Raw genomic sequence first — 144179 nt, forward strand, 5'->3', positions numbered from 1 at the left:
TTAGACACCAGGGATAGTGTGTGTGTGTGTGTGTGTGTGTGTGTTAGTGGATGGGTGGGGCCTTGGGCAAGGGTCGCCCCCCACTTTGGGGGCACATGTACCCAGGCCATTTCTGCACCCCTTGGAGACAGATCAGCCTATTATTTTTAGGCTGGTCTGCCCCCAAGGGGGGCAGAAACTACTAGAACGCCAGGGATTTTTTTTTATTTGTTTATTTTTGTGGGGGGGGGGCATCCCCTTGGTCACGGGGTGCCCCCCCAAGGGGGGCATTGACCTGTTGCCCACTTCTACACCCCCTGGGGGCAGATGGGCCTATTTTCTTAGGCCCACCTGCCCCCAAGGGGGGCAGAAGCCACTTAGACACCAGGGATAGTGTGTGTGTGTGTGTGTGTGTGTGTTAGTGGATGGGTGGGGCCTTGGGCAAGGGTCGCCCCCCACTTTGGGGGCACATGTACCCAGGCCATTTCTGCACCCCTTGGAGACAGATCAGCCTATAATTTTTAGGCTGGTCTGCCCCCAAGGGGGGCAGAAACTACTAGAATGCCAGGGTTTTTTTTAAATTTGTTTTTTTTTGTGGGGGGGCGTCCCCTTGGTCACGGGGCGCCCCCCCAAGGGGGGCATTGACCTGTTGCCCATTTCTACACCCCCTGGGGGCAGATGGGCCTATTTACTTAGGCCCACCTGCCCCCAAGGGGGGCAGAAGCCACTTAGGCACCAGGGATAGTGTTGTGTGTGTTTTTTTTTTTTTTTGCTTTTTTTTTTAGGGCTGTCCCCTTTGGCAAGGGTCGCTCTCCATGGGGACACACTACTAAAGGTATTTTCTGGCTTCCTTGGGGTAGACAGGTCTATTTTATTAGTAGGCCCATCTGCCCCATGGCAGAATCCACTTAGGCACCAATTTCTAAATGTTTGATGGTGGGGTGTTTGTCAACTGAAGAAGTCTTTGCATTTGTGATAAAAAATGTTTTCCTCCTTTTTGTTCTAGTTCAAAACTTTTGCTTTATTTGCTCTGGCTCCTTGCGGTTTTGGCGGTGGTTGACCTGCAGTTTGCACAGTTGCATGTTTTAGGTAAGTAAAAACAATTTACTCCAAAGGAGTATTGTTGCCATGCATGAATGACATGTTTGTAGGGGGTGTACTAAATGCAGGATTGTGTGTGAAATTGTCCTTAGGTTTGTGCACAATGATATTTGTTTTGTCTTATTTCTAATTTGCCTTTCTTTATTTATTTTTACTGGGATATCATTGGTGATTGCTGTGTAGTTGCTGGTAAATCAAGCTTTTTCAGGCAAGTGAGCGGTATAGTTTTTGAGTTTACAACTCTTACTAACAAAGCTACACTTTGTCACTTGTCTTACACAGTGCTGGTTGTTGGTGGTGAATTTGTCCAGTTAATTTTAGCAGGAGATATCATTGCTAGCCGCAGGATGACCGCTCAGCAGGTGGTTGGTATGCTTTTTGAGTCACAGTCTGATCATGACTATGAGACAGACTCTGCATCTGAGGCAGAGGAGGAAGTCAGAGATTCTGGCAGTGATGTTTCTCTTGGAGGGGAATCTTCTGATGATGAAGCCACACTCAGTGCAGATGAAGGGCCTGTTGTAGAGGAGGACATTGATGTGCCAATAGTGCAGCAACCTGGGGCTGAAAGGTTTCCCGTTATAAGACCTGATGTCTGGGTTGCCCCAAACATGCAGCAGCCAGAGTTGCCTGCCTTTACTGGTCTCCCGGGGTGTAACGCCAATACAGAGAACTTTATGCCTATCAATTTCTTTGAGTTATTCATGGATGATGTGTTTTTGGAAGAGATTGTTGAGCAGACTAATTTGTATGCGGAGCAGCATTTGAGGGACAACGCTGCTAGACTTAGGCCACACTCTAGAGCTGCCCAGTGGATTCCCACTAATTTGGAGGAGTGAAAAAAGTTTTTGGGTTTGACTTTTTTGATGGGGTTGATAAGGAAGCCGTCACTGGCTTCTTATTGGTCTACTAGTCCCTTGATGGCAACAGCTATATTTCCAGCGACCATGAGTCGTAATCGGTATTTGCTTCTTCTTAGGATGCTGCATTTTGTTGACAATGCATTAGCCTTGCCACGAGATCACCCAGATTCTGACCGTCTTTTTAAGATTAGGCCTGTCCTTGATCATTTTGTAGATCGGTTTTCGGAGGTCTATGTTCCAGGCAAAGAGTTAAGTGTGGACGAGTCTTTGGTCCTCTTCAAGGGTCGTTTGGTTTTTAGGCAGTACATTCCTAGCAAAAGGGCACGATATGGAATTAAATTGTATATGCTGTCTGAAAGTAGGACGGGATATGTGTATAGTTTCCGTGTGTACACTGGTAGGGATTCCAATATTGACCCCCCTGGTTGTCCTCCCACTTTTGAAGTTACTGAGAAAATTGTGTGGGATCTTGGTAGACGACTGTTCAACAAAGGTCACCATTTGTATGTAGATAACATCTACACTGGTGTGCAATTGTTCAAGGAATTGTTTAGAGTGGACACAGTTGCTTGTGGCACAATCCGTTCTAACCGGAAAGGCTATCCAAGGGAGCTTGTCTGTAAAAAACTTGAGAGAGGACAGTGCTGTGCCTTGCGGAACGAGGAGCTGCTAGCTTTGAAATTTTCAGATAAGAGGGATGTCTACATGCTAAGTACCATCCATGATGAGAGTACTTCCCCTGTGACTGTTTGGGGCCAGGTTGCTGAAGTGCGCAAACCTGTGTGCATTTTAGATTATAATAAGCACATGGGAGGTGTAGATAGAGTTGACCAGAGGTTGGAACCTTATACTGCTATTCGTAAGTCTTACGTTTGGTATAAGAAGTTAGCACTTCACCTCTTCCACTTAGCAACCTTCAATGCTTTTATTGTGTTTAGGGATAGGTCTCCAGAGTCAAAGATGACTTTTGTGAAATTTCAGGAGTCAGTGATAGAGAGCCTTATTGTGGTGGAACAGGCCAGAGTTCCTAGAGAAGCAGTGGTGGAGGATGTGGCTAGATTGAAAGATCGCCACTTTGCTGAGCACATTCCTCCCACACCCAAAAAAGACTTTCCAGCTAAGAAATGTAGAGTGTGTTTTCGAAGAGGTATCCGGAGGGAGTCTCGAATGTACTGCCCGGATTGTCCATCCAAGCCTGGGCTGTGTGCCGGTGCTTGTTTTAAGAATTACCACACCCAGAAGAATTTCTGGGAACAACCATGAGTGTAAACTCATGTCTGTTTTGTATTTTCATGTGTTTAGTTTCATGGTTAGCATTTCTGTCATGTTCTTAGTTAGAGCTTTTGTGTTTGTAGTTTTGTAATTCTTTCTACTTAGTTAGGGGTTCCTCTGTTAAAAAAAAAAAAAAAAAAAATGATGCCATTGTGGGTGGAGTGGGGCTTGGCTGAGAGTGTACATATTGACTTGCTGTTGGCTACTGCAACACACTGCCAGCCAAACACCAGTCCACACACTCCCATCAGCTGGTGTGATTGTTGTATCAGGCACGTGGGCGTATGTAAGTGATGGGCCCTTGAGTGGCGCTGTCTGTCGATGTGAGTGTTGTAATGTGCTGGGCCCGTGGCTGGCGGTGTGAATGGCCTTGTGTGTGTCATGTATGAAAGTTGTGTGAATGGACTGTAAAGCGGTTGGTGCCTTGTTGCGGCTTTACAGCTCACGAGCTGTGAGTCATTGGTTCAGTTTTTTGCCTTTCAGTTACTAACAGTGCATTTCATTTTTGTGAAAGCTCTTGTTAGTAAAATTTTATCCACTGAACCATCACTCACCCTCGTGCCAAATCCAACCAGTATGTGTGGTAAAAATGACAAAACCTGCTCCGCTGTAATCAGGCGTTGCAGCACACCTGTGACACGCTAGGTGCCTCAGGTGGGACCCCGATGATGAAGCATGCCACCAACTTTGTTGGTGGGTGAGGGGTCTTTTTCACGTAACCTAACTGTGTTTCTTTTCAAAATTTTAGTGCTTGGCACATCACGGACGTATGTGGGCACATCAAAACGATATATTACAAAACTACCTGTGTTTGGGGGGGAGAGGGCACCTATGTTTTTGGTCCTGTGTGCGGCCTTCATCTAGGGAAACCTACCAAACCCAGACATTTTATAAAACTAGACACCCCAAGGAGTCCAGGGAGGTGTGGCTTGCGTGGTTCCCCCAACATTTTCTTACCCAGACTCCTCTGTAAACATCAATGTGCTTAAAAAAAGCATATTTTCCTGACTTTTCTTCGTAGGATCACCACTCCAGCACAAAATTCCTACTCCCCAGTGTTCCCCTCAGCCTCCCAAGTAAAATGACACATCACTTATGTGGGTCCCCAAAGCAGAGTCAGTCTAAAGATGTATAAAAGAATATGTCCTTATAAACTTGCTGTGCTATCCCCTCTATCTCTACAAGTTTTGGGGCTTATTCTGTTGCAGGCACCTGGCCCACCCACACAAGTGAGGTATCATTTTTATCGGGAGACTTGGGGGAACGCTGGGTGGAAGGAAATTTGTGGCTCCACTCAGATTCCAGAACTTTCTGTCACCGAAATGTGTGGAGAATGTGTTTTTTTAGACAGAATTTGAGGTTTGCAAAGGATTCTGGGTAACATAACCTGGTCCGAGCCACACAAGTCACCCCATCTTGGATTCCCCTAGGTCTCTAGTTTTCAGAAATGCACAGGTTTGGTAGGTTACCCTAGGTGCCGGCTGAGCTAGAGGCCAAAATCTACAGGTAGGCACTGTTTTCAATGAAAAAATGTGATGTGTCCACGTTGCGCTTTGGGGCGTTTCCTGTCGCGGGCGCTAGGCCTACCCACACAAGTGAGGTATCATTTTTATCGGGAGACGTGGGGGAACGCTGGGTGGAAGGAAATTCGTGGCTCCTCTCAGATTCCAGAACTTTCTGCCACAGAAATGTGAGGAACATGTGTTTTTTTAGCCAAATTTTGAGGTTTGCAAAGGATTCTGGGTAACAGAACCTGGTCCGAGCCACACAAGTCACCCCATCTTGGATTCCCCTAGGTCTCTAGTTTTCAGAAATGCACAGGTTTGGTAGGTTTCCCTAGGTGGCGGCTGAGGTACAGGCCAAAATCTACAGGTAGGCACTTTGCAAAAAACACCTCTGTTTTCCTTCACCAATTTGGCTGTGTCCACGTTGCGCTTTGGGGCGTTTCCTGTCGCGGGCGCTAGGCCTACCCACACAAGTGAGGTATCATTTTTATCGGGAGACGTGGGGGAACGCTGGGTGGAAGGAAATTCGTGGCTCCTCTCAGATTCCAGAACTGTCTGCCACAGAAATGTGAGGAACATGTGTTTTTTTAGCCACATTTTGAGGTTTGCAAAGGATTCTGGGTAACAGAACCTGGTCCGAGCCACACAAGTCACCCCATCTTGGATTCCCCTAGGTCTCTAGTTTTCAGAAATGCACAGGTTTGGTAGGTTTCCCTAGGTGCCGGCTGAGCTACAGGCCAAAATCTACAGGTAGGCACTTTTCAAAAAACACCTCTGTTTTCCTTCACCAATTTGGCTGTGTCCACGTTGCGCTTTGGGGCGTTTCCTGTCGCGGGCGCTAGGCCTACCCACACAAGTGAGGTATCATTTTTATCGGGAGACGTGGGGGAACGCTGGGTGGAAGGAAATTCATGGCTCCTCTCAGATTCCAGAACTTTCTGCCACAGAAATGTGAGGAACATTTGTTTTTTTAGCCAAATTTTGAGGTTTGCAAAGGATTCTGGGTAACAGAACCTGGTCCGAGCCACACAAGTCACCCCATCTTGGATTCCCCTAGGTCTCTAGTTTTCAGAAATGCACAGGTTTGGTAGGTTTCCCCAGGTGGCGGCTGAGCTACAGGCCAAAATCTACAGGTAGGCACTTTGCAAAAAACACCTCTGTTTTCACTTCACATATTTGGCTGTGTCCACGTTGCGCTTTGGGGCGTTTCCTGTCGCGGGCGCTAGGCCTACCCACACAAGTGAGGTATCATTTTTATCGGGAGACGTGGGGGAACGCTGGGTGGAAGGAAATTCGTGGCTACTCTCAGATTCCAGAACTTTCTGCAACAGAAATGTGAGGAACATGTTTTTTTTTAGCCACATTTTGAGGTTTGCAAAGGATTCTGGGTAGCAGAACCTGGTCCGAGCCACACAAGTCACCCCATCTTGGATTCCCCTAGGTCTCTAGTTTTCAGAAATGCACAGGTTTGGTAGGTTTCCCTAGGTGGCGGTGGAGCTACAGGCCAAAATCTACAGGTAGGCACTTTGCAAAAAACACCTCTGTTTTCCTTCACCAATTTGGCTGTGTCCACGTTGCGCTTTGGGGCGTTTCCTGTCACGGGCGCTAGGCCTACCCACACAAGTGAGGTATCATTTTTATCGGGAGACGTGGGGGAACGCTGGGTGGAAGGAAATTCGTGGCTCCTCTCAGATTCCAGAACTTTCTGCCACAGAAATGTGAGGAACATGTGTTTTTTTAGCCAAATTTTGAGGTTTGCAAAGGATTCTGGGTAACAGAACCTGGTCCGAGCCACACAAGTCACCCCATCTTGGATTCCCCTAGGTCTGTAGTTTTCAGAAATGCACAGGTTTGGTAGGTTTTCCTAGGTGGCGGCTGAGCTACAGGCCAAAATCTACAGGTAGGCACTTTGCAAAAAACACCTCTGTTTTCCTTCACCAATTTGGCTGTGTCCACGTTGCGCTTTGGGGCGTTTCCTGTCGCGGGCGCTAGGCCTACCCACACAAGTGAGGTATCATTTTTATCGGGAGACGTGGGGGAACGCTGGGTGGAAGGAAATTCGTGGCTCCTCTCAGATTCCAGAACTTTCTGCAACAGAAATGTGAGGAACATGTTTTTTTTTAGCCACATTTTGAGGTTTGCAAAGGATTCTGGGTAACAGAACCTGGTCCGAGCCACACAAGTCACCCCATCTTGGATTCCCCTAGGTCTCTAGTTTTCAGAAATGCACAGGTTTGGTAGGTTTCCCTAGGTGGCGGCTGAGCTACAGGCCAAAATCTACAGGTAGGCACTTTGCAAAAAACACCTCTGTTTTCCTTCACCAATTTGGCTGTGTCCACGTTGCGCTTTGGGGCGTTTTCTGTCGCGGGCGCTAGGCCTACCCACACAAGTGAGGTGTCATTTTTATCGGGAGACGTGGGGGAACGCTGGGTGGAAGGAAATTCGTGGCTCCTCTCAGATTCCAGAACTTTCTGCCACAGAAATGTGAGGAACATGTGTTTTTTTAGCCAAATTTTGAGGTTTGCAAAGGATTCTGGGTAACAGAACCTGGTCCGAGCCACACAAGTCACCCCATCTTGGATTCCCCTAGGTCACTAGTTTTCAGAAATGCACAGGTTTGGTAGGTTTCCCTAGGTGGCGGCTGAGCTACAGGCCAAAATCTACAGGTAGGCACTTTGTAAAAAACACCTCTGTTTTCCTTCACCAATTTGGCTGTGTCCACGTTGCGCTTTGGGGCGTTTCCTGTCGCGGGCGCTAGGCCTATCCACACAAGTGAGGTATCATTTTTATCGGGAGACGTGGGGGAACGCTGGGTGGAAGGAAATTCGTGGCTCCTCTCAGATTCCAGAACTTTCTGCAACAGAAATGTGAGGAACATGTTTTTTTTTAGCCAAATTTTGAGGTTTGCAAAGGATTCTGGGTAACAGAACCTGGTCCGAGCCACACAAGTCACCCCATCTTGGATTCCCCTAGGTCTCTAGTTTTCAGAAATGCACAGGTTTGGTAGGATTCCCTAGGTGGCGGCTGAGCTACAGGCCAAAATCTACAGGTAGGCACTTTGCAAAAAACACCTCTGTTTTCACTTCACATATTTGGCTGTGTCCACGTTGCGCTTTGGGGCGTTTCCTGTCGCGGGCGCTAGGCCTACCCACACAAGTGAGGTTTCATTTGTATCGGGAGACGTGGGGGAACGCTGGGTGGAAGGAAATTCGTGGCTCCTCTCAGATTCCAGAACTTTCTGCAACAGAAATGTGAGGAACATGTTTTTTTTTAGCCACATTTTGAGGTTTGCAAAGGATTCTGGGTAACAGAACCTGGTCCGAGCCACACAAGTCACCCCATCTTGGATTCCCCTAGGTCTCTAGTTTTCAGAAATGCACAGGTTTGGTAGGTTTCCCTAGGTGGCGGCTGAGCTACAGGCCAAAATCTACAGGTAGGCACTTTGCAAAAAACACCTCTGTTTTCCTTCACCAATTTGGCTGTGTCCACGTTGCGCTTTGGGGCGTTTCCTGTCGCGGGCGCTAGGCCTACCCACACAAGTGAGGTATCATTTTTATCGGGAGACGTGGGGGAACGCTGGGTGGAAGGAAATTCGTGGCTCCTCTCAGATTCCAGAACTTTCTGCCACAGAAATGTGAGGAACATGTGTTTTTTTAGCCAAATTTTGAGGTTTGCAAAGAATTCTGGGTAACAGAACCTGGTCCGAGCCACACAAGTCACCCCATCTTGGATTCCCCTAGGTCTCTAGTTTTCAGAAATGCACAGGTTTGGTAGGTTTCCCTAGGTGGCGGCTGAGCTACAGGCCAAAATCTACAGGTAGGCACTTTGCAAAAAACACCTCTGTTTTCCTTCACCAATTTGGCTGTGTCCACGTTGCGCTTTGGGGCGTTTCCTGTCGCGGGCGCTAGGCCTACCCACACAAGTGAGGTATCATTTTTATCGGGAGACGTAGGGGAACGTTGGTGGGGGGAAGGAAATTCGTGGCTCCTCTCAGATTCCAGAACTTTCTGCCACAGAAATGTGAGGAACATGTGTTTTTTTAGCCACATTTGGAGGTTTGCAAAGGATTCTGGGTAACAGAACCTGGTCCGAGCCACACAAGTCACCCCATCTTGGATTCCCCTAGGTCTCTAGTTTTCAGAAATGCAAAGGTTTGGTAGGTTTCCCTAGGTGGCGGCTGAGCTACAGGCCAAAATCTACAGGTAGGCACTTTGCAAAAAACACCTCTGTTTTCTGTGATGTGTCCACGTTGTGTTTTGGGGCATATCCTGTCGCGGGCGCTAGGCCTACCCACACAAGTGAGGTATAATTTTTATCGGGAGACTTGGGGGAACATAGAATAGCAAAACAAGTGTTATTGCCCCTTGTCTTTCTCTACATTTTTTCCTTCCAAATGTAAGACAGTGTGTAAAAAACACGTCTATTTGAGAAATGCCCTGTAATTCACATGCTAGTATGGGCACCCCGGAATTCAGAGATGTGCAAATAACCACTGCTTCTCAACACCTTATCTTGTGCCCATTTTGGAAATACAAAGGTTTTCTTGATAGCTATTTTTTACTCTTTATATTTCAGCAAATGAATTGCTGTATACCCGGCATAGATTGAAAACCCACTGCAGGGTGCAGGTCATTTATTGGCTCTGGGTAGCTAGAGTTCTTGATGAAACTATAAGCCCTATATATCCCCGCAACCAGAAGAGTCCAGCAGACGTAACGGTATATTGCTTTCGAAAATCTGACATTGCTGGAAAAAGTTACAGAGTAAAACGTAGAGAAAAATTGATGTTTTTTTCACCTCAATTTCAATATTTTTCTTTTTCAGTTGTTATTTTCTGTAGGAAACCCTTGTAGGATCTACACAAATGACCCCTTGCTGAATTCAGATTTTTGTCTACTTTTCAAAAATGTTGCGGTTTCTGGGATCCAGCGTTGGTTTCACGCCCATTTCTGTCACTGACTGGAAGGAGGCTGAAAGCACAAAAAATCGTAAAAATGGGGTATGTCCCAGTAAAATGCCAAAATTGTGTTGAAAAATTGGGTTTTCTGATTCAAGGCTGCCTGTTCCTGAAAGCTGGGAAGCTGGTGATTTTATCACCGCAAACCCTTTGTTGATGCCCTTTTCAGGGAAAAAACCACAAGCCTTCTTCTGCAGCCCATTTTCCCAATTTTTTTGAAAAAAACGAAATTTTCACTCTTTTTTGGCTAATTTCTTGGCCTCCTTCTGGGGAACCCACAAAGTCTGGGTACCTCTAGAATCCCTAGGATGTTGGAAAAAAAGGACGCAAATTTGGCGTGGGTAGCTTATGTGAACAAAAAGTTATGAGGGCCTAAGCGTGAACTGCTCCAAATAGCCAAAAAAAGGCTCGGCACAGGAGGGGGAAAAGGCCTGGCAGCGAAGGGGTTAAGCTGCAACTAATGTCAGCCTTAAGGAATTCCCCACCTTGAGACCTGAACTCTGACATAGGAACATTTGTTATGGCATTCTTCATTCCCACTTATGCAAGGTAACTTATGAAGGCACTACTAAGTCCTTGATTATCCTTCTGAATTGGAAATCTTCGTTTGAGACCATTACATTGCACCAAATTGATACTGTTACCCAGAAGTCCTGAGATGTTTTTTGTGGCTTTTTCCTTTCTTATCCCTATTTTTTTTTTGCTATGCTCTGCTGTTAGTCTTGTCATGGTGTGACACATCTCTTTTCCTTTTTGCAGTGGCAATCTACTCACATTTGGATGTTTACCCTTGATCTTCTCTTACTTCTACTTTCTTATGCCTTTCCTCGCTTTACTTCTATTCTTCTTTTCATCTCTGTGAGTGCTTGTCTGATATTACATTTTTCTTTGTTTCCTTATTTCTGTTCCTTATCTTGCATAATCGTTGTTGGTATTTTGTTTCTCCCCTTTTCATGTAGCTTGTCACTCTTTTCCCTGTATTCCTATACTCATTTATTCAACATGATTAGTGTTTTCTTATGGAATTATCATGGACGTGGCCATCTGGTCAAATGTCAAAAGGTACTTTCTCGCTTATCTAAACTTGATTCTCAAATCACCTTTTCAGAATCTATTAACTTGAAGACACAATGGATTGATCAGTTTTTTTTCTTTCCTGCAATTCATCACAAAGGTGGTGTTTCCATTCTCTGTCATAATACCTTAAGGCTACGCATTGTTTCGACTGAATGCAATACTGATGGAAAATGGGTGTCGGTCTATGCCATTATCCCCCACAAGCATATTTTTTTGTTCAACGTTTATGGGCCAGTTAAATCTGACCTTGACTTTTGGCATTACAATAAAGTAAAACTTGCTAACATTTCTAATTCCCATATATTTATGGTTGTGATTTTAAACAATGTTTAGACCCTTTCTGGATAGAAAATTTAATTATTAATTCAAGCCAGATAAATCACATAAAGCATTTCAATCAGCTAATACTTCTTGACTATATTATGATGCTTGGAAAACTTGCAGTCCAAATAAATTGGAATTATTTTTTTCTATTGTCTCAAATAATATATCCAGAATTGATTTTATTTTGGCTACTAAATTATTGCTCCCTACTATACAATCTTCTGAAATTGAATCCATCCTTATATCTGAGCATACCTAAATATTGACCTACTTATAGATTTCCACTATTGCTTTCAAAATCGGTAGATGGAGATTTACTCATTCTGTATTAACTGAAAATGAAGGTACTGCCTCTATTCAAGACTTTTTTATTTTACCAAGTCTTGCAACACTTCTTTTGCCAACAGTTGGAACGCTTTCAAAGCTTTATTTCATGCCTTCAGTATTGCTTCTTCTGTCAGAAAAAAGGATTTGAATGCTCAATATGATCTCGTATTGAAAGAATTATGACATTTGAACATGCTTACTTTACTTCCAAATCTTAATCTATGCTCTAGGTTTGATTAAAGCTTAACCGGAACTTAACAAACGTGCTGCTGTTTATGCCTGTCATATTCTACTTAAAATCAAATCTAAGTTTCATGGTGATGAAAATGTAGTGAATCCTAGTTTCTTTTAATGGGATAACAGGAGTTAGCTTAGCCTTTGGCTTGCAGACTCGTGCCCCCGTTACCTAGTAACTTTTAACCTACTTAGCTTGCTCTGTCTTAGCCCATTTAATTATTTAATTCTTCTAAGATGGCTGCCTTGTTTATAGTTAGGCCACTTGTTATGCTTTGCATTATCAATGCCACCGCGCTAAGGCGTCGAGATCAAGTGACAAAGACAAACAAACAGTAGGTGTTCACACTTAGGGACTTTCCCTCTCTATACTTTCGAGGGAATTGTTTATAATAATTGCCGCCTCAAGCATGTCTGTTATCTATTGTTTGGGAACATACCTACGTCAGGGGTCCTAGTAGATCTGTATAAACACATCACACTTGAGACAGATAATCAGAGGGATTCTGACCAGAGGGCATCGGCACAATCGCTGATATCGATGCTGCACATCGTCTTGGCACTGACCCAGTCTTCGTGTCCCTGTGGAGTCTAAGATATAGACCTCATTCCAAGGTACGGACGGTTGGGGGCTCCTCTCATGGACATGACATTGGCAGATTAGGTTTAACAAACCCAGCTCTCCTTTAGGTAGGAGGTTAGGCCTATCATATTAGGGTATCAGGACATATCACACACCTTATGTCATTTCATATTGCAAGATATTGGGGGTCTTTATTTAATAATTACTCTTGTCTTTACAATTCTGTTTCTTGCATTGTTCATTATCCTAATCATTGCAGCCCATGCAACGTATCGCAGATTGCAGATGTGTTAAGTAAAAACTATTGGAACTTTACTGCATCTTCGTTATTGCCTGTGTTTGGATGAGACATGATGTATCTGTGAGAAAGGGGTAATCTCCATTTAACCACGACACTCATGAGATGTCTTATTCTTGAGTCCATGCGTAAAGGCTGCCACAAATCACCTTTTACTATTTGGGTTTTCGGTAAGGTGCTGCTAGTGACCCGGAAGGGTTGGGACGACAGCTGCGACTTGTTATAGGATAGGCATAGTCACCTACAAACATAAGTACTGTCATCCTTAAACCAGCAGTCTTGCCTAGAGCAAAAGTCCAAACTACGACATGGCACCCAACATGGTGTTTAGGCACTAATCTATGGATACCCCGACTATCAGTCTCACAGACAACAGGTACCCTAAGTACCATTAAACGGAGACGTCCGTGGTCTTTGGGAAATTCCTCTACAGCTGAAAAGGTAACAACTGATTAAGCTGTAGATTGTTCGAGCTCGAACTCATAAAAGGACTTTACTCCCCATTTGGTGTTCCGTTTTTCTAAACAAATATGGCTAATGCCTTTAACATTCCTGAAAATGCTAGACAAGCTCCAACACGGCATTTATTCGCGTGTGGCCTTATAGAGGATGGTGGGATGTTACTCTTATAATAGAAGCTAATGAAGCATACCAAACAGAAACATTTTATTGTTGAGTCACCTTTCCTGAGGTAGACCAAAGAACACAAACATTCCACACATATGAAATTGCAAACGTACCTCAATGGTACCAAGCATACCAGTATCATGAAATATCGCTCGCATCAGAACTGGTTTGCAGGCGCCCTACCACATATATTACAAAGAGTGACGCTAGGTCCTCTAAGTAATGATGGACCGACGTGGCCTATGTTTGCCACATACACACCTCACCCAGACATTCCAAATATGCTGGTAGCAGATCTGCAAAATTTATATAATGAATTATTGACATTATATAGACAACTAGTTTAGTTCGTAATGTGAACTTTGAACACTACACCAGCACGTCCAGCACCGCCAGCACCTGGTGGATACCAATTGGCTACTGGGATTAATCCACAAACAATACATACTATTATGGGTAAGGTACCCACAGAACGAGAAAAAATACCGCTCTGGATTGCCCAGAAAACTAATCAGCTGGAAGCTGTGTTTCCACATACGGGACCAAAAGAAAAGCATAGACTCCTCACTATGTGCTTGCCCTTTGGGATGATTCCCTCGGTGGATGACTGCGCCACATGGGGTACAGTCTTCGCTGCCATATACACTACCACACATGGTACCCCAACACTTGCCAATTTACCGGAAGTGTTAAAACAAATACAGAATGAGCATGGGGCTGCACCAGCCTTAGATTTGGGGATTAAATTAATGCGTAACTTTGACGCAGTTTCCTCAATAATACTCAGTAATATTAAAGGTGAAGCAGTAGCACTGGCAATACGCCAGCGTCTCCGGGAAACTCCACACTTGGAACAGGAGAGACAGCTACCAAAATTTTTTTCCGACACCTATACTAGTATAGGGCGGGATAGTTTGGGAGCAAAACCAAAGAAATTGGAGTTACAAGGTACCACCCTTAAAGAAGGAATGAAGCAGGCACAAGAGCGCTCTAAAAAGTGCTGTGAAAAACGGAAAGAAATTAAGGATAGAAGAAATAAGAGAGCTGATTTTCCACACCGGAGAAGTCCGAAAGGAGATACAATCTCAGAAATAGGGAGAATATTAAAACTCCAGACAGATATACTGATTCACATCCCTCTAGTTCCTTTCAGGAATCACCGGATAGACGTAGCAAGAGAGGGGGCCGTCCTGATCAACATCCTGAATACGTGAAAAAAATAAAGACTTGCTGCAGTCTACAATTAAAATAGAAGAAAAGACTCCTCAGCAGAAGCCACAGTTTAAAAAGAAAATGGTGGCAGCACTGACAACTAAAAATGCCAGTACACTTGAGAACACTGTTGAGGAACAAGTCGTGGGCAGTGACTCTGTTAGACAGTGCAGCAGAAGTCACGATATGTCGCCAGAGTCTGAAAGATCATCTGGATGCGACAGCAACTAGCGATTTTACTGCAGTTGAAACGGCAGACGGACGCATTCTCCCACCCAACAGGGTTTATGATTTAAGTAGAGGGAGACGTGGAGCGCACCATTGGTGTGATATTTTGGGATGGACTCACAAGTGACGTCCTATTGGCCGAAAGAGACTGGCCACCTGAGCACGTCCGTAGGCTCCCACATGGGGAAGATGTCATTTTGCCTTCTTTCTCTAATCTTGTTCTGGAAGCAGAAAAAGAAGCCTATGCTGCTGAATGGGCTTTAGCGCAGGCACCTACGTTATACCACAATCATGTAGGTTGGGACAAGGAGTCTCCTTGTCATGTTATTCCCGTTAGGTCTGCACCCCAACCGCAGCCGCAATATCCTGTTAAACACGAAGCAAAAGCTCAGGTGAGGGAGATCCTCACCCAGCTCGAGTACCAGGGAGTAATTGAGCCCTGTACAACTGCAATGAATAACCCGTTATTCCCTGTTGCAAAGCCAGACCATTCGTACAGAATAGTCATTGATTATAGACATTTAAATAGTCATACACGTAGATATGCTATACAAAACTCACATAGCACAGCACTTATAAACAACATAGTGCATAAAAATATAAAACAACATTAGATGTTTTTAATGGCTTTTTCTGCCAGAACATAGCAAACGAAAGTCGGGACCTGAGTGCATTCTCATTTGGCTCACAGAAACGCTTTTGTCGTTTACCCCAAGGCTATAAAAACAGCCCAGGGCTATTCTCAGACCGTGTAATGTGGATGACAACAACCTCGACATTCATCTTGTAATGGTCGATCAGATAATTTTGGTATTTGCGGACCTCAGTTACAAATTCAACTTTAAGAAAAGTAAGATTGCCTTTCTCAGTGTACTGTTCCTGGGATGTGAGCTATCGAACGAGGGGAAGAGCCTGGCCCCGCACTTTCTAGAATAATGTGCTCAACTGCACCCTGCTAGCACCCTTAGGAAACTACAGCCCTTACTAGGTTTCTTTAACTTTGGAAGAATATACATTCCAGACTATGCACAACGTATCAAGCCACTTTATGACTTGGTTCAGCCCAATTTTTATAGCAGACACTGGACAGTTGAACACACAGGCATCCTTAGGGAAATGCAACAGGACATGCTAGAAGCTAAACACTTGCACACACGTGACAATAAAACAAATTTGATCACCAGAATAATTGCTGGTGCCATTGGATTTACTTAGGTCACCTTCAACGAAGGGGACACAACACCCATAGCATATAAATCACATTTATGCTCTAATGCAGAACAACGTTTTGCACCTACAGAAAAGATTCTGACGGCAGTTCAGATGGCTGTCATAAAGGAGAGGCCACTTGCCCAGGGGAAACGCAATATTGTCATTACCCTGGTGCTGGCCTTAAAGGCTGTCATCAAAGCAAGCATTCCTAACGCAAAAGCATTACACCCACGATGGATACAGTGGGCAACGTCTCTGACCACCACTGATGTCGATTATATTTTTGATCCAAAACTTCAGACACAAGAGTTTCTCCAGTATGAACAGGAGTACCCCGCTCCTCTAAATATCTTGCCATTATACAGATATCATACTGTCATATACACTGATGGTTCAGCACAACCGGCTGTAGGCACTAAACATCAATACTCAGCCGCTTGCGCAGCCGTGAGCGGAGTGATGGAAGATGGAGTCTTCCACCCTCACAATACCTACACGCAGACCCTAGGGGGCTGCACAGCTCAGTTGGCTGAACTTAAAGCTCTTATGCTAGCACTAGAACACACAGAGCCAGAATGCCTGACTTTAATAGGCTGTGATTCATACTACTTCGTTCAGTCATACAATGATTATCTTAATCATTGGAAACTGAACGGGTTTAGAGGTTCTAAAGGGAACACCATTAAACACAAGACATTGTGGGGAAGCGTGGCTGATCTTAAGGATAAGCTACCATGTGTCCATGTAGTACATACATTGGGCCATCAACGTGTAGGAGTACACGTTACCGGCAACACCTTGGCTGATGAAGCAGACAAATCTGCAGCAGCTACGGCTTCTGTGGCTGCAGTGACTCGTTCACAAATGAGATTGGATAATGAAATACTGACTGCCGTGAAAGCTTCGGCTACAGGCAAGCCCCTTCTGAAAGGATACCCTACAAACTATTCTTACCATATCAGTGCACAGAATGTTGCCTATGCAACGATTCCTGGGGTTGGAGATCGAGTGATCCCCAACGAAGACCAGAGATTAGATCTAGTAAAAGCAGCGCATGTGAGTGTTGCTTCTGCACATGCTGGTATTTTGGCCACGATAACACGCTTACAGAAACGCTTCTGGTGGCCTGGTCTATGCAGACGGACAAAGAAATATGTCCTTTGCTGTGACATTTGCCAGCAGATAAAGGGCTCTAATATCAAATGCCTACCGCAGATATCTCTCTTAGTGTCCAGTAGGCCACTACAGTGTGTGTACTTGGACCAGTGCGGTCCACTACAGTCTGATGGTGCATACAAATATATTTTAGTTGCTGTAGATTCTTGTTCTAGATTCCTTTGGGTATGGCCGCAGCAGTCGGCTGACGCTCGAACAGTTAAAAAAGACATGCTGATCTTTATCTGTACATATGCGGTTGCAGCATTCCATTCGGACCAGGGACCTGCTTTTGCCATCTAAGGCATTCAGGGACACCATGGGGACGATGGGTGTTAAACTCCATTACTCCTCACCATAACATGCCGAGGGAAATTTGGTCGTGGAGAGGTGGAACCGTGATCTAAAGCAGTCCTTAACGGCTCGGGTATTAGGTTCAGGCCGCAGTGGGCTTCATCATCTATAAGGGCCCAGAGAGCACTGAATAATCTGCCATGAAGGTCCTTGGTGGGACGCACTCCTTATGAGGCTCTCTCTGGGATACCTATGTATGTTCCAGATCTTGATGCCTCTGGTTTGGTGGCAGCAGAAACAACATTTGACATAAATGAACGTCTCACTGTCTTACAGGAGCTTCAGCAATTTCGTAATGATAAATCATCTACCAGTGCTGCCACTTTAGGAATAAGGGATTTAGCAAAAACTTCGACTGGCTAGATTCCTAAAGTTGGAGATCTGGTTTGTGAGAAGATCGCTGTGAAGAAGGAATTCAGTCCATCATACAGAGCACCTGTACCGGTCTTGGGAATTCATGGTACCAGGACTGTCATCTTACCACCACTGTCTGGTTCTCGAACGAACAGATTAATTTCCATTGATGACATCAAATTACACCATGTGGCCGATCCTTCACAGTAGACCAAGAGGTCCCTTGGGTGGTTCCCGATCCCCTCTCACTACCCAACAGGACATACATTTACATAGTAGGATGAACAACACTACTACGGACTATGCAACAATGTCCAACGTTGTTCCAGATACCTCCTCGACCATGGGGAGGGCAGAAAATAAACTTTTGCTAGTTCCAGTTACCACTTCAATGACAACACCTGTCCAAGATTTGGATGTTTTTTACACAAACACTTCACAGACTGATGACATTGTCTACCAAGAGCCTCCACGTGAAGTGGACCAATGTACAAGTGATGTACTGCCTCCAGTTTTTGCAGAGACTGCCTCTGGCTATTTCATAGACATTGATGACTTTTCCTCAGACTCATTCACTACTGTGATTGACAATGTTTCAACAATAAGTAAGCTGTATCAATGGCTTAAAAAGAACTATTTAATCTACCCATGTAACAATTTATGGTTCTGTTTGACATTTTCAGCATTATTTTTTTGGGTTGGTTTTGTGACTGTTTATTTGTTTGCTAATAAATGGTCACTATATTCCTGAACGCTCCTCTGTTGAGCCTGTGGAGGAAGTCTTAACTCCATATCATTCCTCACATAAGGTCCGAAGAGACTTGTCCCTTGTAAATATTACAGCAATACCGATTTCGGATGGGATTGTGTGGGACAATGTTCCGTTTGATATATACGGGCCTACTGAGGTTATTCAAATTCCATATGTGTTCAAAATATCTACGACAGATGTGATTACACCTGATATTGTATCTGATGATTGGGAAGTCCAAACAGTTGATTCCATGCTAACTGAAATGAAGGACTATTCCGTATTTGTAAGTGATGATGTATATGAACATACAATTAATTATGGGGAAATGTTCTGTTACAACAATTGGGGACATTACTACCTATACGTGCCACTAGACACAGACCAGCATTGAACTATGCACAGTGGGAACACTGTTCAACACCACCAGTGGGGAGCCCAAAACAATATACTGATAAATTTACATATTCCTCTGGGCATGACACAAAAAATGCGGAGTCATATTATTTTAAATTACCTCCAAAACAAATTAGGAACATTTTTCTAACAAACACAAAACTGATCTATTCAGATCCCTTTGTTTCCTGGCTTGCAGTTGAAGGTTACGAATACTCGAAGAGCAATATTGACTTAAAAAGTGTATGGGGAACACAAGATTGGCAGATACAGGGTAGGGAGGCTTTATTTCAAGCATGCCTGATTCCTGTGCAAATTATTTTTTTAAATGACACTATTCAACAGACATCCTGTCTGGGGTTAGCAAAAATTAAAGATATGAACATGCACAGTATCCCCATACCGGCAAGGTTCAAAGATTGGCAATATTTCCTTAATATTACTGGGGAAATGCTAGATGCAATGGTTAAGGCTGGTACCTATAATTCTTCACTTTCCAGTTCTGGCGGGTGGTTAAAATGGCCAACTGACACTAATGGGTGCCAAGCGCGTTTTTTTGAACTCTTCAGGGTTTTTTTCAATTAACAGGCCAGACTCTCGATTTGTATCGGGTCATCATACAAGTATAATTACAACATACAGTGTGGGTAAACTGTGCCAACAATGGGTACAGACTAACATGTTAGCCGCAGTTAAGAAACATCTGAACACTCTTTCTGAGGATGTAGACTTGCAGAATTTTCTGCTAGGTCCTAGAAAACAGCGCTCAAAAAGGTTCCTATATGCTATGTATAATGAGATCTGGAAACATTCACAGAAGCTGCTGCACGTTTGAAGCAAGTTGTCGACAACGCATGAACACTCTGTCCAACAGGATTTATTCACTATCAAATATAGTGTTGTCTGTTATTGATATCACTCAGACAGACTTGTCCCAGTTATAACATGGACAAAAACAGCTACGTTCCATCATGCAGCTGGGTTGGACATTACAGATGCTGAAAAATGGCCGCATTCCATGGACGTATATTAACGGGAGTGAATTATTCACTGCTTTTAACCTTTCCGTGGAACAACAGACAATGGCTTAAAGGGAAGCTAGTTTCACCATGCTTCATATAGAGAAGTTGGACAAGTTGCCCTTCACGGTAGCAGAGAGTCCTTCAACTATTTTGCTCTTACATGGCATAATTAATTTACCCATTTCGACCTTTCGTTTCTCAAGCTGCCTGAAACATCTTGCAGTGGGCAGGTACGAGCAACTAGGTGATAGCTATATTAAGGAAGAGTGGGAGCTACCCTTTGATTATAAATGTCTGAACGGCGAAACAGAGGTCTTTCTTAGTGGAAGCGAATGTGAGACTACTGTTAGTCATTCAATGATATGTAAGCAGGTGTCCCTTCACGACCTTTGCAATGCGGGGGGTCGCGAACTTGGCCTGTTTTCTGAAGGGTACTCCTGTCCCTTTGATTCGACCGGTATTTCATGTACTTTCCAATGGAAGTTATGTGGTACTGAGCGATCAAAGTTGTTGCGGCATGCGACCAGGAATTGCCTACGCAATCTCGGTCTCGAAGGTCATTACGTGTTGCGGACATGTTTTTTTTTCCCCCCATAAAAGAAATAAAAGTATCTGACATGTTGCCCCACATAGATACTATTAATGTGAACTATGACAAGCTAAGCGGACTAAAGGCGCTATTGTTTCAAAAACAGGTCGCCTTGACATCTGCTAGAGAGACGTATGCTCTCCAGATAGCGAGATCGTCAGCTGAGATACAATCCCTATTAAATACCAACTTCCCGAAGCACTTTGGAGAACTGGTATCTAGAATATTCAGTGCTTCAAGCACTACTGGGATTGTCCATTTCTTTAAGGCTGTCGGGTCTAATTTCGTGTCCATCTTCCAGACTGTCTTTGGAGTCATCCTATCAGCCATCCATTCGCTCTTTTCAAGTGTGTTTGGTGTTTTTCCGATTATTTTGGCATTGATTGGCGGACTACTACTGCTATTTCTTCTGATTCACAGTGGTTGTTTCTTTCCAGCTACGCAGAGCAATGGAGCCACTCCCACCAACTCCACTGTGCCGTGAACGCATGGTTCAGATCTCTGGTGCACCCTTACTGGTGGAATTGCATCATGATTAGTTGTTGTCATTTCGCCCACTTCTCTGGTGCGTACAACCAGTTTTCCGCTGTGTGTGGTGCCTCTTCGAACACCTGCATATGGTCTGTCTTGCTGTTGCACTGACATCTCCTGTGGACCACGAACTGCTGATGTCCCCGATGAGGTTTCATACACGGTCATGCCCCTTGAGACTAAGGTTGCTCCATGAGGCCACCTATGAGCCTTCCATTCTAATGTCTACCATGGACGATGGCACTGCTGCAGATGGCTTTACACTAGATATTGAAGCGCACTACTGCTCTGTGGATCCGTTTGCCCACCCGGCGCTCGATTTAACATCAGATGATGTGGACTTATTTTTTAGGTTCTTGGTTGGTGACTTCAATGACACTCTTCAAGATCACGATTACAGCAAATTATTTGATGAATTGGCTCGACATTCCCGCATTCAAATTGACTTTGCTTTGGCCCGCTGTGCTTGTCATGGTTAACATTAGCATCTCTGTATGTATTTTAGCTAACTATTTTTACTCCTTTTTTAACACATTAAAAAAAAAGTTTTTTAGCAAATTCTTATGCTTTTAGCTTTTTAGTTCAGAGCAATTTTAGCGTTTAGGTTCCTGTACCTTCATCATACCTGTTATAGCAATGGGGAGGGTGTAGTGAATCCTAGTTTGTTTTAATGGGTTAACAGGAGTTAGCTTAGCCTTTGGCTTGCAGACTCGTGCCCCCGTCACCTAGTGACTTTTAACCCACTTAGCTTGCTCTGTCTTAGCCCATTTAATTATTTAATTCTTCTAAGATGGCTGCCTTGTTTATAGTTATACCACTTGTTATGCTTTGCGTTATCAGTGCTACCGCGCTAAGGCGTCAAGATCAAGTGACAAAGACAAACAAACAGTAGGTGTGCACACTTAGGGACTTTCCCTTTCTATACTTTTGAGGGAATTGTTTATAATAATTGCCGCCTCAAGCATGTCTGTTATCTATTGTTTGGGAACACACCTACGTCAGGGGTCCTAGTGGATCTGTATAAATACATCACACTTGAGACAGATAATCAGAGGGATTCTGACCAGAGGGCATCGCCACCATCGCTGATATCGATGCTGCACGTCGTCTTGACGCTGACCCATTCTTCGTGTCCATGCAGAGTCTGAGATAGAGACCTCATTCCAAGGTACCGACGGTTGGGGGCTCCTCTCATGGACATGGCATTGGCAGACTAGGTTTAACAAACCCAGCTCTCCTTTAGGTAGGAGGGTAGGACTATCATATTAGGGTATCAGGACATATCACACACCTTATGTCATTTCATGCTATTGCAAGATGGAGGGGGTCTTTGTAATAATGACTCTTGCCTTTACAATTCTGTTTCTTGCACTATTCATTATCCTAATCATTGCAGCCCATGCAACTTATCGCAGATTGCAGTTGTGTTAAATAAATACTATTGAAACTTTACTGCATGATCGTTATTGCCTGTGTTTGGATGAGACATGATGTATCTGTGAGAAAGGGGTAATCTCCGTTTAACCACAACATTCCCTGAGATGTCTTATTCTCAAGTCCATGCGTAAAGGCTGCCACAAATCACCTTTTACTATCTGGGTTTTCATGAGGTGCTGCTTGTGAGCCGGAAGGGTTGGGGCGACAGCTGCGACTTGTTGTAGGATAGGCATAGTCGCCTACAAACATAACTACTATCATCCTTAAACCAGCAGTCTTGCCTAGAGCAAGAGTCCAAACTACAACAAAACAAAGCCAGTAAAATACTTGCAGTAAAAATAAAAATAGAACATTAGGGTATTGGACCTGTTCACGTATTTAATAATACTATTTCTCTCTCCAATACTGATAATTCTAATTCTTTTCAATCCTTTTACAAAACATTAAATAGTGGGAATACTGTCCCCTCTGCTCCTAATATCCAGAAATTATTTTAAGATCTCCATCAACCACCCTCTCTTACAGCTAAATTTGTTGAATTGGAGTCCAATGTAATCCTGCAGAAGATTGTGGATGTAAATAATCCCTGAAGAGAGGAAAGGCACTTAGCCCAGGTGGGTTTTCTATTATTGAATGTATTTAATCCATGTCACAGTTTTTTTTCCTTCAAGATTATGAGAACTTTTTAATTCCTTAATTTCTGACTCCAAAGCTAGTGGTTCCTTCATGGAAGCCTTGATAACTATAACCCCCACACCAGATAAGGGTCACAAATTCTGTAAAAACTATAGGCTCATTTACCTTATCAGTTCTGAGTTTAACATTTTGGCATGATTTCAGCTTCCTACTTAGATTCCTCTGTCCCTCTTCAAGTTAAACCCAACCAATCAAGTTTTACTAAGGAAAGACTTGCTGCTGACAATTCAAGAATGTTTTTGAATATTATTAGTCTAGGTGGAAAATGCAATTCCCCACCTGAAGCCCTCTCATTGGATGCTGAAATTTGTTTTGACTGAAATAACTGGTAGTTTATGTTTACAACCATTAGTTGGTTTGGTTTTAGCCCCAAACTAATTTACTTTATAAAATTACTATACTCTGAACCTAATGCTAGTGTTTTGTCAATGGCTGAATTACATTGAATTACATACAGGTACCAGACAAGGTTGACCTCTTTCCCCTTTGTTATTTGTCCTATATTTGGAACTTTTTGTGGAATGGATATCTTCTAACACACAAATATCCGACTTCAAACATACTTCTCTAGAAGTTAAGTTGTCTTCATATGTGACTAACAGCCTAATATATATTTCCAGCTCTCTCACTTTTCTGGACTTGTTATTATACAAAGTTTCCTTATACTCTAGTATCTTGAGCTACAAATTTAATTTTATTAAAACAGAGATTTCACCATTGAACTCCTTTTGTTATTAACACATGTTTGCTGACACTAATTTTACATGGTGTCCCACAAAGGTTACATATTTTGGTGTTTAGTTCTCTCCCACTATGCGAGAAAGACTCTCTCATAATTTTGTTATGCTTTAATCCAGAACTCAAGCAACAATTTTGACTTGGTCTCCGTATAGTTACAGACTGGGGAAGATTAAACACTATTAAAATTATGATTGTACCACACATTCTATATGCAATTTTCATGTTACCTTTTAAACGTCTTAATTATTATTTTAAACAACTTGACTCTATTTCTGTAAAATGTATATGGAATAATAAAACTTCATGAATTGCTCTCTCTAATGTCAAAAGTCCAAGGACAAATGGGGATGTTTGATTCCCAGATTTCAAGTTATATCATTCCTCTTTCTTAATCAGACAGATGTTTGCCATGATTTGAGATTTTCAAGATCAACCCCTACCAATATAAATTAACTGAGAATGCTCTTAAATGAATGATTTTGCTTTCAGAGGTGATATACATATGTCAAATTGCTCCTTTATATCCAAAAATCCCATTTTAAAATACTCAAACTATTTCATACACAGAATATGTGTTGATAAATGTAATGTTCAGCAGTGTTCTTTGTATTCCTCCATTTGGTATAATAAGTTTCTCAGATTTCGTAATAGATCTTTCAATTTTAAACACTGGAAAGAAAAATATATTACTTATTAAGGAATGATAATTCTAATGCAACATTTTTTTCTTTACAAACACAATATCAATTACCGGATTCATTTTTAGAAGAATGTAATTATATTTACTCCTGTATTCACTGTTTCTTTTCCAAATATGATATAAATTTGTATTCACTGTAACCAGTACTGCCTGTATCTCTTGATAATGTTTTGCACAGCACTATTACCAAATCTGCCTACATTTCTAAGACCTATCTTCAAATTCCATTTGGACTAAAACTGATTTAGAACTACAATGGGGAGATGATTTATATTTATCATTTTCTCCTCATTTTTGGGAAACAATTTGTCTTAAAGTATTGAGATCCTCTAAAGCTGTTCATATTACCAAATCATTATTTTTTTATTTATCACAGAGCTGACATTACTAGAGAATGTGTTTCCAAATTTGGCCTGTCTGTCCCCCCCATGTTGGTCCTGTTGTAAATATAATGGCCCTCATTCGGACCTTGGCGGGCGGCGGAGGCCGCCCGCCAAAGTCCCGCCGTCAGGTTACCGTTCCGCGGTCGAAAGACCGCGGCGGTAATTCTGACTTTCCCGCTGGGCTGGCGGGCGGCCGCCTTCAGGCCGCCCGCCAGCCCAGCGGGAAAGAGGCTTCCACGATGAAGCCGGCTCGGAATCGAGCCGGCGGAGTGGAAGCTGTGCGACGGGTGCAGTTGCACCCGTCGCGTATTTCACTGTCTGCGCAGCAGACAGTGAAATACATTTAGGGGCCCTCTTACGGGGGCCCCGCGACCCCCCTACCGCCATCCGGTTCCCGGCGGGCGGACCGCCGGGAACTGGATGGCGGTAGGGGGGGTCGGAATCCCCTCGGCGGCGCAGCTAGCTGCGCCGCCTTGGAGGATTCCAATGGGCGGCGGTACACTGGCGGGAGCCCGCCAGTGTTGCCGGTCCGACCACGGCTTTACCGCCGCGGTCGGAATGCCCATTGGAGCACCGCCGGCCTGTCGGCGGTGCTCCCGCAGTCCTCCAACCCGGCGGTCATGGACCGCCAGGGTTGGAATGACCACCAATGTGTCTTTTAGAACATATTGGACACAACCATTACCATGTTAAAGATTTTTACTCTCAAATTTGGCCCAAAAGTTTAAACATCTTCCAATGTAATATACCCTTTACATTTGAGAAGATTGTTGTTGGTTCTTTATCAACTAATATTAATAATTTGTCACCTAGGCCTCTATTGTTAGCTATTCTCATTACATTTGCTTTTCAGGTAACACTTTCTTGTTGGAAAGACCTCTAAATTATCCATGCTTACATGGTAGACTTTTGTCTGTGATGAATACAGAACATACATTGTAACTTCTTCCACTCTACATCAACAAGTTATGTCTGATTTATATTGGTTACCTCTTATTTATTTTTCAATCTTTTTTATTTCTCTTTTCATATAAAACAAAAAGTCTTCTCCTGTCTTATAGCTATTACAGATATTTGCAATTCCTTTAATGTTTGTCTCTTTCTATGGTTGTCATTTTGTATTACGATTGCCTTATGAACATATAATAAAACTTATTTAAGAAAAAGAAGTCGAAGGAGTTAAAAACTAAATATACATTTTTTTGTTACCTAGAACTGTAAATTGACACCCACCCCACTCCACTCCAGCTCATAAATTGTGTGTGTGCATATGTGTGATGGGAGGGCCATCATTATGCCCCTGATGCCAGGTCAGCTCATAAACTATATGTTCCAGAGTGTAATTTGCACACAGGTTAACTTGCTTTGTGATGCTTTTTAAAATTTGATTTAAACCTGTTCAGTAGTATGAGAAATGTGAAACAGCAGTACTGAAACACACAGATATTGAGATGTTCATTTTTAAACATATTTAAGTAGAAGATCTGCCGAAGACTGCAAACAGATAGGCAAACTTCAGAAAAAGCAATTTTATGAGGCTGACCAGAAACGTCTATGAATGTTTTACAAAGAAAAGAAATCTGATTGTTGATTTTGCCTGAAGTGTCATCTTAAGTACAGATTTGGATGGCCCCTACAATGAACAAAATGTAATTTTATTACGCATTTCCTGCTAATTCAAGCCCTCATGATGCCAACCAGTACTAAATAATTTGTTAAACTTTAGCAGGGTAACAAAAGAACAGAAATATGTCTTAGCTTACCCCAAAAATCCTTATATTGACATGGGGTAGAGAGATAATCAGAGGTAGGCGGATGTGTGGACCATTTGCATGGAAGAGGTGGAGGTATAGCCATCATTCTGCTGGACAACTATCGATGCTCAACATTCTTGGTAAGAGCCTCTGGATTTTCCATTGCTTTGAATGCCTGCTATTCGTTCGGAACCTTCTTATTTACCAACCCCCAGGCTCCGCCGACCCTTTCCTGGCCATCCTTAATGTGGTGCCGTTGCAGGGTCTACTTTACCCTGCTCAGTGCTTCATACTTGGGGACTTCAGCATACACTAGGACTCCCCTCAATAAAGACATGCTTATCCTCACCAATGCCCTGGCTCTGCTTGGTTTCTACAATTTATTTCAAACCCCACTCACATAGAGGGTCACACTATTGACTTGATCTTTTCTAGCACTATCTTAAGTAAATCGGATCTCCTCCCTCTTCCATGGATGGATCACCATATAATTCACGTAGGCTAAGAGGTAATGCAACAGGGTTGCTGGAAAATTCCTACCCCACCAAACCTTGTTTTTTTTCCTAAGATCCCTCAGGACAGTTTGCTAATTGCCATGGAGAATTCACTACCCTCTTTCCCTGGCCCACTTGAGTCAGACATTCATGTTTTTGACAATTTGGGTTCGCTCCATAGTAGATCAACTGGCTTCTTTCCCAGTCATATAACTGGAAGGACTAAGCCCTTCTGCCCCTGGTTCAATGAACATCTTAGGCAGGCCAAGACAATGTGTATGAAGGCTGCAAGAGCCTGACAAAGTCCCTTCAGTCTAGAAGATGAAATTAAATACAGGTTAGCACTCAAAAGCTACACTAATTTCTTGCTAAAAAAACTTCTATACGGATGAATTTGAAAAAGCAGATAACAAGCCAACCAACGTTTTTAAGATTGTTGAAAAGTTTCTTGAACCCAGCTGCATGCCACCATAGTGTATCTATTTCAGTCACACGGTTTGAACAACTGGCTTCTTTTTTTAAACACAAAATTGCAGCAATTCAAATTAGTCTTGCAGCAACAAATTATCTTGATTCCTTCCCTCCCCTTTCCGTTTGACATTAATTGTGCTCTTTCCTCTTTTGACCCAATTTTGTTAGACGAGTCGAGACTTGCCATACAAAGTGCCTGATTGAGATCTTGCTGGTATCTGCCTCGCCGCCGGTTTTATGAAAAAAACTTCCGCCGACTTGGAGGTCATCCCACAACATTTAGATGTTGGCAGTCCCATAGATGATAACTCACCCAAGTTCCTCCGACTCCACCAAGGATTCCCATCTTCCACCATCGCACCAGAAGAAAGAGTGGCTGGTGGCGGGACTCCAGTCACACTTACCTGTGTGCAGAGTGGATGTGCCTTACTGCTAAGCAAAAAGTAGTGGTCTAACCTACAAGTCTAACTTGCCAGCATGGGGAGGAAAAAGGTTGAAAACTCACCTTTATTCACAATTCCACTGTTTCCGGGTGGACATGACTGTACAACACCCTCCCTTGCTTCTGCCACTGGACTCCAGAGAGAAAAACAGTCCCACCATTGTTGGATTCGAAAGTAGGGAACCCGCATTGGTGGTACATGGTGGGGGGAGTCATTGCACATGAGCTTGGGACCACTGCAGAAATATACATCACAGTAATTTTTTAGGATTGCTGGGATATGCACTGTGAGAAAGTAGCCTCTTTCTAGCATGGTCACCCCCATTTGTGGCCTGTTTGTCAGTGTGTTTTTACTGTCTCACTGGGATCCTGCTAGTCAGGATCCCAGTGCTTATATTTTATGGCCTATATGTCAGTGTGTTTTACTGTGTTGTCAGTATGCTTGGCTGTGTCACTGGAGTCCTGCTAACCAGAACTCCAGTGCTTATGCTCTCTCTGTTTCCAAATTTGTCACTATAGTCCAGTGACTCCATATTCCAATCGAGATTGGGACACTGGACCCCCCTTATAAGTCCTTAGTATATGGTATCTAGGTAACCAGGGCATTGGGGTTCCAGGAGATTCTTATGGGCAGCAGCATTTCTTTTGCCACCAACAAGGAGCTCATACAAACACTCCTTCAGGACTGCCACTGCAGCCTGAGTGAAATAGTACAAACACTATTTCACAGCCGTTTTCACTGCACCAGGTAACATAAGTCACCTATATATCTAACCTTAGGTTACTGAAGGCTCCATGCAATGTTACTGTGTGTGAGGGCACCCTTACACTAGCAAAGGTGTCCCCACATTGTCCAGGACCAATTTCCCAGACTTTGTGAGTGTGGGGACACCCTTAGAAGCGTACACTCCATATATGTTAATACGTATATGTAGCTTCGCAATGGTAACTACGAATATGGCCATGTGAGGTGTCTAAGATTGAGATATTGTACCCCCAATCCGATTCTGGTATTGGGGGGCCAACTCCGTGCACACTGGAGCTCCACCATGGACCCCCCAGTATTGCCAAACTATCTGAGGTCTCCACTGCAGCCCCAGCTGCTGCCACCTCACAGATAGGTTTCTGCCCTCCTGGGGATTGAGCACCTCAATCCCAGAAAGGCAGAACAATGCATTTCCTTTAAGAGAGGGGTGTTACACCCTCTCCCATTGGAAATAGGTGTTACAGGCATGGGAGGGGTATCCTCCCAGAGCCTCTGGAAATGCTTTGACGGGCACAAACGGTGCCCTCCTTTCATAATCCAGTCTATACCAGTTCAGGGACCCCCAGTCCCTGCTCTGGCTTGAAATTGGACAAAGGAAAGGGGAGTGACCTCCACCACCCCAGGGGTAGTGCCCAGAGCTCCTCCAGAGTGTCCCTGGCATTAGCAATCTTGGATTCCAAGGTGCGAGACCCTCTGGGAGCATCTGAGTGGCCAGTGCCAGCAGGTGATGTCAGAGACCCCTTCTGATAGGTGAATGTCTGGTTAGGTAGCCAATCCCCTTCTCAGGGCTATTTAGGGTCTCTCCTCTGGGTGTTACCTCAGATTTGGTTTGCAAGACTCCACAAGGACACCTCTGCATCCTCTGCTTCAGCTTCTGACCATCGGATCAACTGCAGACTGCTCCAGTGTAAGAGGTTGGCCTGGTTTGTAGTAGAGACCTTGGGTACTTACACCTTATACTAGGTCCAGTTATCCATGATTAGTGAAAGGTAGTAGTGTTCTAGCAGCTTAGGCTGATAGAGGTAGCTACAGCAGAGCAGCTTAGGCTGAACTAGGAGACATGCAAAGCTCATGCAATAACAGTTATAGTTACACAGTACTTATACACAAGTAAAGACAATACTCATTGTTACCAAAAATAAAGATAGTTTATTTGGGTGACACAGTACCAAAACTATCTTAGAGACAGTACTCCTTCTGGAGGTAAGTATTATACACAATATATACACTAGAAACCAAAATTAGACAGGTAAATAGTCATAGAACAATGCAAACAGTAGGAAATCCTATAGAATGCAATGGGAGAAAATAGGTCTAGGGGCAACACAAACCATATACTAAGTTACTGTGTGTGAGGGCAACCTTACACTAGCAAAGGTGTCCCCACATTGTCCAGGACCAATTTCCCAGACTTTGTGAGTGTGGGGACACCCTTAGAAGCGTACACTCCATATATGTTAATACGTATATGTAGCTTCGCAATGGTAACTACGAATATGGCCATGTGAGGTGTCTAAGATTGAGATATTGTACCCCGAATCCGATTCTGGTATTGGGGGGCCAACTCCGTGCACACTGGAGCTCCACCATGGACCCCCCCAGTATTGCCAAACTATCTAAGGTCTCCACTGCAGCCCCAGCTGCTGCCACCTCACAGATAGGTTTCTGCCCTCCTGGGGATTGAGCACCTCAATCCCAGAAAGGCAGAACAATGCATTTCCTTTAAGAGAGGGGTGTTACACCCTCTCCCATTGGAAATAGGTGTTACAGGCATGGGAGGGGTATCCTCCCAGAGCCTCTGGAAATGCTTTGACGGGCACAAACGGTGCCCTCCTTTCATAATCCAGTCTATACCAGTTCAGGGACCCCCAGTCCCTGCTCTGGCTTGAAATTGGACAAAGGAAAGGGGAGTGACCTCCACCACCCCAGGGGTAGTGCCCAGAGCTCCTCCAGAGTGTCCCTGGCATTAGCAATCTTGGATTCCAAGGTGCGAGACCCTCTGGGAGCATCTGAGTGGCCAGTGCCAGCAGGTGATGTCAGAGACCCCTTCTGATAGGTGAATGTCTGGTTAGGTAGCCAATCCCCTTCTCAGGGCTATTTAGGGTCTCTCCTCTGGGTGTTACCTCAGATTTGGTTTGCAAGACTCCACAAGGACACCTCTGCATCCTCTGCTTCAGCTTCTGACCATCGGATCAACTGCAGACTGCTCCAGTGTAAGAGGTTGGCCTGGTTTGTAGTAGAGACCTTGGGTACTTACACCTTATACTAGGTCCAGTTATCCATGATTAGTGAAATGTAGTAGTGTTCTAGCAGCTTAGGCTGATAGAGGTAGCTACAGCAGAGCAGCTTAGGCTGAACTAGGAGACATGCAAAGCTCATGCAATAACAGTTATAGTTACACAGTACTTATACACAAGTAAAGACAATACTCATTGTTACCAAAAATTAAGATAGTTTATTTGGGTGACACAGTACCAAAACTATCTTAGAGACAGTACTCCTTCTGGAGGTAAGTATTATACACAATATATACACTAGAAACCAAAATTAGACAGGTAAATAGTCATAGAACAATGCAAACAGTATGAAATCCTATAGAATGCAATGGGAGAAAATAGGTCTAGGGGCAACACAAACCATATACTAAGATAGTGGAATGCGAATCACAAATTCCCCCCTAGACAAGTGTAGTGTGTGCAGAATCACTGGGAGACTAAGAATACAGTAAAGGTAAGTAAATTAGCCCACCCTAGAGCCTAGAAAAGCAGTAGTAAAGTACTGCAAGTTTCCTTAGGACATACTACACCTCGTGACTGGGAATATTGCAATAACCAACCAAGTCTGCAAAGAACAACTGCTGGATTCCTAGACCTGCAGACCTGAAAAAGAAGGGGTCCAAGTCCAGAAGTCGAAAGAAGTTCCAGGAAAGGCAGGAGCCCCTGCCAACCCAGAAGAGGGTGCAAAACAAGAGTCCCTGGTTGGACGAAGACTGCAGAAATGCACCCTAGGAAGATGCCAGTGGGTTCCTGCATGATGCAATGGATTTCCCATGACGTGAGGATGGATGCAGATGTGATTTCATGTTGGAAGTCTCCAACAAGCCTTGGTTACAACAAAGTTGCATTTTGTGTCAAAATGGCGTTGACTGGACCCAGGAAGGACCTGGGGGCCTCAACTCTGTGTGAGGAGGAAGAGGGGGCTCTCAGCACTTTAGAGAGCCCTCAGGACATCATACAGCACCCACGGGAGTCCCAAGCCATTGGGGCAAAGGAGGTGCAAAACACGGTTGGTGCAGCACTGCAAAGAAGGGACCCACGCCGTCGGAGGTCAACTCAGCAATTTGAGCATCACAGGATAGAGTGCTGGGGACCAGGGCCAGGCTGTGCACAAAGGAATTTTGCAAATAGTGCACAGAGGCCTCAGGAGGTGAAGAAGACGTGGTACAAAGGGTTACTGTCTCTCTCAGAGAAGGCACAGTCTTACCTCCTCCAAATTGCATCAGCAGGACCTCAGGACAGTCTGTGTCAATGGGGTCCACCCTCTGTGCTCCAAGGAGCACGCTCGCCGCTGTGAGAGGAATCCAAGAGTACTGGTCGTCGACTTAGAAGGTGCCTGCGTGAGCAGGGGAGTGACTCCGTCACCCCACAGGAGATTTCTTTGGTCCTTCTGGTGCAGGATGAAGACAGGGAAACCGTTGCAGTTGCTGGCTGGAGCTGAGGTTGCAGAAAGAAAGTATCCCTTGAGGATACTTTGTTGCTGTTACAGTGGTTCCTTGAGCAGGCTGCGGTTGATCCGAGGTCAGAGGATGAACTAGTAGTTGCAGAGGATTCCTGCTGAAAACTTGCAAGTAGAATCTGAAGTGAACCCACAGGAGAGATCCTAAATAGCCCTGAGAGGGGGATTGGCTACCTTAATAGGTAAGGACCTATCAGGAGGGGTCTCTGACATCACTTGCTGGCACTGGCCACTCAGAGCCCTCCAGAGTGCACCCACACCTTGCAAAGCAAGATGGCTGAAGTCTGGGACACACTGGAGAAGCTCTGGGCACCACCCCTAGGGTGGTGATGGACAGGGGAGTGATCACTCCCCTTTCCTTTCTCCAGTTTCGCACCAGAGCAGGGGAAAAGGGGTCCCTAAACCGGTATAGACTGGCTTATGCAAGAAGGGCACCATCTTTGCCCTTCAAAACATTTCCAGAGGCTGGGGGAGGCTACCCTTCCCCAGCCTGTAACAACTATTTCCAAATGGAGAGGGTGTAACACCCTGCTCTCAGAGGAAATGCTTTGTTCTGCCTTCCTGGGATTGAGCTGCTCAGACCCCAGGGGGGGCAGAACCCTGTCTGTGAGGTGGCAGCAGCTGTAGCTGTAGTGCAAGCCTCAGGGAGCTGGTTTGGCAGTACTGGGGGTCTATGGTGGAGCCCCCAGGATGCAAGGAATTGGTTCACCAATACCAGATTTGGAATGGGGGGACAATTCCATGATCTAAGATGCCTTGCGTGGTCATATTCGGAGTTACCATTGTGAAGCTGCATATAGGTATTGACCTATATGTAGTGCAAGCATGTAATGGCATCCCCGCACTCACAAAATCCCGGGAAATGGCCCTGAACTATTTGGGGGCACCTTTGGTAGTACAAGGGTGCCCTCACACTTAGCAACTTTGCACCTAACCATCAGCAAGTGAAGTTAGACATATAGGTGACTTATAAGTTATTTAAGTGCAGTGAAAATGGCTGTGACACACTACACTTGCCTAGGGGGAACCAACATTTGCATTCCACTATTTTAGTATATGATTTGTGTTTCCCCTAGGCCCATTGCAACCTATTATGTTTTTCACTGGTTGCACTATTTTCTGACTGTTTACTTACCTGATTTTGGTTACTAGGGTATATATTGTGCATGATACTTATCTCCAGAGGGAGTTTAGCTTCTAAGATATTTTTGGCCCTGTGTCACTAAAATAAAGTACCATTATTTTTGGTAACATTGAGTATTGTCTTTCTTGTGTATCAGTACTATGTGACTATAGTGGTATTGCAAGAGTTTTGCATGTCTCCTAGTTCAGCCTTGGCTGATCTGCTACAGCTACCTCTAGACATCCTATACTGCTAGATACTGCCTACATTTCATTAAGGTGGATCACTGGACCTTGTATAAGGTGTAAGTACCCCTGGTACCCACTGCAAACCAGGCCAGCTTCTCACATGTACATTTTGGTGACATGGGTTGGTCAGACACAGGTGGGGACACACTGGTGCACAACACATAATGCACACATACACAACTGTTATCATGGCTTTATTATTCATTGGCAAGTGAATGTCGGTACCACTAAGACAGTATATTCATACTGGTCAACCGTGTCCATGTGTGCACATTGCAACAGGACCTGTACATGTCATGTTGTGCTTCGAGTTGTGTATGTGAGCCAGTATCTGAATGTAGATGTGAGATGCGATTGGCTGATTGAGGTGGAGGGAGATGTAGTTGGTGGTGTGGTTGTGTCAGTACGCGTGCCACTTAGATATGCCATTGCTGTTGTGTATGTTGTGTAATGTGTTGTGTTGCTGCATGCAACATACAGGTGGGTGTTGATTTATGGCAGACGTTGTCCTGATGTATGTAGTTATGATGTTGTGTGTGTTTGTGTAGATTAGTGTAGTTGTGTAGTTGTGTTTGTTGTTGTGATTGTGTCGTGTGTGAGTGCAGCATCAATATGTTGTGTATGTTGTGGTATGGATGTATGGTATGTGCTTGCAGCATGTATATGTTGTGTTGTGGTGCAATGGCAATGGATAATGGTGTGTATGTGGTACATTGTGTTGTGTGTGATTCAGGGGACACATGGCAAAGGTACAGTGTGAATGTGTGACTTACCTCTACTTCAGAGCCACTGCCATTGTACACTGCCCATTAGGTCCTGGGGTGTCCTCTCTCTGTTAGAAATGGGGTCTCTGGCAGGCAGTCAGTTTGTACTCTCTCCAAGGAGAGACCCTGACTCTAGAAAAGACAAGGGAGTTATTCATTTAAGATATCCCCTGCTCCCCCTCTTGGTAGCTTGGCACAAGCAGTCATGCTTATCTCGAAGGCAATGTGTAAAGTATTTGTAACACACATAGTAATACAGTGAAAACACCAAAAAAGTGACACCACACCAGTTTAGAAAAATAGGAAATATTTATCTAAATCAAATAAGACCAAAACGACAAAAATCCACTATATATAAGTCAAGTTATGAAGTTATGAGAGCCATTCGTCGATTTGTGGACAGGGCACCTTGGACCCGCGCATGTTCATGATGATTTTGATGCCCAGTGAGGATGTGTGTGAAGTCCGGCTGCATGGTGGACAACTGCATGGCGTGGGGTTTGTGTCATTTTCAGCACCCTCAATCGGGTGTTGCATCATTTCTCCATCATTTCTCCAGCTGCGATGCAGGTGATGTGTCGATTTCCCAACTGCAATGCAGCTGGTGTGTTGATTTCAGCCACGAGGTAGGTGGTGTTTTGTTCTTATATCTGCATTGCAAGTGCTGTGTCAAAGGTTTCCCTGCAAGCTTCTTGTACATGGATTTCAGTCCTTGTTCTACCAGCTTAACCTTTCAAAGGCCCAGGAACTGGATAGGGCACCACGTGGCAGGGCAGGAGTCCCTCAGGGAGTCCAGGTGCTGGCAAAGGAAGTCTTTGATGGTCCTGAGACCTCAAAAGGAGGCAAGCTCAATCCAAGCCCTTGAAGATTCATCACAATCAGGAATATACCACAAAGTCCAGTCTTTGTTCTCTCCCAGGCAAAAGCAGCAACTGCAGGCCAACCCAGGAAATCACAGGCAAATGGGCAGTACTCCAGCTCTTAAGCTCTTCTCCTTGGCAGAGGTTCCTCTTGCTTCCAGAAGTAATCTAAAAATCTGGAGTTTTGGTTCCACTGCTTATACCCCTTTCTGCCTTTGAAGTAGGCAAACTTCAAAGGAAAGTCTCTGTTGTTCACAAGATCCTGGCTTGCCCAGGTCTGGCCCCAGACACACACCAGGGGGTTGGAGACTGCATTGTGTGAGCGCAGGCACAGGCCATTCAGGTATAAGTGACCACTCCTCCCTCCACTCTAGCCCAGGTGGCTCATCAGGATTTGTAGGCTACACCCCAGCTCCCTTTGTGTCACTGTCTAGAGGGGATTCACAAACAGCCCAACTGGCAGTCTGACCAAGATAGGGAATACTCAAGAAGGCAGAATCACAGAATGGTTTAAGCAAGAACATGTCCACTTTCTAAAACTGGCCATTTTAAACAGACAATTTAAAAAACAACTCTACCACATGTATTTTTAAATTGTGAGTTCAGAGACCCCAGACTCTACATCTCTATCGGCTCCCAAAGGGAAACTACACTTAAAAGTTATTTAAAGGCAGCCTTCATGTTAACCTTCTGAGAGAGATATGCCTTGCAACAGTGAAAACTGAAATTGGTACTATTTCATGGTTAGAACATGTAAAACACATCCCACCTTTGACATACACTGCACCCTGCCCATGGGGCTATCTAGGGCCTACCATAGAGGTGCTTACATGTATGAACAGGGAAGGTTTGGGCTTGGCAAGTGCCACTTGCCAGGGTGAATTGTCAGTTTAAAACTGCATACACAGACTCTGCAGTGGCAGGTCTCAGCCATGTTTACAGGGCTTCTCATACGGGTGGCACAACCAGTGCTGCAGGCCCATTAGTAGCATTTGATCTACAGGCCCTGGGCACCTGTAGTGCACTTTACTAGGGACTTACTAGTAAATAAAATATGCAAATCATAGATAAGCCAATTACACATACAATTTACACAGGGCTCACTTGCGCTTTAGCCCTGGTCAGGAGTAGTAAAATGTCAAGCGTAACAACACCAGCAAAAACCGAGTCCAGCTGTAGGAGGCTGGCCTGGCTTATAGTTGGTACCTTGTGGTACTTACACCTTGTGCCAGGTTCAGTTCTCCATTATTAGTAGATTAGAGGTGTTCTAGCACCTTAGGCTGATATAGGTAGCTATAGCAGAGCAGCTTAGGCTGAACTAGGAGACACGCAAAGCTCCTACTATACCACTTATATCACTTAGCACTATATCATAAGAAAACACAATACTCAGTTACCAAAAATAAAAGTACTTTATTTTAGTGACAATATGCCAATAGTATCTCAGACGATATACTCCCTTAGGAGGTAAGTAAAATACACAAAATATACACACAGACCAAAATCAGGAAAGCAAACAGTTAGAAAAGTAGTGCAAACACTGTAGAACACAATAGAATGCAATAGGAGACAATAGGTCTAGGGGCAACACAGACCATATACTCCAAAAGTGGAATGTGAACCACGAATGGACCCCAAGCCTAGTGTAATGTGTAGAGGGTCGCTGGGAGTATAAGGAAACACTAAGGGTGTCCAAGATACCCCACCCCAAAACCCTGAAAAGTAGGAGTAAAGTTACCTTACTACCCCAGAAAGACAGTAAAGTCGATATACGGGAATCTGCAAAGACAACAACTGATTGCAAAGCACTGAAGATGGACTCCTGGACCTGAGGACCTGCAAAGGAAGGGGACCAAGTCCAAGAGTCACGCAAGTGTCCGGGGGGGCAGGAGCCCACTAAACCCCGGATGAAGGTGCAAAAGGGCTGCCTCTGGGTGGAAGAAGCCAAAGATTCTGCAACGACAGAAGATGCCAGGAACATCTCCTTTGGTCAGAAGATGTCCCACGGCGTGTTGGAGGACGAAGAGTTGTTTCCACGCAGAAATATCACAAACAAGCCTTGCTAGCTGCAAGGGTTGCGGTTGAAGGTTTTGGGAGCTGCCAGGGCCCAGGAAGGAACAGGAGGTCGTCCCTTGGAGGAGGAGACAGAGGCGGCGCTCAGCAACACAGAGAGCCCATGCAGAACCAGGCAGCACCCGCAGAAGTACCCCAACAGGTGTTCAGAAGATCTGAGCATGACGGTTGGCTCAGCACAAGAAAAGGGAGTCCCACAAAGTCGGAGTCACACTCAGCGAGTTTGGGCAATGCAGGACAAAGTGCTGGGGACCTGAGCTAGGCTGTGCACAAAGGAAATCTGGCAAAAGTGCACAGAAGTCCTAGCAGCTGCTGTTCACGCAGTACACAGGATTATTGTCTGGTGTGGGGAAACAAGGACTTACCTGCACCAAATTTGGACAGAAGGGCCACTGGACTGTCGGGGACACTTGGATCCAGCTCCTGTGTTCCAGGGACCACGCTCGTCAAGATGAGAGGGGACCCAGAGGACCGGTGATGCAGAAGTCTGGTGCCTGCGTTGGCAGGCGGAAGATTCCGTCGACCCATGGGAGATTTCTTCTTGACTTCCTGTGCAGGGTAAAGGCAGGCAGCCCTCAGAGCATGCACCACCAGGAAACAGTTGAGAAAGCCGGCAGGAGGAGGCACTACAATGTTACATGGTAGTCTTCTTGCTACTTTGTTGCAGTTTTCCAGGCGTCCTGGAGCAGTCAGCAGTCGATTCTTGGCAGAAGTCGAAGAGGGAAGTGCAGAGGAACTCTGGTGAGCTCTTGCATTTGTTATCTGATGAGATACCCACAGGAGAGATCCTAAATAGCCCTCAGAGGAGGATTGGCTACGGAGAAAGGTAAGCACCTATTAGGAGGGGTCTCAGACGTCACCTGCTGGCACTGGCCACTCAGAGCTGTCCATTGTGCCCTCACACCTCTGCATCCAAAATGGCAGGGGTCTGGGACACACTGGAGGAGCACTGGGCACCTCCCCTGGGAGGTGCTGGTCAGGGGAGTGGTCACTCCCCTTTCCTTTGTCCAGTTTCAAGCCAGAGCAGGGCTGGGGGGATCCCTGAACCGGTGTAGACTGGTTTATGCAAGGAGGGCACCATCTGTACCCTTCAAAGCATTTCCAGAGGCCAGGAGAGGCTACTCCTCTCAGGCCCTTTACACCTATTTCCAAAGGGAGAGGATGTAACACCCTCTCTCAGAGGAAATCCTTTGTTCTGCCTTCCTGGGACTGGGCTGCCCAGGCCCCAAGGGGCAGAAACCTGTATGAGGGTTGGCAGCAGCGGTAGCTGCAGAGAAAACCCCAGAGAGTTAGTTTGGCAGTACCCAGGCTCTATGCTGGGGCCCCGGGGATGCATGGAATTGTCCCCCCAATACCAGAATGATATTGGGGTGACAATTCCATGATCCTAGACATGTTACATGGCCATGTTCGGAGTTACCATTGTGATGCTACATAGAAGTATTGACCTATATGTAGTGCCCGTGTGTAATGGTGTCCCCGCACTCACAAATTCCGGGGAATTTGCCCTGAACAATGTGGGGGCACCTTTGCTAGTGCCAGGGTGCCCACACACTAAGTAACTTTGCACCTAACCTTCACTAAGTGAGGGTTAGACATATAGGTGACTTATAAGTTACTTAAGTGCAGTGTAAAATGTCTGTGAAATAACGTGGACGTTATTCCACTCAGGCTGCAGTGGCAGTCCTGTGTAAGAATTGCCTGAGCTCCCTATGGGTGGCAAAAGAAATGCGGCAGCCCATAGGGATCTCGTGGAACCCCAATATATTGGGTACCTAGGTACCGTATACTAGGGAATTATAAGGGTGTCCCAATGTGCCAATCAGAATTTGTAAAATTAGTCAATAGCCTGCAGTGCCAATTTTAAACGCAGAGAGAGCATAAACACTGAGGTTCTGGTTAGCAGAGCCTCAGTGATACAGTTAGGCAACACACAGGGAACATATATAGGCCACAAACTTATGAGCAATGGGGTCCTGGCTAGCAGGATCCCAATGACACATATCAAACACATTGACAGCATAGGGTCTTCACTATGAACACTGGGCCCCGGCTAGCAGGATCCCAGTGAGACAGTAAAAACACCCTGACATATACTCACAAACAGGCCAAAAGTGGGGATAACAAGGCTAGAAAGAGGCTACCTTCCTACACCAGCACACAGTTAAAACATGGGAAGCAGAGGCAAAAAAGACAGGGGAGACCACACCAAGGATTTCGGGCCATATGTATGAACACATTTTCCCATAGACACAATATGGGTAAAACCCTGGGATACATCTGGCCCTTCAGGTCTAACACTCTCTATAAGCGAACCGCAGCCAGTTCACCCCCTGAAGGTCTGTAACATCTAAATATTGCGGGCGGAACATTGTCGTCTTCACGATCTTCTCATGTGTGCTGCGGTTTGGAGGTAGCACTGCCAATATCTAAATTCGGCTCTATGGCCCTCATTACAACCCTGGCGGGCGGTGGTAAAGCGGCAGTAAAACTGCCAAAAGGCCGGCTGTAAAAAAAAATGGAATTATGACCTTGTTTGGAAAACGCCAACATAGACATCCACTTTAACACTCCGACAACCACAGCGGTACAAACAAACAGCATGGCAGTCACCGCCAACAGACAGGCGGAAGGCAATGTACCGCCCACACTATTATGACAGGCCAATCCGCCACCTTTTACGGGGGCGGATTCACCACGAACAAAAACACGGCGGAAACAGGACTTAGAAGGGTAAACACTCACCTCTACACATTCCACGAGGAGCCTGAACTCCAAATACTCCCTGCGATTGTCTTCCTGCTCCGCTACCAGGAGCACGACCGACGGCGGCGACGACCACGGTGAGTACTGCACCTATGACACAGGGGAGGGGGGAGGGACACGCAACACGCAACACCGCCACCCTCACCCACAACACACACACCAATATATGCTGAAACATTACATGTACACCCTCCCCAACTCCCCCTGGAAGAATGCAAGGACAAAAAGAAATGAGTTGAACTATTGTAATCATGTAAAATCCCTTAATCCAAAATTTATATACACTATAAATAAATATGTACACCAAGAATTCAAGTCCAGGCACTGCACCAATATAGTCTGTGGACCATTGGGCCCAAAATGCATGGTGAGGCCCACACAAGATACCCGATTGAAACGGAGAGAACACTGCAGGGGCATCAGATCAAAAAAACACAGGCACCTCAGGGGGAAGGAAAGGGGAGTCACCTCAGCCGGATGAGTACACGAAGCTAGCTCCACGAGGGTGCTCCATGCCCATTGATGTATCCTGGGGAGTGCAAAGCCACAGTCTCTCAAGTCTATCCGGTGGGTGGTTTGTCCACTGCTTAATCCTGGGGAGTGCAAAGCCACAGTCTCTCAAGTCTTTCCAGTGGGTAGGTTGCCCAGTGCTTAATCCTGGGGAGTGCAAAGCCACAGTCTCCCAAGTCTTTCCAGTGGGTGGTTTGCCCACTGCTTTATCCTGAAAAGTGCAAAGACACCGTCTATCAAGTCTTTACAGTGGGTGGTTTTCCCACTGCTTTATCCTGGGGAGTGCAAAGCCAGAGTTTCTCAATTCTCTCCAGTGGGTGGTTTGCCCACTGCTTTATCCTGGGGAGTGCAAAGCCACAGACTCTCAAGTATTTCCTATGGGTGGTTTGCCCACTGCTTTATCCTGGGGAGTGCAAAGCCACAGTCTCTCAAGTGGATAACAGTCTCCACTGGTTCTGGAGGGGGTTTTGTGCCCAGAGTGCTTCATCCTGCCAAGGACTGAGGAAGTGGATGTGATACTCCACTGGTTCTGGAGGGGGCTTTGTGCCCAGAGTGCTTCATCCTGCCAAGGACAGAGGTAGTGGATGCCTTTCTCCACTGGTTCTGGAGGGGGCTTTGTGCCCAGAGTGTTTCATCCTGCCAAGGACAGAAGTAGTGGATGTGATACTCCACTGGTTCTGGAGGGGGCTTTGTGCCCAGAGTGCTTCATCCTGCCAAAGACTGAGGTAGTGGATGCGACACTCCACTGACGGTGGTGCAACATGCAAGCTGGCCAGGCTCCTGGAACTGACCACCAGCCTCGTACGAATGATCACTGGGGATGGCAGCCATGTCTGCGGTTTTGCCACTGGCTCAGGATGTGGCGCGGCCGCTGGCGGTGCTGGCGGCGGGCTCAGTAGTGGCGATGCTTACGGTGCTCATTGGGCAGCGGTGCTGGTGGGGGGCTCACTGACCTCAGTGCTGGCGACTGTATCATGAGCGCTGTGCTGGTGCGGGGCTCACTGACCTTGGTGCTGGCAGCGGTGTCCTGAGCGGTGGTGCTGGTGGGGGGCTCACTTACCTTGGTGCGGGCGTCGGTGTCCTGAACGGCAGTGCTGGTGGGGTGCTCACTGACCTTGGTGCTGGCGGCGGTGTCATGAGCGGCGGTGCTGGTGGCGGGCTCAATGACCTTGGTGCTAGCGGTGGTGTCCTGAGCGGAGGTGCTGGTGTGGGGCTCACTGACCTTGGTGCTTGCGGTGGTGTCATGAGCGGCAGTGCTGGTGGCGGGCTCACTGACCTTGGTGCTGCTGAAGGGCACAGTGTCTGCTGTACAGATGAAGGGCTCAGTATCTTGGGTGCTGGCGGCGGTGCCCTTGGCGGCGGTGCATGTGGCGGTGCCGCTCTTGTCCGCCGTGCAGGTTGGCAGTGACATTCACTTGCCTTTCTTTTTCAGGCCCTTCCCCACCTTGGATGGTGGCGCAGCTGTCTTGCCACTCCCAACTGTTGTCCTGGCTGAGCCCTTGGTGGCAGGTGTTTTGGCCTTCTCCCTCCAGGATGAGGGCAACTTCTTCTGTTTTAAGGGTGGGGGAATTGTCCTTCGCCTCGCTCCTTGGGACACTAGCAGCCCTGCTGCTTAGCACACTCCAGAATCCGGTTACTGCTGGCACCACTGTGCCCTGTGATGTGGTGGCTGGGGTGCTGGGTTGGGACCTGGAAAGGTGGGCCCTAGGGGACGGAAGGGGTGGGGGAGGTGAAGGGAAGAGGTCAAGGTTTGACAGGAAAAGTTTTTTAGACACACTGGGACGGTTAGATGGAGGGGGTTTGGGAGTGGAGGAAGAGGTAGTGGTTGTAGGAGGTGTTCGTTTGCTGACTTTGGGTGAAGGTGCATGGGCTGGACGCTGTTGTGAGGTGGATGGCTGTTGGGTAGGTGTGTGACTGTGTTTGTTTAGTTTGGGAGGTGGGCTCACAGACACACTGGGAGTGGACACAGGGGATGTGTGAATGGTAGTGGGTGTGGTGATGGACGTGCTGGTGATGGACATAGTGGCTGAGGATGTAGTGCATGCAGGTGTGAGTGGAGACATGACAGGGAGGGAGGAGGGAGACGTCGAGGAGGGGGACACAGTGGAGGCAGTGGATGTTGGTATGTGTGCATGGGTATGATGCTTGTGTGAGTGCCTGTGGGATGTGTGGTGCTTATGTTTGCAGAGCTACCCTTGTGTGTTGAGGTGTGTGCATGCTGGTCTGATGGTGTGCTTGAGATAGGCTGAGGTACTGGGGATTGGGTCTGGGTGGAGAAAGTTGGAGGGGGGAGGTTGGACACAGGGACAATAGCTGCCACCAGTGCTGAGGCCAGAGTCTGAAATGCTTGCTGTTGGGCTGCCTGGCCAGAATGAATGCCCTTCAGGTATGCATTTGTCTGTTGCAACTGCCTCTTTACACCCTGGATGGCATTCAGAATGGTAGACTGCCCAACAGTGAGGGATCTCAGGAGGTCAATAGCCTCCTCACTGAGGGCAGCAGGGCTGACTGGGGCAGAGGCTGAGGTGCCTGGGGCGAAGGAGATGCCCACCCTCCTGGGTGAGCGGCCACGGGGCACACGCTGAGGGGCTGCTGGGAGGGCGGTGCTTGTGGGGGGGTGGTGACTGTATCTGTAGATGAGGGGGCACAGAGGGGCCCGCCACTGCAAGGGAGCTCCCATCAGAGGAGGAGTCAGTGTCGCTCGTATCTGCTCCAATCCCTGCAGTGAAGCTCCCCTCGCCCTCCGCCCCACTGGTGAATTCTGACTCCATAGTGTCACCCTCCAGGGCCATGTGGGATGCAGCTCCCTCCTGCTCCAGTGGCACAGCTCCTCCGCCTGATGATGCTGACAAACACAAGAACAGGGACACCACAAAAAGGGGGAAGAAAGTAGAAAGACATGTTCAGTACATGCAATACCGCAACCATTGGCGGACACTACAGACACAGCAGCCCTCTGGACAACACCATGCACTTAGAGTTCCCTAATTCCTCACAGGGACATGGGGTGCATGGCCTATGCCCTATTGCTGCACACATGGAAGTCACAGGAGCCTGACTAGGTGCAGATGGCTCTTACTACTGGTGGTGTTGGGGTGCCACTTAGCCTGCCTCACAAAGGGCCCTTGCCTACAAGGCTCGCCCTAGCCTAGGAGAACCCACAGCCCACCTACCACACCCAGACACCTCCAATGCATGCAGAGTCAGAAGGATGTGACTGTACTCACCCCCTTGTTGCTGCTGTGATGCCCTCAAGCACCCATCCAACTCCGGATACGCAACCGCTAGGATCCGGAACATCAGGGGGGTCATGGTGTAACGGGCACCCCTCCCACGTTGGGAGGCCATCCCCAGCTGGGCCTCCGCCATCTTCTTGCTCCAGCGGCGAATATCCTCCCATCTTTTACGGCAGTGGGTGATCCGTCTGTGGAGGACCCCCAGGGCCCAGACATCCTTGGCGATGGCACGCCAAATATCCTTCTTCCGGTGGGCGCTGATCTACAGGAATAGTACAGGGGAAAAGGTACAACATTAATCGTCGGGACCGTCACAGCCATTGGCCCACGTTCCCACCCTTGCCCTGACGCACATACACTCACCGTCAGGTCATGCACGCCTCATCACCCCCATCTCCCATCCACACCACTCCAAACAGGCATTGCCCATACAGCATACTCACAGTGTACTCACCTGTTTGTCTGGAGGACCGTAGAGTAGCGTGTACTGGGGGAGGACCCCATCCAGTAGTTTATCCAACTCCTCTGATGTGATGGCAGGGGCCCCAGACACATGAGCCATCGTCGCTTCCAGACTGAGGTCACAGCAGCACTTGCAGTGTAGGTCCTCTCCTGTCGAAGATCAGGTATCAAGTGAGTGAACAGAGAGAAAATGGTGGTCACGTCCGCGGCGGTGCGTACCGTCAACGCCGGCGTACATTGTCATTGGCTCCTGGGACCCATAGGGTCCAATGTTAACCAATGCAGGATTGCGCTGCGGTCTTTGACCGCCTACCGCGACGGTGTACAACGCCAGCGCAGTTACCTCCTATCCCTTTGTCCCACATTACAGGTCAGGCAGCCGCCATTTCAGGGGGCCACATGGCATTATTTTTAAATGTGTCACAAATATCTAGGCCTTGCATACACACTAAGACAGGAACATAGTGGATAATGTGTGCAATAAAGTTGTTGTTTTAGTACCTCAGTGTTGGCTGACCCTCTGCTCGCTGTTCTCATCCATAGAGCACGCCGCTGGGGCAGGTGATGAGACGGCGGCATCCTCCGGTGTACAGACCGCTGGTGATCCAGTCGACAATGGAAGAGCGACATGTAATTGTCACCTACATATTTGATCGTGCCACAATCCAGGAACTGTGTGCCCAGTTGGAGCCAGACCTGATGTCAGCTATCCGCCATACCACAGGAATCCCCCCTCTAGTGCAGGTCTTGTCGGTCTTTTCAAACAACAGTGGCCATAGCATCAGGGATGTCCCAGCCTATGTTCTCAAACGTGTTGTCCAGAGTGTTGTTTGCCCTACTGAAACACATGCGCAGCTACATCGTTTTCCCTCAGGTGGAGGATTTGCCCACAGTGAAAGGTGACTTCTATGCCCTGGGACATATCCCCATCATCATAGGTGGCATTGATGGGACACATGTGGCCTTGGTACCCCCCCACAGGAGTGAACAGGTGTATAGAAACCGGAAGAGCTATCATTCGATGAATATGCAGATGGTGTGTTTGGCCGACCAGTACATCTCCCATGTGAATGCCAAATTTCCTGGCTCAGTGCATGCCGCTTACATTCTAAGGAATAGCAGCATCCCTTATGTGATGGGGCAACTCCAGAGGCACCGTGTGTGGCTATTAGGTGAGGACAAGGACCCTATACAGTGTGAATAGTTGTCTGGGTCTGGGGTTGTCCCTAATGGTTAGTGTGTGGCTAACAGTTGTCCCTCGACATTTGCAGGTGACTCTGGCTACCCAACCTATCATGGCTACTGACCCCAGTGAGGAATCCCAGGACAAGGGCAGAGGAACGCTACAATGAGGCCCATGGGTGAACTGGGAGGACTATAGAACTGACCTTCGGCCTCCTGAAAGCCAGGTTCCGGTGCCTCCATATGACAGGTGGTTCCCTATTCTACTCACCAAAGAAGGTGTGCCAGATCATCGTGGCCTGCTGTATGCTTCACAACTTGGCTTTGCGACAACAGGTGCCTTTTCTGCAGGAGGATGGAGTTCTTGTGGCAGCTGTGGAGCCTGTGGACTGTGAAGAAGAGGAGGCAGAAGAAGAGGACATAGACAACAGAAACACCGTGATTCAGCAATACTTCCAGTGAGACCCAGGTAAGAAGACATTACTATCTCCTACATCTGATAAAATTGTTCGACCTATCATCTGTCTGTCATATTCATCCAGTGTATGGACCCTAATTTGTCACTTTCCCTTTCAATTTCACATATGTTGTTCCCACTGTGTGACCTCTGCTATGTTACCTCATGGACTAGAGCTATGTGACATAGGTATGTTGACAAAACAATGGACATTGCTATTTCCCTCATATTGCAAATACACATTTGTGAAAGCACAGACTGACTCCAGATAGTTTTGTGATTCAAGGGTGTTTATTTAAGTGCTAAATAGTGGTGGGGGTTGTAAAATGGGCAGGGGTGATGGTGGAGGAATGTCCATGGCAGAGTCCAGTTATTTGTCTCACAGGTGCATTGTCCAAAGGGGCATAGGAAGTGGAGCTAGGGCAGTTTAAGGATGGACTGGGTGACAAAGTGGGACAGAAGGATGACATTCAGGGTTGTCTCATTTCTTGGCGGGGGTCTTGGTATTGTTCTCTGTCTTTGTCCTGGATCTCGGGGACCGTTTGCGGGGTGGTTCTCCATCTGCAGGGGGTGGGGTGCTGGTGCCGTGGTCCTGTGGCGGTGCCTCCTGTCCACTAGCGCCGGCAGAGGTGGTGGGCAGTTCATCGTCTCGGCTAGTGTCAGGGGCCCCTTGTTGTGCCACAGTGTCCCTCCTGGTGTTCACAAGGTCCTTCAGCACCCCTACAATGGTGCCCAGGGTGGTGTTGATGGACTTGAGTTCCTCCCTGAACCCCAAATACTGTTCCTCCTGCAGCCAATGGGTCACCTGAATCTTGGCCAGTACCGTTGCATTCGTCTCCTGGGAATGATGGTACGCTCCCATGATGTTTGAGAGGGCCTTGTGGAGAGTGGGTTCCCTGGGCCTGTCCTCCCCCTGTCGCACAGCAGACCACCCAGTTCCCCGGTGTTCCTGGGCCTCTGTCCCCTGAACCGTGTGCCCACTGCCACTGCCCCCACGTCCCTGCTGTCCTTGGGGTGGTGGGTTAGCCTGGGTTCCCTGTAGTGGTGGACACACTGCTGCTTGACGTGTCCTGGCGACAGAGGTATGGGGCCGCTGGGTGGGTGCTGTGCTGGTGTTTCCTGAGGGGGAAGACTCTGTAGTGGCCTGTAACTGTGTAAGGGGAACCGACTGTCCCGAGGTCCCAGATGGGCCGGGCGAGTCATCTAGATCCAGTTGGACAGAGCTGTTATCATCACTGTGGGCCTCGTCTGTGGGGGGAGTGGACATGTCTGGAACCTCCTGTCCGGAGACGTTGGGTAGCGGTCCTGCAGGGGTGTAAAGGCATGATTGTTGCATCTGTGTGTGCCATGGTGTGCAATGGGTGGGTGACCCTGTACCCCAGTGCTTACATTCTTGTGTAGGACCTTGTGTGATAATTGTTTAGGGGTCTGTGTGGGTATCTGTAGTGGACATGCATTTGTGATGGGTGTCCATGCTTTTGTGTTGCATGCAAGTCTTGGTGTTGGGATGTGTGGTTTGTGATAGTGGGACATATGTGAGGAGTTGGATTGACGGGGTGAGGGCGAGGGTATGTGATAGCATGCAGGTAGGGTGGGGGATGAAGTAGTGAAAGATTTGACTTACCAGAGTCCATCCCTCCAGCTACTCCTGCGAGGCCCTCAGGATGCAGTATAGCCAAGACCTGCTCCTCTCATGTTGTTAGTTGTGAGGGAAGAGGTGGGGGTCCGCCGCTAGTCCTCTGAACCGCAATGTGGTGTCTTGAGACCACGGAACGCACCTTCCCCCGTAGGTCGTTCCACCTCGTCCTGATGTCATCCTCTGTTCTTGGGTGCTGTCTGTAGGAGGCTGGCCTGACTTGTAGTGGGTACCAAGGGGTACTTACACTCTGTAACAGGTCCAGTTATCCCTTATTAGTGTAGAAGAGGTGTTTCTAGCAGCTTAGGCTGATAGAAGGTAGCTATAGCAGAGCAGCTTAGGCTGAACTAGGAGACATGCAAAGCTCCTACTATACCACTGGTGTCATATGCACAATATCATAAGAAAACACAATACACAGATATACTAAAAATAAAGGTACTTTATTTTTATGACAATTTGCCAAAAGTATCTCAGTGAGTACCCTCAGTATGAGGATGCCAAATATACACAAGATATATGTACACAATACCAAAAATATGCAGTAATAGCAAAAGGAAGTAATGCAAGCAATGTCAAGTTACAGTAGATTGCAATAGGAGCACATAGGTATAGGGGCAACACAAACCATATACTCTAGAATTGGAATGCGAACCACGAATGGACCCCAAACCTATGTGAGCTTGTAGAGGGTCGCTGGGACTGTAAGAAAACAGTGAGGGTTAGAAAAATAGCCCACCCCAAAACCCTGAAAAGTAGGTGTAAAGTGCACCTATATTCCCCAGAGAGCACAAAAGTCGTGATAGGGGAATTCTGCAAGGAAGACCAACACCAGCAATGCAACCAAAGTGGATTTCTGGACGAGAGTACCTGTGAAATAAGGGGACCAAGTCCAAGAGTCGCGATAAAGTCGAGATTGGGCAGATGCCCAGGAAATGCCAGCTGAGGGTGCAAAGAAGCTGCCACTGGATGGTAGAAGCTGTGGATTCTGCAAGAACGAAGAGGACTAGGAACTTCCTCTTTGGAGGATGGATGTCGCACGTCATGAAGAAGCTTGCAAAGGTGTTCCCACACAGAAAGACCGCAAACAAACCTTGCTAGCTGCAAGGGTTGCGGTTAGGGTTTTCGGATGCTGCTGTGGCCCAGGAGGGACCAGGATGTCGCCACTTGCGTGAGGAGACAGAGGGGTCGCCCAGCAAGACAGGGAGCCCTCACAGAAGCAGGCAGCACCCGCAGAAGTGCCGGAACTGGCACTACAAAGAAGAGTGAACCGGAGCTCACCCGAAGTCACAAAAGGAGATCCCACGACGCTGGAGGACAACTCAGGAGGTTGTGCACTGCAGGTTAGAATGTCAGGGGACCCAGGCTTGGCTGTGCATGAAGGAAATCCTGGAAGAGTGCACAGGAGCCGGAGCAGCTGCAAATCATGGGGTACCCAGCAATGCAGTCTAGCATGGGGAGGCAAGGACTTACCTCCATCAAACTTGGACTGAAGAGTCACTGGACTGTGGGAGTCACTTGGACAGAGTTGGTGAGTTCCAGGGACCACGCTCGTCGTGCTGAGAGGGGACCCAGAGGACCGGTGATGCAGTTCTTTTGGTGCCTGCGGTTGCAGGGGGAGGATTCCGTCGTCCCATGAGAGATTTCTTCGGAGCTTCTAGTGCAGAGAGGAGGCAGACTACCCCCACAGCATGCACCACCAGGAAAACAGTCGAGAAGGCGGCAGGATCAGCGATACAAGGTTGCAGTAGTCGTCTTTGCTACTTTGTTGCGGTTTTGCAGGAGTCCTGAGCAGTCAGCGGTCGATTCCTTAGCAGAAGGTGAAGAGAGAGATGCAGAGGAACTCTGATGAGCTCTTGCATTCGTTATCTAAAGAATTCCCCAAAGCAGAGACCCTAAATAGCCAGAAAAGGAGGTATGGCTACCTAGGAGGGAGGATAGGCTAGCAACACAGGTAAGAGCCTATCAGGAGCAGTCTCTGACGTCACCTGCTGGCACTGGCCACTCAGAGCAGTCCAGTGTGCCAGCAGCACCTCTGTTTCCAAGATGGAAGAGGTCTGGAGCACACTGGATGAGCTCTGGGCACCTCCCCTGGGAGGTGCAGGTCAGGGGAGTTGTCACTCCCCTTTCCTTTGTCCAGTTTTGCGCCAGAGCAGGGCTAGGGGATCCCTGAACAGGTGTAGACTGGCTTATGCAGAGATGGCCACCATCTGTGCCCATTAAAGCATTTCCAGAGGCTGGGGGAGGCTACTCCTCCCCAGCCCTGACAACTTTTTCCAAAGGGAGAGGGTGTAACACCCTCTCTCTGAGGAAGTCCTTTGTTCTGCCTTTCTGGGCAAGGCCTGTCTGGACCCCAGGAGGGCAGAAACCTGTCTGAGGGGTTGGCAGCAGCAGCAGCTGCAGTGAAACCCCGGGAAAGGTAGTTTGGCAGTACCCGGGTCTGTGCTAGAGACTCGGAGGATCATGGAATTGTCTCCCCAATGCCAGAATGGCATTGGGGTGACAATTCCATGATCTTAGACATGTTACATGGCCATGTTCGGAGTTACCATTGTGACGCTGTACATAGGTAGTGACCTATGTACAGTGCACGCGTGTAATGGTGTCCCCGCACTCACAAAGTCCGGGGAATTTGCCCTGAACTATGTGGGGGCACCTTGGCTAGTGCCAGGGTGCCCACACACTAAGTAACTTAGCACCCAACCTTTACCAGGTAAAGGTTAGACATATAGGTGACTTATAAGTTACTTAAGTGCAGTGGTAAATGGCTGTGAAATAACGTGGACGTTATTTCACTCAGGCTGCAGTGGCAGGCCTGTGTAAGAATTGTCAGAGCTCCCTATGGGTGGCAAAAGAAATGCTGCAGCCCATAGGGATCTTCTGGAACCCCAATACCCTGGGTACCTACCTCAGTACCATATACTAGGGAATTATAAGGGTGTTCCAGTATGCCAATGTGAATTGGTGAAATTGGTCACTAGCCTGTTAGTGACAATTTAGAAAGCAGAGAGAGCATAACCACTGAGGTTCTGGTTAGCAGAGCCTCAGTGAGACAGTTAGTCATCACACAGGGAACACACACAGGGCACACTTATGAGCACTGGGGCCCTGGCTGGCAGGGTCCCAGTGACACATACACTAAAACAACAGATATACAGTGAAATATGTGGGTAACATGCCAGGCAAGATGGTACTTTCCTACACTGTCCTACTGCTTTTACCCTGTCCACGATTCTGTGCCATATCTCCATCTTCCTAGCTATGGAGGTGTGCTGCACCTGTGATCCGAATAGCTGTGGCTCTACCCGGATGATTTCCTCCACCATGACTCTGAGCTCCTCCTCAGAAAACCTGGGGTGTCTTTGCGGTGCCATGGGGTGGTGTGAGTGATGTGTGAGGTGGTGTGTGTTGTGATGTGTGGGGTGATGTTTAGGGGTGTGTGTTGTTTTGTGCGTGGATGTGTATGAGTGATGGTGTTGGATGCCTCTCTATGCTGGTGTGGTATTTGCTTTGCTGTTTCTCTGCTTCTTCCAATTGTTCATTGTAAGGGTTTGTGGGTAATGTGGGTGTGTGTTTTATATTGTGGTGGGTGTGTGGGAGTGGTGTTTGTATTTGTATCAGGTGTGTGTATTTGGAATTGTCCAATGTGGCAATGTTTTGTAAATGTGTGTGTATTTTGAGCGTGGCGGTGTGTACCGCCGATGGAATATTGCGGTTGAAAGACCGCCGCATGGATTCATGAGTCGTGATAGTGTGGGCGTATTCCTATTGGCGTGACGGTGGAGGTTTTGTTATCGCCAGTTTATCACTGACCTTTGGTGTAGCGGACTTGTGTGGGTGTCTAGATTTTGGCAGAATGTGAGCTGTGGGTCGTAATAGCTGTGGTGGGATTCCACGGCCGCGGCGGTGTGTTGGTGGTCTTCTGCACAGCGGTAAGCGGGATTTACCACCAATGTTGTAATGAGGGCCTTAATCTGAGATCGGGATCTACTGTCTACCCCTGCCCTCCATCTGTCCCAGAGAAAGGAGTGGATGCCATCAACCCAGTGCTAAAGTTCCTTATTAACAGATCTTTGGCATCTGAGATCATCCCTTCTACCAGGAAGCAGGTCAAAATTCTGCAGCTCTTGAAAAAGTCCACGTTGATCCCAATATCTTAAGTAACTACAGGGCAAATTCCCTGTTTCCAGCTTCATCAAAAATTGCAGAGAAGTTTGTGAATCAACAGCTTCCAAGCTATATTGAGTCCAACAGGCTCCTCCACTCCAGCCAGTCAGGGTTCAGACCCAGATTTAGCACCCAAACTGCCCTTTTGGAAGTATCAGGAGATTAAATTCACCTCAGATGCGTGGTGCAAAGCTGTCCTGGTCTTATTAGATCTCTACGCAGCTTTTGACTCGGTTCCGCATTCCAGGCTGCTTGCCCACTTCTTTGAGGCTGACATTAGGGTCATGGGGCTAAATTGGCTAAGAACCTTCCTAGAGGACAGATCCGAAGATGTCTGGATGCCTCCATTCTCCTCCAGTAAGAGCAGTGCCTCAGTGGGAGTACTGTAGGGCCCAGCCCTTAGTCCTATGATATTTTACATCTACATGTCTCTTTTGGCTATTCTGGGTGAGTTGTTTGGGGTCAAGATATTGTCCTATGCCAATGACACTCAGCCACTCTTCCCATTTAGGAAAGATGAGACATTAGATCAAGAGCCTTGGTCATGATTTTACACTGAAACTACAAGCTCACTGGCTGGATGATACTCCTCTACCTAATCCTCAAATTGAAGTTGTAAAGAACTTGATCATTAAGACTGACAAACAGCTAGCCCCTAACCCAAATAAGCATGGTTATTGGCACTTGTTTTGGTTTGATTTTCATGGCTAAGAAATTCATACAATTCCTTACCCTACCAGTTAGGACTACCATTTTTCTTGCCCTTATAGCGTCCAGTTTGGATTACGCCAATGCACTTTATGCAGGACTTCCACAATACCTGCTGCAAAAAGTTTAGACTGTCACAAATGCAGCAGCTCATCTGGTACTCCATTTTCCTAGATGAGTGTTGATGACAAGCCATTTGAAGAACCTACACTGGTAAGGATTGTGTTTAAAACCTTAACACTCAGGCACAAAGCTCTTCACCAGTCTGGTCCAGAGCACCCGCCCTCTAGGATTAAATTCTACTCTCTCCTTGGAACTCTACAGTCATTCTCTGGTCGCTTTGCCAAAGTCCCCATCCCTCCATTCATTCATTCAGGTAGCAAGGGAGAGGGATTTAGATAGAGAAGTAGAATACATATAGGTCAAATAGAGAGAACATTTGCTTTCCCAGGGGTTCCTCTGGAAGGTGGAGCCCTGGGAAATTGCCTACTTTGCTCATACCTTATAATGTCTCTAGTTGCCTAAACATTTAGTTCAAGCGTCTTTTAAGTAACATAAGGTGGATCCAGCATCACTGAAAAAATATTTTGGAATAAATGGGATCACTCCCAAACACTATTATTGAGAAAATGGGAGCATACCCATATTGCACCGGGGATCACACTACAGCCTAAAGAGGTGGGAAAAGAAAAGAAAAGACCACCAGAAAATCATACTGAACTTCAGACTTTCAATTGAGGTTTGCTGATTACTTGTTGCATTGGAATGCTATGACATGCTTAAATTATCACAGTTATATAGTGTTGCAATTCATTTGCAGTATGCATACAAATTAGGGGGTTAGCACATTAGTTTCCTCTAAATTAGTTTTCAGAGTAAGGCTAGAAATCTTCACAGGAAACACTCAGAGCACCTACAAAAAATCCAACTTGCATTCCAAATTCAATTAAGGAACCAACTCCGTAACGTATTTGGATGCCTTGTGGTAAATAAAATGGAATTATGACCACGGCGGAAACCACCAACACAGACAGCCACTTTATCACACCGACCACCACAGAGGTAGCAACAAGCACCGCGGCGGTAACCACCAACTGCCAGGTAGAAGAAAATGTACCGCCCACCCTATTACAACAAGCCAATCCACCACCTTTTCTGGGGTGGTACCAACACCATCAAAAGAACGGCAGAAGCAGTACACAGAATGGAAACGACTCACCTCTGGACACTCAAGGAAGAACCACAATGCCATGGAGCCTGAGTTGCATATATTTCTCATGATTGTATACGTCCTCCTACACCAGGAATACCAAATGTGGAGAAGACGACCATGGTGAGTACTGCCCCTAGCACACAGGGGTGGGGGGAGGAAAAAGAGAGTGACACACACACACAGCACGCAACACACCCACCCCCAAAAACACACAAACAGATGCAACAACATTACACATCCACCCCGTACCCCTCGGGAATAATGCAAGGACAAAAGGAAGTGAGTGTAATAATATGAAGTTATAGAAATACGTCCTCAAGTCACATGACAGTATTTAAATATATGTACAAATGGAGGGACACCGCCCAGTCCATATTGTCCGTGGGCCACAGGGCCATATCACATAGGCCAAGGCCCCACTTGACTCCTGACTCAATTGGAGAGAACACTGCAGGGGCATCAGGTCGAAAATACACAGGCACCCCATGGGGAAGGGGAAGGAGGGGCACCTCAGCCGGAAGATGGTACAACCCCACTGCTCCTGCAGGGGGCAACATGCCCACTGCGATGTCCTGGGTAGTGCAAGGCCACAGTCTTTCAAGTGGATGGTTTGCCCACTGCTTGGTCCTAGGGAGTGCAAGGCGACAGTTTCTCTAGTGGGTGGTTTGCCCACTGCTTGGTCCTGGGGAGTGCAAAGCCACAGTCTCTCAAGTGGGTGGTTTGCCCACTGGTCCTGGAGGGGGCTTTTTGCCCAGTGTGCTTCATCCTGGCAAGGAGGGGGTGAGTGAATGCCTCTCCACTGGTTCTGGAAGGGGCTTTGTGCCCAGTGTGCTTCATCCTGGCAAGGAGGGGGTGAGTGGATGCCTTCTTCCACTGGTTCTGGAGGGGTCTTTGGGCCCTGTGATGCAGATCTTGGGGAGTGCAAGGTCACAGTCTCTCACCTCGGTGTCACACCTACAGCATTTGCAGGGTCCCGGATGCACTTCCCCTTCAGCCTCAGGATGGATGCCCACTGAAGCTGCTGCTGCTGGTAGTGGTGCTGGTAGCGGTGCAGGTGGCAGTGCTGGTGGCGGTGCTGCTAGTGGTGGGGGGAGGCTCCAGCCCTTCCCCTTCAGCCTTGGAGGGCTGCCCACTGGGGCTGCTGCTGCAGGCAGTGGTGCTGGTGGCGGTGCAGGTGGCGGTGCTGGGGGCGGTGCTGGGGCGGTGCTGGCAGTGGCGGGGGGAGGCTCCAACCCTTCCCCTGCAGCCTCAGATGGCTGAAGTGCCATGGCTGGTGTTGTGTGCTCAGATTCTACTCCAGCAGCAGGCCCCATATCCATCCTTCCTGCAGTGTCCTTGCCTTTGTTAATGCCCTTGGTGGTCCCTTTCCTGGTGGCCCCTTCTTGCCTTTGCCAGCTGGTGGTGCCTCCTTGCCCTTGGCAGCTGGTGGTGCCTCCTTGCCCATAGCAGCTTGTGGTGCCTCCTTGCCCTTGGCGGTTAGTGGTGCCTCCTTGCCCTTGGCAGCTTGTGGTGCCTCACTTTCCCTTGGCAGCTGGTGGTGCCTCCTTGCTCTTGGCAGCTTGTGGTGCCTCCTTACCCTGGGCAGCTGGTGGTGCCCGCTTGCCTTTGCCAGCTGCTGGTCCCTTTTTGCCCTTGGCAGATGGTGCTCCCTTTTTTGCCCTTGGCAGCTGGTGCAGGCACACTGGCTGTGCTGATGGGTGTCTCCTTGGAGCCTCTCACTACTGCAATAGCTGCCAAAACTACAGTGGCCGGGGATTGGGTGGCTGAGGTGCTAGCCTGGGTTCTGACCACCCTGGCCCGAAGTGAAAGAAGGGGGGAGAGGGCCACGGAAGAGGTCAAGGGTGGAGAGGAAAAGCTTCTTTGGGACACTGGGGTGGGAAGAGGGTGAAGGTTTGGGAGTGGAGGAAGAGGGATTGGTGGTAGGAGGTGTCTGTCTGCTGTGTTTGGGTGCAGGTGCATGGGCTCGATGCTGTTGTGAGGTGGATGGCTGTTGGGTGTCTGAGTGCTTGTGTTTGTGTACTTTGGGAGGAGGGGGCACAGACACAGTGGGAGAGGTCGCAGGGGACGTGTGCATGGATGTGGGGGTGGTGACTGCCAATGGGGGGTGTAGTGATAGGCATGGTGGTGATGGAGCCAGTGGGTGTGGATGTAGTGCATGCAGGTGTGAGTGGAGACGCTACTGGGAGGGAGGTGGACAACGAGGAGAAGCGGGACACAGTGGAGGCAGTGGATGTTGGTATGTCTGCATGTGGATGGTGCTTGTGTGAATGCCTGTGGGATGAAGTGTGGTGCTTGTGTTTGCCTGAGCCACTCCTGTGTGTTTTCTTGGGTGCATGCTGGTCTGATGGTGTGCTTGGGATAGGCTGGGGTTGAGGGGAATGGGACTGGGAAGAGGAAGTTGGAGGGGGGAGGCTAGAGACAGGAACAATGGCTGCCATCAGGGAGGAGGCCAGAACCTGGAATGATGTCTGTTGGGCAGCCACGCCAGAGTGAATGACCTCCAGGAATGCATTTGTTTGTTGCAAATGCCCTGCCAGACCCTGGATGGCATTCACAATTGTTGACTGCCCAATAGAGATGGATCGCAGGAGGTCAATAGACTCCTCACTCAGAGCAGCAGGGCTCACTGGGACAGGACCTGAGGTGCCTGGGGCGATGGAGATGCCCACCCTCCTTAGTGAGCGGGCACGGGAAACATGCTGTGGGGCTGCTGGGAGGGTGGTGCTGGTATGGGGGTGGCAGCTGTACCTGTTGTTGGGGTGGCCACAGAGGTGTCCGCCACCACCAGGGAGCTTCCATCGGAGGAGGTGTCACTCTCAGAACTATCCCCTCCTGCCTCTGCTGTGGTGCTCCCCTCGCCCTCCGTCCCACTAGTGCCCTCACCATCATTGTATTCAGCCTCATGGGCCCAGTGGGATGCAGCTCCCTCCGTCACCGGCGCCTCTGCTCCTCCACCAGATGATGCTAATGCACATAAGGAGAGGATGACAAAACAAAAAGGGGGGGGGAAGAGACAGAGAATACACTTGGTCAATGCCAGCAACAACACCACCGTTGGCATACACAACACACAGGGAACAGCCCTATGCACTAGGCCTTGCACTGCCAGTTACAATGCTAGTCACCAGGCCATGGAGTGTAAAGCCTAATGCCAATAGCAGCATACCTGAGACCCACAGGACCCTGCCCAGTAGTAGATGCCCACTGGCATGTTTGGGGCTGGAGTGTATCAGACCCTGCCCAACATGGAACCTACCCTGCCATGTTAGTCCTGGCCTAGGGGGACCCACAGGCCCACATCCCCACCCAGATAACACCCCACCACGTACAATTTGCTGAATTGGACCCCCTTGTGGCTGCTGTGATGCCTTCAAGTGCCCATCCAACTCCAGATAGGCCACTGCCAGTATGCGGAACATCGGGGGGGTCGGGGTTCGACGGGCACCACTTTCTCATTGGGAGGCCATCCCCAGGTGGGAACCTGCCGTCTTCCTTGCCCAGCGTTGCAGGTCCTCCCACCGTTTGCGACTGTGGGTGCTCCGCCTGCCGTAGAACCCCAGGGTCTGCACGTCCTTGGCGATGGCAAGCCAAATACCCTTTTTCTGATGGGCACTGGCCTGCAGAGAATGATACATAGAAAAAGGTATCAGCCATACCGTCTGGCCTGTTACACTCATGGCCCAATATATCCCTCCGATCTCCTTACGCACATACATTGACCATCATACATGCATCAGTCTGCCCAGGGCCACTCAACCACCCCCCCTTAAACGAGGTCTATACATACAGCACTCCATACATTCATGCCCCATGCATCATGTTCACAGTGTACTCACCTGTTGGTCTGGAGGACCATAAAGTAAACAGTACTGTGGTAGCTCCCCATCCACCAGTCTCTCCAACTCTTCCGAAGTGAAGGCTGGGGCCCTTTCTCCAGAAACTCGAGCCATGGTCACTTTCACACACAGGTCGCAGCAGCACTTCCAGTGTAGATCCTCTCCTGGTGAAGGTCAGGTAGCAAGTGAGAGAACAGATAGAAAATGTCAGTCACGTCCGCAGCGGTGCGTACCGTCACCGCCGGCATACATCACCATTGGCTACTGTACCCCATAGGCCCAATGATAATCAATGAGGAGTTGCACAGCGGTCCTCGACCGCCTCCCGCAATTGCGCATAATGTCAGCGGAATGACCTCATTTTCACTTGTCCCTCCACACAGGTCAGGCGGCCGCCATTTCAGGGGGGGCAGGCCATGGCACCTAACTGCGCAACGGCAGAGAGACATATTTACGGGACTACACGTTCACATACTGTTTCTGTCACAACATGCATAGGATTTTACTCTGAGGATGTGTTTGAATATGACCAGCTGCTCACTGTATTTCCCCCTAGAGTACAACCGCTGAGGATGAATAGGAGATGGAGACATGCCCCTGTGTACAGGCCCCAGGTGGACTTGGCAACAATGGAGGACAGGCACATTATCCTCACCTACCGACTTGACAGGGCCACAATCGAAGAGCCGTGTGCCCAATTGGAGCCAGACCTGATCTCAGCTATCCGTCACCCCACTAGGATGCCCCCACATGAGCAAGTCCCATCAGTGCTCCATTTCTTGGCAAGTGGCTCCTTCCAAGTGCCAGTGGCCATGTCTGCAGGGATGTCACAGCCTATGTTCTCAAATGTGCTGACGAGAGTGTTGTCTGCCCTGATGAAACACATGCGCAGCTACATCGTTTTCCCCCAGTTGGAGGATTTGGCCACAGTGAAAGCTGACTTCTATGCAATGTGACATATCCCCAACATCATTGGTGCAATTGATGGAAGACATATTGCCTTTGTCCCCCCCCCGGAGAAATGAACAGGTGTTCAGAAATTGAAAGAGCTTTCACTCGATGAACGTGCAAATAGTGTGCCTGGCGGAACAGTACATCTCCCATGTGAATTAAAAGTATCCTGGGTCTGTGCATGATGCCTATATCCTGAGGAATAGCAGCATCCCATATGTGATGGCTCAACTTCAGAGGCACCAGCTGTGGCTAATAGGTGAGCTTATGGTCCCTACCCAGTGCATGTTGGTATATGCGTTTGGGGTTGGCCCTAAGGGTGATTGTGTGTCTAACAGGTATCCCTCGATCTTTGCAGGTGACTCTGGTTAGCCCAACCTCTCATGGCTACTGACCCCAGTGAGGAATCCCAGGACAAGGGCAGCGGCACGTTACAATAAGGCACATGGGCGAACAAGGAAGATTATTGAGTGCACCTTTGGCCTCCGGAAGGCCAGGTTTCGGTGCTACTAACCCAAGAAGGTGTGCCAGATCATCATGGCATGTTGCATGTTGCACAACCTAGCCTTGAGGCACCAGGTGCCTTTTCTGCAGGAAGATGAGGCTGGAGATGGGTGTGTGGCAGCGGTGGATCATGTGGACAGTGACGAAGAGGAGGCAGAGGAAGAGGATGTGGACAACAGAACAACTATCATATGACAGTACTTCCAGTGACATGCAGGTAAGACACTGTAACCTCACCTTCTATTGCTGTTTTGTGTAGTGAATTTTCTCTGGCTGACTACCGTTCCCACTAATATGGTCACTTATTGTACCCTTTAACATGTCTATTTGCAGATATTTGTGCCGTACTCTGGCTCCTGGTGTACTGACTGCAGAACATTACAGGTCATATCTATGTATACATAACTATACAGTCTATTTGCAATGTCTACAGATTGTTAAACATATACATCCTTAAATCATTTGACATACTCCATACTTGTATTTTTCCAAGGGTGTTTATTTCAGTGCTGAAAAGTAAATGGGGATGTGCAATGGGCTTGGCTGATGGTGGAGAAAAGTCCAGGATAGAGTCCAGTCTATTGGTATCACATGTGCATTGTCCAATAGGGCATGGGAAGTGGAGCAATGGCAGTTGAAGGTGGATAGGGTGACTGAGTGGGACACAAGGGTAACAATCAGAAGAATCTTATTTCCTGGCTGGGGTCTTGGCAATGTTCTCTGGCTTCTGCCTGGATCGCAGGGACCGTTTGTGGGGTGGTTCTCCTTCTGCAGGGGGAGGGGTGCTGGTGGCCTGTTGTTTCTGTTACGGGGCCTCCTGTCCACTAGCATCAGCGGAGGTGGAGGGCTGTTCACCAGTGTGGCTGGAGTCGGGGGTCCGTTGGTGTGCCACTGCCTCCCTCATGGTGTTGGCAATGTCAGCTATCACCCCTGCAAAGGTGACCAGAGAAGTGTGGATGTCCTTCAGGTCCTCTCTGATCCCCAGGTACTGTCCCTCCTGCAGCCGCTGGGTCTCCTGCAACTTTGCCAGTATTTGGCCCATGGTCTCTTGGGAATGGTGGTATGCTCCCAGGATGTTGGTGAGTGCCTCGTGGAGATTCGGTTCCCTGGGCCTGTCCTTCCCGTCACACAGCAGTCCTACCAGCTTCCCTGTTGTCCTGTGCCTCTGTCCCCTGAACCGTGAGCCCACTGCCACTGACCCCAGGTCCCTGATTGTCCTGGATTTGTGGGGTTGCCTGGGGTCCCTGTAGTGGTGGACACACTGCTGATTGACGTGTCCTGGGGACAGTGGTATGGGCCCGCTGGGTGGGTACTGTTGTGGTGTTTCCTGAGGGGGGTGGCTCTGTGGTGGTATGGGACTGTGCCTGGGTAACCGACTGTCCAGTGATCCCTGATGGGCCAGGTTGGTCATCAGGATCCAGGTGGGCAGAGCTGCTGTCATCCCTGTGGGCCTCTTCTGTAGGGGGACTGGATATTGCTGGCACCTCCTCTCCGGTGACGTTGTGTGGGGGTCCTGTGGAGCTGTAAATGCAGTGTTATTGTTTTTGAGTGTGCCATTTTGTGACTGGGTATGTGGCCCTCTTTGGTTGTTATTGCCATGGCAGATTGGACTTATTCTGAGTTTTTATTGGGTTGGCTAAGTGATTGTCTCTTGTGTGCATGCTGTGGTGATGGGTGTCCATGCAGGGCTGTAAGTGGTGTCCATGCATTGGTGTTGTATGCAGGGCTTGGTTGGGGAGGGGTGGGTTGTGATAGTGGGGTATGTGGGAGGTGGTGGGGTGATGGGAGTGTGGATGAAGGTGGGGGTATGTGATGGCATGCAGGTAGGGTGGTGATAATAGTAAAGATTTGACTTACCAGAGTCCAGTCCTCTAGCTACTCCTGCCAGGCCCTCAGGATGCAGTATTGCCAAGACTTGCTCCTTCCATGTTGTTAGTTGTGGGGTGGGGGGGTCCACCGCCAGTCCTCTGTACAGCTATTTGTTGTCTTGCAACCACAGAACGCACCTTCCCCCTAGGTCGTTCCACCTCTTCCTGATGTCATCCCTTGCTCTTGGGTGCTGTCCCACGGCGATGACCCTGTCAACGATTCTCCGCCATAGCTCCATCTTCCTTGCAATGGATGTCTGCTGCACCTGTGATCCGAATAGCTGTGGTTCTATGATTTCCTCCACCATCACCCTTAGCTCCTCCTCGGAGAACCTGGGGTGTCTTTGTGGTGCCATAGGTATAGTGTGAGTGGTGTGTGTGTGGGGTGATGTGTTGGGGTGTGTGCTGTAAGGTGCGTGGATGGTGCATGGGTGGTGGTGTTCTGTGGCTCTGGTTCTGTGGGTGCTCTTGGTGTGGCTCTCTCTCTGTTGTAAATTTTCTGTTAGTCGTAAAGGGTTGTGGGTAATGTGGGGGTGTGTTTTACAGTGGTGTGGGTGTGTGGGTGGGTGTGGTGTGTGTATGTGTGTCAGGTGTGTATAGTTTGAATTGTCCAATGTGGTTGTGTTTTGTATGTGTGTGTGTATTTTGAGTGCGGCGGTATTTCCAGCCAATGGTTTACCACTGTTGAATGTCCGCTGCAGTGATTTGTGGGTCATAATGTGATGGGCGTAGTTCTGTTGGCGTGATGGTGTGGGTTTTGGTACTGACATTTTTTCACTGATCTTTGGGCTGGAGGACTTGTGTGTATGTCTGTACAGTGGCAGATGTCTATGTGTGGGTCATAATACGGGTAGCGGTATACCGCTGGGGTTGCGGTATGTTGGCGGCAGTCAGCATGGCGGTAAGCAGCACTTACAGCCAATGTCATAATGAGGGCCAATATGCCACCTCCAGCCCTCTAATATGTAAAACCTGTTTCTGGCAGGACTATGATCTATCTTTGGACACCCAAACTGATAAAACCTGAAATAAGTGTCTGATATTGCTGAAGGCCCGAATGTCAAAAATCTTCCAGATTCTTTCACAGGACAACTGGGCAACAGTCCAAAGTGCTACAATCTTCTCCTGTTTTTAGTATGTGAACGCCCTCTGTATAGGCATTCCAGAATATCAAACCGCAAAACTGCATATCATGCAAAGTATGGCTGTTTGGCTTTACAATGTATACTCTTACTTTGACTATGTGTCAGTAGTGCGCCATCTCCACAGGCAACCAGTGAATTGAGGATTCATTACAAGACACCCTGCATGATGCAGTGAATGTATTAACATACCAGCACAAAGCAGATTTCTTCACTAGTTACTCACCACACACAAGCCAGCCCCCTGAGGTCTGGATCTCTAATGATCCTGCAGATGCCTTGATTCTGAGAGCACCTCGGGGGTGCATCCTTCAAAGTCTCCATCCATTTGAAACTGCAACAACTCTCTTGACATCTATGTCTGCCTCATGGGATATGCTGACAGAATGCCATGACTTTTCTCCTTCTCTCTCTCTCTCTCTCACTCTCTATCAATCTTGCAGCATGCTCAATTTTTCCAGATCCCAGGTACGTCTAAACATTGTAATACTACAATGCCTACCACTTACAGCAACCATTATGAGACACCCAGCCTTTCCAAACATGTCTTCACAGCGTTGTCCCGAAGCAGTACAAGAAGATAATTTCTTCTCCCATTCTTAGATCTTTCTGTGTTTTCTTTGTTTTTTGGATTCTCCTCTTTCAATCCCTCGGCTGTGCGCAGCTGAGGTTGGCCACATGGCCTTGCTGGCAGCACCTCCTAGCAGCCAACCCCCCCATAATCACACAACCCTACGTTGCACACGTGTGAGAGGTTGCATGAGCCTTCAAGTGCATCTATGAGTGATTGCATTATTGTCTGAATGAGTCTAAGAATGTTTTTTTTTTTATCCGATAATCATGAATGTATTGCAATGTTACATGGAGGGCCTTGATGATGGTTGTTTCAAATTCGCAAATATTGCACTTGGGGAAAAAAGATTTTTTGACATATTGTACACAACAGGGGTCCCTCAAAGACCCCTAAATTCCACCCTTGGTATGAGGGTACCTTCACCCTGACCCCTATAGCACTTTTGATTTGAATTTTCAGCCGGGGACCATGTTTCTGTTACCTAAAACAGCAGCCTCAACTTTCTGCTCAAGTTGCCGTTAGCCAATTAAAGCATTCCTGTTGGCACGTGCATTCGGTAATTTGCCATGATAATAACAAACTTGTCACAAAAGAGCCGCAGCCCTAGATATGCAAACTTAATTTCCCTTTAATATCTCAAAAAACTACTTAACGAATTTACACTGAATAACAAAAAGCACAATCCGTGGAATAAAATCTAACTTTCTGTCAAATTCTGTGTAATTCTGCCTAGCTGCTCCGGCTCTAGTCGTGTTCAAAACTCCAATGGGAATCAGCATGGGAAACACACTATTATTGCCCCCGTCTTTTTCTCAGTCCCCGCTTGACAGTTCACCCTGAAACTTTTCACGAACAAGAAGAATCACTGGCAGACTTATTTAGAACATTTCATGAAGATTCATCAAATGACACCAATGATATAGGCCCTTATTATGAACATGGCAGTAAACACCGTTCCCCGCCGTGGCGACGGTGAACAGAAGAACGCCATTGGGGGTGAACAGAAACCCGCCATATAATGATGCCAAAAACAGAAACCTCCAAAAATTCTGCTACCTCTAGCCACCGCCAGGGCCCTTGATGGCAGAAAGGCTGCACACCCCACCCCGCCACCGCCAAGAAGACACATTCCCCCCCTCCAACTAATGATGCACAATTCTCTGCGGCGGATAGTGGATGTCGAATGACCATTGGCAGTACGGACCGCCATGGCCAATAATTGGATCCAGCAGCAAGAAATGCACACATTGGCAAGTTTGAAACCCACACACCTGACACACATCCACAACACTATAAAACACTCACATACACACACCACAATCCTTTGCATCACCAATAGGACAACTGAGACTGACAGCACAATATGCATATGCAGAACGCAACATCACACAAGTCACACACCCAACCACACAACAGCACCCTCACCAATATCCACAGAACACACTACCCACAACACACACCATAGCACCCTCTAAGCACCCATGCTTCACAGATAGGGAACAAAGAACAATGGTGGACAAAATACTGAAGGTCGACCAACAAATCTTCGGGGCACAGGTCCAGCACACACCCATCGCCAGGAAGATGGAGTTATGGCAGACGATTGTAAACAAGGTCAACGCAGTGAGAAGCCATCCACGCATGAGGGACGATATCCGCAAGAGATGGAACGACCTGCGTGGGAAGGGGAGGTCGATGGCATCCAGGCACAACATTGTGGTCCAGAAGACTGGGGGAGGACTCTCACCTACACCCCCGACTACACCGACTGGGAGGAAAAGATACTGGCCATCCTGCAGCCTGAGGGCCTCACTGGACTCACTGGAGGAATGGACTTGGATAAGTCATCTACAATTACTCCATATCCACCACACCTCTAATGCATGCACCACCCCTCCAACTACCCAGGCCACAATCACTACATCCAGTCACCCTGCATGCCCACAAACCCTCCAGCAGGCCCACATCCCTCCCCCTTTTCACAGCCACCTACCCCTGAAAGAAATCACAATGGCACTATACCACCCACAATGCACCTCCACATGCCATGCAGAAATGCAATGGCAACCCCACAATAGGTCCCTGCATGGCCCAACAGGGGAGTAAACAGCACGAAATAGGGTAGAGCTGGGCATCCTTATTTGAATTAGTACATGTAACATATATGTCCATTTCCCCCCCCACAGGCTCCACCACCTATGCCACCCTGACGGAAAGGCCAAGGAGTGCCAGCGGCCCACATGGAGGCAGAGTCCCCACTCAGGGACACTCAGAGGGAAGTGAGGACAGTGAGGAATACCCTGGCCTGTCACACAGTCCTGGACTGTCACCCTCCAGCAGCCCCACCCAGAACACCACTGACACCCCTACGCCCAGCCACCAACAACTGCTCTGGCCAAAAGACCCCACACCAGTGTCTTCAGGCCACAGACTAGTGGAACATAAGTACAGAGGCCGGAGTCTCCACCTACTAAGAGGCAGGATGAAGATGGCTCCAGTGCAAGTGGTACTGCTAGACCTGTGCAGAGTACACAGGCACAGGGGGCTAGGCCCAGTGGGAGGGCATCAGTGACCCGGGGGGAGGCAAAGGATGGATTTTGCAGCCCAGGAGGTGATCTCTGAGGTCCTGGGAGCATACCACCATACACAAGACAGGATGGGCCAGATCCTGGCCACCCTGGAACAGAGTCAAAGGCTGCAGATAGCCCAACATCAAGAGACCATGGAGCAGTGGAAACCACTGAATGCCACCATGGCCACTATTGCAGGGGTGCTGCAGCACTGCTGCCTAACCCAGCCTGAGACCCCCACAAACCTGGAAGCCCCTACCACTTCCCAGGACACAGACCAGCCCTCAACATCAGCAGCAGTAACTGGACTTGTGGCACTGGCAGAGGACACACAGGAGACCAGCACCCCTACCCATGCAGCCCAGCACCAGACACTCAAATGGTCTCTCAGACCCAGATATGGCACAGGAACACCTGCCAAGACCAAGGCCCCCACTAAAAAGTGACTGTGACATGGACTGTCTCCCAAGTGTGCCACTGTGCCACTATCCTCACCCTCCAATAGCAACATAACAACTTGCGAGGGACAGATGGACCTATACCCACTGCCACCAATCGCTGAGCCCATGTACCTAGTATGGACATCCACCATTAGCCCACTCCTTATCTCTGTAAAGCGCACCAATGCATTTATGACACCAAATAAAGTACATGTACACCAATTCATATGTCCCCTGTCATAATATTGAATCAATTGTAAATGTGAATGCATTTGCCAGTCAATTCCATAATCAGACCTTTATTCCACGAATAGTACCCTACGCACAACATTGTCTGGGGTAAACATAAATGTACACCATGTTTATTTCTATGGCACATGCCACCTTATTCTCCAGGTAACAGTGTCAATGACTACAGACCCCACATCCCCATAATAAGTAAGTCGGACAGACATTATGCAGTGCAGACAACATCATCAGTGAACATACCTCATAGTCACTGGAAGTATATTTGGATCAGCTGGTTCCTGGAGTGTACATCTTCCCCGTCATCATCCCCTCTTAGAGGAAGCAGGTCTGGACATACAGCACCCTCCTCCTCTAGTAGGGGGGTAGCTTTCCTCGTTGTGCAGCATGCAGCAGGCCACCACTATTCTACACACCTTCTCAGGGCTATAGCACAGGGATTCTCCCAGAGAGATAAAGGCAACAGAATCTAGCCTTCAGGATACATATAGTGCGCTCCATCACCCTCCTAGTAAGTCCATGGGCCTCATTATAATTCCCCTCTGCATCTGCCCTGGGATTCCTCACAGGTGTCAGGAGGCATTGCATGGTGGGGTAGCCAGAATCACCTGCAAAAATGTGTGGAACAGGACTGTAACAAACTGCCATTACTTACAGAAAGCCTGGCTGTTAGCTATGTACTGATCCAGTGTCATACACACTCACCTATGAGCCATCCTCTGTCGCCTTGCAGTTGATCCATCATGTGTGGTACACTGCTGTTTCTCAGGACAAATGAATCATGGACTGATCCTGGAAACATGACATTCACATGTGAAATGTACTGGTCTGCAGAACACACCAATTGTATGTTTATTGAGTGGAAGTTCTTCCTGTTTCTGTACACCTGCTCATTTACTCTTGGGGGGATGAGAGCTATGTGGGTGCCATCGATGGCACCTTTCACATGGGGAAGGTCAGCAAAGGCATACAAGTCAGACTTGATAGCAGGGAGTTCAGCCCTTTGGAGAAACTTGACATATGTCTGCAGATGTAGTACAAATGCATCGAGGAATTTGGACAGGATGAGGCGAAACATTGAGTGTAAGAACCTTGTACCCATGCCCACTGTCATCTGAAATGAGCCTGTAGCCAAGAAATGGAGTACAGAGAGCACTTGCACTTCAGTAGGGATGGCATGCTAATTCCGATTAGCCGATCTCAGTACAGGATCCAGTAATGCACATAGTTCATGGATTGTTGTACAATTGAGTCTTTAGGTGGCAATGATGTGACGTTCCACCATGGTATCCAAATCAACAAGAGGTCTGTACACAGATGGGGCCCTCCCTAGCCATATGAGTCTGTACCTAGGGGGAGGAGAGAACACATATGAGGGACACACACACACATGTAAAACATGTTGTGTATGAATAACTGCTGTACGATATGTAGGTTACACACACAAGCAATGTACGATGTACAACTTTAGGGACATGTATGCAGTGATACGTCTGGACTGATGTGGGGAACAAACACTCATGTGGGCATGCGACTAAGGGCTGGGGTTCATATGGTCTGAATGGGGCCCATGACCAGGAAATAACTACGTTGTGCTAGCAAAATGGCAGCCTCCTGCCATCCAGAAATGTAGGAGTGGAAGTGACCTCATTCCGCTGGCGGTTGTTATGGCGTAAGGCGGTGTCCACCCCGTGCACCCATTCATTGGTTAACAAGGTTGTCAATGGGGAACCTGGGCCTCTCATGGTCGCCGCCGGCGGTGACAATGCACACCGCCGCAGAGCATACACCATGTCGTCACCCAGTTTCACTTGACTCCTGGATCCTGTGCATGGAAGGACTCCATTGAGTGTGCTGCTGTGTCCTGACTCTGGTTACTCAAATGGCACGAGTCACAGGGGAAAGGGCCCCGGCCTTCACCACAGAGGAGCTGGAGAAGCTGGTGGACGGGGTCCTACTCCTGTATGCCAAATTATATGGGCGACCAGAGGTGCAGGAGAGTAGGCGGATGACGTGCATGGATGTGTGTGATGGTGGCAGATGCCTCTATGCATGTGTGGTCAGTATGTACCTGCACAGGTTTAGATTGTGTGGCAAGTACCGTGAGAGAGGTGGTGAAATGATCTTGCGGAGTGTCCGTCCCATAGGGGATGTACAGTATAGTCAGCGGTATCACATGCTGATATCCTGAACTCTGTTTTTCTTTTCTGTGTGTCCCATACAGGTCAGCGCTGATCAGAAGAGGGCACTCTGGCAGGCCATCGCTAGGGAGGTGCGGACCCTGGGGGTCTACAACCGGCAGAACTCCCACTGAAGGAAGCGGTGGGAGGACCTGCGAGGCCCAGCTAGGGAAGTCCTCCCAACGAGGAAGGGGTGCCCGTCGGACCCTGACCCCCATTATGTGCCGCATTCTGGTGGTGGCATATCCAGAATTGGAAGAGTGCTTGAAGGCTACACAGCAGCAACAAGGGGGTGAGTACCAACACCATTTCATGCCTCTTTGATGGATGTCTGAGGGTGCTGCAGTATGTATGCTGTCTAGTGCCAGGAACTCTGACAGGTGTCTACCAGCAGTCCTATCCTCATAGGCAGTGAGATGATTAGGGGCAGGTCTGACAGTTCACCAGGTCCTTGTGTCATGTGGGAAAAGAGTTGTATGCTAGGGTTGTGGCCACTAGTCAGGGACATAGGCATGACTATAGTTGTAGGTGCTGTGTGTAGGTGTGTAAGCTGGGTGGGAGTGTGTGTGCACCAAGTTTGTACATCCATTCAGGTATTTACAGATATCTCTCATGTTTTGTCTCCCGTCCCCTGTACTCTTGTGTTGTCTGTGTACATCAGCATCATCTGGCGAGGGAGCAGTGGTACCGGCAAGTGGGGATGCAGTGGCCCACTGCAGGGTATACCAACGCCAAGGGGACCAGTGGGTTCGAGTGCGAGTGGAGTACCACGGGGGAGGATAATACCACTGGAGGTAGTGACACTGATACCTCCTCCGATGGGAGCTCCCTGGTGGTGGTGGACCCTAGTGGGCCCACCCATTCTGTGTCATCTTCCACCACCACCCATACCATCACTGCCCTCCCAGTTGCTCCCCACCCAGTTGCCCATGCCTGCTCACCCAGAAGGGTGGGCATCTCCTTCATCCCAGGAACCTCATCCCCTGCCCCAGTCAGCCCTGCTGCCCTCACTGAGGAGGCTATTGACCTCCTGAGGACCATCCTTGTAGAGCAGACAACCATTGTGAATGCCGTCCAGGGGCTAGCATCCCAGATGCAGCAATGCAATGCATACCTGGAAGGCATTCACGGTGCCATATCTGGCCTACAGAGATATTTTCAGGTTGTGGCCTCCTCTTTGACGGCAGCCAGTGTCCCTGGTCTTTCCGTCCCCCCTCCAACCACCTCTGACCCTTCCAGTACCTCACTCCTTCACCCATCCCAAGCACACATTCAGACAGCCATGCACACACCTAAACACACAAGAAGCACACACAGAAACACAAGCACCACACTTCCCACCACAGGCATACACACAGCCAACATACAAAGGCACACACGACAGCATCCACTTCCCCCAGTGTTTCCACCTCTCCTGCCTCACTGTCTGTCACCTCAACATGCACAGCCACAAGCACTGCACCCTCAGTCACTTTTGCTGACCCCATTCTTGCAGTCACCAAAACAATAGACATCCAGTCATCCACCCCAAACACCACACCTGCACTCAACACAACAACATTGACTGACACATGCAGCACACTCACCAGACCTGCAAACACCCAGACAACATCCATTTACACTGGCAGCCTGTCTTGTCCCACTGTGTCCACCCCCTCTTCCCAAAACACTCAAACGTTCCCAGACACCCACACAACACACAACCACCACACCTCAGCATACTGCACAGGGACCGGCATCCACGTTCAGCACACCCACACCAGTTATTTGCACTCTCTCTACCTCCCCTCCCACACCTTCCTACATGTTCACCACAACTGCCCCTAAAAAACGTTTCCTGTCCCTTTTTGACCTTTTCGAACCCACTGGTCCACCCCATCTCATCCCTAAATGTGCCCACCTCCTTGCCCTGTCCACTCCTTCCACATCTAAGTCCACCCCAGTCCACCCTTCCCATTCCCGTGCCCCATCCTCAGAGAGCAAGAAGCCCCGTGCTGGCCCAGGTCCATCTGCCACCCCCGGTCCAAGCCCACTCCCCCACCTTCCAAGAGCAAACCAAAGCCCCCTGCACCTCCCAAACGTAAGCCCAAGCCCCCCCTCGCAGACATAAGTCCCCACCCCCACCACCCTGGCCTCTCTTCCCTGAGGTGCCAGGCTGCCCCATTGGTGTCCCTTTATGGTGGAGTACCATGTGCACTTGTGGGAGTCATGTTCGGGCCATTTGGGCCCTTCAGCCTGTTACCGTTGGACTGGCCAATGGCCTTATCTGGACATTGCATTTTTCATTTCTTCATTAAAGTTTGTGTGCCCAGTGTTGCTGTTGGCATACTATGGAGATGTGGTCCATTGTTTCATTGTGGGGGTGTGGTGTGCACATGTGTGTGCTTTGAGCAGGTTGTATTGGCCTTGTGTCGGGTAAGTACCTGGTGTTCTGGTGTGTATGGCTTGTGATGGTGTGAGGGGTTGGGGATGCGTTGCAGGGTGGGTGGGTGTGTAACTGTGCCCTTTCTTCCTTTGTTTAGTAGGTTGCAGTACTTACCGTTGTTGTCTTCGTCAGCGGTCATGGTCGTGGAGGTATTTGGCAAGGAGCAGCACTGGCATGATTTTCAATTCTCTCTCCATGTCTGCTTCAGCATGTTATGTGTACCTACAGTGAGTGTTTCCTTTATTTGGTTTATTTCTGCCACGCTTTGCGTGGCGGTGGGTCCCGCCCGGGAACTGACAGTGGTCTTGTGCTTCATTATTTGTTGGGTGGGTGGGGACTTTCCGTCGGCCTGTGGGCGGTCTCTTCCGTCGATGCCGGCACTCCTATGCTGGTATTGTGTGGTTTTCACGCTGGCTGTTTCTCATGTGCTTCATTATTTGGTGGTCCGGACCGCCAGCCTGTTGGGGTTAGCTACCGCCACCGCCGGCGGTGCAGTATTTCCCGCCATGTTCATAATGACCACCATAGACAAGACTAAAAATGCTTTCCCTATGGAAACTTGGTATTAACTGTAACTGACTACTGGCGAATATCAGATAATATTCTGATTTTCTGACAGTGATATTCTGTTACCACACAAGAGCTCTATTACAGCCAATAGATGTATCCCATATGAAATGCTGAGTTTGTAGATTGTGAGGCAGTGAAAAACAACATGGAGAAGGTAGACATGGAGTGGTCTATTCACAAGCTAGATGTTTGTATCTGATCATATTTGTAAGTACTACTACTGTACTATAAAATGCTTTCACTAACCTATGTGCGGAGGTCAATGCATGCAACCCTCCTATCTTTTACTGCAGAGATCTCCACAGACAATATATTTTAGTAGTAAATAGGAGAAGGCCACAGACAATGTAGAATATGTATGAATGCCACAAAGATAAACAAGAAAGGGTGACAAAAGTTTAGATGCTGTTTGCAGGAATAAAAAGGTTCTTGGCTTTCAAGCAAATAGTACAGACTTCAGCACACCTAGCAAATGGCGGCTAGCCGGAAAGATTCAGTTCTAATGAAAAATTACCTCAAAGCAAGCCAACAACAGAGTCCTAGAAAATGGAAGGATTATCTCTGGCAAGCAATGCACTGAATGAAAATGTGCATTAGCAACACTGTAATGACATCCAGGCAGGACAAATATCAAACTTTTTTGAGAGTGGACAAAATGGAGAACTCATTGCACATAATCTTGGTCAAGACAACTGACACAACCACGAAGATAGCAAACTTAGTAGGACAAGTAGATGTTTTGCAATTGTACTCAGAAGACCTGGAGAAATGAGTAATCCAGAATCCAAGGGAAGAGGTGGGAGGGACACACACAGTGACCTACGCCCAAGCAGTGTTTGGCCAGGCACTACAACTGAAAGAAGAAGAATGGATTTCAAAATAGAGTACACGCAGATAGGTTCCTATGAGAATGGGCTCCATGACAAGGCTCAGAGACATTGGCCCTCATTCTGACCCTGGCGGTCTTTGACCGCCAGGGCGGAGGACCGCGGGAGCACCGCCGACAAGCCGGCGGTGCTCCAATGGGGATTCCGACCGCGGCGGTAAAGCCGCGGTCGGACCGGCACCACTGGCGGGGTCCCGCCAGTGTACCGCGGCCCCATTGAATCCTCCGCGGCGGCGCAGCTTGCTGCACCGCCGCGGGGATTCCGACCCCCTCTACCGCCATCCAGATCCCGGCGGTCGGACCGCCGAGATCCGGATGGCGGTAGGGGGGGTCGCGGGGCCCCTGGGGGCCCCTGCAGTGCCCATGCCACTGGCATGGGCATTGCAGGGGCCCCCGTAAGAGGGCCCCTACATGTATTTCACTGTCTGCTGCGCAGACAGTGAAATACGCGACGGGTGCAACTGCACCCGTCGCACAGCTTCCACTCCGCCGGCTCGATTCCGAGCCGGCTTCATCGTGGAAGCCTCTTTCCCGCTGGGCTGGCTGGCGGTCTGAAGGAGACTGCCCGCCAGCCCAGCGGGAAAGTCAGAATTACCGCCGCGGTCTTTCGACCGCGGAACGGTAACCTGACGGCGGGACTTTGGCGGGCGGCCTCCGCCGCCCGCCAAGGTCAGAATGAGGGCCATTGTGGTTAAACTGTCATCCATTACGAAAAAAGAGCAAATACTGTGAGAAGACAGGAAACAGTCCTCTGTTCAATTTAGCCAAGATAAACTGATCTTACTGAGGACTGTCACCAAGACCATGCAAGGACAATCATGAAAAACTTAAACAACTCACAGAGGCTCTGCACAGAAGGAACATTTGATATAGATGGACAGTCCCTTGAGGAGATGAAATTCAGTTGGAGAATGTGACGCTTCAAAATTCTCATGAACTTAGAGCCTGATTTAGATTTTGGCAGAGGGGTTATTCATTCACAACGGTGATGGATATCCTATGTGCCAAAATCTAAATCCCATTGTTTGTTGTTGGATTTAGATTCTGGCAGATGGGATATCCATCACCGTTATGACGGAATAACCCCTCTGCTGAAATCTTAATAAGGCCCTTTGTCTTTTAGGACACCATTTGACAAACACAGATGTCAGAAATAACAAGAGTCTTTTTACATAGGCTGAAAGTAGGAGATCATATCTCAAAAGCCAGAGACAATGAACCAGTCCCCCAGGTGGAAAGAAAGTAATCGGGGATAACAGAAGTAGGGTCTCCGTCACCTCTAATAACAATTTTTATTGAGGGACTGGAAAGTGTGGAGGGGAAATGATTCAAAAGGTAACAAAGGAATGTGGTCATAGGCAATAGACGAGTAAAGGCACGAAAGGTATATAATGTTAGAACCAGGCCCAGGGGCAATCTCACCCACAGACACATAAGCAATAACATGGAGACTGATAGGGGATTGTCACTATAAGAAAATGTTGACAAATGCATTTAATTGAAAGCTACTCGATGTTTTTAAATTCTTGGTAGACGTTTTGTGTGTGGGGGCAAGGAAGAGCCACATAGAAACATGAGGAACAAATAGGCAGAAAGGTACCGAAGAAGACAACCTAAAGGAAGGAATACACCTTAAAGCTATATACATTTTACACACTCTCAATTAATATTAGAGAGATTAATTCTCCTTGCTAAAGAAAGAGGATTACCTTGCCATCCATAGTTCCAAAACAGAGGCAATGCAAGAAACACACCAGAGAAACATAATTTTACTCTACTACATCCACTAAAACCTGTGGAGGAGCAATCTTGAGTTCACAATTATTTGAGCTAGTAGTGCTAGAAACAGTAATAGATAAAGTAGGCAGATATGTAATTGTGTGTGTGTAATATAATGGATGCATACTTACCATTGTCATACTCTGTGCACTCAGACATTCTTACCGTGGCGGCGCTCTATGTCCCCACCAAATATTTAGCAAAGATCTTCAGGAAAGTAGTGGGATTCACAGAAGGGACACTACTGCTAATGGGAGGTGGTAAATATAAATATGGAAGGAAATGAGAGGTTAAGTGGGACATGGTGATTCAGTCAAAACATGCTTCAAGTGGGCAGGGAGCAACTGCAGGATTTGGGCCACGCTATTGATAGCACGAATGAGGCAGAAATTTGCAGAATCTCGGTATCCAGCCACAAACCAGAGGGTTGGTGAACTAATATAGAGATAGGCACTAGAAGCTCAAAAAATAGCTACCAAAGTAGGAGGTAACTACGGCTGAATTTCCTAAGGGTATAGAAAACTTTCTGGAAACGAACAACTCTGCTTAAGATTTTCGTGCAGTCCTCTGGGATTTGTTTGTCAGTTATAAGAGATGGATTGATAGTGATGACTTTGGCAGTGAAGGAAGATACTTGCTCAATGTTAGCCGATTTGAAAATGATCAACGAGAAACATACCTATTCAGGCAGTAGTAGATTAAAAAAATGCCAGTTAAAGAGAACAAGTGTATTACCAAAGTAGAAAGAACGCTTCTTACAGTAAAGAAAAATGTGTACAAGTCAGGAGACATAACTCATCGCCTACTGTCTAATACTTTTACAACTCAGCTGAATAGCGAAGTGTAGTATTCCGTATTATTTGTTAGGGTTAATTTAATGATTATGCTATTATAATGTAACATTTATTAGTCCTTTTACACTGTAAACTCTCGTGGAGGGATTGTTAATGTTCTGTTTTGGAATGGGGAGCGGCCGGAGCGGCAACCGGGACGGGAAGTGCGTGTGCTCTGGGGAGATTATTATGACTTGTATTCGTCTTGAAATAAATCCAATTTACTTCAACTCGCGGTTTGGTTCAGCTCACTTTAGGAAGCTATGCTAGGCCTCAAGACAAGTGGAGAAGGCATGGCATATGATAAACTGACCGATGTGGACATGATTAGAGCCTTTTTTGAAAAATTATACAGTAAAAAAAGGTGAAAAGGAGAGCAGATAATGGCGCTTTTTGTAGGGCCTCGTATTCCACCACATCTTGGAGTAATAGGCCACAAGTTTAGAAGCCATTGAGCAGTCGAAATCAAGGCCATAATAAAAACTCCGAAGGTGAGCAAACTACGAGGGCCAAGAAAGACATGACCAAATAGGGAAAGGACTTGTAAGTAGAGCTCCCCTTAAAATGATGGGTAAGCTTCTGTAGGGAAATATACCAGTGGAGCCTATCAGTCCAGCTCAGGGAATAAAGGCAGAAAATCACGAGTGGATTGTACACCACTCCAGAAACGATCCACAGGATGTTTCCCTGGTTGATAATGGGCTGCTTGAGCGGATGTGGAGAGGTGGGTATGCCTCCAACATGTGATGGTTGGCCCTAAACGTTCTAGGCATTGTAAAGAGGTTTTAGGCTCATAAGGAAAAGGGAGGTTCCCCATACCTTTGAGCCTCCCACCTTGATCACTGAATTGCGATGTACAAACTGGGAGGAGATCCATGGTGAGAATCGAAACTGGTCCCACAACTATTACTCATAACCAGGCAAGTCCTGATTAAAAATGGAAACAGTGACCCTCTCCAACTTGGCATGTTCAGCGCTAGGCAAGCAATATCTGTAGAAAGAGGTATGGCACACATTACTACATGGAAGAAATAGTTTCTCGCTATACGTCAGCCAGTACTGGATTACATAGAAGGAAGAGAGAGAGAGGTAACATGCCCTCAAGCTGCGAGCTCTCGGACGGTTTAATTATTTAGGGAATTGATCAACAGAATGATTGTAGTGAGAGTGAGAAATATTTAAGAGGTAGGTGTCTTTGAATATGAGAGGAACTCACAAACCATGTGGAGGGAGAAGGGATATTAATTATTTTTCTATTACTTTAATATTGTTAAATACGAAGTACTCAATAATGTTTCGTCAGTGAGAATACCATAATGTGATGAAAGTTTAATGGCGACTCTCCTTCTGACACAGATCGATGTAAATCATTTGAATCGATCTTCCATGCCGTGATGCCTTTCTTCACCGTGCTCCCTCTTGCGCTAGCTACTAATGATGGCATGTGCAATCCAAAACAGGAGAGGATTATGACACCCTAGTTAATCTGATGAATCACGACTATCTTTAATTCACAGTTGCACATCTGCGCCCACATCCACATCACAACTTTGTCTTTGGAGTGATTTATGTGGATGGCCTTATTTGCACCCAACATTTCCTTTTTTTCATCCTTTACTGCAAGTATTTGCCTCTGTGGACCAAGAAGAAGGCCTAACCTACAGACATAAAGGATATTTTGGTTCTTAATCTTCAGGACATCTGGCATGGCCCTCATTTAGTATTTGATGTAAGGAAAGTGGTGCCGCACACAGTGCAGTGCCTCATTTATAGCGCTCCCCTAATGCAACCATGTGTACGCTGTATCTGAGATACGGCGCACCATGGCGGTAGTTAGGGAAACTAGCATTAACATTTTTGACACCAGTTCAGAGCTTTGCAGGATTAGCGTAAAAAATGTTGATGCTAACCCTGAAAAGCCCATTGATGTCCATTGAAAACAATGGTGTGCCCCCTTTTAACGCCTGCTCTGAGCAGGCATTAAAAGTGAAGAAAAAAATGATAGAAAGAAATCTCTTTGCGCCCTTTTTTCGACCCCTCTAACGGGAGAATGCTCCCTTTGCATACATTATGCCTGGCGTAAGCATAATGTAGCAAAAAGGATTACAAAGTGGTGCGATGCATGCATTGCACTACTTTGTAAATCTGGCACAGTGATTTTGGCCTCGTTTGGCCACCTTGGCTTACAAAAAATTACACTACTGCGGCACAAGGATGCGCTAGGGGCTTTTAAATCAGCCCCTTAGTATGCTGATGGTCTGGCGATTTAAATGTTGTAAAGGAGGGTGCAAGGAGGCCATCTGTTGTGATTCAGATGTAGTCAGTGCTTTAATTGGGATGAAAAAAGTGTGATGGTCTTTAAAAGAAGCATTACCAAAGACGCTTAGATAGGAATCCTTTCCAACAGATGTAGCCTAGGGAATTAAGGGCTTGGGATAAAATATGTAAACTAAAATCCCGTACTTCACGAAGCCTGCCACCTGACCAGTATTTGAGTGCCTCTATATATGTTGTATGTTATTGCATTCAGCCATATCACACAACAACAACCACATATACCTAAACCAAGGCAGACTTATTTCTTTAGATGTATCAGATCCAGAAATAGCAATAATGATTTTCCTGTGAATAATTGAAATTGAAAATGTTTAAATTCTGAAAATATGAAAACCGAAACCATGCGACTGTGCAAAGGGTAGTAGGTTGTGGAATGGTAGTGTCTCAGACACTCTTATTGTCCCTCTCACAACTCTTTCCTCTGCAGTCTCTCTCTGGTAGACACTTACATCCTTTGTCTCCCCCATTTTTCTGAAATCCTGAATCTGCATATCATACACCTTACCCCCAATGATTACTAGCACATGGGCCACTATCCCTCTGTTGGCTCTGCAGAAAGGCCAGGAATTGCATATATATGTAGTTCACAGACATCTATCACCCACTGACAGCCATTGCGGGAAACTCGCACAACTTTCTCGACTTCAACTCTCTTAACCCGGTGCCCTCATAAATACAAAACCCACAGTCTGAAGGCACACAGGGACTTGGAGGCTACTCAGTAACTAATTCACAATATAGGGGTGATATATTGCATGGACAAAACTACAGTAGAACCAAATATTGACATGAAGCAAATACTCTTTGAGAATCCAAGTTGCAGTAAAACTGAAAAATGTAAACAGGTTTCAACGCTAGCATACAGTATCATATACATTGTTGAGAACTTGATTGGTTTTTATCAGTAAAGTTAAGGATATGAATATAGAGACAATGGAGACCCGTTTCGAAGTAGGCTTTGACACGGCCAACTTAAATACGTGAATGCAGTCTGACATTTGTCCCTCAAAGCACCAGAGGCACTTCTCTGTCTCTTATAGGAAATCAAATTAAAACGAAGGTCAATAGTGAAGGTTCATTGTATTATTTCAACTTTTCCATTTTTTTGTGGCATTCAAATCAGACGTACAAGCGTATTCCAGCAGCACTGAAAAAAGTGTGTTTTGTTGTGGGTGGTATATTTTGTTATTCAAAAGTGAAAATTGGAGGTTGATGGATTGTTGTCACTACCTGGCACAAGCCTGCCTGGAAGCGGGCAACGCTATGAGAGTCTTCAGGTCAGGACCTGGAGGTTGATCAATATCACTTCAAAGAATAACTTGAATTAAACGTAATTTAGGGTCATATAGGGCCTGTTTGTATAAAGGAAGAATTGACCTATTGAAAATCAGCTGTCTGCTTCATGTATTTAATGATGCCTGCAAGACTGGTATCAATCATTCTTTAAAGCATTTCTGCATTTATTTCAGTGTGAGGTTTGACAATTTATCTTTTTTTTTTCAAAGTGTTTTCTCCACTCCTCATTTGAGAACCAGCTTACTACTTATTCAGTGGATGCATCACAGCTTGGGATTTCTGTGGTGTCATATTTGAGATCTTTTTCCTTGTTTTTTGGTTTCTGGAGATGTTTGACACAATGCCTTTAAACTGGCAAACCCACATGACCTGTGTGATTTTTAAATCCATGTGTGGTGGTCCATTATGCTGCCTGAGAAGTCCATCTGCAGAAACTCCTTATCCTGTTGGACCTGGCCCTTTTTGCAGGGCCATCCTCAAGCCTTTTGCTTCCTTCCTCCTATTTTCTTCTGACCAGTTTTTGTTGGCTATAGGACCCTGGGCACCTTACCACTGCTATCCAGTGCTAAAGTGCATATGCTCTCTGTGTAAATTGTATTGGTGATTGGTTTATCCATGATTGTCATATTTGGTTTACTTGTAAGTCACTAGTAAAGTTCACTAGAGGTGCCCAGGGCCTGTAAATCCAATGCTGCTATTGGGCTTGCAGCACTGATTGTGCCACTCACAGGAGTAGCCCTGTAAATGTGGCTCAAACCTGTCACTGCAGTGCCTGTGTGTGTTGTTTTCAACTTCCAATTCGACTTGGCAAGTGTACCCACTTGCCAAGCCCAAACCTTCCCTTTTTATACATGTAAGGCACCCCTAAGGTAGGCTTTAGAAAGCCCCATGGGCAGGGTGCAGTGTATGTTAAAGGAAGGACATGTGCTGGTGTGCTTTATATGTCCTAACAGTGAAATACTGCCAAATTTGTTTTTCACTGTTGTAAGGCCTATCTCGCTCATAGATTAACATGAGGGCTGCCTTTAAATGTCCTTAAAGTGCAGTTTCCCTGTGGGAGCAGATGGAAATATGGAGTTTGGGGTCTCTGAACGCACAATTTAACAATACATGTCTCTGTGAAGTTGGTTTTTAGACTGTTAATTTGAAAATGCAATTTTTAGGAAGTAGGACTTTTCTTGCTTAAACTATTCTGACTTTGCCTGTTTGTGGCTTTCTTGTCTGGGTCAGACTGACAGTTGGGCTGTTTGTGCATCTTCACTTGACAGTGACACAAAGGGTGCTGGGGTATACCTTGCATATCCTGATGGGCCATCTAAGCTAGGCTAGAGATAGGAGTGGTCACTTACACCTGAAAGAGCTCTTCCTGCACTCACAGAAAGCAGTCTCCAACTCCCTGGTGTGTGTGTGGAGCCAGGCCTGGGCAGGGTAGGATCCTGTATACAACACAGATTTTTCTTTGAAATTTGGCACCTTTAAAGGCAGCAAGGGTATAGGTATTGGAACCAAAACCCCAGACTTTAGATTACTTCAAGGAATCAAGCAGAACCTCTGCCAGGAGAAGAGCTGAAGAGCTGAGGAAAAGTGCTGCCCCTGCCTGTGACTGTGCTTTGTTGGGCTATCCTGCAGTTGCTGCTTCGGCCTGTGAAAGGAAACAGAGGCTGGACTTTGCTGTGCATTCCTGTTTGAAAGGTATTTACAAGGGCTTGGACTGAGCTTGCCTTCTGTTTTTGAAGCCTCAGGGACAGCAAAGGCTTCACCAACCAGTCTCTGAGTCTCCATGCTGTGGACTTCAGCTTGCTAGAGGGTGCCATTCCAGTTTCTAGGCTCCTGGAAGTGAATTTCTGCTGAAAATCCTGTGAAACGATGCTGGATGACTCCATGAGACTTCGCTAAGGATTCTGCAGCACAAAGTCTGCAATGCCGCCTACACCTGGATCTGTGTACCTCACTGAGGGGCAACGACCCCACCTTCAGCATAGGCCGAACGTCGCTGCAGCTGCTGATGTCTGTATGAGTTTGAGTGGCGCTCACCCGACATTCATGACACCCAACTCTATTGCAGCGCCTGTGACCCTGTGATGTGATCAGGACCCCATGAGGTCGCCCTGTGACTTCACCAGACTTCAACTTTGCTGTGGGTGCCCTGGGACTGACTCCTCACAACCGATGCCGCCTCACCTCCACCGCTCGGCAGCAGGGACCCAACGCCTCTTTGTGATGCCTCCGCTTCTTCGCCCCGTAGCACCAGAGCCGATGCCGCATTGCATGCAGCGAGACCTCGCTCCCTGACCAAATGGACCGGCTTGTTTTACACATGTTTCGCTAAAGTACTGTACCTCGGGGTCCGTGTGACTCCGTAAATGGCACCAATGGCAATGCCTTGTAGGAAACAACTACAGCACGACACCGCTTTAGCATCAGATTGAAGCATTTGTGCCTCTAGGCTTTATTTAGGTTTTTTAAATTTCTAAAGTCATATTTTTTACTTGTGTATGGTGAATTTACATTGTATTTGGTCCTGTGTTATTTAGATAAATATTTACTATTTCGTGAAACCTGCATGGTGTTCATTTTGTAGTGTTTCACTGTGTTACTGTGTGTGTTGGTACAAATAATTTACACCTTGTCTCTGAGTTAATCCTTCCTGCTCGTGCAAAGCTACCAAAGGGATGAGCAGTGGTTAACCGGGTGTGTTTCTCCTTTACCCTGACTAGCGTGAGGGTCCTTGCTTAGACAGGGGGCAACCAAAGACCCCTTTTCTAACATACACTTTGTCTGCAATGCTGATTTAAATTATTCATCTTTCCAAAGTCTTTTTTGGAATGTGACAATGGTCCAATATGATTGTCTGCCTTTCTGTGCCTTTAAAATGTCTCTTCATCCTGAAGGATATTTTCAGGGCTTTTTTTTCTTCTGCACTTTTGATGTTTAGTCAATCATGTCATGCCTTACATTTCCTTTGTCCATTTCTTGATGACCAGATGTTTGATTCTTTCAGGATATTTCTTTAGGTTGTCAGTATCTACTTCTTGGAGATTTTTCTCTTCACAACAGCTGAGGCTCCTTGGAAACACACCAGCTCCAAATTTTCTTGATCTGTTTCCTGCTCTTCAAATTTAGGTCTGGTATTAGCATGTGTACAGGTGTCCTCATCCATTTCAGGTAACTTCTGTTAAAACATTATGGGCCATATTTATACTTTTTGACGCAAAACTGCGCTATCGCAGATTTGCGCCAAAAATATTAGCGCCGGCTAACGTCATTCTGAAGCGCCATGCGGGCGCCGTATTTATTGAATGGCGTTAGCCGGCGCTGCCTGGTGTGCGTGGAAAAAAAACACGTACACCAGGCAGCGCCCGGCGTTGGGGAAAATGGCGTTAGGGCGTCTTAAAATGGGGCAAGTCAGGTTGAGGCAAAAAAATCGCCTCCACCCGATTTGCGCCATTTTTAACGACGCCCAGACGCCATTTACATGACTCCTGTCTTAATAAAGACAGGAGTCATGCCCCCTTGCCCAATGGCCATGCCCAGGGGACTTATGTCCCCTGGGCATGGTCATTGGGCATTGTGGCATGTAGGGGGGCACAAATCAGGCCCCCCTATGCCAAAAAATAATATAACAAAAAAAAAAAATGTATACTTACCTGAACTTACCTGAATGTCCCTGGGATGGGTCCCTCCATCCTTGGGTGTCCTCCTGGGGTGGGCAAGGGTGGCAGGGGGGATCCCTGGGGGCATGGGAGGGCAGCTGTGGGCTCATTTTGAGCCCACAGGTCCCTTAACGCCTGCCCTGACCCAGGCGTTAAAAAGAGGTGCAAATGCGGGGTTTTTTGCCCCGCCCACTCCCGGGCGTGATTTTTGCCCGGGAGTATAAATACGACGCATTTGCGTCGCAGTCATTTTTTTGGACGGGAACACCTACCTTGCATCTCATTAACGCAAGGAAGGCGTTCACGCAAAAAAATGACGCTCATTCCTCATACTTTGACGCTAGACACGTCTAACGCCAAAGTATAAATATGGCGTTAGTTTTGCGCCGAATTTGCGTCGAAAAAAACTACGCAAATTCGGCGCAAACGGAGTATAAATATGCCCCTATTTATCACAAAGTAGTGAACAAGAACAAGGGCAAAGCAAAGGATATGCATTTTCCCCAAGGTTTAACAGAGTGGTTGTTGGCCACCACAAGCTCCTGTGATTGCTGTCCATGTGTTAGACATCTCTTCCACTTTGTGCTGCAGCTCATCTCGTTTTTGGAACTGATTATCAAAACCATGCATGTACAAAGAGGCTTGTTGACAGACAAATAGTTCAAGCATAATTATGCTACAATGCCTGTCCAGTCTAGAACCCTGGTATGTGGCAGGTGAAATGAAGGTCATTGAGTGTTGTAAGAGGCTGGCCTGGCTTGTAGTGGGTACCAATGGTACTTACACCTTGTACCAGGTCCAGTTATCCCTTATTAGTAGAGTGTAGTAGAGTTCTAGTAGTGTTCTAGCAGCTTAGGCTGATAGAGGTAGCTATAGCAGAGCAGCCAAGGCTGAACTAGGAGACATGCAAAGCTCATGCAGTACCACTTATATCATATGGGTACTATATTAAAAGAAAGACAATACTCATAGTTACTAAAAATAAAGGTACTTTATTTTAGTGACAATGTGCCAAAAATATCTCAGAGGATATACTCCCTTAGGAGGTAGGTAACATAAACAAAATAAACACAACTAACCAAATCAGGTAGGTAAAACAGTCAAAAAGTAGTGCAAACACTGCAGAATACAATAGGATGCAATAGGCCTAGGGCGAACACAAACCATATACTAAGAAAGTGGAATACGAACAACAAATGGACTCCTACGCTAGTGTAGTGTGTAGAAGGTCGCTGGGAGTGTGAGAAAACACCAAGGGTGTAAAAGATACCTCACCCCAATACCCTGGAAAGTAGGAGTAAAGTACTACTATTGCCCCAGAAACCTACTAAAGACATGATGAAGGATTTTGCAAAGAACACAACAGACTGCAAAGCACTGAAGATGGATTCCTGGACCTAAAGACCTGCAAAGGAAGGGGACTAAGTCCAAGAGTCGCTGAAGTGCCCAGTGGGGGCAGGAGCGAACTAAACCACGGATGAAGGTGCAAAATGGCTGCCTCCGGTTGGAAGAAGCTGCAGGATTTGCCACAACGAAAGGAGGTTATGTTATGTTATGTTATGTTAAAATTGCTTATATAGCACCTAAACTGCCCAGAGGCCTCTTAGCGCTTATGCTGCAGCACAGACTTATCACTGTTCATAATCGTATAGGACTTAAGTTCTGAATAGCCAGGTTTTTAAGGCCTTCCTAAAAGGAATCTCTTGTGAATTTAACCTAATATTAAGAAGAAGGCTATTCCAGAGTATAGCACCTTGATATGACAACGACCTTCCTCCCCATCTTGCTTTCTTCATTGTTGGAACTGTGACCAGCATAGCTGAGGAGGATCTGAGAGGTCTGCCTGGAGTGTGAAAAGATGCCAATGTTTTGAGCATTTCCGGGCCTTGATTGAATAAAGCTCTATGAATATGGCATAAAGCCTTAAATTGAATCCTTTTGTCTACTTGGAGCCAATGTAAGGAAGAAGTTCTGGTGCGTATGGATTGTTGCTTATGTGTTTTTAAAAGCAATCATGCAGCTGCATTTTGCACCCTCTGTAATCTTTGTATCACATATCTTGATGATCCTACAAACAGGGCATTGTCATAGTCAAGACGAGATCCCATCAGTGCCTGAATAACCAATCTTCTGGCTAGAAAAGGCAGGCTTGCTAAAACCTTCCTCAAGGTCCTAAGCATGGCAAATGAAGTTCCAGCTACTCTATTAGTGTGTTGCGACATTGAGAGTTGGGGGTCCAGCCATACCCCAAGACTTTTAATAAGACCTTTAGGGGGCGGGAGAGTGGCCACTCCTGTTGTTATGCTGGGATAAGCTAATAAATAAGGTAGGAAGTTCTTCTTCATGCAGAAGATGTCCCATGGTGTGCTGGAGGATGCAGATTTGTTTCCTTGGCAAAATACCACAAACAAGCCTTGCTACCTGCAAGAGTCACAGTTGAAGAAAAAGGGTACTGCCCATGCCCAGGAAGAACCAGGATGTTGCCACTTGGGAGAGGAGACAGAGGGGGCCCGCAGCAACGTAGAGAGGCCATGCACAGGCAGGAAGCACCCACAGAAGTCCTTGAACATGGGTTCAAGAAGTCTGAGGATGGTGGTCGTCTCAACACTGCAAAGAGAGGTCCAACTACACCGGAGATCAACTCAGGGAACTGAGCATCGCAGGACAGAGTGCTGGGGACCTAGGCTTGGCTGTGTATGTAGGATTTCTTGGAAATGTGCACAGAAGCCCTTGTAGCTGCAGAACACGCGGTGCACAGGAATACTGTCTGGGGAGGGGAGGCAATGACTTACCTCCTCCAAATTTGGACAGTTGGACCACTGGACAGTCTGGGTCACTTGGGTCTACAACCTGTGTTCCAGGGGCCAAGCTCGTCAGGATGAGCGGGGACCCAGAGTACCGGTGAAGCTGAAGTTTGGTGCCTGCTGAAGCAGGGGGAAGATTTTGTCGACCCACTGGAGATTTCTTCATGGCTTCTAGTGCAGGGTGAAGGCAGGCAGCCCCAAGAGCATGCACCACCAGGAAACAGTCAAGAAAGCTGGCAGTATTAGGCGCTACAATGTCGCTGGTAGTCTTCTGGCTAATTTGTTGCAGTTTTGCAGGCGTCCTGGAGCAGTCAGCGGTCGAGCCTTGGCAGAAGTCAAAGAGAGAAGTGCAGAGGAACCCTGATGGATTCTTCTAAGTCGCAATCTGAGGAAAAGCCTAAATAGCCCTCAGAGGAGGATTGGACACCTAGTCAGGTATGCACCTATCAGGAGGGGTCTCTGAAATCACCTGCTGGCACTGGCCACTCAGAGACCTCCAGAGTGCCCTCACACCTCTGGAAACAAGATGGCAGAGGTCTGGGACACACTGGAGGAGCTCTGGGCGCCACCCCTGGGGTGGTGATGTACAGGGGAGTGGTCACTCCCCTTTCCTTTGTGCAGTTTTGCACCAGAGCAGGGACTGGGGGTTCCCTAAACTGGTGTAGACTGGCTTATGCAAGGAGGGCACCATCTATGCCCTTCAAAGCATTTCTAGAGTCTGGGAGTAGCTACCCCTCCTCAGCCTTTAACACCTATTTCCAAAGGGAGAGGGTTTAACACCCTATTTCACAGAGGAAATTCTTTGTTCTGCCTTCCTGCCTCCCTTGACCCAAGGGTAGGTCGCTCCCCCTGCCGCTGCAGCTCCTCCAGCTCCTCCAGCCCAGGTTCCTGAGACCTCCTAGCAAGCCCAGCTACCTCGCAGTAAGTACCCCCCCACCGCCCAGCCCCTCGCCCTGCCCCGCGCTACTCACCCTCTCTCCTGCTTCTTTTCTTCTTCTCTGTTCTTCCTCTGCGCTCTTCTTCTGTAGCCTTCTTCTGTACTCTTCTTTCCCTCCTGCTCCCCGTCTTCTGTCTTCATCTGTGTGCTTCTCTCTCTCTCCTTTGCACCGCGACCTGCGTGTGCCTCTTCTTCTCTGCCCCTCTTCTTGGCTCTTTCCTCTGCTGCTCGTTGCTCCTCTTCTTCTTCACCTTCTTCTGTATTCTTCTGTCTTCTGCGCTCCTCTTCTTCACCTTCATCTTCTTCTGTATTTCTCTGTCTTCTGCGTTCCTCGTCTTCTTTACCTTCTTCTGTATTCTTCTGTCTTCTGTTCTTCGGCTCCTCTTCTTCTTTACCTTCTTCTGTGGTCTTCTGTCTTCTGTTCTTCGGCTCCTCTTCGGTTCCTCTTCTTCTTTTACCTGCTCCCTGGTTCTTCCCGTGCCTGTCCTCCTGCTCCTGTCTCGTCTCTCTCCCTCACTCGCCTCCCCCTCTGTATCACCCCTATCTACCTATCTCTCTATCTGTCTCCCTCACTCACCACCTTCTCCTATCTACCTATCTCTCTATCTTTCCCCCTCACTCGCCACCCCCTCTGTAACCACCCCTATCTTCCTATCCTTTCACTCTACCTCTCACCCCCACCCACCTCTACAACCCCCCCTCCCCTATCTTCCCAACCTTCCTCCTATCTCTTCCTAAACTCTTCCTAAACTCACCCTCCACCACCCTTAACCCCCCCTTCCCCCATCTCTTCTCCCCTCTACCTGTCCCCCCTCCCTCCGCTTTCCCGCCGCCACCTCCTGCACGCCCCCGCCCCCCAGCTCCCATTCGTCGCCCCACTCCCGTCGCCATAGCCATCCCCGAAGGCTACAAGATTTCCAGGAAAGACCGCACCAACCAAGTAGGAGGAGGAATCGCCATCGTCTTCAATGACTCCATCAGCGTCACCACATCCACCGAAGACACCTCCCTCGCCGCCGAGCACCTGCACTTCCAGATCCGCACTGACCCCAGGACCACCCTCAGAGGATCACTCATCTACCGCCCCCCCCGGACCGCGCGCCCTTTTCAGCAACTCCATCACCGACTTCATCTCCCCGCACGCCCTCGCCTCGCCAGACTATATCCTCCTCGGCGACCTCAACTTCCATCTAGAACAGAACAACGACCCCAACACCACCGCCCTGCTCGCCAACCTCGCCAACCTCGGCCTCAAGCAACTGGTGAACACCCCTACCCACATCGCCGGACACACGCTTGACCCCATCTTCTCCGCCAGCAAACACGTTTCCTTCAGCCACGCCTCCGCTCTACACTGGACCTACCACAGCTGTGTCCACTTCACCTTCCGACGCGAGACCCGCCACCTCCGCACTCAACCCATCCCTCATTGACAGTGGAACAAAATCCCCAAAGAACAGCTTTTCTCCACGCTCATCGACAACCAACCTACCTTCACCATCGACCCCAACGACGCAGCCCTCAGCCTCACGAACTGGATCACCAACTGCGCAGACAACCTTGCTCCCCTCAGACGCCTTTCAAGACAGGCCAACACCAAAAAACCTCTCTGGTTCTCTGACACCCTTAAAGAATCAAAGAAAACCTGTCGCGCCCTCGAGAAAGCCTGGCGTAAGGACCACACCGCTGACAACATGACCGCCCTCAAGAACGCCACCCGCGAACACCACCACCTGATCCGCGCTGCTAAAAGGAATTTCTTCACTGATAGACTGGACAAAAACAGCCACAACAGCAGAGAACTCTTCAGTATCGTAAAAGAGTTCTCCAACCCCAACGCCAACGCCATCACGCACTCACAAGACCTGTGCAACTCCCTCGCCACCTTCTTCCATCGTAAGATTACCGACCTTCACGACAGCTTCGGACACCAGACCCAGCCGACCAACACTGAACCCACACCCCCAGCCATCACCCTCAACGCCTGGACCCACATCAACACAGAAGAAACCAAAACCACCATGAACTCAATCCACTCCGGCGCCCCCTCGGACTCCTGCCCACACTTCATCTTCAACAAAGCCGAAGACATCATCGCCCTGCACCTCCAGACCATCATCAACTCCTCTTTTTCGTCTGCTACCTTCCCCGAAAGCTGGAAACACGCCGAAGTCAATGCCCTACTAAAGAAACCTACGGCTGACCCAAGCGACCTGAAGAACTTCCGCCCCATCTCGCTCCTCCCCTTCCCTGCCAAAGTCATAGAGAAGACCGTCAACAAACAGCTTACCAACTTCCTTGAAGACAACAACCTTCTCGACCCCTCACAATCCGGATTCCGAGCCAACCACAGCACTGAAACCGCCCTCATCTCAGTCACAGACGACATCAGAACCCTGATGGACAGCGGTGAAACAGTCGCCCTCATCCTCCTCGACCTCTCGGCTGCCTTCGACACCGTCTGTCACCGCACCCTAATAACCCGCATCCGCTCCACCGGGATCCAAGGCCAGGCCCTGGACTGGATCGCCTCCTTCCTCTCCAACCGCTCGCAAAGAGTCTACCTCCCACCTTTTCACTCAAACCCCACCGAGATAATCTGCGGCGTCCCTCAAGGCTCCTCGCTCAGCCCGACACTCTTCATTGTCTACATGAGCCCCCTCGCCAACATCGTACGCAAGCACAGCATCATCATCACCTCCTACGCCGACGACACTCAACTTATACTCTCCCTCACCAAGGACCCCGCCAGCGCAAAGACCAACTTGCAAGATGGTATGAAGGACGTCGCAGATTGGATGAGGCTCAGCCGTCTGAAACTGAACTCAGACAAAACGGAAGTCCTCATCCTCGGCAACACCCCGACCGCATGGGACGACTCCTGGTGGCCCACGGCCCTTGGCACCGCACCGACCCCCTCAGACCACGCTCGCAACCTTGGCTTCATCTTGGACCCTCTTCTCACCATGTCCAAACAAGTCAATGCCGTGTCCTCCTCCTGCTTCCTCACCCTCCGCATGCTCCGTAAGATCTTCTGCTGGATCCCCGCCGACACCAGAAAGACCGTGACCCACGCCCTCGTCACCAGCCACCTGGACTACGGCAACACCCTTTATGCTGGGACCACCGCAAAACTCCAGAAACGTCTGCAACGTATTCAAAACGCCTCCGCCCGCCTCATCCTCGACATACCCCGCAACAGCCACATCTCCGCCCACCTGAGACACCTGCATTGGCTCCACGTCAGCAAAAGGATCACCTTCCGACTTCTCACCCACGCACACAAAGCCCTCCACAACAAGGGACCAGAATACCTCAACCGACGCCTCAGCTTCTACGCCCCCATCCGTCTCCTCCGCTCCACCAGCCTCGCTCTCGCCGCCATCCCTCGCATCCGCCGCTCCACAGCGGGTGGGAGGTCCTTCTCCTATCTGGCGGCCAAGACTTGGAACACCCTCCTTACCAGCCTCAGGACCACCCAGGACCACTCCGTATTCCGGAGACTCCTCAAGACCTGGCTCTTCGAGCAGCAGTTACCCCCTTCCCCCTAGCGCCTTGAGACCCGCACGGGTGAGTAGCTCGCTTTATAAATGTTAATGATTTGATTTGATTTGATTCCTGGGACTGGGCTGCCCAAACCCCAGGAGGGAAGAACCCTGTCTGTGGGTTGGCAGCAGCGGTAGCTGCAGAGAAAACCCCAGAGAACTGGTTTGGCAGTACCGGGGGGTCCATACTGGTGCCCCCAGGATGCATGGAAATGCCTCCCCAATAACAGATTTGGAATGGTCTTAGACATGATCTTAGACATGTTACATGGCCATATTCGGAGTTACCATTGTGAAGCTACATATAGGTATTGACCTATATGTAGTGCACACGTGTAATGGTGTCCCCGCACTCACAAAGTTTGGGGAAATGGCCCTGAACTATGTGGGGGTGCCTTTGCTAGTGCAAGAGTGCCCTCACACTTAGTAACTTTGCACCTAACCTTCAGCAAGTGAAGGTTAGACATATAAATGGCTGTGAAATAACGTGTGTGTTATTTCACTCAGGCTGCAATGGCAGTCCTGTGTAAATGTTTGTCTGAGCTCCCTATGGGTGGCAAAAGAAATGCTGCAGTCCCAATACACTGGGTACCTAGGTACCATATACTAGGGAATTTTAAGGGTGTTCCAGTATGCCAATTGAAATTGGTAAAAGTGGTCACTAGCCTACAGTGACACATTTAAAGGCAGAGAGACAGGCAAAAACAAACTGACATACATGTAAAATTGGGGGTAACATGCCAAGAAAGATGTTACTTTCCTAGAAGTGTGTATTACTGCTAAGCAGTCAAATTCTGGTAGTTGGTCCACATTTCCGCCATCAAGTAAACGTTTCTAATTTTGGAATTGTTCTTTTGCAAATCCTATTGTGACCATCTGCTAGAACAACAGTGTTTGCTGAAAAAGTAATTGTGAATCAGAATTATTCATAAGTCGCTTATGCCATCAGGTTTTTGAAACTAGACCTTCATCAAAGTAGAAGGGCACGAATTCCCCCTGCAAACCAGCTCCAATAGAAGTGATTTGTGTTTTCACATTTTTTTAAAGCCAGTGTGTGCCACATACTGATTAAGTTGGTTAAAAATAAACCAGTAGAAAAACGCAATTCAATAACAAAGCGAAACAGGGACAGCAGATCTCATCAATTTGCCCAGTGACACATTTGTTTGTAAATCAAGGGGAAACCTTGGGCCCTGGGCAGTACAGTAATAAAGGAAACAATGGTGAACCTCAACTTCCACGGTAAACTAGTAAATAACCATCCATAGGTCGGTTTTACTAGAAAACATAAATTTTTATTCAATTACATAACATTTAGAATTGTAGGAAAACAAACTCATTGAGCTCTGTTATCATGTACAATTGAAATTAAAGCGGTGTTCCCAAACAACTCAACAGCACAGTGAAAGTAAGGTAAGTGAGTAAAAAGTGCCCTACTGCTATACAATACATATATAAGTAGTAACTATGGAGGATGAACAGTTGTATGATCTAAACTGTAACATAAAGTTACAGGCTCCTGAGTTACATAAACACAGTACACTCTTAGGCCCATATTTATACTTTTTTGACGCAAAACTGCACCGGCGCAGTTTTGCGTCAAAAATATTACAAAAAATATTACCAAAAATATTACTGACGGCTAACGCCATTTCTGTGCGCCGTGGGGGCGTCAAATTTATACTTCGACGCCCGGCGGCGCAAACCACAGGTGTTTTCGTAAAGCAAAACAACGTTAACACGGCTGAAATGACTATGGGTCGATTTACGACACCGCACACCGGATATGCGGCGTTTTTTGACGCAATAGTGTCAAAATTCCCCCAAACACAGCCATTTCAGCAGAGGAGAGCCAAAATGGATCCCAGATGCCTGTACAGACCCCAGAAAGATGACAGCAGACCAGGAACCAGTCAGGAGGACCCACACAAGACCCAGGACAGTTTTATGAAGAAAAGAAAGTGTCGCTTCAGTGCAATGGAACAGGAAATTCTGGTTAAAGTGGTGACGGAACACCAGCACCAACTGTTTGTCACTTCAAAGTTGCCAATCAGTATGAGAGATGCAATATGGAAACAAATTGTTGACAAGATTAACAGTGTGGCAGAATTACGCAGAGCAGTCATCGAGTGCAAGAAACGCTGGCATGACTGGAAGCGCAGGACCAAGGAGAAGATGGCCAGGAACAGGAAGGCAGCAATTCAGACTGGAGGTGGGAGTCCAGCACACCAGGAGGCCCTGGACCACATGGATGAGATGGTCACAGCCGCCATCCCTGAGGAGGTCATCACAGGGATTCAAGGACAGGACAGTGCAGACTACCAGGAGACAATGCACATGCAGGGTAAGTCGCATGGGGAATTTTAATGCACTAATGTCAACTGTAAGCAGGGGGGGATACAGACCACAAAATGCATGGAAGTCATCATATACATGGAGTGGCATGGGTAAAGGGGTATGGCATGGGGGCATGACCTGCACAGAGAGAAGCTGGCGCACACCATTACACTACACCAACAACAGTCCCATGGGGGCATGCTGCCATGCCAACCATGGAGCAAGGGTAAAGCCACGCCAGGGGGGAAGGGCACAACGTCAAACTGACATCCCGTCACACGTCAGCCACTATACCCTCTACATTAACTAGGGCCCAATTAACAACCCCTAGCCATACCGACAACTGGAATGTAACAGTGACAACAGTTGCCACTACCACCTCCGCTCTGTGTGCAGCTCAAGTTGCCAATGGCAGTAACGTCCCCATGGATCATACACACCTAAATTAGTGGGTTGAGGATGACAACTTTAACAATTCCCTGAAACAAGACAAAGGCTCCAGTCCTGTCAAATGTGAAAGCCCATAGTTGCCACAAACATCAGCCAATGTCATCAACATAAGGAGCTACACAGCACTAAGGACACGCCCATGCTGCATATGCCAGGGTCCATCCTGTGACTGGGTCACAATGCAACATCCCAAATGTCATACTGCTCAGACAACAGCATTGAGGGGGGAGGACACATGTAACTGGTCACTGACATACACCTGCACAGTCAGAGGAGGAAATAGGATACTGCTACGACTATCAGGGCAATCCAATGTACTACACAGTCCCCAACATCAGCTGTACACATTACAAATGCTAACATCCATATCGTGCCATAACAATGCTATGCATAGGATACACTACATGTCAACTACATATAAGTGGATGTGAAAGATCAGAGACTGGGGCAGGTCCAGATTGTTAAGTGTACCCACAGCCAGTGAAAGGCCTCGCCATTAGAAAGGATGTAGGCGGAGGCTTGAGTAGGACAAGTGACAAGTGGCAATTCACTATTTGGCCTAAAACAACACTAGAGGAGATGATGCCGACAAGTCTAATAACTTAATACAATACATGTGACATGCAGGTGGGCCATAGGCCTGGGAGAATGCCCATCTGAAAGACTGGAGCAATTAACAGGAAACAAGATCACAATGTTAATTCATCACAAGGCACGCATGTCACATCACCAATCCCACAACACAGACACACTAATTGTACCCTATTTCATTGCAGAGGATGATGGATCTCCTGCGGATATTCCTGTCCAGGACTACTCTGATGACATGGATGACGAGCTGACAAACATCACCCAGCTGACCCTCCAAGATGTCCTTGGAACCCTCCAGACCCCACCTTCTGTCACAAGGAGGAGCTCAGAACATGCAGCTATCACAGAGGACCCACCCACAACACCAATTGTAAGACCTGCCAGCTTCAATACAGCTGAGGACTCAGACAACACAGGCACCAGCTTTGAGAGACCTGTAGTCGGAGTACAGCGGGAGCTGACCAAGGAGGTGCGGTGGGAATGCAAACTATGGCAGGCAGCCTAGAGGGTGTGTGTTCGTGCATGATGTCATCTGCAGATCAGACAGCAGCCATGCAAGCCCTAACATCCAAACTGCAAGGACTACAACAAACTGTCAAGGAACTCACCACTGCAGTAAGGGAGTTGCCACAACACCTCGCACCCCAAACCTTCCACTGCATGCACGAATGCAATCATGACCCCCCTCAGGACTGACCTGGCTGCCTACCATCGTGATGTGGCTGCTATTCTTAAGAATCAGCAGATCCTCCTTGCAATAGTACTGCCCTTAAGACCTTCACAGGTAGCAGCGACCGGGATGTCTGACTCCACGTCTTCTAACACTAAGGTGTGTGTTGCCCCTTCACAACCACCACCACCAAGCACAGAGGAGGCAATACACACATCAGAAGAAGAAGACATGGAATAGATCACCTTCACACGGAAAAGTACCCATAAGCACTAGTCCCTGCCACATGGCCAACTATTACCAAGGTCCAGCGCTTTGTAACATGCCAGTCTTGCAACAACTGTACTCAATGACTGTTCTGCAAACCACTGTTTATCTTGTCATCCTGCCCAGTGATTGACTCTCACTTACTCATTGGCAAATCCTGTCCCTCCGCACTGTCTGACACATCACCCCTGCATGTCAAATGCATTTTCCTTTACCACTTGTGTAGGATCACAATGGAAGATGTCACTATAATGGACTCACAATCATGGACAATGTACATATACCACTACAGCTCTTTCCAATAAATAGCACTTACACAACCACTTTGTCTCTGTGTAATGTGACACATCAACTGTGCAGTAGATAACTGAAATGTGCCTCCTGTCAAATTACGTATCTTATCTTATCAATACAACTGTCCTGAAATTATGTGGTCTGATAACTTTGCACAGTGGCCTGGATTGCATCATATTCTGCCTTTCCTGAGGGTAATATCTGATGAAAAGAGAAACCAGACACCATCATGCTGTGTTGGACAGAATAATTCTTCCTAAAGGGATATCTAAGCCATCAAATAGTGGCAGCAAAATGTTGTCACCATGCAATACTAACACATAGAACAGTGCCCACAAATCTTAGCAAAAAACTGCATGAATGAAGGTGTCTGAGTTTACATCCAAATAAGTAATCATGCTGAACAGTGTCACAAATGATGTCTGTGAGTCATGAAGACGATACTACAAGAGTGCTTTCGACCACTCACCTTATAAGGGTTTCCTTGAACATCACACTACAGTCAGACATAAAACAGTTCCCCCAATACCAAATCTGGAAGCACTGTTTGTGACTTTGAAAACATACTTATTGAAAAAAACACGTTGGGATCCATATTAACTGTGATTGGTGGTTGCAATGACTGGTGGAATCTATGCAAGGTAGCTCTAGGGTAGCTGCCAATCTTACAGCTCAGTTGGGATTTGTTTGTAGCATAGGACACAAATGTAATAGAACAAAATTCATGTACACTTATGCCAAAGCCCTGATCAACAAGCATTTAACACATACTGTAAAGGGTTTACTATATATTTATTAAACGCTAATAACAGAAGAGGAAACTCAGGGAAAAGTCTTACCTACCCTAATCTACCCTAACTATTCATTACTCACAACTGTCCCTAACTAACCTAAGCTAAACTGACTTATCACATGTAACGAAACGTTCTAAACATCAACCCCCCACCCCCCTTATGAGACGGGACACATGGAGGACAACAGATACTAACCTAAACACATACTATCCTATACTAAACAAATATATATTTTTTTGTACTTTTTGATATATATTTTTTTTAAACACACAAGATCCCCAACATAGCCCCCCACCTACCCACCCACACACTCAAAAAGAAAAAACTGAAATAATCAGGACCCCACTACCACTAACTAAACTAACAGCCTATACTAACCTAACACTAAGCCCCCCTAATCCCACTAAGTATAAGAACAAGGAAAGAGGAGAGAGGGGAGGGAATCATGTCCATTTACAAAGTCTAGAAGTTGTCTCTCCGGAGGGTCCGCTTTATGGACCGCACACACCTGTTCATATGGCGAACATCCCGACTCAGGTGACTAATTTTATGTAGGACAGGGTCCATATTGCGCTGCATGTCTTGAAAAGCTGCAGGGTCAACTGTAGCATCTGGGGCGGTCTTGGTACCAGCTGAGGACGTGTGTGGGCATGTATAGTCAATGCCTGTGGGCTGCCCTGAAGGTGGTCCACTGCTAGGGCCTGGAGCACTGGCAGACGATGTTGGGACAACAGTCCCAGCTGTGGGTGGTGCCACCTGAGTGGAAGTGGTGGTTGTGCTGGTGGTGGCTGTGGTGGGCAAAGTAGGGCCACCCTGTGGTAAAGCCCTCCAGGCTCCGGAGGCCCGTTGGCTCCTGTATCTTTGGGCCATCCGTCTGAACCCCGACTCTACCAGCAGGATATGCTGGTAACGCATTGCCCGCCTCTGGAACTCACAGACCTGGATGGGTGTCATGTTAGAAGCTGTGAAGACAAAGGCAAAAAATTACATTAGGAACTGCATTGTGTGAAATGGCACAAGAAGTAAATCAGACAGTACATCTACTGTACTTGTAACAGCTCCTATCATCATACAGATCATTGAATGTCCCTGAGGAAGTAGATGGCAGGCCAGCCTACAAAAGTCGTATCACACATAGCACATCCTAACCCTACAAGATGGGTAACAACTGGTATTAAGTTGGCATCAGAGTTCTGACAGTTGTCAGCTAACAATCATGCAGCACATCTTCCGCCAATGCCAGGGCTACAAATGTCAGTGTATGGGATGGAAATCTACAAATAGGAGACAGCAAACCCTTGACCAATTGCAGCACCACACGTCTGGAAATGCAGACCTTTGTCCACATCATATACTTCCAGTAAGGCATGACTTACAACAGACACAGAGTTGCAAGAACAACCATGGCCATGATTTGCATGCACACCTAGGCCATTGCACTCAAGTGCCACATACATGTAGCATTACATGTGGAGCTACATGCTGCTAGGAAGTTCACCCTACAGTTTCATAAGTACTTTGGTGAATAGGGAAGCAGAAGTCTGTGGGAAAGCATTTTGCAGCCCCATTCTGGGAGAATGTGGGTCTGACAGGCAAACTAAATCTGAGATTAGGTCCAGTGCGACTCTTGTTGATACTAGTGTTATCCACATGACTCACCCCAGTTCACATTGCGGGGCCTACAGGAATGACCTAGAATCCCTAGATAAGACAATAGGATAAGCATTGGCAACTCCAAAATGCTTAGAAAATGAAATCCCACTCATGGAACAAGGCAAATGATGGCCAGTGCATCATACCGTGCTATGTGTTCAACACACAGGAGTCTATCACACATCACCAGCAAACACAACACATAACAGACATATCAACACTTACTGGAGTTGTTGGGGTCCTCAAATGAAGCCCCCTCGCCCACAGTGTAGGGTGCCGGTCCACCTGTAAGGCATGGAAGGAAGAAATGTGCTCAAAATCTGTGCACTGATCAACAATTCCAAAGACAAAAACTATGTGTAAGATGACATAAGTAAGTAAAGCCACTCAGACATGATGATACTGCATCCGATATAGCACGGCTAACATGTACATATCGTGGGTCTCCTGTGGCAATTACACACATATCTGCACACATGCAGTGGCCCTAACTATCATGTGGTGGCAAACATGCTCCTTCATTAGTGAGCAGACATAATAATGTCATGTATTCGTCTCATCATCTGCATCCAGGAGAGACATCCAAAGCCTGGTTACTTGAGGAGTGCTTTACCAGTCAAATAGCCTATGTGGCCATGACACATTTATGACACATACGTACAATGTACAGAGGGGCAGGGACATTTGTAAGCCCTAATGTTGTTACACTTTCTTCATTTGATGTGGCTCAGCTATGGTGATTTTCACCAATCATAGAGATATGAACCCATGTGCATACCTTTGGCCTGCCATCCCTAAACGAAAGATGGAACACCAAACACCAAATACCAGTGTAAGATGTTAGCTGAGGGCACCTTACACCTTTTCCCTATGTTTCCAAATCCAGATCTGACATGTATCCAAAATGATGAAGGACCACAATAATTCCTAACATTCATAGAACTTCCGAAAAGGCTTTCCTTACACACTCACCAGACACACATGAGACATATGTCTGGGCCACATTGCTATCATCAATTGACGTGAAGCCAGCACTCAATTCCTGCATCATGTAGTGTTTAGAAAGTCAGTCTAGCTGTTGCGTCAACAAAGGTTGCCAAGATTTTGGAAAATCTATACTTCACTGTCAAGTGTGACCTATATACAAATGATTGGCTCCTAATTTGTGTTGCTGTCTGACACAAAGGTGGCACCAAATTACATTAAGCAAAAGTATTCAGTAAGTTTGCAGAGCACGTGCTTCCTGACAGCTAGCAATTGTGGTCCTTCACATAGTTCATCAATGACCCTGTATGCTTCCGAAGCATTCCACACAGTCTGCAACTTAGCCGGCAGCTATTGTTCAAATCATCTGATGTCACTACAGAGCTTTTAATTGTGCACATTTACATGATGTGTACTCACCAACAGGGCCACCAATCACTATTCCCAGGTGGTCCATCAGATCTTGCTCCTTGGTGATGTGGTCAGCCCAGCGGTGCTTCAGCTGGTGGTCATTCCTCTGTCTCCCATACACGTGCTGCAAGTGATGCAGGACCTTTTCCTACCGGATTCGTCGTGCCTCAGTGTGATACCCCTGTATCACCCTGCCTCGATCGATCATCAGTGGGAGGAAATGGTACACCAGCCATATAAACCCCCCAAGCTCCTCCTCACCGTTCTTGCCAAGACGTGTCCTACCCAACATCTTAGCACCGAAAAGGGGAATAGCGGATAAATAACAAAGGAGAAAAGGGGAAAAGTAGAAGTACAAAAAGTCAACTTAACAACTAAAAGAGCCCAACTATCCCCAAACTAGCACTACCCACAACAGACTCCCACAAACAACAAAGACAATACAATACTGGACAATAGTACACTAAACACACTCAGACAGTATACAACAACAATATTTATTTCACAAACTAACAAGTAATGGAGCACACAGGAGACAAAAGCACAATTTCACTGAAGAAAAATCAGAACACAGCCACACAGTCTAGAAGAATCACAGACTGCAAAGTGAAAGTGCCACCACTGTACATAATCTGTAAACAGGATATCCTATTACATCACTTCCTGCATAAAATGGCCGCCAATTTATCGTTATGCGTCATATTTTTTCACGCATACAGTATGTGCGTCATTTTTTTCGACGCACAAGAGTACAAATTCGACTGCATCCATATATTTGGAAATTCTCTTAACACTTAACCAATTTTCAGGGCATTATGCGTAGTTTTTCGGGCATAAGCGTCATTTTTTTATGCTTGTGCGTAATTTTTTGACACGTATGCATCAAAATTTCAGGGCATGAACTTGTTTTGGGTATTTTTCCCATTTTAATGTAATGTTACATTTGTGACACAACTGAGATAGTCTGATTGCACCCACTTTGGTGTTGATGGTGTATGTTCACATGTGAGACATCATACTGCTGCGAACCATGACCCGCTACTTCCTTAACAGGATTCTCACGCTTTAGCTGACGCACTAGATAGCAATATGTGTGGCCTACATATATGTATTGCACAATTTGTGCATGTTTGGCATCAGGAGAGGATAGCAAGGTAACGCACATAAGTACAATACCTCAATGCCTATGGCTCAATGTGTGTGCATTGGCTACTAATGTAGTTGTTGACCCAGTGTGTGTGCATCACAAGATGCATTATTGCAAATATGCTTGTATGAATGTGAAGTCAATGTGTCCAAACCTTAGATGCAAGTCATTGTGGAAATGAGAGAGGACATGTTCTAGTCATACATGTAGCAACATCTGTTGTGTGCACTTCCAAGATTTTGGGTAACGTAGACACCACAAATGACAAAACATGCACCGGATAGATGGCAGACGCTTGTTCATGTCAATGGTCCACAAGTTGGCCATCCCATGTACTAGAAATGTGGTAACTGCTTCCTAGGCACTTGTTGGTGAACCCATAGTGAGTCAGGCACATGCATAGACAAAGTGGTTACCATTTTATTGGCACAGACAGCCAAAGGTGAACCACAAATGTAATATGACGCCACAGTTGTGGTCATATGACTGAGCCACAACTCTCCAGTGGCAGTGGTAGACCAGCAGACGAGGCAGCACGTGGCCACATATTTCCAGTGATCAATTGCACAGAGGTGTCTTGTTCACGTGTGTGGTCCAATGTTGATCCTGTATATTTTTAGGGGTGTATGTTGTCACAGTTACGTCCAGGTCTCATCATGAGTCAGTGGCAGCTATTCCTGTATCTACTGTGTAACCTTCGGAGATCAATGTGAGTAAAGTGGATGAGGACATGAGAACCTACATGGGGATGGTCCCACCCTGTCAGTAAAGACGTATAATGAGACTGTCAACAGGGCAACCTTGGTGTGCTGAGTGAGATAATGTCTCAGGTGCAGGTTCCGGCAGGTGTAATTACAACATTTGTACACAGGTTGGCCTGTGAAGTTCCCAAAGCAACTGGGAACATCATAGCCTCTGTGTTGATTAATGTACAGCTATTCAGCATGCACAGCCTAGCAGTATGTTGTGCGCAATGTGATTCAGCGTGTGAACTGTCAGGGTCCTAATATGTGTGGACTTTTCATGCATATTATCAGAGGTAGCTGGTTCTGCTAGAGGCACCAAACCCAATCCATGCATTTGGCCCTGGTACACCGTCACACTTTGTTGTTCATGCATACATGAGACCCAGACAAGGGATGGGCCATGATTTTGGTATTCAAAGACAATTTTACTAATATGGTACAATTAAAAAGCAGATGATGCTATACAATGTATTTGGGTATGCATTGATGAAGCACAGGACAAAATACCCTCTGAGGAATGAGACGTTTGCTAACGCAAGTGTGGTACATATGTAGCCACAAGGAACCTTTAGGGTAACGCACAGACAGGTGCCAGTCAGGCTGACAGGATGCAGGGTCAATCTGGATCCAGCAATTTCACAAGGTACATAATCAGTGGTCTGACTAAGACTGGTCGGAGGAAGAACAAGACAGTTGACATGGAAAACTGTGTATGTCCTGTGTTTTTGAAGGTGACACATAAACCCAAGGGCTGAGTTACACGGCTTAATTACTAGCAATGCATAACGGTAACTTCTATGCTGTTCCAGGCATCAGCAGGGGCAGTGCATGTTCAAATGGGTGGTGTGCATGGAGGTGATCACAGGTGTGTGCTTCATCATTTTCTCACAAGTCCTGTATGTGAGATTCAAATTCAAATGGCCAGCAGTACCTTTCACAAGGTAAGCAATCTACAGGTGATAACAGGTCTTAGAAACTACAAGCCAGTGCATTAATTGACCTGACGTCCATGCAGTCAGATGTACTATGACAATGGCATAATATAGGAAAGGGTGTAGCACACAGGATTAGTATTGTTTGTCTGTGTGTGTAGAGGAGGGAATATCAGGATACACATATTACCATTTCAGGGACCTCTTCAGACAGGTGGGTTGTGACCAGGAGCATGGGTGTGTCAGGTGTGAAGAAATGGGCTGACATGTACATGGAATGTCATGTGCGCAATGCTTGTCATAGGTGTGGCACTTGTGCTGTCTATGTTCTGCTTGTATGGAACTCTAGTCACAGATAGTCCTTGCAAAGATCAGTGCAGTTGGCCTTACTGCTGTCAAGGGTCTGGTCATACATTCCTGTTACCAATGCAACAGCACATCAACTGCCTCATGTATGAGGCTTGTTTTCCCCTTATTGAGTGATGGTGTCTTAGTTGTGTGCCATATGCTGCGATGAACCATGTTGCCAACATGTATGTGTGAAATAGGTGTGGTCCTCCCCTATTGCCCTTCAAAGGTTAAATGTACAGAATATATGTCATTTACAGTGTGCGTGTATGTGACTGTTGTATGATACGCATCACAATTGCTCAGGAATTTTCTGTGTCCTGATCGGTATATCAGCAATGCTCCATCAGGCTACACTCTTATTCTGATAGTTAGAGATAAAGGTGAGCAAAAATGATTAGCCAGACCATGATATGGTGATTATTATCGGTGTTTATTTACATTAGTTAATACAGTTGTGATGGTGATTAGTTTTAAAATAAATTGTTCACGATATGTTGGCGCCTACGCAATCCAGCAGCCGTGTTTTGTTGTTCCCCCTCATGTTGCAGGCCACCATCCTCCTCTTCCTCCTCTTCAGGCATGTGTGGCTCTGGTTCCAAGAGGGGAATGTTCCTTTGTATGCAAATGTTGTGCAGGATGGCACATGTTAGAATGATCTTACAGACCATTTCAGGGGAATATAGGAGGCTTCCACCAGTGATGTCGAGGCACCTGAATCTCAAATTGAGGATGCTGAAGGTCCTCTCGACTATGCTGCGTGTCCTCCAATGTGCCTCATTGTAGGCACGCTCTGCTGCAGTGCTTGTGTTGCCAAATGATGTCATTATCCATGGCTGGATCCCATACCCCTGATCAGCTGAAAAAGAAAATGAATGGGATCATGTTGATGAAGCTTGCCCCATTGAAATCACCTTGCATGGCAGTAGTTGTCTTGTGTTGTCTGTGACTCTTTGGTATTATAGTGTTCCTTCTTAGGCTTGTATGATGTACCATCTGCATTGTGTTGTTTCCTTGGGTGAACGAGTGTTTGGCTGCTGACCGGTTGTCAGCAGTATGTTTGGGATTTGCAGTACAGTGTGCACTCCCTAGCATTGTGACTTGTGATACAGGTGTCCCTGTTTCTTCACTGGGGGTGAGATGATAGTTCCATACGCAGATTCATTTTGACAGTGTTGTTAACACGTTCACATCAATGTACCCTGGACATCCCATACCTTTAGACTTATGCAATGGATTAATTTAAACATCAGTGAGACGCTTACAGTTTGCAAGGTGACAAATAGGCAAACCTCTCCAAACGTTGTGATCATTGACGTCTTAACATTAGACTGTACACTAATTTCAGATGTGTGACAGGTTCAATGCAGACCTATGAAACATGTCTAGCGATGTCACTACCTCAGTGTGTTCCTGTCCTCATGTTGCTGTTGTGGTGTATGTGTTGTGTGTCCTAGAGGGTTGCTGTGCAGTGTGTATATAATTAGGTTTTTGTACTTACCAACAAGTAGTCCATTGCCATACCGTCCATCCTGGAAGTGCTGATTGATGCTAGAGTGACAGAAGATGAATAAGTCATGGACACTCCCAGGATATTTTGCCACAATGTTGGTGATCAATCCTTGGTGATCAACAATGGCCTGCACATTGATGGAATGTGTGTGCTTCCTGTTGTGGTTGAGGTATTCAGATAAAGCAGGTGGCACAAGGCGTACATGTGTGCAGTCGATGGCACCAAGGACGTGTGGGAAGCTACTAATGAGGTAAAACCCCTGTTTTGTCTCCTGCTGCTTCTGCAGTGTGTTTGGAAAGCGGATGTGGTGGGGTGTGAGTCCAATGATGGCATCCAGTACTTTGGGCAAGAAGGCAGAAAATGATGCCTGTGATATTTCGGCAACCAGGGCACCAGTTGTTTGAAAGGAGCCACTTGCCAACATGTGAAGTACAGCTTGGTTTCTGTTGGGATGGTGTGGGGTGTCAGCAAGGTGGGTGCCAACTGTGGCTCTATGTTTCACAGCAGCTGCTGAATGGCCTGCCAGTTCAACCTGTACCTCTGGATGATGTCATGTTCCCTGAGGCCATGATGGGTTGTTCTGGTGCGGAATATCCTCTCCTGCCTTCTGCGTTGCCTTTGGGGTCCCTGCTGGTGTTGTGGTAGCTGCTGTTGTTGTTGCTGGGCTCTGCGGCTGCGTGCACGCTGGATGAGAATCACCTCCATGTCTCCCTTTTGCTGCTCTGGTGTTGCTTCTGTGTGTTCTGATTAAATGCAGGTGTGTTTGCGTTAATTTTTTACGCAAATCGGGCTGTGCTTCATTTTCCGGCCGTGCAGGATTTTTGCCCGGAAGCATAAATACGACGCACAGCTGCTTAAGTCATTTTTTGGAGGGGAATGCCTACCTTGCATATGATTAATGCAAGGCGGGTTGCAGCATCCCAAAAATGACGCACGTGGTGGGATTTTGACGTCCGCCGGTGTCAAATTTATTTAAATATAGGGCAAGGTTTGCGCTGAATGTGCGTCAAAATGTTTGACGCACATTCAGCGCAGACAGAGTATAAATATGCCCCTTATTATGTCAATGTTTCCATCCTCTAAGGATGTGAATGCATGGTCATCATGAAGATGAAGAATGGGAAACACCAGTAAAAAAGAAAACTACATACCAGTTGTTTTTGGAATAGTTTTGAATAACTCACATGTATATTTATCATTACATAAGGACGAGGAAAGCTACCCATTAGATAGTACTCATGCAGCAATTGCAAAACAGTATATTCAGGAATAGATCAGCAAATCATGGGTCTCAAAACCTAGATTAAGAAGTGCATACATTACTGGCTAGTCTGAGTTGTGACTACCAGTGTAGATGTAACCCAGTTTAATACAGGACTCTGTTGGGGCTACAAGTGTGGGTCTGGTCCAATTTGGTCCAAGACTCACCTAAAGACTAATCAAGCCTCATTCAGATATTAGAGGACTCAGTGGGAGAGAGTCCATTAATGGTCCATATACTGTAGAATGGATGCCAGTTGTGCTATGTGATTTTCTGATGTTACTAGGAAAAAGAGAGGATGAATGAATTAATACAAGTCCCCATTTGTAGAGGTAATGGAGGACTAGATGTTCCTATAGTGCAGACACTGCATGAAATCCATACATACAGGAGGATGAGGTATGATTTAAAGGTTCAGGGTATAGTCCTGGAAATGGTCTCCCTTATAAAGGAAAGGTACACTGACCAACCAAAATATCTATAAGTCTCACTCAATTGAGTAAAAACACTGTTGAGTAATCAGTTGAGTAATCAGTTGAGTAATCAGTAAGCTGCAAACCCAAGCCCGGAAACTAACTGATATGAACACACTGCTCCATTACTCCAATAATCATCCACAGAGCCATAGAGACAATTTGCCCTTTGGCCAGTTTCTGTGTATAAGACAGAACTGCACCAAGAGATCAGATGACTTTGTGGAATCCAATACATTGATTGAATCTAGTTATCCCAAGTTACTTTTTAGACAGGCAGGAAAGTGAGCCTGGTATAATCATAGAGATACATATGCACACCATTGCTGTGGGGGGACTGTGCCTCAAACTTTATTCCTGCATCAAGACACTACCTGCCCTATAGACCTCCAGTCCCATAACTCATCACACTGCCATCCCGCCAATGCCGAAGAGGGGCGGGGCAGCCCAGTGGTCAGAACCATAAAGCGCTGCACCTGTGCTTGGTTCATGGTATTCATCCATGCCATGCCTGGACGAAGCCCATGCCAAGGGCAGGCCCTTTCCTGAGCCCATCAGCACCAGGATGAGGGGGGGCTGTGCCACCCCCTTGGTTCTTCTTTTTCACTGTTTGTTTTTTATTACTTAGAGGTATCTACCTTCTCAAACATTTAGTTCCATCAGCTGCCCCCAGGTACTTAAACTTCATGAATTGCATGTAAAATATTGTATATTTGTTATTCTTAAGTAAGGGAGAGCTTTCTTTAGTTTGCCAGTGTCTAAGCTTGGGGTCTATTTGCAGGGGGTTTCCTCTATATTTTTCTTTCTCCTATTTTGTTTTACCTGGGTGTATCATGTGGAAGAGAAAGTGGTGGCCTCAACTGTCATGTCCCTCAGGTTCCCCCCAGAATTTCCACTATTAAGGTGTTCCTGTCTCAAACTGTTGGGGTTGTGTTGAAAGAGATTGAGCTAGTAGAAAGAAGGATTACACTAACTATGGAAGTATCTTCTCCTACTTTGCCATGTGTTCATAGCCTGTCAGGGGGCCCTAGTGTGCCCCTGGATCCCTCTTGTGTAGCTAGACCTAGTTTTGTGGAAGGTGTTCAGGAGGGTACCCTAGAGAGCTCCACTCCTCATCCAAGGGGGGATACCCTAGCAGCTCACACACAGGTGGAAAACCCTCACTCAAGTCCTATTATAACACCTAGGTGTAAATGGAGAAATGAATGGCCGCTTCTAATCAGAAGAGCACCTTAGTGGATGCAGGCATGCAGACAGTTTTAGGCTCACACCCTTCTAAGCAAGTGAGCTATTCAGGCCCTTTTCAGGACACCTATTTGTGCGATTTTTAAGGCTCTTTTGACCTCTAAACATGACCCAATTATGGCAATGCTGGCACTGACTGAAACCTGAGTGTCACAGCTCCTGGATCATCTACAATTTTCTGTAGTTCCTCATTCTGCACAGAGCTCTTTACCTTGTAAGGCACTTAGCATCCCTACACCAGATCCTGCATTGAGACCCTTAGTGGATGTCAATTATCGGGTTTTCATACCTCAAGTTCCCCAGTTAACTAGGATTTTGTTGGATGTGCCTTCTGTTCTCTTCGGTCCCTCAGGACTCGTGGAGAAGACTTGTACCTCTGTAGCACCTCATTTTCCACCCTTCAAGCCAGAAGTGGTACTTAACCTGCCCCCAGGAAGCCACTCCGTATGAGGAGCTAAGAAATAAAGTGGTGCATTGATTTAATTTACATTCAAATTAGGGATTGGAGATGTATGGCTCTATTAATATAGTCAGGAGAGTAAGCTGGTTGGGACCTGATGTAAAGAGGTGGGCGGGTGATTTTGTTGTGGTTAGTTTCATTAAACCCCCCCATGGCTGCACGTGTTCTGAATACCTTAGGTCCACTTAGGGCTTCTAGACCCACCAACATTCAGGACCTTCTACTTGATTTCTTTCATTAACCAGAAATGGTGAGCTGATTTCCTAGGATCTGGGGTCAAGGAGGGTTGAACTTGTGTACTGGACCTTTACAGGCCCCAGCGGAGTTCCCAACCTTGCCCCTTTTGAATAGGTTTGAATATTTTAGTACACTTGTGCCCTGTGACTGACCCATTGATCCTGAGTCACTCACTCTACCTATTATGCTTATCACTCCCTCCTCAGTCACTCCTATTGGTAGCCTTGATGATCTCAAGCTGCTTTCTTGGGCCATAGCAGGTTTATCATCTAGGTTTACTAATAGAAACTGGATGCAGTTTGACAGGGCATACCAGGTTACCTTTTTGCAGGAAACCAGGGAAGAGTATAAAAAGATTTTCTTGGTAGGCTATCAAACTTATTTTTCTCCGGCAGTAGAATCAGTGTCAGGTTGAGCTAAAAGGGGACTGAACATATTTGTATCAGTAGAGTTGTCTGGTCAAGTTAAGGACCTGAAGTGGGACTCAGACCAGTTGTGGGTTACAGAGCTATCGGTTCCTGGTTTTACACCATTAATATTGGTTAATTTCTACAATGCAAAATTTAGGCAGGTAGAGTTATCTTACCTGTCTTGCTTGCATTGAGCTATTGATGTTTTTGGGCAGGGCACATGTCTGTTCGAAATAAGCTGATATTAGTGGGTATTTTTAACTACCATCTGGGCATTTGCCCCTTAAATAACTTGTTATAAAGCTAAACCTGGATGTATGCAGATTGACGGGCTTCATCTGGTCCACACAAAGGAGCGGATGGAGATAAATGTGGTTCTTAGCAGTTACAATTTAGCTTTTACTTTGGAGACGTTGGTAACTTCGGTCAAACCTTGAATATTCCCAATAATAAAGGGTAGGGGTTGTGCATCTTTTATAGATTATATTTTTGTTTGTGGTCCTCTGTTTTAGTGTATTTCTGACTTTAAGATAGTCTGCAACCCTTTCAGTGATCACAACCCCCTATCTCTAGTTATTGCAGGGGCAGGAGTGTTGTTAGGCCCCGGGCAGGAACTTTAGGCAAGCCCTCTCTTACTGGTCAAGGTAGGAGGCTCAGATGGTCTCAAATCGAGGCACTGGAATTTAAAGTGACTCTCTTTGCAGAGTGTTGGAGGGAGATATTCACTTGCCCGGATGCGTGCTCATCAGAGGGGGCCATCTTGTCAGAATGTTTGGGTCTTGCCCTGAAGGTGTCAGCATTTTAGGGTCCTACCCAGAAGGTGTCAGCATTGTTAAGGGCCCCTGTATTCAATGTTAAATCAAGGGACCCAAAATGGTTTGACCATGATTGTTCAAAATCTCTTCACCTTTTAAAGGCTGCCCTGAAACAGGTTCCAATTGCTTGTTGTCCATTGTCGCAAAGGCTAGAGGAATGTTTTGGCTACACATAAATCCATCTTGTGTAAGGTTGCCAGGGAGGATGTAGCTCAGGCCCACGAAGACAGTGTTAGCACCCGGTTTTGGATGGTAGTGAGCAAGCCCTGTTTTGCTGAAGCTATGAAGCCAGCTTTGTGCCATCATATCTCAGATCATCAAAGGGTTGATCATTTTAAAGGGATGTATAGAATTGGGCTTAGTGATGGGGAGACAGAGCCGCGTAGTTTACTCAGTGGAAGGGCCCATTTTATTACCTTGGATGAAGTTTCACAGGGTATCAAGACGCAGTCGAATAACAAGGCCCAAGGACAAGATGGCATTCCCCCCAATTTGTCTTTGGGTAACATCGAGGTGTGGGGGCCAGCTTTGACACTACTACTTAACGCAGCAGAGAGGGTAAGAATCCTTCCCTCATTAACAAAAGCTTTAATAGGACCGGTTTTCAAAAAGGAGGTCAAGGATAACCCCTTGTGTTACCAACCGATATCTTTGATAGATGCAGTGGTGAAATTTCGTGAGAGAGTCCTTTTAAATAGGCTTTTGTTGTGGGTAGACATAAATGACATGTTGACAGAGGTGCAATTTGGCTTTAGGCCTGGCAAATCAACCATAGATCATTATCTAAATATGTATTTAATCATAAACAAGTACAATGTTGCCCGTACTGATTCAATTCATTCAGTCTTCATGAACCTCACATCTGCCTTTGACAGGGTCAATTGCAGGAAGCTATGGGATCTTCTTCTTGCGATGGGGGTTGACCTGGAAACTGTGATCCTCTTGTCAGATCTGAATGCCAACACCATAGCTTCAGTGTGCTATTCACAAGGGATGGACTGTACCCAGCAATTTGGCACCAGTAGAGGAGTGTATCAGGGCTGTATTCCAGCCCCTTTTACATCAATGTGCTTCTTTCTGTGGGTACAGGCCTCTCCCAGTCCTACTATACGCGAACAATGCCATTCTCATGGCTTATACCGTGATTGGCCTGTAACTATTAGTGTATCAGTTTGATTCTTTTATGAGTAATCTGGACATGGCAGTAAATTTCTCCAAATGATATGTCGTGGTTATTGGCCCTCGGTCCACCAGCTCTAAAACTTTCCTGGATGGGAAACCATATACTGGCTAAAGTCCCGGCTTTTTCATACCTAGGGTGATATTCTGGAAGCCCCTCATTGGCAGAGGAGTGAACTCAATAAGGCCACGGTGCCATAGTAGGTTTTGCCCAGAGATTGGGGTCCTGGCCCAAGCACTCTAGTCAAGCGTTACCAGGCTAAAGGTATCCTTAGGGCCTTATGTGGTTTTGAGGTCTGGGGATACATGAGTATTGACAAGATCCAAGTGACAGAGAATGGATTTCTGAGACATACCTTGAAGGTATAGGCTACACAGGAGACCTTGCTGCCCTCCAACCCCTAATTTGCTGGATTAAGATCTGGACTGAGGTTGGTTCCTAGCTAAACTGGCAAGTCCTCTTAGATTGTTTATCCCTGAATCACACACTTAAAATCCCCTTGATTGTCTATGTAAAGGCAGCCTTTGTCATTATGGGTAGAGAGGATTTATTTTCAAATTCCCAATCCTTGTGTCGTTTAGAGCTTGAGAGGGTGAGGGAATTGTTTTTAAAACAGGCTTCACTGCAGCATAAAAACATTGAGCTGAGGAAACCAATGGTACGGGGGTTTATATTGTTGAAATCTGTCCAAGATATGAAGCCATATTTAACCTTTGTATTTAATGAGAGGGACAGGTTTCTTCTGCCAAGGTTTAGGTTTAATTTGCTACCTCACTGTCTGGCATCCCCAAGTGGATGGTCCTATCCTGGAACACTGAGGCACTATGGCTGGAACTATAGGTCTCCAGATTACACCCTGCATTTTGTGCTGTTACGTAATATTTTAGCGTTCCAAGGAAAATATTTATCACCCCCTTACTGAAACCATTGAAATTTACTCAAGCTCGTCCAGCTCCTGTGTTCCTGCAGCTTTAGTCAAATTAATATCTTTTATCTGCTCTCTCCTGTTTTTTACGTGATGCCCTAAGATCAAGGTATTCTAGACCTCACCAATTATAATGCTGCTATTGGGAAATTGTTTTTTAAGGCCACCTATATGTTATTGTCCTTTTTATATAAAAAGGGTTTTATATTATTGTTTACACATTTTTTATTGATTTTATGTACTATGTATATCGCACCTCATGTGCTTTTATGGTTTCTTTTACAACCGAATAAAGATATAGTTGATTGACTGATTGATTGACACACTTTTAGAACCCCAACAAAGAGATAATAAATGTGACTTCATTATCTGTGTGAGTACGTTTAACCCAGCTAGCAACAAGAGTAAGGAGATTGTCAGGAAACATTGGAAACTTGTGGAGGAGTACCTCACCACCAAGGAAGAACCAATGTCTTCCTTCAAGAGGGAAAATAACCTGAAGGAAACCCTGGTTAGAGCCACCCTCACTACACAACCCATAATGACACTGAACTCTCAGTAGGGGTTGGCACCACTACTAGGTCACTCCAAGTGCAGCCATTGCTTGGCATGCAAGTAATGCTTATACACTAACATTTTTCTCAATGCAAATGTAAAGATTACGGTGACTTTCTTTTTCTGAATTGCACTACTAGCCATGTAATTTATGCTATATTGTGACCAATGCAACCTGATCTACATCAGACATACGATGCAAAAAATCAGATGCCAGATCTTACAGCACCATAGCAGGATGACATTTGATGTTGCTGGAACTCCTCTTGTGGAACATTTTCAACAAGTGCAGTACACACTTGAAGATATCACTTGGGAAGTAATTTAATATGACTTAGTGGGTCCCCATAGAGGTGATATTGACAATGCCCCATCTCGTGGAGAACTACAATGGATTGACAAGGTGGACTCTATAGCACATGGGCTCTACACAGTGGAAGACTGGAGACAAACAACCCTACATTGAACTAATTACTTCATTTTCATGTATACAAAATCTCTTTTCATAATGACTGTATAATGTGTATTGCACAAACAACAGCATGGCCAATGTATATAATGGAGGGATTTCGCTTCACATCGCACTGAATTTACTTTTATTGCCTATTTCCACCCACCATGTTAGGATCCTGTGATTATTATATAGAAACATTCTTTCCCAAAACAAAATCATATGTATCTATTAATACCATTTATGGTGATCCAGTGGTATAAGGTTTTTACATTCATTACCCGATTTCCACAGGAGTGCCTCCACCCATGCTAGAGTCCTCATTTGATTTTTCAATTTTCGCCAAGGAATAGCTTCTACTATTTCCTTTGTAGTCCCCAAGCATGAGGAACAACAACTTTCACTGTTTTATTCCTAAAATTATACATTGGAAACTAATGGATAAATGGTTATTTTTAACCAATCCTATCAGGTTTTGTTTATTTTTTAGCCCCTTCCTGAATCTTTTTTATGAGCTGCACCATGTGCCTTTAATTTAATAGTCAGTCTTAGACAGAACCAGGCCCGAACAGAACAGACATGTGTGCCGGTGCTCTGCTTGAATCCACCTGTACGCCCACAAGGCTGATTAGAGGCCACTTCATGGCAGTAAGCCTCCATGTTTTTCATTTTTAGAGACAATTGTTTATTTTATTCCAATGCGCATTTACTAATGTGGTGAGTGTTCAAATCAATGGAAATTGGGTAAGTGTTTCTAGCACAGGTGTTTTAATAAAAATGTATTAGTAGGTGTCTATGTATTCTGAGTAATGGATTTGGGTAGAAAATATAACAACGTAGAAAATGAATGCACGCATTTGAAAATGTGATCATGATGAGTGGCCACCATGGTTCACAAAGTGTACTTATTAATGGTATTAATATGAAATGTTGAGCATATATTTGATTAATGTAGTGACATGTCACATTAAAGGTTATGCATTATGTAATAACTTTATTAAATGCATGCCTCAATTTAGCGAAGGTCTAGGCTTAGTTGCCAGGCCTCATGTCAATCTGTATTTCTAAATGTTTAATAAATGGCTATCATAGAGAGTTAAATTGTGATTTTCCATTGTGTTGTGTAAATGTGCCTGTAGCTGGGAAGTTTTCTCATGAGAACCGATTGCTAGAAGATGCTGTTCTTGCTAAATGTAACAATATGTGTGTAATGTGTGTAAGACTGACTTTTCTCAGGAGGAAAACAATGGAGACACTGACTGGAGTAGAAGGTGCAACAATATTGTTACCTGACGAGCTGGATGATGAGAACATTGCAGGAGAAAACTAATCAGTGACATGTGAACAGAGTAGTGGTAGAATTCATAGATTTAGAGTTTTAGTTTTATTGGACAAAGTGTGAACATGCGATCCCTTGACCAATAGGGATTTGGGAAGTAGTTTTAGTTTACTTAACTTAACGGGACTGCACCAACAGACGATACGCCATTCTCTCTATTCTTTGAGTTGCTTAAAGACTTTGCATTTTCTGAACTTTAATGCTGAATCCTGATGCCTTGCTGATCGACTGATGTCCGGATGATGAAGACTATCTTAGCTTGCCGATCCAATTTAGGAGGGGTGCTTTTGCACCGATGTGTATTTTAGGCATCTTTGCTTTTTCTTTCTAGGTACTTACCACACTGTTTTGAGAGAGTCATAGTTAGTTGTTTTCCAAGTTTGTGTTACTAAATTGTTTTGTATGAAGCACCATAACCTTAGAGTGTATAATAGTTCGAGCCTTGATTAGATTACCTTTCTTCTGTCACTTTGGACAGCCAGTGTTGTTTCTGCAAGCATATCATTTAATTCTGAGATTAATTTACAAGACGTTAGCATTGTTAATTTAGGGAAATAAATATTCTAACTTTTACTAAAATGTGTGGTTATTCATGACTAATGTCATTGATTATTGTTGATTATTGATATTGATTATTGATCTGCATTTACTGGAATTATGATGTGATCTTCTTAATTGCGAGTCCAAAGGTAAATCAGCCTATTCTCGTCCCCTTGTAAGTTTACTTATTAAGGTCAGACACGCTAACAGTGATGATAGCAGAGGTGGTGATCTGTCTCCTTAAGGGCTCACCATAGACATCTGGTACAGAGTAGGAGCAGAGAGGTGACTGTTTGTCTCCTTAAGAGATCACCATAGACGTCCGATACAGAGTGAGAGCAGAGAGGTAATAGTTTGTCTCCCTAAGAGCCTGTCGCAGTTGTTCCCAGAGATGGTGGTAGCTTGATGATTTGGTCCTTTGAGAGTTCATTATTACTGAGATTTGGATTTTATTTTTCAATTATGCTAATTGGAGAAAAAATGTCCCCCTAAGTCCAGAAATGACTTTCCCAGAATCTCAGACCTTTCTAATGGTTGTTGGAGGATGTTCCTGGCATTCTTGTGACAGTATGAATTAAGAAGGTTGCACTTGCACAGCGTATGCAAATCACAGGTGAATTTTGAGGTTTGTGAGGGTTTAGGAAGTTTGCGTAGTCCAAATGAGGTTGTGGAAGGAGTGTGTGTACTCCGCAGTGTGAGAGTAGGGAAGTCGTCGAACTTCACATGTGTGTGGCGCTTTGTGCTCAAAAATTGTCCAAGTGGTTGTTGATGTCAGAGTGTGAGTCAAAGTGAGTGAAATAATTTTTCGACTGAGATCTGGTGAGTCCTATGTGCACCAGGACAGACCCACTAATCAGTAGAGAGTAAAATTTGTGCGTCAAATTTTTCTTGCAAATCTGGAAGAATGAGAAAGAAGGAGTAGCTGTTAGAGCAAGGGCCATCAGTGAAAAAATCGGAAAGTTTCTAAAGCGATTGTATTACCTTTCCTGTAGTGAACCAGCAGATTTGTTTTTTGATTAGTGCTCACAATTTTGCATTAGTTTCATGTGAATCGAAGTTTGGGAGGAGAAGCCGCTAGACTTTGTCAGCTGCAGTATGTGTGAGTGCGATGTCATTGGAGTTGGTTAGTGAGAATGGTCCCGCACACATTGGCAGCCGTCCATGAGAGGCAATTGGTTGAGAAAGTAGGTGAAGGGAATTCTGGGATTAAAAGTCACTTCTTGATTTGATTTTGAATAACAAAAGGTTGACAAGAGGACATTTTTCAAACCTTGAAAAAGTGCTTTATACGTATATTAAAACAAGTACAGGCGAGTCTACACCACCAGAAGGTACACCAGCTTACATTGTAATGGAAGAAATGGCTTAAGCAATGGTGCAAAGTGACAGAGACGGATGGGAACTTAGCATTTCCTACAAATGGGACATTCAATTTGAGGGTTTTGGAGCATTTAAGGATGGTGTTATATGAATCGAAGCCCCTTACGAGACCAGCACAGTTTGAGGCATTAGCGATCTGGGAGCTAGTAGCCAGACAGCAACAGCAATAGATATTTGAGAGGAGAATGAGAAAGGGAGAAAATACTTTAACAGAGGCTAGGTAGGACAGTGCTCAGAGAATTTGGAGGATGGAGACTTTTCACGGAATTAAGTTGTTTCCGTCAATTACACAGAACAATGAGAAGGAAGGAAAGAAAGCTACTAGAAAGACTAACAGAAGTCAGTCCGAAAATAGGGAGGTTAGAAAGTCTTCATCAGGAAGAATCAGATGATGATAAGTTTATTTTGCAGTTATTGAGAAATCGCCCACCACCATATGCAGTTCGTGAGAGTGGTCCGAGTACCAGTGCTGATCCTTCAGCTCTGACGCAAGTTAATGGGATAGTGAGTCTGATGCAGGTTAATGCTAGCCAACACAGAATACGATGCAGAGTGGTCTTATTGCACCTAATACTCCTGTAGTAAAAAAGCCAGGTGCAACCACCACAGGTTCAGAGAATTTACCCAGACGTGCCCGTTATGGAAACAACTTTGAATTTAATGGTGCCTATGGGACAAGTTTATCCGAGACCCATGTCGGTTCAGACTGAACCAACTGCACTTTTACAGCCCAAGTACAGCCACAAGTTGTGCCGAGATTCACTCGAGTAACAGGGACACCGTCAAATCTGTCTTCATTGATGAATCAGAACATGGGAGTTACTCTCCCACAGAGTTAAGTGACAGACTATCCCCAGATGCTATATAGTTACCTATTACTGTTGGTCCAGACATACCCCTATTTCCACAAGAAACCAACTGTAGGTGTACAGAGTGTCATGTCCCAGAATATAACGAGGGCGAGGGGAGGACATAATGAAAATGCTCGAGTAGTCTCTCCTGTGGTTCAGACTTTTGATGGATCAAGATCACTATTGAACCTTAGTAAATTCGGAGTACTTCCAGATACTATGGTAGGGTCAAACGTTAGCCAGAGTTTGAAATTGTTAACACTGCAGACCCCGAATGCAGTTGCACAGCAGGTGCCACCAATCCAAGCCAGTAACACGTTAGAGGGTTTCACAGCTCAGCGGTTGACTTAATAGTTAGAAAAGCTGAACACCGCGCAGAGTTCTCCTAAAGGAGAGGAGTCTTTAAATTATGCTAGGCTAAGAATGGAAGCGGATGAACTCATTGAAGGAACTATGGTGGTGAACAAGTTAGAATCCTACACAGATGCCAAGTTGAGATATTTGTGCTCGAAGATTACGAGGGGAGTGAGTAATGTGCACCAGAAACTAACAGACCTGGCAGAGGAAAACGGCACAGAAATAGAGAAGACAAAGCATTTGAAAAGGAGTTACAGATTAGACTTTAAGACTAAAGATTTTGAACACATGAGATCTGTCAGAATGAAGGCACACCTTAAGGAATTGCTTCAAAGTGCCCAGACTTGCGGAGCATTAGACACATGGGAAGGCAGATGGGTGAAGAAAAGAGACAATGAGGTGATGAAATATTACTATAAGGTGATTGAATTTTTGAAAATGAGAATTTCACCCAAGAATATTGATTGGCAAAGGATTGATAGGACAGCTCAGGAAGCAAAGGAGTCAATACATGTGTATTATGAGAGATTGTTACAGGCGTTCAAGCATTACAGTGGTACAGAGACAATTGAGGCAAAATACATGATTCATTTTGTGTTCAGATTTGTGGAAGGGTTGAGACCTGAAATTAGCCAGATGATTAAGAGTCATTTGATTTGCTGGCAAGCAAAGCCGATTGATGAGGTGTTGCAGTATGCAAAGTACTGTAGTGATGAGATTGAGTTGAAGCAGAGAAAGCTGAAAGAAAAGGCGATTGTGATGCAGATTAAAGCTGCTCAAATGGATATGCAAGGGCATTTTCCACAACAGGTAATACAGCCGCAGCAGGGAAACATGATGTTTCAGCCCCAGATGAGAGTTAGAGGTCACATAAGTAAGATGAATCGTGGTCCAGATTCAGGTACTGTGTTGGTTCAAAATGATGTGCAGGGAATAAAGAAGCTATTGCCATGTCATGCTGGCAGAGCCGTTGGACATTGGAAACAGGAGTGTTTGATGATGGTACAGGAAAGTGTTGTTCAACAGAGTAATGACATCAATTTGTTCCAGAACATGAGAGGACCAAGAGTGAGAGGTTGTTGGACTTTTTTGCTTATGCAGGGTCTTCACCAATCCTTTTGCCTCCTGCCTCCTAATTTTTTCTGACCTGTTGCTGTTGGCTTTTGAACTCTGAGCACTTTACCACTGCTAACCAGAGCTAAAGTGCATATGCTCTCTGTGTAAATTGTATGTGATTGGTTTATCCATGATTGGCATATTTGATTTACTAGTAAGTCCCTAGTAAAGTGCACTAGAGGTGCCAAAGCATGTAAATCAAATGCTACTAGTGGGCCTGCAACACTGGTTGTGCCACCCACATAAGTAACTCTGTAATCATGTCTCAGACCTGCCATTGCAGTGTCTGTGTGTTCAGTTTTAACTGTAAATTCGACTTGGAAAGTGTACCCACTTGCCAGGCCTAAACCTTCCCTTTTCTTACATGAAAGGCACCCCTAAGGTAGGCCCTAGGTAGCCCCAAGGGCAGGGTGCAGTGCATGGTTAGGGTGGGACATATAGTAATGTGTTTTATATGTCCTGACAGTGAAATATTGCTAAATTCATTTTTCACTGTTGCAAGGCCTGCCCCTATCATAGGTTAACATGGGGGCTACCTTTAAATCTGATTAAAGTGTAGATTCCCTTTGGGAGCGGATGGACATGTGGTGTTTGGGATCTCTTAGCTCACAATTTAAAAATACATCTTTTAGTAAAGTTGATTTTAAAATTGTGTGTTTGAAAATGTCACTTTTAGAAAGTGAGCATTTTCTTGCTTATACCATTTCTGTGACTCTGCCTGTTTGTAGATTCCCTGTCTGGGTCAGTTTGACAGTTGGGCTGGTTGCACCTCACACTAGACGGTGACACAAAAGGAGCTGGGGTGTAGTCTGCATTTCCTGATGAGCCATCTGTGCTAGGAGAGAGGGGAGGAGTGGTCACTTACACCTGAAAGGGCTGTGCCTGTCCTCACACAATGCAGTCTCCGATCCCCTGGTGAGTGTCTGGGGCCTGGCCTGGGCAAGGCAGGATTTCACATTCAAAAGAGACCTTACTTTGAAGTAGGCCTACTTCAAAGGATAAATTGGGTATAAGAAGGGCACCCAAAACCACAGACTTTAGAACACTTCAGGAGACAAGAGGAACCTCCGTCTGGAGGAGAGCTGAAGAGCTGAGGAAGAAGAGCTGCCCTGCCTCTAACTGTGCTTTGTGGAGCTATCCTGCAGTTGCTGCTTCTGCTAGGGTAAGAGGGCAAAGACTGGACTTTGAGTGCCTTCCATCTTGTGAAGAAATCTCCAAGGGCTTGATTTAGAGCTTGCCTCCTGTTGTTTGAAGTCTCAGGGACATCAAAGACTTCTCTCTACCAGCACCTGGAGTCTCTGGAGAGACTCCTGCTCTGAAAAGTGGTGCCCTATCCAGTCCATGGGCCCTTGAAAGGAAACCTGGTGGAAATCCAAGGAAATCGACTTCTGACGACTTCGGACCGACGTTGCTGCTGAATCCAGTGACGCTGCCTGCAACCGACTCCGTGATCTTCGCTGGAACGTGACGACCTTCGCAGGCCCGACATTGCTGCAGCCCCGCTGAAGCCCGTGACTCCGTGAAGTCACCGCACCCCGTCGTGACTGACGCCGCTCGAAGTGCGCGGATTCAACATTTCGCACAGACGCTGCGATCCCTGACTTCGCTCATCGGCTGGTTTTCATTTCTTTACCAAGGTACTGTGCCTGGGGGTCTACTCGACTCCTTGTCCGGCACCGCTGGTGTCAGATTGTTGGGAACGACTTCGTTATGATGCTGTGTTAACACCTCATGGAAGCATTTTGTGTTTCTAAGCGCTATTTTTGAATTTCATCTTTAAAAATTCATAACTTGACTTGTGCATGTCTGATTTTTGTCGTTTTGGTCTTGTTTTGTTTAGATAAATATTCCCTATTTTTATAAACTGGTTTTGTGTCATTTTGTAGTGTTTTCATTAAGTTACTGTGTGTGTTGGTACAAATACTTTACACCTAGCACACTGAAGTTAAGCCTACTACTCTGCCAAGCTAAGCAGGGGTTAACTGAGGGTGTTTCTCTTTTACTCTGACTAAAGTGAGGGTCCTTTCTTGAGCAGGGGGTAACCTGACTGTCAACCAGATGTCCTAATCCAAATTTTCAAAATATTGTGAATCAGGTGCAGAATATTCAACCCATGCAGCAGGGGCAAATGCCACGTGTACAAATGACACAGTTGCAGCCAATGCAGCAGCTAGTTCCCATGGTACCTAGACAGCAAATTGAAATACCTCAAGCCCCAATAGAACAGCAACAGATGATGCTTTCTCAACAGGTCACAGGTCATAGGCTTAACCAAAGTAATAACACAGTACACCAATTCCCGTTACACAGTGAGAGTGGAATAAATGATGATTTGATGAGCGACAGTTCAGATGAGGATCCATGAGTCCTTGCAACTTCCTTAGAAGTAGATCAGAGAGGTCCCTATGTGAAGAGAAAGGTTATGGGTCACAGAGTTTCATTTTTGGTTGACACTGGAGCTACATGGCGAATCAGTATTTGACCAACTCGATTACTGAACCGGTTCAAGTTAAAATTGGTAACATTTAGGGATTGCACAAATTCATAGTCTGTGATTCAAGTCCGGTAAACCTTCTGGAAAGATACTTGTTGTGTAAAACCAAATTCTTGACTACTTGTTCAAATGATGGAATTGAGATTCAGGCAAATAGCAATGATGATGACCAAGCCCCAGAGATAGACGGTGAAACTACAAATGAGGAGTACACTCTGATTGAATTTTTCCGATGTTTACAGTAAAGGAACTTCATCCTGATTTGCAGGTAACGGTTAAGGAGAAAGTGTGGGATTTGACAGGAAAAGAAGTAGGTCTTTTAAAGAGAGTTGAGCCAGTTAAAGTTACTGTAAGGCAAAATGCAGTTTTCCCTCAACTTCCGCAGTATCACATGCTGCAAGATGTTCTTACGAAGGTCGCACAAATAATTGCAGACTTTGTAAAGCAAGGGGTTTTGAAGGAAATATTGAACAGCCAATGTAATTTACTGATAATGGGTTTACAAAAACTGTGTGGGAAAGTTTGAATTGTCCAGCATTTGAGAAAAATAAATGAAATTGCGGTCAAATGTTGCTCCGTGGTGCCAAATCCAGCTGTGATATTGTTTCAGATTCCATATGATGCTGAGTGGTTTAATGTCATTGATTTGTTGCAAGCCTTCTTTTCTGTGCCTCTTCATGAGGATAGCCAATTTCTCTTTTGTTTAAAATTTCTGGATCGAGTTTATTGTTGGTGCAGAATTCCTCAAGGGTTTTCAGAGTCACTTTCCATATTCAGTACATTAATGACTTGGCGATTGCATCCAAGACAAGGGACGAGTGCAAGTATGATACCTCCACGAGGGAATGAAGTCCATCGCCAAATGGATGAGAAAAAGCCAGCTGAAGTTGAACTCCGACAAGACAGAGGTCCTCATCCTCGGACGCACCCCCTCAGCCTGGGACGACTCCTGGTGGCCCACCGCACTGGGACCCCCTCCAACACCAACCAACCACGCACGCAACCTGGGCTTCGTCCTCGACTCCGCCCTCACCATGTCCAAGCAGGTTAACGCAGTTTCCTCCTCCTGCTACAACACCCTCCGCATACGCCGTAGAATCTACAAATGGATCCCGACGGAAACCAGAAAAACTGTGACCCAGGCCCTCTTCAGCAGTAGACTAGACTACGGCAACGCACCCTACACAGGCATCCCAGCAAAAGACATCCGCCGCCTCCAACGTATCCAAAACGCCTCTGCCCGACTGGTCCTTAACGTCCCCCGCCGATGCCACATCTCCCACCACCTGAAAGACCTCCACTGGCTCCCCGTGGACAAGAGGATCACCTTCAAACTCCTCACCCACGCTCACAAGGCACTCCACAATGCCGGACCAATCTACACTCAACTTCTACGTCCCCTCCCGCCAACTCCGCTCCGCCAACCTCGCCCTCGCCATCGTACCCCGCTTCCAACGCAAGACCGCCGGCGGCAGATCGTTCTCCTATCTCGCCGCCAAGACCTGGAACACCCTCCCGACCTCCCTGCGACAGACCCAGGACCTTCTCACCTTCAGGAGACTCCTCAAGACCTGGCTCTTCGACCAATAGCAGCAGCCCCCCCTCAGTGCCTTGAAACCCTAACGGGTACGTAGTGCACTCTATAAATACTGTGATTGATTGATTGATTACGATTGCCCTGTTGAACCATTTGGGAAAGAATGGTCATAAAGTGTCTCCTCTTGAATTGCAATACTGTCAGAAAGTAGTGAAATACTGGGGTCACCAGATTGAGAAAGGATCAAGAAAAATATCCAGAGAAAGGATTACAGCCACATTGCAGATAATTCCCCGACAACACAGAGAAATGTCAGGATGTTTTTAGGGATGGTAGGTTATTGTCACCAATGGATTCCAAATGTTTCAGTTATTTCGAGACCATTGCAGAAGCTGACTCATAAGGAATTCACTGATCCCACAGTGTTAGACCAGGTTGGAATGAAGGCGTTCACTGAATTGAGAGAGAGTCTGTGCAAGGCTCCATCTTTGGGTATGCCTGACTACACAAAACCTTTCACATTGTTTTGTCATGAGCACGATGCATGTTCTTTGTCTGTCTTGACACCAGTCCATGGAGGTGTAAACCACGCAGTAGCATATTTTTCAGCTAGTTTAGACTCAATTGCAGCAGCCTTACCAGTCTGTTTGTGCGCAGTTGCAGTGGTTGGTCAAAGCCTTACCCAGTGAGAAGGTATTGTGATGGGACATCCCCTGACTATAATGGTCCCTCACTCTATTGAGATTCTACTTAGAAGGATGAAAACCCAATATTTGACTGGTGCGAGGTTGACCAGATATGAAATGAGTATTCTAGGGTCACCAAATGTGTCATTGAAAAGATGTACAGTGCTGAGCCCGGCAACCTTACTCCCAAATGAAAATATTGGAATTGAAAAAATGGAATATGTTGAGCATGATTGTCTTGAATTAACTGACTTGTGCACAAAAACAAGACCTGACATTAGGGATACCTGAATGAAAGAGAATGACCAAATTATCTTTGTTGATGGTTCCTGTCTAAGAGAGAATGCAGGGACACTGAGGGCAGGATATGCCGTGTGCGCAATTACTGGTATTTTGGAAGCTTCTTGGCTTCGAGGAGTGTATTCTGGCCAAGTAGCGGAACTGGTAGCCCTTACTAGAGTGTGCCATGTTTTTGCTCAGCTGAGAGTTATAACATATACGGATAGCTAGTATGGATTTGGAATAGTCCATGATTTTGGCCAGTTGTGGTCACAGAGAGGTTTCATGACCTCTTCTGGTTCACAAGTGAGAAATGGTGAAAGGATTAAAGAACTGTTACATGCTATCCAAATGTCTGAAAAGATTGCCATGGTGAAATGCAGTGCAGATCGGAAGTCGCAGGACTTTGTATCCTTAGGAAATGGATATGCGTGTTAAGTCACAATGTTTTGCGCGTTGAGCTGTATATCATTCAAAGATAAGTGAGAACTGTTACCTGAAGAAGATGAAACATGTCCAAGTTTTGCATTGAAAGTAATTGACACCTTAGAGGAATTGAAAATGTTGCAGAATAATGCTGACAGGGAGGAAAAACATTCATGGGTGGAATAAAATGAAATGTGTGCAAAGAAAAGATGAATTGTGGGTTTCAGAAGAGGGTCAATTGGTGTTGCCAAATAGTCTGTTGTCTCAAATGGCTCGGTATTATCATGGTCAAGCACATGTTGGGAGGGATGCCATGATTTGGTTGTTCAAACATGATTGGTTCAACACAAGGTTTAGACAGGTTGCTGAAGCAGTTTGCCATCGTTGTGTCATTTGCCAACAATTGAACGTGGGGAAAGGGTTAGTGGTTAATTTGAGCCACACTGGAAGAGCAGGAGGTCCATTCAGCAGAATGCAGATAGAATTTATTGAGATGCCTGTGTGTGGAGGTTTGAGATGTGTGTTTGTGATTGTTTGCATTTTTAGTCACTGGATTGAAGCTACACGTAGAAAGGACAGGCTTGCAGTAGCGAATCTGCTGCTTAAGGAACTGATACCGTGTTTCAGATTTCCGATCTCTTTAGAATCAGATAGCAGAAGTCACTTCAACAATGAAGTAATTAAATTGCTGTGTGCAGCATTGAACATTGAGTAGAAGTTGCATTGTAGTTACTGCCCTGAAGCATCAGGACTAGTGAAGCAGATAAATGGTGCCGTGAAGTCAAGAGTTGCAAAGATGTGTGCATCCACAAATTTGAAATGGCCTGACATATTACCTTTAGTCTTGATGTCTATGAGAAACACACCAACAGGAAAACAGGATTGTCGCCGCATGAGATCCTTATGGGCCGAGCCATGAGGTTGCCAGAGGTGCCTGCAAATGCACTTGTCAACATTACAGATGACATGGTGTTCGACTACTGCAAAGGTCCGGCTGATGTGGTTCGCTCTTTCTCTCAGCAGGTGGAGGCCACCACACTGCCACCAATCCATGAACCAGGGCACAACCGGAGAGTCGAAGACTGGGCTGTGATCCGGAAACACATGAGGAAACGTCTTTGGAACCTCATTGAAAAGGACCATTTCAGGTAGTTCTGACAACTACCACAGCTGTGAAGTACTCTGGAATTCCGAATTGGAGCCATGCCAGTCAAATAAAGAAAGTGGCATGTCTACTGGATCATGAGGAAGAAAAGTTGTTGAAAATACCAATAACAGCAAAACAAGTCTCAGGGCCGTAAAGAGAACAAAGAGGAACTGAGACCTGATCTGAACCCGTTGAGGACGGTTCAGTCACTCCTGTGAGAGATGAAGGAGAAGACCTCCAGGAGGGTGACGGAAAGCCTATCTCAATTGAGGCAGCAGGCAAGCCTAGTCAGAGGAGGGCTTTCCCTGAAGCAGATGATCTTGAGAGACAAACAGAGCAATTGCCAGACCCAGATGGGAAAGGAGTTGAGGTAGATCAAAGTCACTGTGATCTGACTCCTCCTGAACCTGTTGTAGGTCCGTCAAGAGAAAACACCATAGAGCAAGGAGAAGTTTCAAGTTTGACTTTGAAGAGAACACTGACTAAAGATCCACTGAAAGGAGATAAGTGGCCGGAGTCGCAAGGAAAGGAAAAAGAAGTGTTTATTGAGACAAAAATCGAGCAAGAAGTAAATACAAGAAGAGAAGATCTAAGTGAAGGAGAATTAAATGGCGATCGAAAGTTGAAAAGAAAGAGAATAGCAAGCCGAAGATACACAGGTCCTGAATAGGCATACGCAACTACACGTGAATGGCAGCAATAATTTTGGTCTTTTTGTTTTGATAGAGACATTCCGGGTCAGTATTTTGGCACTTGAAGGAAGCTGATGAACTAAACTGTTGAAACAATCTGAGAGAACATTTTTGGGAAAGAGACTGTTGAAAGTAACCGGAAGAGACATTGATAACCTGATTTGACATTTGAAACCTTATTTTGACAAGTTGCTTACCTATTTTGACAAAGGACCCTGGAAGTAAAACTGAGAGCTGTAAATAGCTGCTGAAAGAAGAGTTGTTCGTTTTTGATTTTTGTTGCACTTTTCCTAAATTTGTCTTCTGATTTCTGATTCTTTACAGATCATGAGTAACCTTAGCCAGCAGGGTACAAATACTAGGCACTGTAAATATATGAGTATTGGTTTTGGAGATTATGGGTAGGTTATTGTGTGTGGTGTTGATTGTGGGTATGTCTGTTCTGGAGCCAATCATACTTCTGCTTTTGAGACAACTATTGTACTAACAGCAATAGAGAAGTTTAGGTTAGATGAGAAGTATTTGCATGAGGGTACTAATGCACAAGGAGAACTCTTCTAATGTCTTCTATCACTTGTTGAGTGAGTATGTTGAGACGATGAATGCGAGGAATTGTTATGTGAGTACGTAGATTCTTTCATCAGTTGAGGAAGGAATTACATACCATAGTCTGCCTCTAACACATGAATATGTTGTAGTCTACAACTAACAAGATTTTATAACCAGGAATACATCCAGTACTTTTATTCGAATTATGGTGTGGTGTTTTCGTTTTGTCCCTATAATTAGGTATTGGAGTAGAGTAGCTATGGATAATGCATAGTAATAGTTAGAGGTTTCTTCGAACCTACGTTGACGTTTGGCACGGCTTATGCACACTGCAATAATTTAACATGCTTGCTTACATCTTTAGAGAAAGCTTCTTAGATCACACAGATGACAGGAGAAAGGCGTTGAAGGAGAAGTTAGAAAAAGTCTTAGAGAAAAGGACTTACAGGAATGATTATGCTTATAGTGCAATTAAAACGCAAGGGAAACTAGATCTAGATGCGCAACACACAGGGAAACTGTATATATGTAGGCCTAGATCACGCACTTATAGTTTGTTTGTGGGAATGAGTGAACGTAAATGTGTTTTTGTTTCAGAGTAAGTGAGCATTTATTTGGAATGGACATGACCCCGCAATTCCTGGGATTTATTACATCTGTGGTTCGAATGCTTATTATAGTCTTCCAAGAGGATAGTATGGGACATGATACTTGGGGATAGTTTTCCAAAGATTTATCAAATAAGTGATTTGAAGAAGTTTCCGAAAGTGACTGAATTATATCATATGAGACAGAGGAGGGAGTCTCGTTTTGGTATTGTGGGAGATATATTTGGAACAATTATTCCCTCAGTAGGAGTTGTTCTGAATTCGATAAAGTTTCAAAAGTTGTCTTCTTCTGTGGATAACATGCAGACAAATTGTTCAGGGGCCATACTCTAGATAGATACTCAATTAGCTGCTGAAAGAGCTATGACGCTTCAGAATCAACTTGCTTTAGATATTCTCTTAGTGAAGGATGGCGCAGTTTGTAGAATTATTAATTCTAGGCATTGTTGCTCGTATATTCCTAATAATAGTAAATACATTTGAGATTTAATTACTAATCTGACTAATGAAAGTGCTGATTTGAAAGAATTGAAAGAACCAGGTGCTTGGAAAAAGATTGACAAAGGTTTTGCTTCAGTGGTAAATTGGCTCAGCAACATTTGGAATGAGATTCAATTGAAAATCTTACAGGGGATATTAATTATTGTGGTTTGCCTAATTGGAATATGGGTAATGCATAAATGATGCAAAAGGATTAAAGTGAAGAACTCAAAGAATGATCATAGGAGGGAAGAAAAGTAAAGGGAAAAATTGTTTAGGGAAAACTAAAAAAGGGAACAAAAGTATGAAGGGATTGAATTGACAGACTTTTAGCTGATGCACAAATTTGTGAGTGAGTAGTTAGTGTGATGACACATTTAGTCATCAGAGGATGGATTGCTAGCGCAGGTGTTTTAATAAAAATGTATTAATAGGGGGCGTGATCTGGCCACGTACTAAGATGGCCGTCTGAGTGCCGAGCTCCGTAGAGTGGCAGGCCTTGGACAGGGGGCAGTGGCGCTGGGGGCATGCCGGAGGCCCCCCCATCGATTGCGGAGTGAGCACTGGATGACGCTGATGCCCAGGGGCCCCCCTCTCCCTTCAAAACACCTGCGGGGGACCCCCGCTTTCCCCACGAGGCCCGAGGGAGCCATGTCGGCCTGGTGGCCTGCGGGAAACTGAAGAGCCGCAGCCTTGCGTGACTGGGAGGCCCGTCTCGGAGCTGACGCTTCCCCGTGGGCTCTGGATGCCCTGGTGGGGGACACTGCCACAGGCGCAGGACTCGGCAGGTGAGCGAGGGCATAGACTGTGGTCAGGCACTCGCTCCTTCATATACCTCTACCCGCCCTACCCTCCTGCAGCATTACCATCTCTCTCCCCCGCAGAGACGCGGGGGACACCCGAGATAGCGTTTTTGTCATAATCTTCGACGACCTAACAACTGGGACCTCATCGAGGGTTGGGAGGGCAGCGGCTTGACCTGCCCTCGCACCATCATGGTTACTTCTGATCTTTTCCCTGCCCGGGCGGCTCCCCCCAGAAGGGTGGATCGATGTGCCAGCACACCCTACTGGCACAAGGTTATTCGCCTCTACAGATTCCAGGAGCACGACGGAGCGCCGCTGCTGGGGAAGGCCCCCCCCTTGGCTGGCGATAGGGGTTAGAGCGCATTGTGGCAAGACCAGAGAGGCTGCATTTCACAAAATACGGAGAGGCACATGGTGAAGTGGAGCCCGGTGAGTCCATGCAGTGGGCCCCTGTAATTCTTGTACTTTTGGTACTTTTGATAATGCCAAGACATTCTACACCACGCCCTGTGGTCATTGCAGGGGTGGGACCCTGATCTGTCTGCCAGGAGGAGATCACTAGTGGCGCTGTCTGCAGTATTGGGGAGCCCCTACACTGCCCCCGTGTCATCCTGGGCCACCAAGCTGGCAAAACTGGATAAGTCTCACCGGCGCTGGCCCAACAGAGGGCTTTCTGGTCTATTGTTTTCTCCTCCTGTTCATCCATGAATGACTGGGCCTAATGCCTCCCACACTGCTCTGGGCTCCTGACTACTGTCCTCCAGCTCTGATCCTCTGATCTTCAGTTACCGATGCCCTAGCGACTGCCTTCGGGTCCCTGCCGGGATCTGCGGTTTGGGAGATTGCTCATCCCCTTTTCTTCCTCCCCCTCTCCTTCTGTTGCACCGTATGCCTACCCCCCCTGCATCTGCCGCACAGTGGATCGACGTTCTTCCGGTCCCTACCTTCACTGGGGAGCCTGCGATGCCCGGGGGTAAGACGGCGAGCTAACCACTGGGTAAGCCATCCCGGCTTTTCGGAAGCTCTGCACCATCAGAAAGTCCCACCCGCAGAGGAGCATCCACTCCCTCCACTCAGTAACATGGCAGATGTTACACCGAGCGTGAGCGTGACCATGGACCGCATCCTGAGTGAGATCTCAGTGGTGGGCCGTAAGCTGGAAGGTATGGACAGTGCCATGGCTTCTCTGACGGCGGACACTAAATCCATGCGCCTTGGTATAGCAGGCTTTCAGACACAAGTTATGAGACTGAACCAGTGAGTAATGCCAGTAGAAACACACATCGCCTCCTGGGTAGACAGAGACCAAGAACTCTTATACCTCCGTAGCAAACTGATCGACCTGGAGAATAGGAGCCGCAGAAATAATGTTCACTTTCTTGGGTTCCCGGAAAACATTGAAGGGGCGGACATACACTCCTACCTACGGGAGATCTTACCCAAGCTTACTGGCATAACTTTTGACCCGCCTTGGAATTTCAAAGGGTGCACAGATTGGGTCCTAAACAGCAAGATGACACCAACCGCCCCTGCCCAATCATAGCTTGTCTGCTGCGCCATGCAAAGACCCGTTGACTATTGCAGGCAGACCGATTGCATGGTCCACTCCCGTCGGACTCCCTGGAGGTTCGACTAACGGCCTACTTTTCCAAAGAGACCAGTGAAAGCAGGAGGGCATTCTTGTCTCTCTGACCTCGCCTCCGCCAGCTGGACATTAAATACGGCTTGTTTGAGCAGTCCAGGATGTGGATCACCAAAGATGGGGAGTTGAGGGACGTTTACGACCCGGAGGACCTGCGAGTATTCTGGAGGACCTTCAGAACTAGACTCAGTCCATGGACACGGTGACTCAGCTCACTCACTCAAGACATGCTGAGACCACTCTCGAGTGCCACCCTTCCACCTCCCACTCCTGAGGCTGTGGGACAGACCACTGCGGACTCCCACTCTAGGGGGAGAGACCTGGAGAGGGTCACGAAGAGCCACAACGACAGGGGTCAGGTGCTGCAGGCGGTGGCGATACACATGCAGATCACAGGGACAAGTCTAGTTCCCCTCAGAAGCCCACTCTGGCCCCCATCTTAGGGCAAGGAAATGCTGTGTCCTAAAGGAAACCTGCTATTGATAGCCACAAGGTCACGTGTGAAGCTGCAGAGGCTCTGCTTTGGGGACGACGGAGTGGAGAGATGAGTATCCGACTTCATAACCCCTCAGACACTTTGTTTACAGGTGGTCAATGTTTCAGCAGGTCATACGGCAAGCTCCTTCAGTTGTCTAGCCCTCATTTTGCCTGTTTAAATGCACTCAGTACTGCTTTAGTGTTGTTCTATTGCTCTTATTTGTTAGCAATATGTCTTATGTTTGGCTGCTTTTCAATGATAAATGTGTGTTGCAATACGCTATCATAGTTGCTTGGTACAAAAAGGCAGTGGCGCGCCCTACCCCTCCCTACACCCCCCCCTTCACCGCTAACAAGACATTCTAGGCCTGCGTCGCCCTTGTGGCCCTATCCCCTTAGTTGTGATCACGGTTGTGACCTTCCTTCCTGCTGAACCTTGGGGCAATTTTGCCATCTCCCCCCCTTTGGTGTGGTGCTGCTTTGGCTTTAGTTGTGGACTCTTATGCGCACCGGCTGCGTGCTTGCACGCTGCTCTCCCCTCCCCACTTTCTCCCCTTCCCCTGATGTTCATGTCTGTACACTGGTGGGGGGAACGGGACTGGGGGGCTGGGGTACCCCGCGCACACTGCCTCCCTCAGTCTGGGGCCAGCTGGTCAGGTGACTGAGCTCTATAGGCCTAGGTTTAGACCCGCAGGTTACAGATTGGGATCGCTGGGACATTTGTTCCGATCTCACTGCTTCTCTTGCTTCTTTATCCTATTCCTCTTGCTCTCTTTCTCTCTCTCTCCTTCTCTTCCCCCGTTCCCCTTTCTCTTTCTCCCCTGCTCCCTCTCTCTTTTTTTCTTTCTCCTCCCTCCTTTTTCCTTTCCTTTGTTTTTCTCTTCTCTCACCTCCTTCTTTTCTTCTCTCCCTCTCTCATACTTTTTCTCCCCCCCTCTGCTCCTGAGGACAGCACCAGGCCTTCCCTATCCCCCCCTTGACTTCTCTCCTTCAGCACCTCCCTCCTTTTTTGTATTTTCTATTAGGGTTCTGTGATGGCAGGTCCTAACCCATCCCCTTCGGTAGCATTGCGGATCGTATCCTGGAATGTCTTACCCATTTTATAAAACTACAAAAAAGTCCTGTCCTACCTTAACTCCAAACGGGCTGATATAGCCTTACTGCAGGAGACACACTTAGACAGAGAGGAGTCTGGCAAACTACACAGGGATTGGGTGGGTACTACACTGTTCAGCTGCAGCCCAACCTCACCCGATACGGGGAATGACCCCTGGAAATGCGGAGTGGAGCTATTGCTGCGCAAAACCCTTCCCCTCGCAGTTATTAAATCATGGACTGACCCAGAGGGACGCTATGTGTTTGCTAAGTTAAAGATAGGCGATTTCTCACTGTGTGTGGGATCTGTTTATGCACCAATTGGCCCAAAGCGCCGTTTATTCCTGCAAATCAACCACCTCTTGATGATGTGATAGGGGGTGACTGGAATTTAGCCAGAGACGCAGTATTAGACAGGACGGGACCCTTGGATGTTAGTAACAATGCTGACACAGCCCTACAGTCCGATATATTATTGGACAACGGCCTGATGGATCACTGGAGGCTGACCCATCCGCCTGACAGAGAATATACCTTTCTTTCACCGGTGCATGGCACCCAATCTCGCCTTGATTACTTTCTTATGTCCCATAACCTAGTGGCCCAAGCCTATGATGCCCACATACGTGAATATGGTCTCTCGGACCATTCCCCTACCAGTGTCGCTGTCCAGATAGGCCTAGTATCCCCGGGCCGCAAACCGTAGAGATTTTTCGTTCACGGTATCGCTCCCCCCAGGGCAAGACACAGCTGAAAGGCCATGCATCCTCCTTTGCCCAAGACAACTTGGGCACTATTGAGTCTAGGCGAACCATGTGGAATGCAGCTAAGGCAACAATTCGGGGGCAGCTCATGCGAGATGCAGCGTTAGCAATAGAGAAAGGAAAGAACGACAGGCAGCGTTGGAACTTGACATCCGTAGTTTTACACGCCAATACACTGACCATCCCTCTCTTCCAGTGCGTTGGAGTCTAGAATGTGCCTGAATGGCTCTTAATGAGTTATACACCTCCGAGGCCGATTACGCCCTACTGCGTCTACAGAGGAGGCACTATGAACAAGGTGAGAAAGTAGGCCGCCTGCTCGCAGCTCAGCTTCGTCAGAGGACGGCCGCTCTTGCTATCCTGGCCATCCGTAACCCCGCAGGGGACGTGCTAACGCACCTGCAGGCAATAGCAAACGAGTTTGCGTCCTACTACCGGCACCTTTATTCGCTGGAGACAACGTCTAGTCCTGTTCAGATCGCGGCTTTTCTTGCATATCTTGATCTACCTTCTTTGTCAGACGATGGGCGCAGCCTCCTGGAAGAGGAAATTAGCAGGCTGGAAATAGAAAGAGTCATCTCTGATTTACCTTACCACAATTTGCCCGGGGAGGATGGGTTCCTGGCGGAATTCTACAAGTGGGTGGGGCAAGAGGCGGTTGTCATCCTGCATGAGGCCTTGAATGAAGCATGCAGGACGGAAGCTCTAGGAGCCATATCCAATAACACCACCATAGCAATTATGCCAAAACCTGGGAGAGACCCCCTCTGTGTAGCAGCTACCGGCCCATCTCTCTCTTAAACGGTGATATAAAAATCCTAGCTAGTATCTTGGCAAATAGGCTACGTAAAGTCATACCGTCCCTGATCCACCACACTCAAGTAGGATTTGTGCCGGGCCGCACCTCCCGGAATCACTTGCGCACTCTGTGTCATACCCTGTGGGCCTCCAAGGATCTGCCGGAGACTGCGCTGGCCCTGTCTCTGGACGCCGATAAGACGTTTGATCGTATAGAGTGGCCCTATATTTTTGCGACGCTGGAAAGATTTGGTTTGGGAGACCGATTTATTTCTATTGTACGGTTGCTATATGATCAGCCCACGGCACGAGTTAACTGTGGAGGCTTCCTCTTGGACCCCTTTCCCATTCGTACAGGGACGCGACAGGGATGCCCCCTCTCGCCTCTTTTGTTCCTCCTAGCGATGAAACCCCTTGCCGCAGCCATCCACTCCTCCCCTTCCATAACAGGCCTCACTCTGCCGAATGGCATTTCCAAACTTTATCTATACGCTGATGATGTTCTTCTAACCCTAACGGACCTCAAGCGTTCTCTACCGGCCTTACTGAAGATCATTGATGGATTTGCGCCCCTCTCTGGCTACCCTATTAACTGGGATAAGAGCGAGGCGCTTCCCCTTTCACATGTGACCACAAAAGCAGCACTCCTCGGCTTCCCATTTCATTGGACTCCGAGTCGCCTCAAATACTTGGGGTTGTTGGTCAATCAAGGCCTGATGCACATGGGGGCAGACAATATCGACCCCCTTATTACGCAAATTAAACTTGGCTTTGCAAAATGGAACCACCTGGGCCTCTCCATGTGGGGCAAGGTACAGGCAGTCAGGATGGTCACAGTGCCTCGTTTCACCTATGTCTTGGGGCTTTTACCCTTACAAGTGCCTCTCTCTACTTTACGGAGCATTGATACTCTCATCAGAGCTTTTGTGTGGGGCTCCATAGCGCCTAGCGCCCGCCAAGCTCCTAGCTCGCCGCTCCCATGGGGTTCTGGGACTCCCCTCAGTGGAACATTATGCACTTGCACTAGATCTGTCACAACTGCCCCATACCCTGCTTGGAGTGCCGAACCCAACACAGTGGGTGGCTCTGGAAAAGGTATTGCTTTCCACAGATGGGGGACTTGGAGGGCTCTATCGTGATGACCTCTCATCCTCTAGTTTGATGAACCCGATCATAAAAGCGACCTGGGCAGCCTGGCACAGGGTCCACCACCTGCTTGGGGTCCATCTCTCCTCCACGCCCAGGCCCCCCTGTGGGACAACAATGGACTACGGATAGGCGGTGAGGTGCTCAATTGGCCACAATGGAGCAGGGTCGGTATCCACAAACTTGCTCAGGTTCTAGAAGGTGATGCGCTCAAACCTAGGCTGCGGGAGGAATTTGACCTTCATCCGCGGCAAGAGTGGAGATACCTACAACTCAACGTTGCCTACATCAGGGCTCTGACACTATCCATCAGGGGCTCCAGACTTCGCCTGTGGTGACCTACCGGAAGGGGTGAGGACAGCATAGGGGCGTTATGGCGGGCCTCTATGAGGTCCTTATTCGGCAGTTTTACTCCCAGCCTCTTCTAGACAAACTACGTTTGCGGTGGCAGGACCGCCTGCAGCCGACGTTTGATCCGGAGGACTGGGAGGACATCCTGGAGCCCCTAGACAGAGGCAACCGGGATGCCTGTTTAAAGTTCTGTCTCTTCAAGGTGCTGCATGATTGGTATTGGTCTCCAGCGAAGCTGCACAAGACGGGCCTTCTTCCGCATGCAAGTGTTGGCATTGTACGGAGAGGTGTTGTGACTTGACACACATTTTAATTGACTGTCCGACGGTCCGGCCTTTGTGGGCCGTGGTGGGCTCTACTCTGGCTGAGTCTATGCTGCTTCCATCACCACTTCCCCCTTCTCTTATCATATTGCATGATGTGACCTCTCTCCGGGCACTTTCCAGACCGCATAGACGTCTGTTGCATATGGCGCTAGCTACTGCAAAAATAAGCATTCTCCGCCATTGGCGGTCGGCGAACTCCCCAACACCGGAGGAATGGATTATAGCTATGACTCGCACAGCCATGCATAAGAGAGTCATCTATAATCTTCAGGACCAGGCCCAGATATTTAATCAGGTGTGTCCTTACTACAGGACCGTGGTAAGCTGCCCAACACTATCCTTACCCGCTATGGACAGCCTCTCGTCTTTTACGTCTTTTACACACGTTTCTTACAGCTTCTCATTGAAATTCCAACTAAAAGTAGATGCAGATCATCGGTCCTAGTTGAAGTCCTAGCTACTGCGTTTTACTCTCTCTTGAGCCCTTAGCATGCAGTTTCCCCCCTCTTTCTCTTTCTCTTTCTCTTTCTTTCTCTTTCTCTTTCTCTTTCTCTTTCTCTCCTCTGTACAAAGGCTTCACCTAGATATGCTCACTCTCCCTTCCTCCCTCCTCCCCCCTCCCCTTCCCTCTTATATGTCGGCCACCCCCTTCCCCCCCATCTCACCACTCCTCGCTGTCCTCCTGCGGCTATCACTACTCTCTTCCCCTCCCCCCTCTCTCTCTTTCTCTCCTCCCCGTCCCTTCAGAGATCTGATTTTAGCCACTACACCGTCCCCTGCAAGACTCCTTCGTAGTCACACCTCTCTGAGTCACATCTGTAGTACAAGGTACCAACCATGGGCCATGCTGAACGAATGCCTGGGTCCAAACGGTCCCAGATGCTATGCTATTTTGATATTGCGATATCTCAACATACTGCTACCCTGATATTCTGACCACTGACGTGAAGGAACTCGGCCTATATTGGCATTTTAACACATCGACGCTACGGTATGACTGAGATCTACATCCCATCTCAGTGAGACGTGACATTTCTTCCACTGTGCGGTTAGGTGGCTTTGTACCATCATCATCCTATTTTTCCCCCTTTCCCCCCCTTCTCCCTTTCCCCTCCTCCACCTGTTTGAGCTCCCTCCTTTTTCCCGTTCTCTCCTTTTGTTTTTGGTCTTCCCTGTCTTCCCTTCCTTCCTTCTTTCTTTCTTTCTTTCTTTTTCTCTCTTTTCTCTTACACCCGAAATCTTGATCTCTTTCCTTTCTTTTTCTTAATGTTTACTGTGTTATTCAATTTCTTCACTACATGATTCAGTATGTATCACTGTTTGTTCATGCTGGGACCCTGGTCCCTCTTTGGTTTTGCATCCTTTTACAGTGTTAATAAAAAGTTTCAACACAAAAAAAAATATATTAATAGGTGTCTATGTATTCTGAGTAATGGATTTAGGTAGAAAATATAACAACATGGAAAATTAATGTATGCTTTTGAAAATGTGATCACGATGAGTGGCCATCGGTGTTCACGAAGTGTACTTATTAATGGTATTAATATTAAATGTTGAGCATATGTTTGATTAATGTAGTGATATGTCACATTAAAGGTTATGCATTAGCTTTAGCTTTATTAAATGTAGGCCTTAACATAGCAAATGTCTTGGTTTAGTTGCCAGACCTAATGTCAAGCTGTATTTCTTAACTTTTAATAAATGTCTGACCTAGAGAGTTAAATTGTGATTTTCCATTGTATTGTGTAAATGTACTCGTAGCTGGAAAGTTTTCTCATGAGAACCAATTGCTAGAAGATGCTGTTCTTGCTAAATGTAACAATATGTGTGTAATGTGTGTAAGACTGACTTTCTCAGGAGGAAAACAATGGAGACACTGACTGGAGCAGAAGCTGCAACAATATTGTTACCTGACGAGCCGGATGATGAGAACATTGCAGGAAAAAAACAATCAGGGACATGTGAACAGAGTAGTGGTAGAATTCATAGATTTGGAGTTTTAGTTTTATTGGACAAAGTGAACATGCGATCCCTTGATCAATAGGAATTGGGGAAGTAGTTTTAGTGAATTTAACTTAACGGGACTGCACCAAGAGACAATATGCCATTTTCTCTATTTTTCTGGAGGGTTTACCTCTATTCTTTGAGTTGCTTAAAGACTTTACGTTTTCTGAACTTTGATGCTGAATCCTGATGCATTGCTGATCGACTGACGTCCTGATGACGAAGACTATATTAACTTGCCGATCCAATTGAGGAGAGGTATTATTGTACCCATGTGTATGTTATGTATACTTGCTTTTTCTTTCTATGTACCAACTGCACTGTTTTGATGGAGTCACAGTTAGATGTTTTCCAAATTTGTGTTACTAAATTGTTTTGCATTAAGCCCAACATGCCGATGCTGATCTAGTGTTTGTCAAGGTTTCCTTACTCTGCTAATAGGGAATAATGATTGATTAATTTCTTTGCTGAATGTGATATTATTTATGCACTTGTTCTTGTTATTAATTTTCACGTAACCTTAGAATGTCTAATAGTTCAAGCCTTGATTAGATAACGTTTCTTCTGTCGCTTTGGACAGCCAATGTTGTTTCTGCATACATATCATTTAATTTTGAGATTAATTTACATGACATTAGCATTGTTAATATAGGGAAATACATATTCTAATTTTTACTAAAAAGTGTGGTTATTCATGATTGAAAGGTCATGGTGTGTGACAATTACTGACTCCAATTGATTATTACTGTCATTGATTATTGTTGATTATTGATACTGATTATTGATTATTGATCTGCATGTTCTGGAATTATGGTGAGAGCATCTGAATTGTGAGTCCAAAGGTTCATCAGCCTATTCGCGTCCCCTTGTTAGTTCATTGATTAAGGTCAGGTGCGCTAACATTGTCATGTTACTGACACATATCTCTTGTGAGCTCACATATAGCTACGGCAAGCAGCCAGACACTGATTTCATTGTCTTTGTTGCAGTACACATAGATTTATAAAGTGATCTGTTTTGGAACCATTCCAAATTGATTTTTGGTGAGTGTCATAAGTTTGACACATCATAATAATGTATGTTTTCGGTTAATTGGCATTAGAGGGCCAGTTTTTAATCCCTGTTCTTTCCATATCTATGGTTGCAAGTGACATTGGCCCTCATTACGACCCTGGCGGTCGGTGATAAAGCGGCGGTAAGACCGCAAACAGGCCGGCGAATTTTTTTTTTTTAATTATGACCGCAGTTATCATCCGCCACTTCACCATTCCAACCACCATGTCGGTGATGACCGCTGGGCTGGAGATTTCGGTCTCCAGCCCGGCGGCCATCACTAGACCGCCAACGGTATCAGGACCCTGCATACCGCCATGGATTTTGTGTGATTGGGAACCACCATGAGATCCATTGTGGTAGGCACTATCAGTGCCAGGGAATTACTTCCCTGGCACTGATAGGGGTCTCCCCCACCCCCGCTACCCCGCACCAGTCCTCCCCCCACACCCCCGCCACCCTGCCACCCCCCAAAGGTGGCACAACCCCCCCTCCCCACCCTCACCCTAACTTGCACATATACACATATACACACCCCTACACGCACACACCCATACATGCACACATACAAACAGACATGCACACCGACCGAACCACACACATTTCCCATACACACAGCACCATCCGCACGCATACACACACTCACACACCCCCTCTACACACTCACACGCATACCCCCATGCACGCACACAACACACATCACCCCCCAACCCCCCCTAACGGACAATCAACTTACCTTGTCCGTTGGCCCTCCGGGAGGGGAAGGGATCCATGGGGGCAGATGCGCCACCAGCACACCATCACCAGAACACCACCACACCGAATCATGGGACGTGATTCTGTGGGCGGTGTTCTGTTGATATGGCGGTGGAGGTTGAGCAGCCTCCACTTTCCCGCCGACCGTCAGTATGGCTGCAGGCGGCTTTCCGTACGGAAAAGGACGGAGGGCTGCCAGCGGTCATAATACGCGGCACGGAAGACCGCCACCACTGGCGGTCTTCAGCACGGCGGTACCTCACCGGTCTTGCAAAAAGACCGCCGAGGTCGTAATGAGGGCCATTGTGATTATATCTCAGAGAAAGTCCCTTTAAATAATGAATTACCTTCAACATTACAGGCAACCTTGTTTTTTTTAAATGTTTTTTTTCCCATAGCAGAGGGTTTTGTGGCCTAACTAGTGCACGGAATCCAAAGCAGTGTTAGTAAACAAATGGGCGAAATTTTCAAATTCAACTGATCACTTAGTTGGCCATAGAACTGAGGACCTTAACTCATGTAGATTTGTTTCTGGCCCTTAACCCAGGGTCCTTTGGCTTGGGTTTGCAGTGCACTGATTGCTCAATTGTGTTTTTACTCAATTGGGTGAGGCTTATAGTTCTGGTTGTTTGGTACATCAGTGACACATTTGATGTGTTTTGTCCTCATTCTATGTACCTTTACTTGGTAAGGGTTACCATGTCCGAGAATATAACCTGAACCTTCCAAACATAATTCATCGTCAATCAATCAATCAATCAATCAAATATTTTTTATAGAGCACGCTACACACCCGTGAGGGTCTCAAAGCGGGGGGTTACTGTTCGAACAACCATGTCTTGAGGTTTTTTCTGAAGAGTAGGAGGTCTTTGGTTTTGCGGAGGTTGGTGGGAAGGGAGTTCCAGGTTGTCGGGGCGAGGTAAGAGAAGGCCCTGCCTCCTGTGGTGGTTCGTTGGATGTGGGCGACTGTAGCTAGTGCAAAGTCGGCTGATCAGAGTTTGCGGGTGGGACTGTGGAAGTTTACTCTTTCATTGAGGTAGGTCGGGCCGGTGTTGTAGAGGGATTTGTGTGCGTGTATGAGGATCTTGAAAGTGATTCTCTTGCCTTTGGGGAGCCAGTGAATGGATTTGAGGTGTGGTGAGATTCGTTTGTGGCGGGGAGGCCAAAGACGAGGAGTGCGGCTATGTTCTGGATTCTTTGGAGTTTGCGTTTGAGTTTGAGTGTGGTGCTGGCGTAGAGGGCGTTACCATAGTCTAGTCTGCTGCTGATGAGTGCATGGGTGACTGTCTTCCTGATCTCTGTGGGAATCCATTTGAAGGATTTTTTAGAGGGCGGAGTGTGTGGAAGCAGGAGGAGGTTAGTGCATTGATTTGCTGTGTCATGGAGTGGGAGGGGTCCAGGATGATACCGAGGTTGCGTGCGTGGTGTGCGGGGGTGGGTGCGGGGCCTAGGGCTGTGGGCCACCAGAAGTCATCCCATATGGTTTTGTTGGGGCCGAAGATGATGATCTTGGTTTTGTTGGAGTTTAGCTTGAGATGGTTAGTTGTCATCCAGTTGGCGGTGTAGAGGAGAGCAGCGTGTAGGTTGGTTTTGGTGGTGGTGGGGTTGCAGGTGAGGGAGAGAATCAGTTGGGTATTGTCTGCGTAGGAGGGGATAGTGATTCCATGTGGTTGGAGGATGTTGGCTAGGGGATCATGTAAATGTTGAAGAGTGTGAGGCTGAGGGAGGAACCTTGGGGAACTCCGCAGATGATCTTGTAGCGGTGGAGTGGAAAGGTGGAAGGCGGACTCCTTGGGTCTGGCCGGTGAGGAAGGAGGTGAGCCAGTCTAAGGCTTTGTGGCAAATTCCTGTGTTGTGGAGGTGTGTGTGGAGTGTGTGGTGGCAGACAGTGTCAAAGGCTGCGGAGAGGTCTAGGAGGATGAGTGCGACGGTCTTGCCTTTGTCGACTTTGGTCCTGATGTCGTCAGTGCATGCGATGAGGGCAATTTCCGTGCTGTGGTTCTTGCGGAACCCAGATTGTGAGGGGTCAAGAGTGTTGTTTTCTTCAAGAAAGTGGGATAGGCGGGCGTTGACTAGTTTCTCGGCAACCTTGGACAGGAAAGCGAGGAGGGAGATGGGGCGATAGTCGGAGAGGACCTCCGGGTCGGCTTTGTTTTTTTTTAGGAGAGCAGTGATTTCTGCGTGCTTCCAGGGGACTGGGTAGGAGGCGGAGTCGAAAGAGGAGTTGATTATGTCGCGGAGTATGGGGGCAATGGTTGGGCTGGCTTTGTTGTAGATGCGATGAGGACAGGGGTCGGAGGTGGATTTGGTGTGGATGGAGTTCATGGTTTTTTTGGTTTCTTCGTGTGTGGTGGGGGCCCAGGTGGTGAGTGCGGTGGGTGGGGTCATGAGTGGGGGTTGAGTTGGGTGAGTGAGGGGTGTGTGTGGTGGGTGCGTGTGGTATGAAGCTGTTGTGGATTTCCAGGATTTTGTGGTGGAAGTGGTTGGAGAGGGCGTCACATAGGGGCTGTGTGTGTGTGTGGGGTCTATGTTTCTGGCTTTGGGTTTGGCTAGCTCTTTAATCATGGTGAAGAGTTCTTTGCTGTTTTGGGAGTTGTTGTCAAGGCGTGTCTTGTAGTGATCTCTTTTGGTGGTGTGTATGAGTCCGTGATGGGTGCGAATGGTAATTTTGAGGGTGGAGAAGTTGGTTGTAGAGGGTTCTTGTCGCCATATTTTCTCCGCTTGGCGGCATTTGCGCTTGGAGTCTTGGAGTTCGCGGGTGAACCATGGGGTGTTTTTGATGTTGCGGGTGGCGATGTGTTTTCTGAGGGGGGCTAGTGTGTCTGCGCAGGTAGTGATCCATTTAGAGATGTTGTATGCTCCTGCGTTGGGGACGTTGGTGTGGGGGGAGGTTGTGAGCCAGGTGGGAGTTCAGGTGTTCTGTGGGGATCTTGTCCCACATGCGGTAGGGTGTGGTGTGTTGATGGTGGTGTCTGGGGGGTTTGGTGAAGGAAAAGTGTACGCAGTGGTGGTCAGTCCAGTGGAGTTCGGTGGTGTGGGTGTAGGCTATGTGTTGGCTTGAGGTGAAAATAGCGTTGAGCGTGTGTCCTGCTGAGTGGGTGGGTGCGGTGACAAGTTATTTGAGTCCGAGGTTGGTGAGGTTGTCTATGAGGGAGGTTAACTTGTGGTCTTGAAGGTTCTCCAAGTGAAAGTTGAAATCCCCGAGGAGGATGTAGTCTGTGGAGGTGAGGGCATGCGAGCTGATGGTGTCGGCGATGGTGTCGCAGAAGGCGTGGCGTGGTCCTGGTGGTCTGTAGATTAGTGTACCTCTGAGGGTGGAGTTGTTGTTAATGTGAATTAGGAAGTGCATGTGTTCTGTGTTGTCGATAGTGTCTTGGGAGCTGGTGGTGACTTTTATGGTGTCCCTGTGTAGGATGGCGATGCCACCACCTGGCCTGTTGAGGCGATCTTTGCGTTGGAGTTTGTATCCCTTGGGGGTGGCGATGGCTATGTCGGGTTCCGAGGAGGGGTTGGTCCAGGTTTCCGTGAGGAAGGCGATGTCAGGTGATTGTGATGTGATGAGGTCCCAGAGTTCTATGGCATGTTTGTGAAGGGAGCGGGTGTTGAGGAGCAGGGAGTTGAGGTGGTTGTGGTGGGTGGTGTTGGTGTGGTGCATGAGGGTGTTGTTGGGGGGTGTGTTCTGGTTGTGGGGTGGTGTGTGGCGGGGCTTGTTGGTGGGGGTGGGGGCAGAGCAGGTGAGTATTGAGTTGGGAGTGTTGTGTTTGTTGTTGGGGGGTCGCTATGGTTGGTGTGTGGTGTGAGGGATGAGGAGCAGGAGAAATGACAGGTGTAGCAGGTGAAGGGGCCATGCGTGTGTGTGGGGCTGGAAAAGGTGCAGGTGGGGCAAGGGCCTGGATTGAGTGAGTGGAGGGTGAGGGGGGAGTAGATTTGTCTGAGGGGGCCAGGGGGACTGGCGCTGGGCACGGTCTAGCGCGGATGGGCGCAGACAGGCTTGCCTTTGGTGCGCCCGCTGCACGCATCCGTGCAGCGGCTGCCATAAATGGGGAGGAGGGAGGGAGTGGCAGCTGGGAGGAGGGAGGGCTGGGCGAATGGGAAGGCTGAGGGGTGGGGCCACAGGGATTAGCAGCAGTGGGAAAACCGGACGGAGAGGAGGTGAGGGGAGGGGCTGCAGGGACGCAGCGGCAGGGGTTTTTAGAAACGAAAACGGATGTAGAGGAGGTGGGGGAGGGGACGCAGCGGCAGGGGTTTTAGAAAATAAAATGGATGGAGAGGAGGTTGGTGGAGGGGGAGGGGCTGCGGGACGCAGCTGCAGGGGTTTTCGAAAAAAAAAATGATGCAACCGGCAAAGTGGAGGCCGTGCGGGGCGGCGGCGCGAGGAGCGACCTGCCTGCTGGAAGTTTCTCCTGGATGTTTGCGTTTCTGTGCAGTGAGTCAGCACCACAGGAATTTATAGTCCTCCATGACCTCTAAATAGGGGCTTAAATTCATTAATCCATCCTCTCTCTTTCTTAATACCATCAGGAAATCACATAGCAAAGTGGTACCCATTCTGCAGTTAATGGACCATTAATGGACTCCTCTCCCACCAAGTCCTGTAATATCTGAAGGAGGCTTGATTGGTTTTTAGGTGATTCCTGGACCAAATTGGGTCAGGACTGTGTTTGTAGTCACAACAGAGTCCTCCATGAAACTGTGTTACAACTACATTTGTAACCACAACACAGACTACCCAGTAATGTATGTGCTTCTTAGTGTAGGTTTCAAGACCCATGATTTGTGGTTCCATTCATGAACACATTATTTTGCATAGGCTGCATGAGTATTATCTAAATGGAAGGTTTCCTCCTCCAGATTTAATGATAAATATGCAAGTGAGTTATCCAAAACTACCCCAAAACCTGATATGTGGTTTCCTTTTTTATAGTGTTTCCCATTCTTCATACTGATGATGACCCTGTATTGATAACCTTAGAAGGTTGAAACATTGACACAGTAATAGTATACCATGTTTATGTAATTCAGGAACCTGCAGCTCAATGTCAGAGTTTAGATCACACAACTGTGCTTCCTCAGTAGTCATTAGATAAGTGTATATTGTGCAGCACTTCTCACTTTTTACTCACTTACCTCACTTTCACTGCACTGTTGCACTGTTTGGGAACACAGCTTTAATATCAATTGTACAGGATAGCTGGGCTCAATAATTTTGTTGTCCTATGATTCTAAATGTTATGTAATCAAATAAAAATGTTTATTTTCTAGAAAAAAACAATCTGGTGATGGGCATCTAGTAGTTTACTGTGGAAGTTGAGGTTCACACATCCCCCTTCAAGGACCATTGTTTCCTTTATTACAGTGACACATCTGAGCATACTCTTCACTGTAGGGACTTTGATACCTAAGGGTAATAGGAAGTCTTTAATGATTTTATCATCTGGCACCAGCACCTACAATGAATACTGTAAATGAAATACTTTTTAACTATATGTATTTCAAACTATTTCTTCTCTGCTAAATTTCATTTTTTTCCAAGAGCTGAAACACAATTATAACCTATACAACGTGCAGCTATTATGCCTTTCTTACAATAGACAATTACCTTAAGTATTATACGATTTTCATCTGTGGTTCGAATTATATTCAATGTGAGGTGTTCATAAACTGCAACATTGTAGAAGCCAATTTGCTTAGCAGTACAACGTTCTCCTACAGCAAGCCATACATTTCCCATCCAAGTCGAAATATTAATACCAGGGGTTAATCAAAAGAAGAGTAATCACATTATGTGCTATGATTCTGATTGATTTTGCTCCTCTTGTGGAAACAGTGAGGTGGAAATGTAAGAATTCATATTCCTAAATGGATGACTCTTGAAAATAATGTTTATTCTCAAAATCAAAAATATTCAGACAAGCATTGTCCTGGAATACTTTTCTGTACCTAGCGCAATCAAATTTTTCAACTCCCATGTAACAACAATAGTTTTAAATACTCAGACGTCTAGGTCAATGCTGCCACAACTATCTATCTAAATAGCCTAGCAAAGCTGCTCTGGACCATGAAGAACCTATTTTTTTAAATTTCAAGATGGTGAAGCCTTGTGAGAGACTTGTGGCTTCATGGGTGCAAGACCAGCATGAAGAGGTAGGTGTGGACCGCAGTTCAAGTTAACAAGATTCTTCATGATTTCTGTGGTATGTCTGGCTGTACTGAAATGCATTTTTGACATTGGTTTGATGCATTCGTTTTGGGAAGCCATTGCGTGTGTTGCTCCACCTAAGCACCAGGGATATGATAGCAGAATTGGCCACAAAGTTGCTGATGATTGGTTGGATTTGGTGGAGATAGTACTAGCCAATATGTGGCCAATATGTGGCTGTCTGATTGTGATAGGGTTAGCTGTTTCCAAATCAAGATTGAACAACCTTGTTCTAGTCATTCAGATACTACTGGATGCCCTGACATGTAAGGCAGGTTAAAGAGGAAGACGGTTGAAAACAACAACCAGATCTGGTCTTTCCAGTCTTTTTGCTTCTAGCTGGAAAAGGTACTCTATGACAACATACTCCCAGGCCCTTCCCTGCACCCTTGTGACTATTTAGGAACCTGTCTTTAAACTCAGTCTGAACCAAGTGTTGTGTTCCAGTCCAAAGCATTTGTTCAGTTTGCCTTTCTTCCGGCAAACGTTTTCTCCTTTCCTGACCTGATACCTTCCATTGTGCTGCAGTGCTTGCAGTTCTTAGGTTCCTTGCAGTGATACTTCTCTCACATACTGACAGCTACAATTGTTAGTGTTGTGTCTTAGTTACCCAAGAAACATTTACCTGTACTCATTTTCTTCTCTATGTGATGTACTGGATGTGGTGGACCAATGTATCTCTGAACTGACGTTACATTCAGTGAAGTGGAAACACTGGATTAACTTCTTATACTAGCTTTGATAGAAGTGAGTCAATTGACGGAAGTGGTTACAGGGTGTTTTTTGTAATGTGGCTGTGAATTAGTCTAAAAAAAGAAGACTAAGGCCCTCATTCCAACATTTGGCAGATGTTGCTGCGGCTACCTAACGTATACCATAGTATAACCGTAGCCGGAATTCCACCAGAAGGATGGCGGAATTCCAGCTGCGGCCATGGGGGCGGACAGCGCTAAGGAGGCGCTGCTGCCAGCAGCAGTGCCATGCCAGTTGACCGCCGCAGACCGTATCATGACTCATGATACGGCCTGTCGGGGTTCTGCTGGTGGACGCTGCTGTTGGCAGCAGCGCCCTGTCCCGTCTCTTGCCGGAAGACCCCCTGCAATCAGGTAAGTCCGGTGCTCTGACAGGGGAGGGGCTTGGGGGTGTTGTGTGTGTGTGGGGGTGTGGGTGTATGTGTGTGCAAGCATGCAGGTGTGTGGCATGTGGAATGCGTGTGTGCATGCATGGTTGTAAGTGTGCGTGTATGTTGTGTTGTATAAATGAATCTGTGCGTGTATGTCTGTCAGTGTGTGTGGATGTGGATGTGGGTGTGAATGGATGTATGCAGGCATGGGTGAATGTGGGAATGAGTGTGTGTATGCATGTGTATGATGGTGCATGAATGTGCGTGTATGTGTTGGGAGGTCTGGAGTGAGAGGGGGAAAGTGGGGGAGGACTTTGGGGAGGGGGAGGGGTGGCGGGGGAGACCCCTATCAGTGACAGGGAATGAATTCCCTGTCACTGATAGTGCCTACCGCCATGGCAGGGTCATAATCCCGCGGGTGGGACAGTGATGGCCGCCTGGCTGGAGACTGAAGTCTCCAGCCTGGCAGCTGTTACTGCCCTGGCGGACGGAGTGGTACATTGGCAGTTTGATTTGAGCCAAACCGCCAATGTCATATTTTAGAGAAAAGTACTGCCAGCCTGTTGGCAGTACTTTTGTCCAAAATACCGCCGTCCGTGAGGGTCCCAATGAGGGCCTAAGTCATTTTGCATCACATGGGATTTATGATTCAAGTGCT

The sequence above is a fragment of the Pleurodeles waltl genome, chromosome 2_2 (genome assembly GCF_031143425.1).
Source record: "Pleurodeles waltl isolate 20211129_DDA chromosome 2_2, aPleWal1.hap1.20221129, whole genome shotgun sequence".
NCBI classification, from domain to species: Eukaryota; Metazoa; Chordata; class Amphibia; order Caudata; family Salamandridae; genus Pleurodeles; species Pleurodeles waltl.